General features: G+C 38.4%; 1 long non-coding RNA gene across 1 annotated transcript; it reads left to right on the top strand.

Annotated features, from left to right (window-relative positions):
- The first annotated feature begins 48,115 nt into the window (after window positions 1-48,115).
- Window positions 48,116-100,673, top strand: LOC130080293 (uncharacterized). Its single transcript, XR_008806664.1, has 3 exons — window positions 48,116-48,209; window positions 52,538-52,744; window positions 100,152-100,673. It is a non-coding gene; the product is annotated as an uncharacterized LOC130080293 (long non-coding RNA).
- The last annotated feature ends 5,177 nt before the right edge of the window (window positions 100,674-105,850 follow it).

Below are 105,850 nucleotides of genomic sequence, written 5' to 3' on the forward strand. Positions count from 1 at the left end.
CATATGTATGAATTGCACTTTTATATATTTTAGGGGGGGGAAAAAAACATTGAGAGTGAGCAATTGATGATATACATTTTTAAGTCTTAATAATGTTTTAGCTTTATAAAGGAGCACTATAACCTCTCTTTCTTTGTCTGTCACTCACTTGGTCTTGTTAGGCACCGGTGTCTCACTAAAATAATTTTTCCTCCACTTTCCCACTTCCATCCGCTGGGCACATTCCCAGACCACACTGGTGCCGGAGACAACCAACCACTGTATTACATGCACAACGGTGTTTGCATCCATCATAGGGCTGCCTTTTCACCAATTAACTTACAACTTCACGAATGCTCGATAACTGCGCTTTTATGTCCAACTTTTTTTGATGACAACTAAATAAAGGAATTACAAAGAGTAGGCGTCCATCAGCAAAAGGCTGTAATCAATCCTAAGAGCCCCCCGCCATGATACGGGGTCTCGCCGAACACAACTGTAATGTAGAAACAGATCTAGACAGGAAGCTTTATTATTACAGAATGTGCCAGGAGGTGCAGTCACTCAATGAGAAAATGATGCAGTGTGTGTGTTTAGCGTGATTGGGTTTAGAGAGAGAGGAATCCAATAAAGAAAATGGAGAAGGCCTTGTGTAAAGTGTAGAGGGCGGGCTGCTCTGTAGTGTATTCATATTAAAGACTGCAACGCTGGGAGGGGAAGTGATTACTGTCAGTAACTCCACAGGAAATGTTGCATCTTACTGACATTTAGAAATCATTTCAGCAGCTGGGAACAATAAAAAAGTGAGATTGTGCAATAATTGGCTTGCCTCACAGGCTTACAAACGGGGGAGAAAAAGAAAAGGAAAGAAAAAAAAAGCAATAATAGATGTTACCTCCATTTCCCCGCACACCCCCCGCTGCTTTAAAGCTTTATCACTTGTGAGACACAAAAGTAGATTCAGTGTTTAACAAGCTTGGGTCGTGTGTGCAAATGTTTTTTGGGCCGTGTTTCAGATTTGGAGGGGGAGAATCATGTTATTATTGGTATATTATTGGTATTTTGGGGTTCAGAGAAAGCAGGGAGTGAAGTTATGATGGGAAAAGTATCATAGAATGTGCTTATATCAAGTTTCTATTTTATGCATCCCACAGAGTTGTTTTGTTTTGTGACATTTAGTTCTAAAAAGATAAAACTAATTAAATGTAATATTCTGGAAATATATTATATATTCTAAGTATATAATTTTCCTTAAAATGCAGTATTTTTAAACTTTGCTTAAAATCAAATGACAGGATATGTCGATTAAAAAATGTAATTTAATTAGCCCCTAAAATAAAATAATTATTTAGTAAATTATTGTTAAATGTGAAAATATTAAATAAACAAAGTTTTTGAGAAGTCAAAATGTTTTTTTTTGTTTCTTTTGTTTATCACTGAGTATAAGTCTACTGGTCTATAGTAGTATGCATCCTTAAGGCCCTGTTTACACCTGGTATTCAGATGCGTTTTTGTCAGTCCGATCACAAGTGGACGATGCTTAATACAGATGTTAACAGGGTCTAAAACGTTTTGTGCTTGCCCACTTTCAACCATTTTCAGAGGTAGTCGAAAACGCATTAGACCGGATTGCTTTCAACAGCCACAGTTCGAACAGCCACAAAAGACTCTCCGCCTACTGACCTAATGTGTAAACATTACGGGAAGTTTGCTAGCCAGACGGGATTTAAACTTTGTCTGCTAAAAACCCAAGTTTGGTTTGAGGATGAAAAACGTACCAAGTACAATGTTCTCTCACCATTCCTGATTTCTACCTCGCACTCACTGGTCTTGCGGATATCAGAGCGTACACGAAAGCTGCTGCTCTACGTATGTTTTTCCGTCTTCTCCGGACGTGTTTATATATGTAAATTGGTCTAGCGTATTTGAAAAGCCCATACATTTACCCACCCATAGACCCTCCCAGAAAACTGACAGAAAACAAAAGAGATGGATTAAAACACCAGGTGTAAACGGGAATCTGTCTCCCTCGTCTACTTGTGATCCGATCGACCAAAACGCATCTTAATACCAGGTGTAAACAGGGCCTAAAACATGTAGAGAAAGATGCATTTTTTTATTAATAAAATTCTATTTGACTAAAGAGCTCTTTTTCTAAATTTCTAAAAAGTCATTAATTCTAGGAGCACTGTAGTGTAACTGTCTTGTATACCTCGAGTGCTCACACTGTGTTAAGTATTCATTTGAAAAGCAGAAATAAGGGTGCTTTCCCTTGCTGTGGAGGAAAAAGAGAAAGAAAAAGTAGAGGAAGAGGAAGACCTCGCTCTACAAAAAACAAAAAAAAAGAAAGAAAAGAAAAAAATCAAAAGTTGTGTGGTGCAGAACACTCCGGAAACCTGCTGCGCCAGATATAGCAGGTGAGAGCAGTCTTCCGGGAGACTTTCTCTTCTGTTACGGCTTTGAAGAGGAGTATCAAAAAGCTGCTCTCACACTCTTTCATCTCTTCTGGCCCGTGCCTCTGCTGGCCAGGTGTTTTACCCCAGAGGGCTTTCTCTAATCTCTCTCGCTCTCTCATTTCACTGTCCTATAAGCTACTGTCCTTACAGCACCAGGTTTGGTTCTCAAAATGACTGTATAGTCTGTATGTATAGATATGCATGTTTGCATACTGATTGTTATGGTGAGAGAAATCACAACTTTAACTCAGGTGGCATTTAAAAGCATTGCCTGAACAGGTGCTGAGAAATGACAAAGAGTGACTGATATGACGAGAGACGATGATGTATCATAAATACCTGCACTGACAATGTTGACAATGTTTATCAGGGGGCATCTGCAGTGACATTTGAATAGTGATGGTTTGAATGTCACTCTTTACATAATGCAGGATGGAAAGTTTCCGTTTCAAGGTTGTGACTGGAGATCAGATGAGATCGTCAGCTTGTCTTTTCAAACATCAGAAAATCTGAGGTGTTTGCTTTCCTTCACCATGAAGGAAAGCATGGTGATGCATGCCTCACAAATCTGGTTTTAAGGGGGTTTCACTTATTTTTCAGCTATTCAGGCTAGGAAACCAGCTAGCCACCCAGCTAAACACTAGCTTGGCAGACTGGAAGACCAACTAAAAGTTAAAACCAGCAAACCAGCTTACTGTCTTAACTGGTCTGCAGCCTGGATAAACTGGCTTTTAGCTAGTCTTGCCAAGTCGGTGCTAAGCTCAAAACGCATTTGAAAGACCAACCTGACAGGCTTGGAGACCAGCAAGCCAGCTTAGTTTTTTCAGCAGGGAGACTCAACTCACAATTGATTCAAGTTTGATGTTAGCATGTTGCTAAGCTAATAACATGAAAATACATAGCGCTCACAAATATTAGGTAAAATTAAACATTTTATTTAATTAGAATGAACTACTTTATCAATATCTTTCCGGATTGAATGAAATATAAGTAATAAATTGTATATTTACACTCGTACTCTGTCCGCCATCCAAGTTCGTCACAATGTAGTCGCCGTATCTGTGAATGAAATATTAATAAACTATAATAGTATCTCAGTAAAACTGAAATAACTGTTTAGAAGGCTTCATATGGTTAGTGGCTTAGGCTACATCTACATTAATCCGGATACAAAATGGGTATAGTTTCAAAACGCTCGCCGTCCACACTAGTGTTTTCCAAAAGTTTCTCAACCTCATTGTAAGGTCGGAAAACACTAAATTCACCTTACTGCGCATACTATTCTTCTGGCAGGATAATTTAAAGCAAAATATCTCACCATTTTTTGATGCTTCCAGGTCGCATTCGGTCACCATTATATGGTCAAAAAACTCAACAGCTCACATGTTTCTGTCATCTTTGCAGGACTGCGATATGAAGAGTGTACAAAGTAACATATCTTTAGCAAAAGCGTGAAAGTGAATGGCACATAACTGGCACAATAGCACTATAAACATTCACATCTATCGGTTTAATATGCCTCACATGACTAAACGTGCGTCATTGTTTTCAAATACCTCCGGTTTCAGTCCACACTACAACTACGTTTTCAAATTTATTTACTTGGGAAAATGTTTTCAAAAACGCTGTCTCTGTGTGGACGGAAGGCCAAAAAGAGAAAATTAAGATTTTAGTGTGGACAAGGCCTTAAAATGTTGTCTAGATAGGCAGCTCACTACGTTTTGGAACAGAGATGTAGTGTATGTGATATTTTGCATCTTGTTTTTTGGACAATTAGAAGTGCAGGTATATCCTCCCATTCATATTTGAATTATGCGTGAATAAGTGCTTTATAAATAAGTAAAACCTCTCCTCATGGACATCTGGAACAAGATAACTACATGTTCAAATAAATGATCAAAATGAGACGCATCACTAATACTATCGTAATTGTGACACTGTGGCACATGAGAGCTGTTTTTGAATATATGGTCGTGCCGCTCCCGCAGCGGACCGTTTAGCAGTGGCATGGTAATATATAGCTGACTGTAAATTAGTCATAGGGGAGTACAGAGACTTGTTCAGGTGGGCCGCTCTTGTCAGTTAAACCACAAAGATAATGAGACCATAAAGATTCACCTGCACTCTGCCTGGGCCATTAGTGATGACATCACACCTGTGGGACACAAAAAAACAAGCGGTGACGGTCAGACGGCGAAGAATGGGCAATTAAAGTGTGATTTCAGACCCCTGCAGGGAGGAAGGGAACGCATGGGGGAAAAAAAAGCTGATGTAGAACGAGACAGCCGGTGGTGAGAGAGTGACTGTGAGTGAGAGAGTGGGCGTGTCGTGTCTGTCAGCTGTGCTTGGCTTCGTCCTCCCCCTGATCAGCGCTGGCCCAGCCCGCCGGTTTCCAAACAAACTCGCCGGAACATGTTGCGTGCTCGGCCGTCCCTGCAGGCCCCCCTGCCGCGCTCCAAAGCTGCCGGCCACAATGCAAGCAGGTGGCCGTGCCGCCTCGCTCAAAGAACGGGCATGCTGAGTGGGTGTCAGGCGACAGAAAAAAAACTTCCAAAAATCCCCACTGACCTCCAGCCTTGCCTGCGCTCGCCAAAAAACGGCGACAGCAGTTTTGGGTTGTCCGCTTTTTTTCCTTTCGCTTTTTGTGTGGCGGCGTATTGTGCGACACAAGTACGAGTTGTCATTTGCTCAGCTTGTTGTGGTGAGCGGGGGTTTCGGCCTCCTTTTCATGTGTGCGTCAAAATGAAACTTGCAGGCCTGGGCCAGTAGCCTGACTCAGAGGGTAATGTGAGGAGCAGTGGTGGGAGCATCTGAGAGGAGTTGTAACTCTGTTAACTGATTTTTCCTCCTCCGTCGTGGTGGCAGGTGCAGAGTTCAGGCAGCTTAAGAGACAACAGTAAGCAGGTGATTTCCACCCTGACTCACACTCGCACTGTCTGATTCCCCATCTGATCACGGTATCTCTCATCGTTCAGACAGTTGTTGTTTTTTCCGCAGTTGAGGCAACCGCCACTTTACCACAGTACTTTAGCGTTTTGATTAATCAATCACAACTGAGAGACTGAATATTTGAAGTGACACCTGCTGAAGCTTCTAACTGTCCAACACTGATCCGTTTATATGCAAAACTACAATATGCTATATGCAAGAATAATTGGTGGGTTGCCTGAATGACTAGATGACTATCTGGCCTTGAAGGGATATTGCATCCAAATATTAACATTCTGTAATTATTTTCTTACCCTCATTCTGAGGAAGATATTTTGACGAATTCTATTTGAAGAAGTATTTTTGTCCATTTAAAAGCACCATTGGACCCAACTGACTTTCAATGTATGGACACAAAATATTTTTTCTTTTTTGTTACTAAATGATGACAGAATTTTCATTTTTTTTTGTGAAATTTTCATTTAATGAAGCCTGTATGATTAATCCAGTTTCTGGTTTACCTGGCCCTGAATGGACTTTTTAACGTTCTTGTATTTAAAAATCGCTAGAGAGAGTGCAATGGAATTACAAAATAAGTTATTAAAGGGATTCTCCACTTTTTTTGGAAATAGGCTCATTTTACAACTCCCCCAGAGTTAAACTGTTGAGTTTTACCGTTTTTGAATCCATTCAGCCGATCTCCGGTTCTGGCGGTACCACTTTTAGCATAGCTTAGCATACATCACTGAAGATGACAAGACCATTAGCATTTCTCAAAAAAAAATGACCAAAGAGTTTCGATATTTTTCCTGTTTAAAACTTGACTCTTCTGTAGTTACATCGTGCACTAAGACCGACGGAAAATGTAAAGTTGCGATTTTCTAGGCTGATATGGCTAGGAACTATACTCTCATTCCTGCGTAATAATCAAGAAACTTCACTGCCGTACCATGAGTGCAGCAGGCGTAATGATATGACGCAGCGCCTGAAAATAGTTCCGTTGTGTTGAAGGAAGGTGGGTCCGTCGGTCTTAGTCCACGATGTAACTACAGAAGAGTCAAGTTTTAAATAGGAAAAATATTGAAACTCTTTGGTCATTTTTTTTTTTTGAAATGCTAATGGTCTTGTCCACTCCAACGATGTATGCTAAGCTATGCTAAAAGTGGTACCGCCAGAACCGGAGATCGGCTGAATGGATTCAAAAACGGTAAAACTGAACAGTTTAACTCTGGGGGAGTTGTAAAATGAGCCTATTTCCAAAAAAAGTGGAGTATCCCTTTAACAGTTGGACTATTTTAAAAGTGACCAAGAAAACAAAATGGCCAATTCTTATTGTTTTTATGGAATCATGAAGTTTATTATAAATGATTAGATGTGGATGATATAAATAATCGAGGACAGGACCATAATATGCTGGATGTGCACTCACATGAGATTTTAGCAATTAACACCAAAGTTCCATATTTAAAAGCATTTTAAATAGCACATTAAAAAATAAAACACTTGGAAAAAGAATACCTTGAGAGGTTTGGCCTAATATTTTTATTTTACCTCAGAGGCATTTTCTTCATGTCAGTCATGGAGAGCACAGAAATGACCGTTTGAAAGACAAACAAGGTGCGGGAGTATTTTGAATTGGAAATAAAACAGAAAAGTTTTATGCAAGCTGTGCCATTTCAAACTGGCATAATTCCACTAGAGCCATACTTAACCATATTCAGCACATGCACGTAGGTGTGATAGCCGAAGCAAGCAAATGCCCATCGCATATTCACTTCACCTCCGAAAGATAACTGAGCATCAGAATGAGCTTCATTCGCCAAGTCTGTGACGTTTAGTGACATTTATTATGGGATTTTACTGTTTGATTCATAGATTAAGTGCTCAAATGGATCATATATACACAAGTCTTTAGAGGGTTTCTTACTTATAGACTAGTCGGTTAAAATTTCTGTTTAAATGACTTTCAAATTAGTCGATGGGCACATCCCTATTCACAATAAGTGAGAAATGGGAGAAAAGATTGCCATTTCCATTTCATGCCGACTTTAACTTGACATAGCTTCTCAAAAATGCATCACTTGTGGCAGGATGATAAAAAAATATTGTCATATATGTCAGATGCAATACAACATTTAAAGATGTCTGTCTGATTGTGTATGGTTTTACTTGTCTGGTACTTTAAAGGGGATGAATACAAAGATGCTTTTCAGAAAGTCTTGGCATGAAAACTGTCTAATAGCTAAACCATATATAGCATATCACTTCTGCTACAAACATCAAAACTGAATCTAAGGGCCAGATTTACTAAACATGGCAAATTAGCGTGAGCGCAATTCCAAAGAAGCGCCAATGGGACTGGAAAATTCTGCGCGTGATCTACTGACGACTCACAACTTAAAGAACACAGAAGCAGCTGGATAATTTCCATAATGACCAACACAACCTACCAAGAGCTGCACAAATTGGCATCTGGTTTAAGACATTCTTTTTTGGGGCGGTAAATAATGACACAAATACAAGTAAATTGACTAACACAAACCTTAGTAAATCACATTGCGTGATTCATTTAAATACTCTCCTCCCATAAATGTTGCTTCTGAAAGGGAAACTCCTACAAATGCATATGCAATAAGGTCAGCTCCAAAAATTACTGTCCACGCCTTTTCAACGTACATTGTTCATTCTGAGTCTTTAGTAAATCCGGACAGTAGTTTTTTAACGCCAAAAGAGGGTTTGTGCTGGTGCAAGCTGTTAGTAAATCTGTCCCTAGATCTTGCTAATCCTCTAGTCGACCATCGTGACCCAACCCTAGCAGGTTTAGCAGCTTCAGTTTAGCGCCCACTTCCTGTTCTCATCCGCGAGGTCAAAAGTCTTCATGTGACAGCCCTCGTTTTCAACACTATTGTGCTGTGCGTGGCTTTCTAAGCTTCCTGGCAATGGGAACAAAAGCCCTTATTGGGTTCTTTATACACATTTTTACACCATTGTCACTTTGAGCCCAGTGTCATGCAGAATTCTGCAACATTGTTCTGCAATACACATGGAGGAGAACAAATGCGATAGAAAGGAGAAGACGTGATTTTCCTCAGAGAGACACAATTTGGCTGCCCGTGAGCCAGTCCAAAAATAACAAAGAACAAAGAGGGATAAATGAGAGCATTTTGAACACAGGCTACTGGCTTGGCAGAACAGGCGGGGGATGAGGAGCGCCCGTCCGCACATCTGTCCACGCAGCACGGGGTTCCAGAGACACCCACCCGAACGGGCTTAACCTTCCCTCTCCCACACCACCTGTTCATTAGCATGGGCCCCCCTGCCGAGCCACAGTCATTTTCACTCCCCTCTTTTCTCCCTCTTTTCTCTTTCTCGATGGCGGGAGAGGAGAGCCTCTGGGACGATGGTTTTCAGTAGAACGTAATCTACCATCTGATTCAGACCATGATGGTTGAGGCCAGCGCCATGGAGAGATATGGCCAACTTTATTGGACACGGGGAAAAAGGGACTGATGAATTGCCTCCAAATGTGTTCACCCTCAAATTGTCGGAAGTTTTTAATTTTCCATAGCTCTTTGCATCAATCAGAGCTGGCCCGTTTTTTTTTTTTTATCTCTGCACGCCTTCATTAGAACAAGAGAAAGACTGGTATTAATCTCATTGTTTTGTGCCAGGGGATGTCCTTGAAAACCGGCACATAGCGGCCCACGACTCCTCCATTAGGCCTGTTGTAATGTTCGCATTGTAACAGGACCAGTACGGCACGTCCAAGATTCCCATAAACGCATTTGATCCCTAACAGCTCTAACCGTATTAAGGATCAATTATGTTTTTTTACGCAAGCAATTCTGCCAGTGCGATCATGGAGGCGAGGAATCTTGATTTACAGTGGAAATTAATAGGCAGGTCTACTCATTAAACGCAAAAGCACAGTTAAACAAACACGAAGCCTTAATGATTTCAATCTGTCACCCCCAGCCCCAATTACTCCGCACCCCACTAACAGTCGCGGCCCCCTGGTCGCCCTGCGTTCTGCTCCTTTGGATTGCGTAGAAATCCCTGACATCCTCCCCTGACTCCCTAATTGCTTTTCCTCAGTGCCCTGGCGATGATAGGGACGACTGGGTGACAACATCTCAATTTCTACAAACCTCCACCACCCCACCCAGATCCTTCCGTTCCAATTACCACTGATGTTTTTTTCCCCACTGTGCACATCCCCATATTAAATTTAATTTCCTGAGAGCCTGCCAAGATTCAGAATCCAAGGCCGTTTCACTTGAGTCTCCAAGCAGGTTGGAAATGAGGAAAGAGAACCGCTGTTCGGATGAGGAAGGAGATGTTATTTGGACAGCGTGTAGAAATGTAAGACCATCAGCTATGTATCGCATTTTGCCGAACTTAACCATTTATAATGGTTCACTAGCAATGAGATAAACTATGAAAGTAAACTGAATTAATTGTCATTAAAATGGTCAGTATTAAAATTGGTAAGTTAAGTCTGCCCTCCTTGTTTATGTACATAGTTTACATCCCTCTTTTTTGATAAACCCTCCTTCCTTGCCCTGAATGTCAAGTTTGACAAGTATCTCATTCTCGTTATTTTTTTTCTTCTAAAACACACCTCAAAGCGTTTCTATTACACTTTTCACAATATAGATCACTTGTATCTTTTGCAATAGATCTAAAACATACTCGCTTTTGATAAAACTGTCATGTTTATAAGTGGAAAGAGGCCAAAAGTGATAAGCAGAGGCACTGAGGAATGTTTGATATGATAGTAAAGGCGGCAGTTGCGCTTGTACAATTGCAATTATTCCTCTATAAACACACAAGCCCACGCAGTTTACTGCTCTCTGGGCACACAACAATAAACACGTAAACCTTTGAAATGCATGGCGGTGTAGATAAGATAACTTACTTTCCTGGGTGTTATTTTAAATGGTTCCCACAGCCCCTCATGTTCAAAGGTCCACCGACTTAAACATCATATGTTCATAAAAGTCAGTGGGTTGATGTGTGACTAGCGTGAGATACACATTATTAAATGTTTTTTCATATCGGTGACATCACTTGTTCTAGATCCTTCCTGTTAAGTGACATCTATATTTATATACTTCCTTTTTCTTAATGTCCATGAATTCTAAGGTATTATTATTATACTGGAATTTGTTTTGGTCTTTTACGCAATTACTATAAAATGTTAATAACTGTAGGCAATTTTGCAAGAAAAAATATCTTCAGAAGTACATATTTCCAAGGTCTCCGTGACGTATTTCCTTTTATAATGATATGTTGTATTAAAATGCTGTATTAATATATTAATAATAGTTTCAGTTTAACATCTGGTCTCTCCTACAACTTCTATCTTTGGGAAATTAAGAAAATTAGGACTAAATGGGTCACTTTCCAAAATGTGTTCATCAAAGTTAATTTTAATAAGAATCTCTTCGTTCTCCTGATTTCATTAGTTATTGCTGCAGTTAAAAAAAATTAAGTGCAATTAAATAGCAGATTGTTTTTAGCTAGATCTTTAAAGTATGATTTTGACATAGTACCTGTGGCACATGTTCAGTATACAAGTGCTATTGATAATGACTGGGTTAAGAAATTGAAGGAAAATTACATATAATCAATAATAAATCTTAAGCTAATTTTCCCTAATAATAAATTACTTGTTACTTGTCTATTACATGGCCCCCATTGAAGCTTTGCTATAGCATATTATATATCCAACACATATTCATATTGTAATGATTCACGTCTGTGTTCCCCAGTCTTGTCCCATGTTAGCAGTTCCCCGTTATGTTTATTAGTCTCTCCAGGTGTTTCTAATTAGCCCCGCCCCCTTGTTATCTTGTTTAGCTTGTTTGCCTGTGTATTTAATCCTCTGTGCTTCAGTTGTTGTTTGTCGGTCGTTGTTGCTTGTAGCTGTTTCCTATGTTCCTGTCCTGAGTTCCGTGTTCCGCCCTGGATTACCTGTTTGTTTTATTAAAGTAGTGCTTGCATGTGGATACTCTCTCCGCTTTGTTCCTACCTCATCGTTACACATATAATATAATATAATCACATTTTTTACACCCTTGGTAATACCACTTTTATGGTGCTGGACTTTGCAAAAGTTAATTCAGTTTTCCTAACTGTACAACATTACAAAGAATATTAGTTAGAACTTAGTTTAGTTTGAATTGAGTTGCCTTTTTACTATAGCGGGAAGGAGGCCTTCATAAATTCTACAAGGTTTCTTATAACCAGACCTTTGACACGTACAGCACAGTGTTATTATGTGCTTATTTTTATCTCGCCAATGAGCAAAAGCTCTGAAGAGAATAATCAATAGTAGAGCAGCAGATAAAGATGAAAGCTGTTCAGAGATATTTTCTCCCACTGGGCGTCTCATGTCACAAGGGCATTGGACAGAGACAGACTGGAATAATAGTAAATGAGCTTTTAAATTCTTGTTATGGCAGTTTTATAGGGAGGTCAAATAAAAGGAAAGTGACTGACCCTTTGCATGAATGGGCTACAAAATAGGGCCTTAAACTCCTAAAATGAAGATTTGATCAATTTGAGGTGAAATGAGATTCTTAACCTTCAGAAAATGTTGATGGTCAAACTAAGTATTACATGAGCAATTTTAGAAACCCTGCCACCAATGTTTGGGAAAAGTCACATGTTAGATTTTTTTTTGTGTGTGTGCTTGTCATTTATATAGCAATTAACAGTAAATAAACATCAAATTTAAATAGGAAAATGGTTAAATTGTAATTTTTTTTGCCATATTAGATGACAAGTAACGGCAAATTTAGCATAGTCCCTTCTTGTTTGAACAAGTGTTGGTTTGTAAATATTGTCTACCGCTGACAGCATGTGTAGGGAAATGAAATGCCTATTACCATATCTGAATTTCAGCTCTGGAGGCTTCCTCAGGCTATGTTTACACGGAAACGATCTGAAGAGAAAACGCAAAAGTGCCGTTGCGTTATCAATCACTTGCGTTATCAATATTCTGCGTTTAGACGAGCGTTATGGTTGGGAAATCCGCGTGCATATGGTGACGCATAAGTGTGTGAAATGCGATGTAGTATGCACTCCAGGCGGCTAGGTGGCAATGTGAAGCACTGCCACACAACAACACCAATATCTTAGAATATTTTGTACAACTGCTGAAAAGACTCTTGTATGTTTTTCAGAGCTGCTAGGGCAACTTGAAGGTCCGACGTATGGAAATAATCTGACATGTTGGTTGTTTTTTTTCTGTACTTGCGCATGCATGTGACGTAAACGCGTACGCGACGAGAGAAACCGTGGGCAGATTTGCGGTTTTACCGTTTAGACGGGAACGCGACGGTGGAGCGTTTTTAAGATTTCCACTCTGGAGGGTGGTTTCACTTTTTTGCGCTTTTAAGCCCCCAAAACGCCGTTGCCGTGTAAACGAAAGGCACATCCGATAAAATATTTTTACGTTTTCACCCGGAATCATTCTCGTGTAAACGGGGCCTCAGTGCCTGATACACAGTGATACGAAAAGGAACGATGGCGTCGGTTTTTCCGTATCAATTCCAGCGCTCGTCCTCGTCCTTGTCCACATGTCGACATCACGAATCAAACCTTCCAGGCCTCGGCTACAGTGTTTGAGGGCGGGTCAAAGTAGACATTGTTTGCTGGCAGCCATAGGCTGGCATTATGCAAATGTGTTACGTTGTTATTACGTAGGTATGTAACAGGAAGTGAGTCTGGAATTGCTGACGACTTGTTCTACAGCACAGGAGCCAATAACCTTATTTGTAATGCACTTTGATCTTTAAAACTTTGCAGACCTACATTCACAAAGAGCTATATTGCACACTGTATGAAAGGTAATATTTGAAAAAGCATGATAGGGAGTTAAGTTTTTTTAAGTCAAAATGGGATGAGAGTGATATGAGCAAACAGTTTCTGTTTTTGTGAGAACTCTTGCTGCTTAATTTTGGATGTATTGTAATCTGGCGACGGTTTTTGTGGGTATAGGCCAATGAAAAAGCAGTTACAATAGTCAAGATGTCATTCCATGGACTAGTTATTCCAAATCCACTGAGCAAAGAAAGTGCCAGTTGGTGCTGTTATGAGCTGTCGTACCACTAAGTAGTCAAGTTCTGTACCAACTTGTTATTTCGTTGTAAATTTGAACTAAACAACAACTCAAATAGTGCCAGATTCCTAAAAGCCTTACGCTCTACAAATCGAGATGTGTTTTTTCCTCTCCTCTGTGTGTTAGACTCATCCGAATGTACCCAACCATGCTTACGGAGTGTTACCACACACCCTTTCAACACAACAATTTATTAATTACCAGTTACAGTTGCCTTTTAATTACAGACATCTCATTAGTGTCCTCCGCTATCATCCCAGCTAATCCCAGTTTTTTTTCCCACCCCATGCTGAAGCTTTCACAATGCCTCACGTCCGAATGGGACTTTAAACCCCCACCTGTGCATTATGACTTCAATAAACCTGTTATCAGCTCATGAAAGTGATGGCAAACAGGTGAGTGCAGATTCTCGATAAGTCAGCGCCTGAGATTAGCGTTGTTTCTCAGTGGTAAAAGGGCTCCCCACCACGATGCCAGAGCCCAGCCTGCGAATTTTACAGCACTCCAAAATCATTATTGGCAATTAGCGTTCGTCAGGGAAGACAGCAGCTGAATGTAATTACAGGTAGCCCCTCATTACTTGTGCATGTACTGAGAAAAAGCAGGGGAAAAAACGAGCTGAAAGCTGCTGTTTACCTTTATTTATTTATTTTTACAGCACAATGTTGTGCTACGTACAGTACCTCCATTGTGGTGCAATTATTGCAGGTGCAAAGAGATGAAGGGAAATCTGGTATTTTGAAAGAATAAGGTTTGATATTTTTGCTGTAGTGTTTCCAGCTGTGATACGGTTTTCCGCGCAGGTATAAGACACAGATGGTTACGGCATCCTTCCAATTATCCCTGAGTCAGACTTGGATTAGTACCTTTCAGTTGTTGTTTCGGGATTTTGTAATTACGTAATTAAAAATATACTATATAAAAATATAATAACATATAATTAAAAATATGTGATTGTTTCGAGCAGAACCAGTGCTAGATATGCTCGTAACCAGCCGTCTGGTGCGTTTAATGATGTTTACTGAGAAAACTGACTAAAAAATTTCAAACAAAATCGAGGTTGGTATGACCTGACGTGCTAAAGCACCAGTTGGAGCGAAAATGAATGTGTTTTTAAAAATGAGATAAATGACCACTTCAAAGGAGTTTACAGCACTCCCTGAAAACAGAGACCCGTAAAACACTCATCAGCAGAGGCGGCCCGTTCTAATCACCTCACCTGAGTATCATTTGGACAGTTTGCCACCATAGAGAGCTGTTACGTGTGGTTTCAAGGTGATCCAACTCATTAAATTCAGCATTTCTTTGGCATTACACTGCATTATCTCCAAACATTCCCATCAAAAATGTCTTGCTTGTTCACTACATTTTTTTTCTCTTTTAAATGAAAAGTTCTAAAACCTATTTCTGTCATTATGTACTCATACTCATGTCATTGTGAACCGGTTTGTCTTCCTTTCTTCTGTTTGTGTGCTCACTACAGCCAAATGTGACCGTATGTTTTTGGTGTGTGACATTATTTGACATTATTACTTCTTTGACTTCTCTGTGATTTGCTGAGGTATTCAGATCAAGTCTTCTAAATTAATGGGATAGTATTGTGTGCAAAATATTTTTTTTTAAACTTTATTCACTGAAAAGATCTCCCTAGTTCTATTTGGGTTGTCCATTAAGGTGTGGGCACATTAGCAACAATTCTAGCAGATTTTTGTTGGTCAACACGTGAATTTGCATGAACAACTTGTTTTGTGTAATCTACGTGGGGGAAATCTTTTCCTTTTACACGCATAATTCCCAATCATGTCGATTTCTATACAAATGGCTTGATTTCAGGGAAAATGTGACTGCTCTTTAACCTTTTTGACACGCACTATCACAGGGTTGTGATCACTTTAGGCTGGTCCTTGAGCGTATGACCACACTGGTGTGATTAGAACAGTGCATCACATGATCAACTGTGAACAACAGTGCATCACATGATCAACTGATAAATTCAAATCCGTTTTTGTGCTTTTGCTGGCGCTGAGCCGAAACGAGACTTGCTCAGCACTTGTCATATATCAGAACTGTCCAGTGTTTTCAACCGCATAATGTTTATTTTATGTTTCAGACATTTAAATACACATACCCACTAGAAACACTACACACTGATGATGTCTATAGAAGTGGCAATAATTCAAACATAATTTGACAACGTGTTTTAGTTTAGTCATGTCAGAAACGCATTGTGTAGGCAACTATAAAGTTTACACTATTCTTCTCCCAATTTACCAGCCACTTACTGTGATGTCACATTACAAGCTTGACATATCACCATGGAAATAGTAAGCTGATCTATTCTAAAATAATGGTCACCTTAAAGGGTTAGTTCACCCAAAAATGAAAATTCTGTCATTTACTCACCCTTAAGTTTTTCCAAACCTGATATGAATTTCTTTCTTCTGCTGAACACAAAAGAAGATATTTTGAAGAATATAGGTATCCAAACAGTTGATGGACCCCATTGACTTTCATAGTATGGAGAAAAAAAAAAATACTATGCAAGTCAATGAGGCCCATCAACTTTTTGGTTACCGACTTTCTACAAAATATCTTCTTTTGTGTTCATCAGAAGAAAGAAATTCATGTAGGTTAGAGACAACTTGATGGTAAGTAAATGGTGACAGAATTAAACAACAAACTATCTCTTTAAAAAACCTTATGCATGTAAGGGCTAACAGTTTATGAGAACTCTTATTCGTTAATTAATTGTTATTTTTGTCAAAAAAATATCTGGGTGGCATTTCCCAAAAGTATCGTAAGCCTAAGTAGATCGTAGAACCAATCCCACCAATGGCTGCTGGAATAAAATTTAAAAAAAAAATCTGTTTGAATTGTATGGCTTGGAATCTATTGCACAAGAGTCGAATGAATCACTTTTATGTTAGGCCAAATTTATATGTAATGGTGCTTTTTGAAGCTTGATTGCTTTAGTCCCCATTCATTGTAATTGCACAGAAAAGAGTGACCAGTACATTCTTCAGAATATCTTTTTTTTTTGTTCCACAGAAGAAAGAAAGGCATACAAGTTTGCAAACCAACTATCACTTTAACTTTACTGTATGAGATCATTTCCACGTGTCCTGTTGGTTTTTGGAGCCGAATTCTTTCAGCTGTTATATCAAAGGTGCAGATTGCAGTCATTGAATTTCAACTTTCATGTTTTTATGCGGCGGCTCAGTAAGCCAAATACTTTTCCTGTGACTATTTCTATCTTGCCCTTAGACATTTTTGAGAGATTTTTGAGCATTGAACCGCTTTTAAAAACATGTTTTTGGCCACCACGTTTAAACCAAATACTTACATGATGAGCTCAAAGAATGGGTGTTACAGTATATATTTGTGATACATTGAAGAACCTGCCATGGCCTTGCCTGGACCCCCTGTTTCATAGTTAATTAATAACATGTGAGCACAGCGTCTACATTAGCAGCTGGGGGTTTGAATAATTGAATAATATTGTCCTTGGCCAGTGTAATACTGTTTCTGATGAGGAGTGATGACCCCAGTGACACTTGGTGTTTGTAAGGCAAAGGTCAGCATGTTTCTAGCACCATGGGTTCAGATCGAATGGAACCTCAACACACTGTACACTTACTGTTAAAAGGATGTTGAGGAGTTGTGTGTGTAATTTTAGTATTTTACAGTAAAATATCGAACCATCCTTAAACACAGATATGTTTACTTGAGAAGCAAATCCAATCTATTAACCAACGAAAATAAGAATATGCTATTATTGTTATTTAAATTAATTTAAATGAAAATTTCAAGTACATTTATTTTGTTAAAAAAAATTTACTGGACAAAAAAACCCCTGATTAATACTGAATTATTTTCATTAAATCCTACAACCGCAGCAGTAACGCCATGTACATCTTGTGATCCGTGCAATGCATCCCATGAGGAGTTGAGGAAACTCCTGATGTCGTGCAACCGAGGAAAGCGTTGTCTTCCACTCTTTCTCTCGAAACAAACTGAACTACCCATCAGGCTGGCTGGTGGACAGTTTTGCGTATCTACTGCATTTCTCAGCTCCACTGTAGCTCAGCCAACACAAACACAAAGAGCAACTGTCACGTTAAAAATGTGAAAAAAAAAGGAAGAAGAAGAAATGTCTGTCTTTCTGGTTCATCTCGCATGTTCCGTTTCATATCATGCCACGGAAAGTTGGAACTGAATAAGAAATGACGCTTTTGAGGAAAGATCAAGTGTGTAACGATCTAACAGATGGATAGCTGACTAAATGAGCAGCTGATACATAGATAGTATTTATACATCGTGGCCAGTCAGATGAAGTGTTTTCTGTTATTTGAGATATAACTTGTGTAAAAATATTTTTGGATGAGAATCACCTCTGCAGTGTTAAATATATATATTTTAATCCCTTATTTAGCCATATTTACTGTATAACATGCAAAAATAAGTTTTATGATATTGGCTCGTTTTGCAAAAGTCTACATAGTTTTTATTGCTTTAGGTTTAAGCAGCATTCATCTGGCTATGCAATGATGCATATAACGACAACATTTAATTAAGTGAATTACTTTTTCTTTTTTTTTTGCAAACAATTGCAAAAATTGTTAACCATTTATTAAATGAGATCAGTAAATCTGTTCTTTCTTAGTGTTGCTCAAAAACATTCGGTACCCTCGGTACTTCCAGTAATCGCTTGATTCCGGTTCTGACTTGATTGACAGGTGTCTCGTCCAATCAGCGACAAGTATGCCATTCTCAAAATATACCTACCTTTTCCGTTTTGAATGAATTGTCGTTGTGTTCTCTGAATTATCGTTGTGTTTTCTGAATTGTCGTTGTGTTTTCTGAATTGTCGTTGTGTTTTCTGAATTGTTGTTGTGTTTTCTGAATTGTTATTTTGTTTTCTGAATTGTCGTCGTGTTTTCTGAATTGTTATTTTGTTTTCTGAATTGTTATTTTGTTTTCTGAATTGTAATTTGTTTTGCACCTCTTGGCCACCGTGTTATTATGCTTGAGAACATGAAGAACATCAGGTTTAACAAACATCTCATTACAGTAAAAGAGACAAACCAAATAGTAAGAATTTATGCCAATCATGTAAATGTTTTAATTCAACTTTTCACTTAAATTCTTAGGATAATAATACAATTTGTAATAAAAACATACTAAATAAAAAAAATACAAAACGAAATAACATTTTCATTAGTAGTCTGAAACTTTTAAATCCCACTTTGCGAAATTAAATAAAATGTTGAGTTTAACCGATTTTAGAAAGTAAGGGCTATAAAAAAGGGAGGAAGGGTTCATAAGGGTTCACCTGTTTGGTGTCATAAATGTGAAGGTTTGTGAACATACTCCCACACACAACATTACATGATTCATAATAGCTGCTTGTGTTTGACGTGTGCTGAATTACTGCATATTGCTATTTCACATATCAGATGTGGCTGTCAAGGCAGGAGGAATAAATTACAATGGATATAGCACTTCCAGAGGTCTGATCTTGCTTCATTTGGATGAATCATGTTGAAAGATACTGCACAAGACCAGAGCAAAGTTATACATCAATGCCTCTGTTTGCTGCATCCATGTGAAATTAGGCATGTGATTTTAATTATACCATTTGTTATGTATCCTTCTCATGTTTGGAATTGAGTTATATAAACTCCACAGAAGTGTGGAGCGTAAACATCGCGAAAAGTAATTTTCGGCCTTTTTGTCTTGTTTGCAGTATAAACTTCCTTAAAACAAGATTTGTGTAATTGTGCAAGATAATAAGACTTAATTCAAGGTATATTACCCGAAAACAAGTTTGGTGGATAGTTTTTCTTCCTTAATCAAAAACTGTTCAATTTAAGCCAAATACATTTCAGAATATCTCACGATCATGTTTAAAGGATGTTTTTGCCTAAAAAAAAATACAAGCTTATTGTGAGATAAAGTATAAAATAAGAAATAAAGTCACATTATATATATCTTACAATTAAATTCTTACAATTGTCTTATAACATTATATTACATATTATATATGTAACTGAGTTGAGTTACATTGTGCGATATATTGTATATGCTCACAAACAATTATTATTTTTTCTATCAGAAGACGGAAACGGGCTTCCATAATATTTAGATTTTTGTTACTGGAGAACAAGACAAAAATACTGATTAAGAAAAAGATTCAGTGGAGTGAAAGTGTGTGTGTTTGGGTTTCTGCTTCTCTTTGTCCAACATTGGTGAAAGAAACTACCATTTTTATGTGAGGCAGTGTGATTATTTACCGTGTGTGTGTGTGTTTTAAGTGGAGAGCGAGAGAGATCTATTCTCGCTGGCTCTATTCAAGGCTATTATATGGAGTCAGCAGCATTATATCCACTGTCGCGGTGCACAGGACCTCACCTTTATCTTGCAGCACAGCCCTGCAGCTGTGCCTCTGGTCTGTTACCCCACGCTGGCACAATATACAGCATACAGGTGTGCCGTGAACAAACACAAGCAAACAAGTAGCCAAACAGAAAAATCCAGACTCACATATATTATTTATTTTTGCATTTAAAAGAGGAGAGAAAAATGGAGAGATGGATTAGGATAATTGAGTTTTCTCGCTGTGAACAATGCAGCAGCACAGTGACCTCTAACTAGGTTTGTGTTAAGGAACACTATTTTCAGCAAAAAAATTATATACAATTTTATTATAATGTATTAGGGCTGGGTTGAAAATATCGATTTCTTGATTTTAATCGATTCTCATTCTGATAAACCGATATCGATTCTTAAACCCCAAGAATCGATTAGTTGATGCGTGAACAAAACTTGACCAAACATTATTTGTAGCGCACCTCCCATCTAATAAATTAAGGAAGTTTTGTGCTTTGTTACTTTTGTTATGAAACTTAGCTTGCAAATTATGTCCTTATGAAATCCAAACAGTAAATACAATTTTAGCACTCTTCAGCCTCAGTTCAAGCAAAGCTTTACTAGTTATCGCACAAAAAGAACATGATTGAACATCAGACGGTATATTGAAAGATACAGTACAACTTGCTGAAATATATCATGTTGCTCAGTGTTTCAACCGTGGAAAAACATCAATAAAACAGCGTGTAAACAATGTCACTTAATATTACATTTACCTCAGAAAAGTCATTGAATGTATATGTATATCCGTCATGAAAAGTTATTATAACAGCCATCGTTTCAATGTTTATATTACAAAAGGAGTAGGAACACAATTAAAACGGCCTTATGTGCAATTTAAATGTTTGTATACAAATGTTAACCTTCAATATAATAGTTATAGATTTTTTTCCTTCGATTTAAAAACTGACGTTCGCAGCTTGTGAATACATTTTTTATTGAATTGTGAAATTTATGTCAATGCTCAGCCCTATTATATATTATTACTATAATTATTATTTTAGATAATTGTAATATTTTCTGCTGTTACGCTGCTTACATGCTGCTTTTGTGTATGTGGTCAAACAGGCCTTGATACTGGTCAACAAAGTCAGAAAAGAAACTGAAAGTGGTAAAGGAGGAGAGGACTAAAACGAGAGGCAGAGAGGATGAAAGGGAGAGATGGACAATAAGAGGAAGTGGCAGTAAAAGAATGAGGCAGATAGCTGAGAAGAGAGCAGGCAGAGTGAAAGAGGGAGTAACCACGGCTGGATCTCAATGGGAGGTAAAAGCCCGATCATTTATAAAAGGTAAACGCTGTCAGGACGCGGGGCGTTTAAGAAGCGCACAGACTCAGGTGTGATTTACGAGCACACTGCAGGGGTTATAAATCACTGCACGACCGCCGCACCACAACTCTCTCTCTCACCAACACACACACACTGCATTACAATACCAACGGTATTGCTGGAGATGAATGGTGATCGAGTGTGTGAAAGAGGAAGAAAGAGGGACACTTCTTTATGATACTCATCAGAAATGCACCACTAGTCAAAACAGAAGTATATTCTCTCTCTCTCTCTCTCTCTCTCTCTCTCTCTCTCTCTCTCTCTCTCTCTCTCTCTCTCTCTCTCTCTCTCTCTCTCTCTCTGTGAGCGTGTGGTCTACAGCTGGCATATCTCTTCCAGATGAGACAGATAATGAGATTTGTCAGAACCTCTTTATTTTCACTTGCTAAAATCCTGTGAAATTGCATTTTAACAGCTGTAAAACAAGTGTGAGGACGTTTTGATTATACATCATGTTCCAGTCATTGTGGTAATTAAAAATGGACCTTTGAACTTTTGACACTTGACTCTTAGAAAAAATTTAGTTATGCAGGAAACTAGGCAGCTTACTACGTTTTAGAAGGCAGCATCCTAACCGAAATAGAATGTAGAATTATTTGGAGTTTGTCTACATAGGCAGCAAGTATACAAGTTTGTATAGCATGAGCAGCACCATACAAACAAAGAGCCGTACTAGATCATTTCGATTTTAGTTGTTTTCAGTAGAGTTTGATGTTAGCCTGTTGCTTTAGTATAAAAATGTGTTACTAAGCATAAAAGTATACAGCAGACTTAAAGTAGCCTGGTAATACCAGACTCTGCTACTTCCCTTTGCTTCGTAGACAGAGTCTGGAATGGCATAATAGAGAAGTGTTTTCTCTCTCGCTAGGGGGCGCTTGTCTGAAGTTTAAAATCATTGGTTACCCGTAAGCCAATCAGATAAGTTTATATATGACGTATGTTATGTGCCAACACAGCCGCATCGAACCACAGACATCATGCATCGAACTCAAATCTACGATCGAACTTCCACTGTAAACCTGCTGTAAACACTTGATGATGCGAGCGAAATACCGGAGTGAACATGGCTGTAAACGACTTTTGCAGATTATGCGAAGTTAATCTACGCATCCACGGTACAATCAGGGCCTCTAAACTGATATTTGACAGTAGAGAGAAACAAAAAAATATTTGCAGCCAACTGTCAAAGTTAGAATTAGTTCTGTTAGGGACTGTTCGTTATTTATTTAAGGGGCCACCGGAGGAGATTTGAGATCTGTAGTCAAAAAAGACTTGACCCTCCCTTCGCCAGCAATAATTTTTTATATGACCCTCCAAAATGATTGTGAAAAAAGGCATGACCCTCCCCGATAATTTGATTAGGCTACTTTTCTGGTTTGCGCTTGGCAAAGATGTTCAGATAGCCATTCCATGATAAACGACTAAACTCCTGCTTTCTCATCTTGCTGTAATGATACACCAAACCTACAATTCGGTTCGTATCACAATTTTTGATTTGGAAAAAAAAATCATGTTTTCGGTGCTGATGCAGTGGTGACGTGTTCATGTAAAATGTAAGGGTGGCACTGCCAATAAAGTATCTTAAAGCTGCCACAAAGAACCAGCAAAAGTAACGATTATGAATAATATAGCAAGGGGACATTTTAATTGTTTATTAATAAACAAGTCTTTGTCAGTGTTGGTTGCAAATATAAAGGTGACGATGCTGACTCGCGATCTTCGCAATAGTGAAAGCGCCAGAGAGAAATGCACATTTCGGATTACATAAGCAGAGAGCAGTCTGTCTGTTTTCTTTCGTTTTGAATTGTTCTGTTAAAAAGTAGACATGTCAAGCTTTCTATATATTTATCAGATCTGTGAGGCAAGTAGCCTACTACAGCCTATTATGATGTTTCGGTTAATTTATTTGACAAGAGTCCAGTTCACGCGCAGGCGCCTCCGTGTCATGATGATTTTCTACTATTTACTTCTTATATATTAAATCCAGACAATTTGTTGATGAAACATTGATTAAAATTAAGATACAATTTATACAAAACGAAATTCACTTTAAAGAAAGGCTTTCTACAAAACAACACTTAATGAAGTGGTCAAAATCATGTCTGGCCATGTCTCCCGATATTGCGTAGGCTATACTTTTCATAATTAACATAGATGGAAAAAAAACATTATAATATGAAAATGCGCTTATTATGGCTACAACGCATATACAGACTCTATTTGTACAAATTGCTGCACATTTATTAAATTCTGAATTTTGCACACAAGTTGAAAGGCATTTGTTTGCATATTAAAACATATCTGCAACATTTATCAAGTTCACTGATAATTGTGCATGCATTTATTAATCATTATGATACTAAAATCATAATAAAGTAGTAGGCTTTCCTTTCAATAGCCCAAATTCGCGGTGGCGCTGCCATTTTCGTCTTTCTTCTGTGGATTTCTTCAGCTCCTGGTTGGTCAAATTCAGATAGATCGACACATCGGCACATTCAACCGCACAGCGCACACACCTCACGAATTCAAGCCTGCAGCTCCCGAACTTTTTAGACATGTTTAAAAATTATCGTGAGGTCGAGAGGTTCGGCTCGGCTCGTATCTTCCTAGCACACGACATGAGCCGCAACATGCGAGCACAACCGATTTCCACGCGATTTCTCCCGAGTGAAAAAAAAATCATCTGCGAGCTCGTAAAACAGCAACAAAAAAAAATCGCACCGTGTAAGCCCGCCTTGGAGTATGAATATATAAAACAGGCGTTTCAGTATTAGGCTAAATGCATTTTCTGAGAATTTATATTTCATGTTTTGACAGCAAATGTGACATCCATAACGCTGGAATTGCCCAATTTTAAAGAATTTATCCTCAACTAGTTTTTTGGTGTAGGTCTATTTTATTATGTTAACTTCAAATAATACTAATAGTAATTTAAAAATGTGGTAGCCCTATGTCCAACACATCACACTCCACTGTTATGGGGGCAATTTCAGTAGATTTACTCACTAACATTGTTGTGGAAACACAATAAGAATTGAAACTGAAATATGGTAGTATCGTGCTACAGCGCACATTATATCAGCTGCAGTTCTGGCGCCTCAGTCCCAGTAAAACTCGACGTACATTCACATCACATGTTAATGCAGCGGTAGAGTTACACTCACAGGACACTGCACTTATTCGCAATCACAAAAGTTCATTATTTGCTCGTGCTTTCAAACTTTGCCGGGTAAACCATTACTTTGGCGTTCTGTTCTAATACACTTTTTCTGAGCGCGTACTGAAGTGCGCGCGCACTGTCAAACAGCGCCAAACTAGATTTTTGTTGGGTCAGACCATAGATAGCGATGGGGGGCCGAGACCGAGAGAGCTACATAAAGCTACATGGAAAGAATATGCACCAAACAAGCCACTTTGAAATGTAGCTGTTTTGATGAATACAAAAGTTGGGTGACCGTCCCCTATAGACTAAAAAAGTTGGATGACCCTCCCCTCAACAAAGAATAAAAAGACATGACCCTCCCCTATTTTCCTCCGGTGGCCCTTTCCATAAATACCGAAAGGTCCCTTAAACACAGCTCCTTGTTCATCTCGAGTCTGTCGGAAATGCTGCAACTTAATTGCAAGATTACAGCATGTCATGGCAATATTTAAGACCTGGAAAAGAAAGGAGACACTGACCTGTCAAAAGGCTCCCCAGTTTCTCGCTGACGATCGGTAATAGTTGATAAATTAAACTTTTCCCAAAGGGAGTAGGGCCACAACATCACCTCCATTCAAAATGTTTAATACACACTCTTCTTGTTCGGGCTTCAGTTTGCTAATGCCGGGAATATTCTCCACAACAGAGCGAATTGCATCCGCGTCTCCATATCCGCGGTCGTTTCCGATTTCCCTGACCTAATCTTAAACTCGGCGCTTAGCGACTACGTCACAGCTTTCAGCCCGCCCTCTGTTCGTTGATTGGCCCGGCTGTTTTCAGGCCGGAGGAAAACGGATAGATAGGCCGCTGTCTCAGACTGAGTACTGAAGCGAAATGAAATTGAGCGGAAGTACGAAGTCTGACGTAGTCAGGCTAGACTTAAAGGGTTAGTTCACCCAAAAATTAAAATTCTGTCATTAATTACTCGCCTTTATGTCGTTCCAAACCCGTAAGACTTTGATTAATCTGCGAAACACAAATGAAGATCTTTTTGATGAAATCTGAGAGCTTTCTGTCCCTCCATAGACAGCAATGCAACTGACGCATTAAAAAGTTCATAAAGAGATCGTAAAACTAATCCATATGAATTGAGTCCATATTTTCTGAAGAGACATGATGGCTTCATATGATGAACAGATTTAATTTAGGCTTTTATTTGCATATAAACATTGATCAGCGAACATAAACAGAAGTTCAACCAAACCTGCTTGACCCCTCGAGAAGCTCAACGTGCTGTGTAACACGAGAATGAACCTCATTGGTTCTTGAGGAAGCTTAAATGAGATGTGTAACACGAGAATGAACCTCATTGGTTCTTGAGGAAGCTTAAACGAGATGTGTAACACGAGAATGAACCTCATTGGTTCTTGAGGAAGCTTAAACGAGATGTGTAACACGAGAATGAACCTCATTGGTTCTTGAGGAAGCTTAAACGAGATGTGTAACACGAGAATGAACCTCATTGGTTCTCGCACATCAAGCGAACATGCTTGAGCTTCCATTTACCACAACTATTGTGTGAGTTGGTGAATGTTGTTTATATGTGAATAAAAGCCTAATTTCAATCTGTTCATCATATAAAGTGATCGTGTCTCTTCAGGAAATTTTGGACTAAACCGCTTAATTAAAATGGATTAATTTTACGATCTCTTTATGAACTTTTTGAAGCGTCAAAGTGTCAGTTGCGTAGCTGTCAATGGAGAGACACAAATCTCTCAGATTTCATTAAAAAGATCTTCATTTGTGTTTCGCAGATGAACGAAAGTCTTACGGGTTTGGAACGACATGAGGGTGAGTAATTAATGACAGAATTTTCATTTATGGGTGAACTATCACCAAGTACAAATATGGGATTGAATAATCATTTTCTGATTGAGATTGAATTGTTGAAAATTAAAATGATTCAGTATTGAATGAAATGAAAGTGTAAAAGTCACCTGACCTTTATCTGTCCCATAAATGGTGTTTCTTATGCTCAAATAGCTTTACAGAAGCCTAAATGTTAGGGTAGTCCAGCCAATTCGCATGTTCCGTCCTAAACGCGAGTCTCTGTTCGAAACTTCTTACTGAAGCTGCAGTGACGCAATGTCTTCACCAATTGGTGATTGGCTTTTCATTTAGAAGGCAGGACATATTCCTCCATATATAGCATTTCACTCTCTCCCACTCATAGTAATATGATTTGTCTTGGTGTATATGTCTGTGGTATAAATATTAATTTAATCAACATTTATTTTTGCTTTAACCACCTTGATTGAATTTTTCATTGATTTTATTGCACTGTAGTACACTCTGGGACTTTTTCTCTCTCTCTCTCTCTCTTTTTTTTTTTTTTTTTTTTTTTTACACATCGCAATCACTAAAACAAGGTATCTAAGAAGGCTCCCTCCATTATGTTGCTGCCTTAAAATGATGCCTATGCTGACACCTTAGAATGCTAGCTATTTAGGTTATGGAATAAAGCTTATTATATATGCTAGCTAGACTGTTCTGGCAAATCCTTTTGCTTGATAAATAGCGTAATGAAAAATTATCAGTGTAATATAATGATGTTTGGCTGATTATAATAGGATCTAATCTGTCATCGGGTTAATTGTAAACTTTGTTCAAGGACCCCAGAATAACCCTAAAAAGGAGCAAAGTGTTTTCACAGCATGTTCAAATAAGGTCCATAATTCAACACTGCAATATTTGTACTTCACCATCTTGCTGGCATGAGCCGTTCCGGCAGTAAAAGACCTAAAATGGATTCAAACCACCACATTTGGCAGGCCTTGACATATTTAATCATGTACAATATAATACACATTTCACTTATAAATGCTTGTCTAAATTTTTTCCTTCTATCTGTGCCAGGGGGGGGCTAATTTTCAGCTAATCTCTTCCAAGACACTGGATGAGTGTGTGTGTGTGTGTGTGTGTGTGTGTGTGTGTGGGAGGGTGTGCGTCAATGCTAGGTCACTGCTCTCTTGTCATGTAGATGACAGACACATAGTTGGCATTCTGGAGGTCTTGAGATGTACGACTTCTCTCTTCTCTCGTGCCTGTTTGCGGCATTTTCGCTTCGCTGGCTTTTAGGCTAGAGGACAGGCCGTGTGTCAGCTTGACTGCGGACCCTCATTCACACGTCATTGCTGGGGTGTGTGGGGGTCTTTAGGGTGAGCCGAACAAACACACACACACTCAGCCCTTTGTTTTCATCACTAGAGTGTAGTGTACCCTTTTTTTGCTGAGCCCAACCAAAACGGCTGTGTCAGTGAACTCCCTCTTGTCTACCAAACCACTGCAATGTCCTTACATCGCTTTGCATTTGTGTACCGCTCGCTTGAACAGACAGCGCACTGTTTAGCAAGCCAATGCGGTAAGAGAGGTCAGGGAAAGATGATGAGATGGGGTTTAAGCCTTGATTTGGTCAAATCAGAGCAGGCTAACCGCTGTCTTGGCCTGCAAAGATTTAAGTAGATTTTAAGAGGGTATTGATGGAAATTTGTGAAGGTAAAAACCAACACAAGCTCTTAGGGTGATATAAAAATCCAGTGATTAGATCTCAAAAGTACAAATCCAGAACAAATGTGGATTAGTTATTGTGGGGCAATTAACTGTAGCTAAAAATTCTCAATATTTGTCTTTTGATGGTTATTCAGTATCTAGATTTATGAATTCACTCTGAAATGGCTTGATTGACCGAATAAATGGTTTATTTTCAATTAGGGAAACCATCATTTCCACCAAATACCCAATTATATTCATAATGTGAAAAAAAAAAAAAACTGTATGAAAATGTTTTCCACAGTATTTTTACTAAATACTTAAAAAAAACTCTCACACTGTACTCCTTTTAATGCACCTTAGACACTACACATAAGAAAAGAGAAGATAGGGACTGAAGAGATGTGGGGAGGGTTATCTTATATTATCTTATTATAGTATCTTTTATTTTTGGAGAGTGCTGTCAATGGCAATTGTTACATAGGAGGAAAGATGGAAATAAAAATAAAGATTGACTAAAACAATATTGGCAGTATGATGGTAGTGAGGAGTGGTAGTGGTGATGGTAATGACGATGGTAATAAATAATAAATGGTTACTTTGTTTACACATACACACACATACACATACACCCACCCACACTCACACCCACCCACACACACCTATACATTAACACACTTTTATTTCACTTCTGGAATTATGGAATTACTAGATTGTTCACTACTGTACTATCTTGGTTTGTATGTCTGACAGCTGTTAAATAAAAACATATATAATTTTTAAAAATATATAGTTTTTATAGTTTTTTTTAAATACAAAATGTAGTGAAAAATTTTGTATTTCAGAAATTTTCTTCAGTTTAATAAACAGTAATCTTTACCTACATATGCAGTATTTTTGCTAAAGCTTTTTATTTTTTGTAAAATGTGCAGAGATTTCCGTGACCGCCTCCGTGACGCTCATAAAACATCTCTCAGTTCTCTCATACTCGTGAATCACAAGACAAGCAGGGATTTTCAAACTAGTCTAATGGCACAGCCTTTTAGGAAACTTAATGGCCAATAAAACGTGCATTCAGGCATATTCGATATTCAGTGTTGCCTAATTTAATAGCGCCAGCAAAATCATTGCAAACATATTGTGAACATTCAATATATCACCTAGCCCTGATTGAAACCATATTAAGGGATGTGCTTTAGAAGTGTGCCTAAAAGCCTCAGTGAATGGAAACAGCCCAGTAAAGCTGTGATTGCATTGTGTCGCCACTCCTCCAGATGAGACAAGGCTTTTAAGTGCTGCTCGGGGGTCAGTGTGCACATGGGGGTCATGATCACAGATGACCTGCGTGCGCCAAGCTCTCCGAGTCAAAAGCAGCATCGCCTGGCCTGACACTGATTTGTTCCTGTGGACATGCAGTGGAAATGCAGCTGCTTTTCTTTGATATTAATATATCAGAGTAGGCTTTCAGAATAATAGTATTAGTTCATGATATTTTATATATTATAGTCCACTAGTATACTATATATATATATATATATATTTTTTTTTTTTTTTTTTTTTTTTTTTTATATTTCATGATGTGGGGGCACAAGCTGAATACAGTGGTAGATACTGTTGGCAGTGTTGCTAATGGAGATGTCAGAGAGGGCTGAAGCAGACTAGCTGTGGCTGATGTGTTGATTTCCCTCAGGAGTTCCTCTCTGCCCAGCTACACTGCTTTACATTCCAGAGGGAGACGCTTAATGCAGGACTGACATGAAACCATCCATATGTATCGCCAAACCCCAGCAGCTCAATGGAAATGGGCTTTTCTTTTCTTTGCTTTAAAGCAGGAGCAGTTGCTATCCACAATCATTTTATACCTTTATAGTCCTACTACTGTATGTCAGCAATTGACTTTTTTCTTTCCCCCTCTTTTATTTTTATGTATTTATTTTTTCTAGAATAGCAAAAGAGTATGTTTGAAATTCGCATTATCGCCACACTTTAATGTAAATTGTTTTTTTGAGAATATATCTTGAAAGAAGTTTAGTTTTTTTTCTTTTCTTTAAATATTTTCTCTGTTGCGTGATTTGTCAGGGCCATGTTGGCTATTGGCCAATATTATTATTATCATTATTTGTTTTTAATGAAATCATCCATGTTGAATATTTATCAGCCAATATTAGATTTAAAATACTTTTGTTAGCTTTTAATTTGTAAAATAATGTACATTTTTAATAGGTGCATCCCAGGATGTTCGGATATTTTTACTGGTAAAAAAATACTAATTAAGGAAAAAGTTTTGTCACACTTCAGATTAGGGTCCAATTCTCACTATTAACTAACTCAATAAACTCATAATTACTGCTTATTAATAGTTGTTAAGTTTATGTATTGGGTAGGATTAAGGAATGTAGAATATGGTCATGCAGAATAAGGCATTAATATATGCTTTATAAGTAAGTACTAATAAACAGCCAATATGCATGCTAATAAGCAACTAGTTAATAGTGAGAATTGGACCCTAAACTGTTACTTTTTTGCTGCTTAAACAGAACGCAAAATGAGAGACAATGAGATAAATAAATAAATATCTGACTCATACCATGTTCTCCAACTAACTCTCTTGTGCAATGATCATGCAGCTCATCCACATGGCCTGCTAATTGCCACCTTTATAATTCTTCTTGACACTGTCTAGACAAAATAAATGGAGCTCTAAACGGGACTTCAGAAAGAGCATGTTCATACTGTCAGTCAGTCTAGCCTAGCCATCTCACTCTTGTCACAATTCCCCCAGTTTCCCACCAACACCCCATCTCCACCTCTATTTCTATGCACTTCTCTTGTGTAAAAATGACTCAATTCTGTTAATGAAGTAGTCCAAGGGTGGTGATTTAGAGTTGAGTCTCGTACTCGGCCATCCATCATAGATACCGAGCCAAAAAACATTTGTCTTTATCTCAAATATTATATGCTAATGTTAACTTGTGAATAAGCAGTTATTCGCTAAAATTCATTATGTAAATATCACAAGCAGAGGCCAGTAAGCGTCCATCTCCAATCTGAGGCCTGGTCACACATATTATTTTGACACAAGCAGTCTCTTATTCCAGCAGTCTCTCTGTTACTTTGCTCGTATGAAATGCGTAGACTTCCTGACCGTAAACGAATGAGCTTTTTTTTCCCTGTGTCGTTTGACTCACTGCGTCTTGCTAGCGGGCAATCTCTCATCAGCGCCACTTATTTAGAGCAATTTTGGTCTGTGTCGATATTAAATATTCATATGCTGGCTAGATAAAGGCAGACAGGAGTGAAGGCTGCTGTGGGCTGGAGATATCGCCGTCCCCCGGTCCCCTCATTGTTTCGATTTAGCACGGTGCATGACGCTAAGTCATTTTCTGGAACAAATTACGTATCTAACTTGTGTCACAATGTATCAGTCACATTAGGGTGGATGATGGGAGTGAGCCACTTGGAGGAGGAGAAAAAGCTCCTGAAGTCAGGTCAGCAGCTCTCATCTTTAAACCAAGCAGAAAATTTAATTAAAACCCCTGATATGGGGTGAGGGGGAAGATGGCTTTCATGTAACAAGAGGGGTCTGTCCTATCAGCAGTAGCCTGCTGCCTTCACTGCTGCACATGCATAAACACAGGGCAAATATCTGCTAATTAGCACATTATTATTTTTTCTCTAATGTAGATCTCTCTAAATGCTAATTTATTGTTCATATACTCATTTATTAAATTGACTGTTTTGTTTCTGTTGTATTTCTGTCTCGGTTATTGTTCTTTTGCAATATTCTTGGAATAATAAAAAATAACCATAAATAGCAGACTGATATATTCAGGCAGAAGTTTTACTCTAAACATGATCAGAACAGTAGATATAATAAATCAATTTTACAATGAAAAGCCCTTTAATCCACACTCATGTTTTTGTCTGATTGCTCTTAAAGTTGCAGTGGTGTTGATATTCTGTATCGTGGGTTTTTGGCGTTTGAGAAAAGGTCCAGTTAAAAGGGGATTTTTCTATAAGAGTTTTCTATATCAGATTAACAAACCACAACATGACATCATATTAAAGGAATATTCTGTGTTATACAAGTTCAAGCTCAATCGACAACATTTGTGGCATCATTTTTTTTTTTTTGACTCGTTCAACATTTTGTTAATTAATTAAAAAGTGGTGTGAAAATGTTTGTGTTTTGCAATTTTGACATGTGTGAAGCCTATCATTTTATAGAATTACTTCCACTTTCAGAACCACATTAATTCATGTGTTAAAACTAGATTATGTGTGCTATAAAGTTGTTTTCTTAGGTTTTATTGGCATTTTAGGCATTATGTTGTCATGGATAAACAAAAAGGTTCTTCTTTTTTTTTACTGAAATTGTTTACATGCATATCGTGAGAATGCATCTTGTGGCTATACTATTAAAAAGGTAAGATTAAACATTTTACAGATTGGCCCCATTCACTTCTATTCTAATTGCCTAAAACGTAAATTCTGTAAACCAGAATAGTCCTTTAAAGCCGGGCTCAGACTACAGGAGTTTTTAAATCTTAACCGATTGTGAAACCGATCTGGTTTCATCACAAACATAAGGAGAATCTTTCTTGCACACACTACAAGATTTGAAAACTTGAAAGATTTGAAAATCATGGCACACTACAATATATTCCTAAAATTATCATGCCAGATTCAACACCTCACGTGATCTCACAGGGAAGAGGATGTAAACAAAATGGAAACTGTGTCGCGGCAACTTGCTGGAGACATTATAAAGGCAGTCGTGTTGTTGCCACATTTCGACCAGCCGTTCCTCCACCTCCGTTGTCCACCGGACCCGTACGCCAGCTTCCGTCTCCTTGTAGATTTGTCTCTCATTGGCTATTGTGGAAGTACTGACGTAATCATAGTCGTAATCATCCCGATTTAAAATCCTAAATATGTAACGTGTTTGATATTGTCGGGGTGGCCCCGATGTGTCCGCGAGCAGATCGGGAGGTTTAAAATTTGATCTGTAAAAGCCTCACATTACCAGATAATCTGGGCCGAACATCGGAACCAACTGATGCCCTGGACGAGATTGTTTTCTCCAAATGTCGGGATTCGGGAAGTGTTAAATCGGGCATAAATCGGCCTGAAACTCCTGTAGTCCGGCTTAACTGACTTGACGGCATCCGGTCCACGTTGCAGCCATTTCTGGAAGAGACAATCTGACCAACATATAAAACAACAATATATGAGAAATATTATGATCAAGTCTTTCTCACTGTAAATATTTTAATCTAATTATTGCTCTTATCACAGATATGTTTTGTAAAACCAAAAATTAACAGGTAGACTTGTAGCAGTCTGTGAATTATGAATGAAAATGTACAAATGTCCTACATAATGACATTCCTAATATGAGCAGGGCTGCAAGTGTGCCACTCCATGCTTGTGCTTTACTGTCTCTAGTGTCTTTCAGGGACAGAAGAGTATTAATGGTGTCTGTCAGGCTCTTGGTCTGTGTAACTCGGGGACCGTTTTTCTCTCAGTTACCCGCCTCCATCTTCCTCCACTCCTCATCCTCCTCCCTTAAGCTAGCCCCTTAAATGCAATTCCTCCACACTGGGAACCATCATATCCACTTAAAACAAAGGGGATTCATCAGGCCTGTCTCCCCCTCACTACTGAACCGTTCCCTGAGACCAAATTACGGCCTGTGTGCCTGACTGGAGGTGCTGGAAATAAATGGGTCTGGATATAATGGTTGCAGCCCATGGGTAATATTCCTGTGAGAGAATGATAGAGCAGGAAAAAAAAACATTTTTACTGAATATTTATCTGCTCGTACGCCACTGAAATTTGCCCTTGTTTCGACAGTTAGCATTTTTTCGCTCTGAATATCCTCCTCCGTCTCTCCCTGCCTCTGTGAATCCGAGCTTGAACCTTTACACCTCTCTGTGGTACAGATGGTTTCATTTTATACGAGATAAAACTGCGTTTGGTGGAACTGATTAAACAGAGAACAACATCCCCATCTGCCATTTATTCCCATATAAAATTGCTTGGGCAGATGCTGACATCTTTGGACATGATTGATTCACCTCTGACTGAAGCACAAGGGGTGGGTTGGGGGGGGGGGGGGGGGGGGGCGGGGGCGGCTCTCATAGGGCTCCAGCTGCCCATCCAACACAGTCACTTTACCAGTGCAATCACAGCTCGCCTTGATTAGACTTGGGCAGGTGAGTGCAGGACACTTTAATCATGATCAGTCCTTGGCCAATAATTCTACTTTTGTGTCAGAGTGAGAGAGTGTGTGTGTGTGTGTTTATAGGCATGTGATATTACATTGCCGTTACTTTACAAGTTTGTATCTGACTGCAAGTGCATGACATCTAATATATTTGGCCTTTTTGTCATTCATTTTAATTATAAAGTTGAAGTTTGCCTTTTTAATTTTTTTGTCAAAATACTTTATTATATTCCAGCATAATATGCAAAGAAAACTAGAACCAATGCTCTGTTTGTATGAGCATCCCAACAGCAACTTTGGTTGACCCAATGGCGCAAGTTTTAGGCTGAACGATCAGTTTGTATGACCAATGGAAGGCAGCTGTTTGAAATTTATTTCAAACATGGAAGGGAAACCTGTTTGAAAACTCTGGCTGTGTCCAAAATCGCATACTCTCTTGAGTGGGTACTTATTTTGAATAAGTAATTACTTCACGACTGCTAAACAAGAACAGTCTATAAAGTATAGGTGCGTGTAGTATGAAAGTTATCCTGACGTACTACATTCGCCATGTTGTCATTATCACGTGACCTACCAGCGTCATTTGCGTTGTGTCATCGTCATTTACAAATCCTCTTCCGTGGCCTCATGGGATAGTAAAGTGTCCATCGTATGCACACTTGAGAATCTCGCCAGTAGAAGTAAGTCATCCGGGTACTTTTTGCCTACTCTTTTATGAGTACTTTGAATTCGGACATACTTATTTTGTCACATACTGTTTTTTTGCCTATTATATAGGGAAGTATGCGATTTCGGATGCAGCCATTTTGTTGTTTGTCTGTAATGGACTCTGCACAACGCAGTGCACTGTGTCAGAAATATCACGTTATCTTTAAGCAAACATCACCTTTTATTTTTTCTATCAATAGCAAATCCTCATTACTAAAAAACAAACAAAATTACTTCATAAAGTCCAGCCTGATCTTATTAATATTCACAGGTATCCATAATATATATATATATATATATATATATATATATATATACATTGTGTATATTGATGGCATCTAAAATGTGTATTTAAGTATGCTTAAGAAATTTTAAAAAATCTTTATAATTCCTTTATATTACTATTACATTACATTACATTATATTAAATTTGTATATTACATTTTACTACCATATAGATATTTTTAAGCCCCTAACCACTTCTCAATCATATAAAAATAGCCATATATTTTAAAGGACAAATAGAATTCATTATTTTTATGATGATTTTATGGTGCATTTTATTCATGGCATAATTCGAATATAGCACCAGAAATCGCAGAGAACTGAACCGTCACCCTCTAAGTTCTTGAGGACGCCGCCGGTTTATTATCATCCTGATTTTAATTCACCCCGCTTTATGGCGTCCTGCTCCAGGAGGACGTTTCTCCTTCACTTAATCCCCCCTCAGTAATTACTTGTAAACATTCAAGGATTTTAAACACCACCTTCAAGTGTGCACCAATCAAAAGCACCCGCGTGTGAGATGAAGGGACCCGAGCTGAAATCTTGTAAAACTGCTGAGTTAGAGCCTCCCAAGTAATCAGTCACCGGTTTCAGCTCATATACCCTTCTGAGGAGAGATGAATGCTGTTAAGCAGAGGTGCTTGGTTTAGCCCAGAGGCATGATGGGTGATGTGATGCTGGTTGCGAGAACCATATCAATCTACCCTGTCCCTAGTCCCATAACCCTGGTCTCTTTCCTCCTCCAACTCTCTTTACAAATGCAACAGAAAGAAAACAAGCCCAGACAGACCTTGAAATTGGCTCCATCTCAATCTAAACTACAGTTGGATTAAACAGTAAATGTTGCGACAGTTATTTTGATAACAGCCGATGTAGCTGAGCGCAGAGGTATTGTAATATATGAGTTTGGAAATGCCAGTGCTGGTCTTTCAAGAGCCTGTCACCTAGTGATTTGACATTGGGTGGGCGCCTGTTTAACAAAACAACCTTAAACATGCTTATCTTTATTCAGGGTTATTTGTTAAGACACCTCATCAAGTTGGGTGCATTTGCATATTAATTGAATTTGTAGCTGCTGCTTTAAGGTGACAGATTCCAGTGTGCTGTCTGCAGGCGACTCACCTGAACACAGCAGAGAAGGGCTTTTTTAACTAGCTGGAAATTGCTTCAAGTTTGGGAGATTTAACACATTTAAACCTATATTGGGTGGATCATTTTAGCAAGGGTGGGAGAGAAAAATCAGGTTTTATATAATTCGGTCTTATTATTATCCCACAGGCATTCTGCAATACTTTTTTCCAAGTCCTGTGGGTAATATATTTTTTTCAAAATAAACCCTACACACTGTCATATAGCTTGCAAATCTTTATTGAATAATACAACATTTTACTCAGAGAATGTTTCATCCTTCAATAATGCCCGTTGAAGGTCTCTGATTGAAACGCTGTATAAAAAAAAAAAAAAAAGTTGTAAGCTACGTGGGTAGGATTTTTTTTATTCTATTTTTCATTTAATTTATTGTATCCTGCAAAACTGTATCCTGCACATTTGATTTTACACACTTTTAGTTTGTTTTTTATCATCTATTTTTTATTTTATTACAAAAAAATATTGTGAAGAAATGTCCCTATTTATCGTCCCGTTTCATTTTCCTATTTTAATTGTTTCTCAGAATGTTTCTCAAGAGTCGCAAGCCTTTAGATGAGCTGTCAGAGAGATGCCGAGTCTGGTGATTGGTGAATTTTTAGATATCCTGGCCGGCAGGTGCATTTTTATTTGCTCGTATCACCACTAACAATTTATTTCCCTATGGGCTGATTGTGTGGGAAGGTGTGAATGTGTAGCCTATTCGTGTGTCCATGCAAGTGTGTGAATGATGGAGGGAAAGAAAAGCAGGATGATGAAAGGGTTTCTGAGGGTGATGAAGTCTCACCGTCTAAGATGATTGACCACTCCAGTTTCACCCTGTTCCTGTCTGCCTGTCTAATGCACCCTCTCCCAGAATGCAGCAGGATAATGAGTGAGAAATGTCTGACAATAGCCCACTCTCTCTCTCATTATCCTCCATGCCTCGGTCCAACCCTCTGGGAGAGAGAATATTCCATCCCATCATGCATCTCTTGAGAAGATGTCCGTTATGAAGAGTGTAGATGTGTCATTCTCTCCTACTTTTTTCGGACAGCATGCTTCAGGACAGAGTTCGGATGTGACAGGAAGTGTGTGTGTGTGTGTTTGTTTGAGAGATGCTTTTCTGCTCTGGAAGGACAGGCAGGCAGGCACGTGATCGAACACAGGGAAAGCGCTCATGCTGCAGATGCAATTAGGCTAAATGGGATTAGGCCTATCACATTTCTGCCGGCCACGGCCACGGAGCCACCTGGGAGGAAAAAAAGGTGGGGGGTGCGGATAACAGGAGGAAATGAGGGAGTGTAGAGGAAGCATCTCAACTGAACTCTGGGAATTGATGGAAACTCTACACGTACATTGTGATAGTTTCACTGATAGTAGCCAAGACATTAATGGAGCAGCCTTAAATCAGTTTGTTAAGTGACGACTTGTCTATCCAGCCATGTTAAATCCCAGTGGAACAGTTGGTACACAGTTGTTTTATTTAAGCCAGTGGTTCTTAATCTAAAGGACCCAGAAATGGGTCTAAATGCAATGCTAAAAGCTAATAATGTAATACATCTTACCATAATCATGCATCATTAGGATAGGAAAAATAAATAAATAGGCGTATTAGTTTAAAAAAGAATGAATGTAATATCACAATTTCTTTTGTTGTTGACATAAAAGGTTTTGAGTTAAATTTGCTATTTTAACCCAAGTTCATCTGTCAGTATACAAGACGTCAGAAAGACGTCAACATGTGGATGGGTTGCTGAAATTCTCATTCTCTGACATTCTCATTCATACAATGGTATCTCAAACCTTGATCCTGAAGCAAAACGTGCTTACCTGGGTCCTGAAGTATCAACTTTGTCTCATATTTTTATTTTAAAGGGGTCATATAATGCCATTTTTGTACAAGCTAGTATGATTCTTTAGGGTCTAAATTAAAAGTATGTAATATACTTTAATTACAAATTCTCATTAGTATTGTAAGAAAACACTTATTTTAGCTCTGTTTTCAGCACGCCGTTTCAGTGCATATGACTTTAAATGATAATGAGCTTTGCTCTGTTCTGTGTACACCGTTTGTAACACAATAACCATAACGCGTTGTTCATTATAAACGTGGGATTATGAATTATATTGAGAACATCATACATAGAAAACATGCCGTAGTGTACCCTAAGTGTAAACCTTAGACGCATTCATTGTGAAGCGTGCAGCTAGCGATTTGCAAAGATTAATATAAATATTAATATAAAGTTTAATAAAACGTTACACTCACTTCAGTTGTTCTAGAGGTTCAGCAGGAACACGAATAGTTGCTACCGATCCTTTATTCAGGACCAGCTTCTTAGCAAAACCAGCTTTATACTGACCCTCCTCCTTTATAAAGCAGTCTGCTGAGAAATGATTCGCGCAGACATGAGAGCATTGACGTTGCTCGTGGGGAATATTCCCTTCGAAAACAAACTCAGCCACTGCGTCTTCAGTTAGGAACATTAAAATGACTGCTGTGTTCGTTATTACACCCAAGAACAGAACACAACAATCGCTTAGACGCCATTCTGCTCATAGACAGTGCTCCAGCATTTCAACAATGACCGCGCCGGTCCGCGGGGACTATGATTGACAGCTCCCTCACGAGCGAGGGCGGGTCTGTGTTGAAACGTTGCTGTCAATCAACAATCGTGGGAGGGGCTTCCGAGCGTGTGACGTCACAAGGTCAAACGGCTTGATTTGAGGCAGCGGAAAACATATAAGGAGATTAAAACAAAAACACTGGATGGATTTTTATCATTTTGCGATGAGACGACTCGACGCCTGTGAAGAGACGACTCAACGCCGGCGATATGTTATGCCCTAAATTAATACATGATGATTAACTAACTATATTCTTCTATGTACATTTCTGAAATGCACTTTCTGTAAAGCTGCTTTGAAACAATATGTATTGTGAAAAGCGCTATACAAATAAATTTGAATTGAATTGAATTGAATTTTATGATGGTTGTGTACAGGCACTGCCAACACACATTTCAGTACAATCAACTTGTTAAAGTGCATGTACCATTATATGACCCCTTTAACATTCCTTAGGAAAGACTGAGATAGAAAAGGAAAACACGTGTTTTTGACACATAGTCCTGCCAAAAAAAACCATGTTGTGTTCTCACCATGATGTTCTAGTCTGCTGGTGTCCCTGCAGGACGTCTTGCTGTAGTTTCCATAAAATAACTCGCACCTGACTATAAGTTGCATAGGGTCAAAAATGCATTGTTGAGGAAAAAATGCAAAACACAGATGCACTATACAAATAAATTTGACACAAAAAAAATCAAATGTGTCCATGTTTTGCATGCTTGATGTCATTGCATTATATATAAGTCACCTTGGAATGTACATCGCATCATGTTTCAGATGATAAAAAAAAAAACATGACGGAAAATACGGTAACGTAAATTTCTTAGTTGGCCAACCAGCTTCAATCAAAAGCTCATGCCTATGCTTGTCGACCAGTAAACCAGCTTTATCCCACACAGTCCAACCTGGACCAGTATGGAAATTCATGCTAGTTTAAGCTATTCTTCTCAGCAGTGACAGTAGGATTAGAACTATTGCTAGTTCATGTTCAAATCTGACTTTTGATTGAAGACTTTTGGTATTTTATGTGCTCAGAAATTGCTTAGTTTTTTCTGAGGAGATTCATGGTGTCATTTTTTCAGAAAAAAAAAATAGAAGCAGTACATGACTCCATTTGCTCTCAATTTAAGCTCATTGCTGTCTAGGAGAAACAACTGGAGTGGAGAAGTTACCTTCAGGTCATTTTGCTGTGATGATAAGGTCACTTATCTGCTGTACCCTATGGGTTAACAATGCAGAAAGCATTTCTTGACAGACATGAAGGAATACAGTGAAATTAGCTGGAGGAATTCCAGCCACCTTGTCAACAGACTGCAGATGAAAAACATGCACCTGTTTCATTGCCCCGATTTACGATTGATATGATATTGAGTCAACACGATCGTGCGACCGTTTTAGTTCAGTGCTGGAGAGATGCGAGGTGACATTTATTGTTGTTTAGAATTAGAGCTGATATGGAGTATTTTTCTTTTGATAAATGTCAACGTAAACAGAGCAAAAGGAGAAAGAAGAGGCTGACATTTTCACACTGTGCGATTTTCATCAGAAAGCGTCACACATCCTTTTTCATACATGAAGTCACGGAGAGAGAAAAAGACAGAAGAGGGAAAAAATGAGCGTGTATTTCATTGTAAGGTTGGTGAAACAGAACTAATGGTGGATTGAAATGGCCTCTCTAAGATGAGCTACCCAACTGTGATGTCCCATCTATTAATGTATTTTCCTTCTCTTTTTTCCTCAATTTTACCCCATGAACTGATATTACCTTGATGGCTCTTTGCTTTAATAGTTAGAAAAAGGGAAAGATCACCCAAAAATAATTGGCTAATTCTGGCATCATTTACTCACCCTGTTTCAAAACCACATGGTGATAGCTTTGTGAGAAGAACTGACTGAAATTTCAGTTGTTATTCACTGAAAAATAACATTTGCACCATTTTGTGGTGCTTTTTGTTCTTGACTGTACAAGGTCACTATATGCTTTTGTTGTATAGAAAAGAGCAGCTTGAATATTCTTCCATGGAAGAAGAAAAAGGTTTGGAACAGGACATTTAAGTCACAAAGACTAAGGGTGTATTCACACCTGCCTTGTTTGGTTCGATTGAATCGAACTCTAGTTCGTTTCCCCCCTTGGTGCGGACCTTTTGGGCAGGTGTGAATACAGCAATCGAACTCGGGTGCGGACCAAACAACCGAACCGAGACCCAGCTGAAGAGGTGGTCTCGGTACGGTTCCAAACGAACTCTGGTACGGTTCGTTTACGGTGTGAACATGAACCGACCCAATTGCAAGAAAGCACTGCGCCTTTGAGTGAACAGGCTTCCGTAGTCGGAGATTTTGGCATAATGGTTTGTGTTGTTGTTCAAGTGCGAAAGAGAATTCCATTCCGGCGCGCTGTCTGGCCACACGATACTGTTGCGCGTCTTTCTGCGCGTCGTGTGTGTGCATCATTGGAATGGAATGAATGAATGAATGAGTGTGTGCATCAGGACATTCACATACAGAGCGTTCTCTTTAGTCTAATCGCGCATAGATGCAAAAAAAGCTTTTGCAGTCCATATAATGTAACGATAGTTACAATACAAGGATGACGCTGCGTTAAACTGGACAAACTTAATCGCAAGCGTTAACATTGACAGCACTTGTTAGCAGTATATACAATAAGAATCTCATTATTTGAATGTGTGAACATAGCCCCTCTCTATGAATGAAAACTTTATACCTTATCCGTCTTCTGCGCAGTTTCTTCATATTGCGTTTGTACAGAATAACACAAAATTAGTAAAATAACAAATATTGCAGTACGAAATATCTCCATGCTGAGGCTTTTTTGCACTTCCTGATTTCCCTACTTGAGAATCCTTGTCCAATGAATGGACGACCTTAGCACACGTGTGGTTTTGTTTACACATTTTGGTTCACTTGCAAAAAGAGCAGTGTGAAAGCGAACCGTACCAAAAAAAAAAAAAAAAAAAATTATTTGGTCCGGACCAAAGCAAGTGAACTATCGGACTTTCCTGGTGTGAATACACCCTAAGGGGCCATTTACATGACACTGTTTTTAACAAAATCAGAAAACTTTTTATGGATTTTGGCCATTGACAACAGTGTTTTTGGGGCCTGAAAACGCAAGTTTTTGAAAACGATACTGTTATCGTCTCCATATAAACAACAAAAACGTAAATTTGTGAAAACTGTGACATCATGCATATTACGTGTTCAGTCTTTAGGCGCTTAGCGTTTCTTTACAAAATGACATCGCCAACTACCGGCCTGGAATGCATAACAGCCATTTTAGTCGTTTTGACAATGTTGTCGTCTGTATGCGAGAAAAGCAAAGTAAAAACTTTTCAGTTTTTAGTACATTGTTGTCATGTACCCTATTCTATAATATAATAACGAATATATTGGTACCCTAAGTATAAGTCCCAACAAAAGAAGATTATTTGTGAGTTCCCTGCATACACTGCATAAATAAATTGTGGTTATTAAATAAAATTGATTTAATAATATAAATAAATCATTTTTATTTTGCTTAGTTTACTGACTATATTTATATAGTTTATAAATATACTGTTTTAATTATTTATACTGTTTACTGACGATTTATACTGTTGATTTGTTTTTTAAATGCATCATAATATTAAGAAGACAAACTATAAGCCGGCATTATTCAGCTACAGCTCAGCTATAGTGGGAATGTGAACATCATGACTCTACTGTTGTAATGGCATTTCTGAAATGTGTGTGAATTCATCCTATTGCCAGGCTGTGTATGTGAATAGCATGGTCACACACGCTCCCACGCTCACACACATATCTGTCAAAAGAGAGGCCCATGTTTCCCAGCTCACCTCCGTGCTTCCTGGTGGCAGCTGTATTGAGACAGGGTCCTTTAGTCTGCCAGTTTCAGCCACTGTCATTGTTCCCACCACGAGTAAATACTGGCCTCGTACAGCTGTTCAAATGCTGCCTGACTTCCTTATGTGTTTAGGAACAAGAGTCACCTCTCAGCGCACTAAAACAAGGACGCGGCCCTGGGAAAGGATCGCTGGCACCACAAAATCTCCCTCCGCGCGCACACACATCCACACAGATATATAAAAAATGCTGCCTATTTTTTAACGGTTAGCAAAAAGAGAAGGCGCATTAGTCTAAATGCCACCTTCACAGTTAGGGGTGGTGATACATTAAAGTAATGCTATCTCTCTTTTCCATTCTTTTGTCAGCATCTCTGCACTGGACTGTGGGTAATTAGATATCTCAGCAGAGAGGGTCTCCTCCCTTGCGGGGCAGATGATTTAAAACAGTGCGCGGGGACGTGGGAAAGAGAGCGTGAACTTGAAGGGGCCGCCACTTTGTCACAGAGAGCAAATAAATGACTGGTAGTGCAAGTGAATGTTCCTCCTTAATGAGGAGGAATTTTAAAAAGCCATTGCGGACCACACTGCGGGGACAATATGTTTCCTGCGCAGTGAGACCGGTGAACTGGGCTACGGCGGGCTGAGATGCGATATGGCCCATTAATTATTGAATCCGCTGACGGCATGACAAATGGCCGTGTCCCTGCTCTCATCCCGTTGACTTACAGCAGACCGCCTCACCCAAACTCAGCACGACTATCCAAACTTCCCTTGCAGGGATTCTGGCACCTCTTAAATTCATTTATCTTTTCGCTTGATTGTGATGCTTCAGTTAGTTCATATATCATTCCTCTAATGTAACATCCTGTCTGACTACTGCATTTGATGAGGAACAAACATTGCGACCTTTAGACCATGTTCTATATAGTACGAAATATAAATGTGTATTATGAATGAAATCTGGATGTGCAATCGTGCATGAGATAGTCAGAATCTTGCCAGAGATCATCAGGATGCTTTTCACCTGCTTTATGAACACTGTAATTTCAAACATACTATTATCACATACTGTTTTTCACCTACTATATAGTAGAGAAGTAGTCATGTTCATACTATTAGTGTGAATACACATGTTAGTACCGTGATATTATCTCAGATGTTTTTAAAACACTATAGCTTTTCTAGAAACAAGCTACTTTTTCCGTTGAATAGCGGTGCAGCTAAAGGCCCGTTCACACCAAGACTAATACTAAAGTTAACTATATTAGCATCCACACCAACGCATGATATCGTTCTATTTATTCTAAGTGCACTGCTGTCTCTTTAAATGCTCAAGCTCATTAAAGCAGGATGGATTCTGATTGGCTGTCAATGTTTTTTATGGTTCATCAGCTGGAAAAAAAATCTTTCTGAAAGTGATTCCAACGATATTGTTCCTCTGTGCCGTTATCGTTATAATTGTGGTGTGAACTTTGCTATTCTTTTACATTTAGAACGATTATAAGAACTATATCTTTATCTTTATCATTATCGTCCTTGGTGTGAGCAGGTCTTGAGTCATTTACATGCGTGCATTTTATGATACAGTGTTTCAGCATCTAGAACGGGGAATGTGCCAGTACCAGTGTATTTATTTCATTAAATTGCAGCCTTCCTGATTTGACTATCACAATACAGGGTTTCCGCGGGGCATTAAAAAGCATTAAAAGTCCTTAAATGGATTTTGCGAAAATTAATGCCTTTTAAGGCCTTAAAAGGGCATTCAATTTAATTTGAAGATACCTGTAGAAACCCTGACAATATCACAATATGGATTTTATTTCAATATATTGTGAATGTGCAGCCCTAATTTGAACTTCTTTAACTTTACGTAGCTTAGCAAGCAACAGTTTCAAAGTAGCTAATTAACTTTCTTTATATTGAACCTGAATGACATAAACAGTCATTGCTTAATATCCGAATAGCACATTTGTTCGACGCATCCATTCGAGGGAACTTTAGCTGAGCAAGGGGTGTGAGAATGCCAATCTGTGAGGCTTTCTATAGCAGCAAACAGGGGCTGTGTGAAGAAAAGCGTCAGTGTGCAGCATGTCAGCTGGACTGAACACGGCCGGTGACGCTTCTGCGGTCAGCCGCTGCTTTGGGCAGAAGGACTGAGTGCATTGTGGGAAGACTGAGGGGGCTAAGAACACCTGCACATTTCCAAATGAGCCATTCAGCCTTTAGGCCAAAGCGATGTTATGAGTTGTTTTTCTTTTATTTCTGCCACCAATGTAACTGTCAAAATATTTACTACAGCCTTCCAGAAATAGACTTTCGGTTTAGTCAGCCTTCCAGGTATTTAAATGGGTTGTTTATGAAATATTTGTCCTTGGCAGAAATGCTAACTAATGACAGACTTAGTTAGTCTCCCCCCCCCCCCCCCCCCCCAAACATTAAAAAACGGTAGTGTACACATAGGCTAATTGTTATTCTAAGGTAACACTTTTTTTTTGTATAGTTAAAGCTGTATGTTAATATTAATACAGTATTTTTCAGTTCATGAGATCAGACAGTGATAGTTTGTCCTTTTTGACCTGTTCTCTCAGCACCTGGGGAAATGAGTTTAACCGTCGTTCTGATTCCACCCATGCTATAAGCCAAGTTGTCATCATCTTTTTATTAAAAAAAATCTCTCCTTTAATGCCTCACTTTTCTAAAAGATCTGCGTTTGGGAATCATGACAGGTCAGTATGGATTTAATCGCTAAAGCATCCTGTTGTTTCATCATAAATAAGCGGCCCCTGAGGTGTGCTACGATAAAGCACAGTTTAAATGCTTTCATTCCTCATGCGCTCTTCCTCTCCGCAGATTTTGAACTTAAATAATGGACCCCTTTTTGTAAGTCAAACGGTAGGTTGTGAGTCAAAGGAGATGAATTCTAATAGCTCCCCTACCACACACACACACACACGCACACACACACACACGCAAGCGCACTGTTCCCTCAACTTGTGCAAGGTACACTGAAGGCAGCGAGTGTGAAGGAGCCAGAGCTATGCTTCATTTTGAGGTAATGACAGTCCCTGTAGATCTATGCAAATGCCAGCTGCCGCATTGGCTGCTGTAAAAGATGGTAGCAATTAGGCCTTGCTCTTAAAACAAGGTGAGTCAGGACCTTTTAATGGTGCGCTGTTCCTCGGCTCCCAAACATGGCAGCTCATGTTCCTGTGCCAGAGAAAGCCAGCATACGAACATGCGACTCAGGAGGTCTATGTGTGGGTTTAACATGATTTATGATGTGTGCTTTTACTGTTAAAATGTAGGATTGTCATCAATTTTATAGATTTGCAACATGTCGTTGGGTTGCCTGAACTACGAGTTGAATAATTGGTTTTAAAAGGAATCCACTCAAAAATGAAAAGTCATACGGGTTTGGAACAACATGAGGGTGAATAAATTATGATATTTTGGGAGAACTATCCCTTTATTGAAACCCTGTATGTTTGGAAGGGTTGTGGGTTCACCTGACCTGATGTTTCTTAAGCCGGGTGCACACTGTGCAATTTGCGATTGTTGCTTGTCGGACTGTACGAACATGATCATCGCTGTAATCCATGTCACACTGTAAGATCTCAGTTTTCATTAATGTCAGACTGTACGACAGTCAAGACGCGTTAAAAACAGACACACGTAAGAACTTGTCCAGAGTTTTACATCATCAATCAATGACACGTACGTTTACAGTGAGCTGCATTACACGCGGGGTTCAAATGGTGGCTACAAAGAAAACGTTAATTTTGGTCACTGCTTGTCTTGAAAAACAAAGACAATTTGACTCTTGTCGTAGGTGAAGTCACACTGCAGGACCGTGAGTCAAATCTTCAAATTTTAGCGCAACGGTCATTAATCAGCTGTCGCTGAACGTCAAACTAACGATCAAAGACTTCAGATTTTAGCCTAGGATCAGAGGATTCTTTTAGGATTTGCTAAATTTGTCTCAGACGGCCAAATCGTTGATTTAGAAGAATGTTTGTTACCAGACAGTTAACTGTAGCCATTTACTTCCATAGAAAAAAAATTAAAAATACTATGGAAGTCAATGGTCTGGTTACATTCCTCAAAATATCAACAGAACAAAGAAACTCATATAGATTTTAAACAACTTGAGAATTTTCATTTTTGGGTGAACTATACCTTTAACCCATATAGTGTATTATTTTCATTTATACTACGGGGCTGTTGAATGCTTGATTCAAAAAACATTCTAAGGTGTGCAATTATTTTCCGGAAAACGCACAACTAAAGTAGTTCCAGGCAGGTCTTAACCGCACTACATTTCCTTATCAGTTCGCCAAATGATTTATTTCAAAGGTTTTTTACAGCCTACTGAACCAAAACCCACAATGACACAGACTGAGCAAATAAATATAATAAACAATAGGATAAAAATGACCAATTATTTCCAAGTTTTTGCCACAAAATTACGTTTTATTATGCATTTATTAGTTATTATTGAAAATGAGTACGGACACACACTTGTCAGCACTGCTCTGACAATTTTATCAGTAAAATAGTTTAGCAACTTATAAGCTACATGACATTTCTCACGAGGTGCAGATAAACATAGTTTCGCTATACACGAGCGTTACGACATAAGGACAAAAACCCGACAAATGTCTTGAAATGCATCATCTGACCAATGTTTTATTTTTCTAATAATTCAACGGTCCGTCGTCAATTATTCCTTACTTATAAAGTATTCTGAGTCCTTGGAGGAATAAACTTATCATATGTCCTCATATACCATTACCATATTATCTATATACAGTATAGACACTACTCATACTATTAAAACTAGATGATTTTTTGACATGTTGTTTTACTAAAACTTTCCTTTTTTTCTCAACTTTCCTATTTTTGGGTCCCTGGTGTTTGAGACCTTGATGGAAGTACAACAAATATCTGGTATTTAGACTAGAGTTTATTTTCCGTGGTCCTTGAGTCTTTGGCCTTGAGTGGTTTGCAGTGCAAATGGTCCTATAGGGCATGCTGTGCATATACTCAAGACAAATTGAGGGTGAACATAGTTTCTCTTTGGCCCTGAGACCTGAAGCTTTGAGTGTGGAATACATTTGCAGATTATGTGAAAGGAATATAACTTACAGAATCAGGAATTGAACTGAATGAACAACAGCGTGAACATAATAGATTTTTGTGGCTTTTACAATATGATACAATACAATAAGGTGACAAAAAGAGTAATGCTTTTAGTTTACAGGAGCTAAATAAACTGCTATTAGTTTAGTTAATGTCTCTCATTTCCTCAGCAGGTTTTTTTTGTTTTTTCAGGTTCTTGGACAGAAGATTCACTCTATGGTTGAAGCCAAATGGCTTTATGCACATTCTCTGGTCTGGTCCTGACCAGTCAGAAATTCCAAGCCAAAACAGTCATGTCTCTCAATAAACCATATGCTATAACATCGCCAATCCAAATACATTATTTGGTCTATTTGGAGTGTTTGCATCCAGGTAAAATAGAGCAGAAAGACACCTGTCTGTTTTGTGGTCCATTATGATAAATTTAAGTATTGCAGGCCGCAGGCGCTTTTCTGCAAAATGCCTAAAACCATCAAATAAATTTAATTTCCAATTAATTCGATTTGAAATATTTAAGACCTGGCGTATTTGTGACATTTGGCCACAATTTTACCATCTGAGACTAATTTTTGCAAAAGATTTATTTTGGGACAAATATACAAGGATGTATATTGTACAGAGAGTACACCAGGTTTAAATGTGTTTCAGTAAAGATTCTTTTATTTAGTTATATGATCAGGTAGTGGCTCCACTTCCCATCTGTACCTCAGCAGGTGCCGATTCCTGAATGTTAGACCTCTAAAGCAAACAGCACCCGTCGTGAGTTCAGAGCATTGTGTCGAGCTCTGACGCCGCAAATATTTTTTTGCATGTATTTGTTGCGCATCAAATGTACAGGTCATTGCTGCATTGCTGCTGGGGACATCATTCAAGATTTGAATTAGCAATGTTGGGATTATAGGAAAGCTTCAGGGGGCTGGGGTAGAGCTGCTTTTGTAGGGCTCAGTCTTTGAGCTGGGGAATTTAATCATGAATACATTATAGGCTTAAGACGTATGTATGGACAGATGTGTGATGCATATGTTATCGGCATTTTAAAAGAAAACATGCATAAAACTTAACTAATCTGTGGCCACATGGGTTTGTGATCTATAAATGTGCCTTGCCTTACGGTAACCGCAAAAAAGGGGACGTGCTGTAAATTTATTTTCCAAGTCTGAGACCACTAGTGAAAATGCACATATTTTACATTTCTGTAATTTAGTTAAAACTATATTATATTATATTATATTATATTATATTATATTATATTATATTATATTATATTATAGTATATTATAGTATATTATAGTATATTAATGTTGAATTAATGTTGAATTAATGTATTAGAATAAAATGAAAATAAATATGAAAATAATATAAATGTTATATGTCTTATATTATACTAACGTTAAAAATGTTGGGCAAAATAAGAAACTGATACATATAATGTATAATGTTTACAGATATTAATACTTGTATGTAGCAAGAACATATTAAATTGATAAAAAAAAAAACAGTAAAGATGTTTATAATGTTACAAAAGATTTCTATTGAAAATAAATGCTGTTCTTTGGAATGTTGAAATAATGTTTCACATTTTCCACAAAAATGTTAAGCTTTTTTTAACATTTATACAAATAAGAAATGTTTCTTGAGCATCAAATCTCAGCATATTAGAATAATTTCTAATAACTTCTGATGGATCATGTGACTTAAGACTGGATTAATGGCTGCTGAAAATTCGTTAATATGTTAAAATATATTACTGATTTATATCTTTATATATATATATATAGGCCTATATATATATATATATTTAATTCTAAAGTTTGAGGTCTTAAGTTTTTTTTTTTTTTTATGTTTTTGAAAGAAGTCTCTTATTCTCACCAAGGCTGCAAACATACAAATCTTTTATTTAAAAAACAAAACAAAAAAATCCCTGATTTTCACTGTAGACAGTGATCTTTCGAACCCCATGAATGCCATCTATATTATAATAACATAAACTCTTTAGATGTTTAGTGCACTTAGGCCATGTGTCTGACTGAGGGTGACCTTGCACATGTATGTGCGTGCATGTGCTTAAAATGGCTGCAGTGATAAACAAACACTCATCTTCAGTTCACGGCTGCTATCAAGCGCGACTCCCACTCATGATGCACAAGCCAGGTCACAAAAGCCACGTCTGGTTCACCTCAGAATAAAAAATGAAAACGCCAACAACAAAAAGAATCCCAAGCACCTTGCCCTCGCGACAGAGCGCACACACGTGCCCAGTATAGATTAAGCCCCGAGCTGTCAAAGCTAATTGAAAGTAATAGAGCCTGCAGTCATTGGATTAGCGTGTCAGACATTGATACTGTCGGGCTGGAAACAGTTGGTCCAGAGATTGAATGATATTAATATTGGCATGGGCTGTTTCCAAATGCGGACTGTGAAAGGCTTTGGGCGTTTTGCTTTAGGATTTTCAAAGGTGTGAATCTTGTTTCATGATGTATCAGAATTTCCAGAGAGGAAATGCATAATGCAAAGAGGCCTTGGGGTGAGCGGTGACCTAAAACTTTTTTTTATCTTTGTTTATACAGAGGATCTTGAAAAAGTTATTCAAGGATAACTTTTCCTCGACAAATAATGATCTCATAAATAATACAGAAAACGAGGGGTACTACATTATCTTCTGATAATATTAAAATGACTAGTTTAAGAGTAGTTTTGGAATATAAAAACATGATAATAGGGAATTTAAATTTTTGCCGTAGGCTGCATCATTAACATATCCTATGATTTTTTTTTTTTTTTTTATGAATAGTTAAAGGGATATTGCTCCTAACATTATTATTCAGTCATCATTTACTCACCATCATGTTTTGGCAAACCTGTATGACTGACTGGCTGATTTTATGTAACACAAAATGAATATCTTGGGGGAAAAAAATCCCATATAGTGCAATTTAAAGAGGACTAAGCTGGTCAAACTCTAAAATAAAAGTATCATATATGTTGCTCATATGACTCACTCATACATCTATATTTCAAGTCTTCTGAAGTCCTTTGATAGCTTTTTGTGAAAAAAAAAAAATATATATATATATATATATATATATATATTACAATTTAAATAGTTATTTGCTTATCCTCTCCTCCAGTAACTATTAATGGCTATTACCAAATCATTGAGTCAGGCACTTGAACTTGATTTGTGAACAAATAATTTGTGCACTGTATCAACCGATTCATTAAGACCTCAATTGAACAATTTGTTCACAAATCAGACATAAAATTATAGTGCAAGAGGCATATCGACCACTTTTATGATACTTTATGTATTTGTGTATGTATATACTGATTACAGTTATGGTGAATGTTGCTGGTCTGTGGACGTAAAGTATTACTAACTTAGTTCATTCACGGCACAATATTTCTCCTGGTGTCCACGTCAGCGCTGTTTGATCTAATAGAGATCTACGGTTAATAACGGAGAAATGTGAATGCTTCTCACTAGATCTCGCAGCGATGTTATTACTTCAGTGGCGAATTCAAATGTTTTCTTCACTTGATCTTAGCGCTGTGTAGTGACAGTGTCGCTTGATCGAGATCGGCTCGCGCTGCACAGATGTTGCTGGTCCGAACTCCGAACTGATAAACGATCCGTGAAGCACAATATAATGAGTAGCGCAGTTTCGTTCCGCTTTCTTTACGCTTGCCATTTGATGTTGCGCAACGTTGTGGTGATCGCGCCAGCGCGAATTTTGTCGGTAGGAAAAATGGTCCAAGGAATCGTTCGGTTTGTATGCGTACCGAACCGGAAGCCTCGAACCGAAACGGTTCAATACGAATACATGTACCGTTACACCCCTAATACATATACACTATGATTAATTTATATTTAGTTCATTTATAGTTTTTTATTTCCAGTAAATATTTTTTTCCAGCTTAACCTTGTTTAGTTAAAGTTTCTGATTTCAACTTTATTTAGATTAACAAAAATATTCTACTACTTTTAGTTTTAGTTAACAATAATAACCCTTAATTTTGTGTTCCACTGAAGAAAGGAAATCATGAAACACAAGTACACAAGTAAATAATTAAAATTTTTGGGTGAACTTTGCCTTTAAATATTCCAGAAATGTATTTGTACCAGCTAAAATAGGCCTTTGTTTAATTAAAAGAACAGAAAGTATGACTAAAGCTCTAAATCTAAGTTTTGATGGTTATTGTTCAACCCTGTTTTGTTTTTTTGTTCATTTGCATTTATCAGTTCAGTGTTGATGCATCCACTGCCCACGTATTCTGATTAGTCATCCATTCTTCCTGAATTCCTCAGACATATCTTTTAACAAACAAACTAAAAAACTGCAAATGGTTCATTTAGTGTGCATCTGGACCCATGCTTTAAAGTTTTAATTTTGCGTGCAGAATAGGATCATCATCAGATATTCTTTTTAACGTCTCCGATTGACATTTCACAGTAGACCTCCTCCTCTAAGAGAAGAAACCGTCACAACCATCTGTTTCAAGTTTGATGGCCCTATATCATAAATTGCTCTTCGAGGACAAGAGAGGAGAACAAGAAAGAAAATTAAAATTTGGCCTTAATACAGTAATAACGTGACAAATGATGTCCCATTTTCTTCAGGCGACTTTGCTTGAGGAAATATTCAAAGACGCCCATGGGAGCAGCCAGTCATCCATCACAGGCCAGCGTGGAGTCCAGCGCCGTGGCCCTGAGGACCAGCCTGCCCACAGCAGCAAAGCAGCTCATAGCGACACAGAACACAAGCACCCCTGGGGAGGAGACCAAGCAGTCGCCTGCTACGAAAACTGAGCAGTGGAGGGGATCAAGGTTTGTTTTGTCCCCTGCGTTTTTCAGGCTATTATTTATTCTGCCTGGGCGGGTGAAATATCAGCGTCCTTGGCCGCTGGATCTCCTTCTCCCTTGTGCAATTGACAGATCTCATTATGAGATAAAAATGACAAAGATAGCTCATGATGCTTCAGAGAAATGTAAAACCATTAGCAGGTCATTGTCATAGTTATAATGTGTCCTTTTAAGCAGCTTAGTGAACTGGTGGTGAAGTGTGATATCGGGATTAACCTATGAGGGAGTTTTGCCGCGCGCCGTTCGGCAGGCGTTGATGAAATTGCGACGTGAGCTCTCGGGGCTCCATGGAGAAATGGCATGAGTTCTGCAGGGCCGGCGAAAGAAATAAGGCTGTTTGTGACGACTGCAGAAGGAGAAGGGGGTTAAAGTCTAATTTTCCTGCACTTTACGTTTCAAATGTATGCATTCTTTTTACCTGCGATGTGCAGGCGTCATGGGGAGTTAAAAAATGTTGGGTGAATTGGCTTTGAAAGAAATGACAACAAATGTTTTGCACCATCGGTGTCAGAAAATCAAATGTAATGATGCCACTTTACACTAATATTATAGCATTTTGATGCAAAATCTCCCTTTCATTATCACTTGTCACCATTGAAAGTGTTTGGCCTGCGGCTGCCTATAATTTACCTAGACAGGAGGTTAGTAAACAATTTCGAATGTTTTTCGCCCAACGTCTGCTCTCGGAGAGTACGAGATAAAGGTTTTAAGCACACATAGCGGATTCCTCTGCACAATACAGTCAGTAATGTGGATTAATTATTGCTTAGTGTTTTTTTGGAGAGTCTGTTTTGCAGCAGTGAGCTATTACTGAGCCCTATCAATCATTCTATTAACTCTGGCTATGCCTTTGACATCACATTAGTGAATGTAACTCATTATCTGGAGGGAAATTAGAGTAGTGCGGATCCAGCCATGCGTTATGTCTCTCTGCCCCCGTAGCACACAACTCCGAGTTGTTTGATTGCCATGCCTGCTAGAACTGAAGTTGATTAAGTAATGACAGATACAGTATCTGCGGTTGCACTCCAAACTAATTCATCATTAGCGGCAGTATCACAGGTCGCTAATCTTACGCAGCTGAACGAAGCTCCCAGAAAGCTGTGACTTTTTCACACTTTTACACAAGTAGCATCCAAAATATCAAACTTCACAGATACGCGAGCCAAATCGCACAATAGCGAAATTAGCGAACGCCCAAGCATACTGTCGAGTTGTGAAGAAAATTGTGAACTTGTTCTGAGGAGCGATCCACGGTGGAGGCTCGGCTAAATCTGCCATTCAAGCTGCTGCAGATACCGAGAATGGAGCCAGAGGATGTGACACGTATAGATGGACTTTCTGCTAATTGTTTATTATCTTTAAATGGGTTTCTGGTGGGACGATTTAGCTCCTTCGTGTCATTAAAAGTTCTTTTGATTACATTTTCATGCAACCTTGACCTTCTGCGCTGCAATAACAATCAATACAGTAGCCATTAGCATCCGCGTAATTGCGGCAGAAAAATGAGCTAACAGACTCCCAGTCTTTTCCGCCATTTGTTTAGGAAGCAGATGGAGCGAACTAAAGAGCTTGTAGGAAAGATGGATTTGATGAATTAAAACCCAAGATGCAAATTTAGATTTCTGTAATTACACTAGCTGATCATTACGATTTTTCAGTGCAAACCTTCTGCCATCTTGTCTTTTGGCAGGGCCCATGTCCTTAAGAAACAATTACAAACACACATTCTCAACAAGAAAGGTGACACAAGTTTTAGATCTCTTTCTCCTTAAAGATGACCTTTAAAGTCACAGGAAGTGGAAATAAACCAAGATGGCTGTGGTAATTTTACCCGAGGGAGTCAGATAGCGTTGTGCTAACGACTCATGAACATTAGCATTGACTTTGGACTACAGTTTGTTGTAGGCTGCACACCCTTTTCCCATTGTAGTTTGCTATTATAAATCATTTTGTTTGTACACAATGGCTCAGGGGCATGAAAGTGTGCTAAATGAGACTGTATTTGAGAAATAAATGAGAAATGTATTGTTGATCCTGAGATTATGAAGGTCATTATAACAAGCTTTTAATTGCACAGTGAATCTTCACTTTGTTTTTTCAATATTATCAGTATGTGCAAGAGAAACTGATTTGATTATATGTTAATCAAGCCTTTTCTCATATGTGGTAATGGAGGTGCAGTTCAGAATCATTAGTGGCAAAAAAAAATCTATTTTGCTGTAATGCAGTCTAAGAAAAGTGCACATTTTTAATGGTATTGATCAAGGTCTACTGAGCTCTGAGGTCTGCTCTAATTACGACCTCTTCTTCACAGTTTCTCGCGTAATGATGCCCACAAAGCAATTATTGCCTGTTCCATTTATCTGATTCATTGTAGGAATGATACCTAGACATTGGAAAAATGAAGCACTGTGGCTTGAATATGCTTCAGTGAAAACACATGTCCATTAGATCCTGCATAATGTTCAGAGCTCCCTTGTTCAGATCCACCATCGTGTTCCGTGTTCAAAGAAGTTAAGCTCAATTGACAGCATTTGTTTCCCAATATTGATTACTAGATATACAGGCAGCAGTATATTGTTTCCTAAATAAATACAAAATACAAAAACAACCATATAATCCTCCGACACGATACGGGATGGCATTAAAATAAACCATTTACCATCTCCGATGCTGGGATCCTTCTGAAGTCTGAACAGAGACGCAAAAGAGCAAACGTTCTTTCACTCTTCCATTTGTCCTGTTGTCGACAGACTCAAGTGCGTGGAGTATGTCAAATACTGAATGTGCATCTGTATACTGTATCCAGTATAGACAGCGTCAGTGATTATAATGGGTTTTATTTGCTTTTGACGTGACACTCACATTCAGTGTAGGCAAATGTAAGCCTTTAAGCGGCTGAATGCCAGTACACAGGGCCTATGGTGTGAAGATGTAAAACTACTTGCTCTGGAGGCAGTCATATGCAAATGTATGTGCCCTTGTGATGTCACAGATCCTAAAATATAAAAACGAGCCATTTTTTGAGCTTGATTAAATAAATGCTTCGTTTTAAACTATGAAACTTGCAAGATGGTATGTCAAAAGATCAAGGCAATTTTGATTTCTCATGTCATGACCCATTTAAATAAATTCTGTTATTTTGAACTTTTGAACCCTATTAATCAAAGAATCCTGTTTTCCACAGAAAAATTTAGTTTTTTCATATATTTTTTATTTATTTTTTAACATTGATAATAATAAGAAATGTTACTTGAGCATGAAATCAGCATATTAGAATGATTTCTGAGTGATAATGTTGTACTGATGACTAGAGTAATGGCTGCTGAAAATTCAGCTTTGTCTTCACAGAAATATATTCCTTTTTAAATCATATTAAAATAAAAAAAGGTTTATTTATATATCGCTTTATATAATACAGATTGTTTTAAAGTGATACACAGAAAAATAACAATCATTGATGCTAACTTCATCAAATATCAGTATTCAGTTGAAATCGGTTCAGTGTTGATTTCAGTTCAATTGTGTAAAGTCCATCGTTTTAAGTTGTAATAATATTACTGTTTTTTGCTGTATGAATGCAAACTTGGTAAGCATAAGATACAGTATGACTTTAAAAAAAAGTTTTAAAAGTCATACTGACCCTAAACGTTTGGTATCAGTGGTTATCCATATGTAATTATTTACATACTGACAGATTAAATGAATTAATTCAGAAATTAAAACATGCTCATTATAGAAGTATGTGTGAATTACATTTTTAATGTGTTTTGAATTAAGTGAATAAATCCTGGCAATACTGTTGCTTAAGCTTAAAGGGATAGTTAAATGAAATGTTGTCATTACCCTCAAGTTGTTTCAAACCTTGGGTCGAATGGGTGCCGTCAACTGTTTGGTTACCAACATTTTTTAAATCATCTTCTTTTGTGTTCAACAGAAGAATGAAACTTATACAGGTTTAAAACAACTTGAGGGTGAGTAAATGATGACAAAATTGTCATTTTGGGGTGAACTATCCCTTTCACACATGTTAGGTTTGTTCAGTCGTTGCTTTCCCTTCTTTCTTCTTCTCTCTCTTCACCAGGAGAGTCTGTGGTGTGTGCTCACAGAATTGAGTGCTTAAGGATTTATTCCATCGTACAAATCTGGAACAGCTGGAGTGGCACACAATGCATGTAAACTTTGTGTATATAATTTGGTGACAAATCAAGCTTAATCATGCCGCCGCTTGGCTGAGAAGAGGCGAGGAGAGGAGAGAAGCATCTGGATTCTGAACAGGGAACACAAATGGGCAGGAATCTCAGCTCTGCTGACGAACATTAACTGACAGGGTACAGGCGGCGACAAATGCTGTGAATTAAGCAAGGTGAATGACGCTGCATCTACTTTGTCATATGAACAAGGCTGATGTAGCCTTAGCAGACTGAGCTCCCAACAGTTTGCTTTTCAGTGAATGATTCTTAAAGACAAAATGGATCCAAGAGTCATTGCATTGTAGCAAATATGCTGACCGTTAAAACTGCCCCTGTTATGCTATTTTAAAGTCATCATCAAATCAAAATGTACCTATTTACCCTATTTTCTTTGTTAGTGCACATTACTAGTCTTGTGGTGACTATTAATCCGTGCAAGTTCACAAAAAGCTATATTATTTACTGCTTGAAAGGTAATATTAGAAAAAGTATAATATGTGCACTTTAAAGCATTTGAATAATACCAGAGAAGGCAAATATATGCATTTCATTATTAACTCGCGTCACATTTTTAAAACTGGATGCGAGCTTTGGCGGATGCAGCATATAGCGGTTTGAAACAACCTGAGGTTGAGTAAACAATATCAGAACTTTATTTATTTTTTGGGGAGATAAACTTATCTCTTGAAACCTGTAGTCCTCTTTCTTTTCTACCAAAACACAACATGGAGCTCAGCCTGGCACAAGGAAAACGTTCTGTTCAGAATTAATTATGTTCCATGCAAGCACTTTTCGAGCAGTTGTGAAAATTCATAAGCGCACATGTTGCCATGGTCAGATTGTGCAGGTGTTTGTTGAATTGCAGTCTGTGGTCACTGCTGGTGTGAGAGCAGATCCAGGAGCTGTGTGCTGTAGAAAGCGCTCTGACTCACCAGGCCAGCTGGTCCGGTCCACGCTCACATCTGCACAAGCAGCTCAGAGGGAGGAGAGAGTCTTGTTTACTGAACAGCCGGGTTGCAATACACTTTGTGTAAAGGACAGTCACATTGACACTGTGAGTGCTTGCTTGTTTTGGCTGTGCTGGCAAATAACTTAAGAACACTGACGAATGTGTTACATATAATATCATGGTGCTATGTACAATACAGTGGCCCAAAATATTTTTTTTGAATACTTTAGCCGCATTTTGAAAAAAGTAATATGGGCCGTTCACTACAAGAACGCTAACTATAAAGATACTGTAACTATAACGCAAACTATTTTTGCATCCACACGAACGGACGATAACTTTGTTTATTAGTGCATGCTGAAGTTATGCGCTTGCCACTTTAAATACTCAAGCTCTTTAAAATTCGGGTGGATTGTGATTGGCTAATTGTTCCTGAGAGCTAAAGGTTACACTTAGACTTATTGTAACATGGGACAAAGTAAATAAACTAGGTTAGGTAAGTCACAATACCATTCACATTCTAATTTTCAAAAGACTACTCATTTGTAAAATATATATGATGGTATACAAAATAAAAAGGTGTTCCAGTATCTTCTGGTTAGTGAGATTGGCCTGTTGTGTTTAGAGAGCACTGATCAAGCTCAGAGTAAATGTTCCTATCAGAGATAAAAGAAAAAGAGGAATAAGCAGTGTTGAAAATGTGCATGTTTGCCCTCTTCTCTTTGTCTCTCTGTTTTCGAGATACATTCTAGTTCCTCCCCAGGAACACATGGCAAGGTATTTACTGAGCCATCTGCTCCAAACTGCCGCGCTAACACTATCTGCCGCTTGGTTGCTAGGGAAATGAATGCCTTTTAAAACGGGTGAGTCAGTGGTATGACTTACCTGTCGAAGTTAAGATCCTTTGTTCATTGTCATATGTTTTGGTGTGACTTGGATAAGTCCATGGCATTGCACTGTGTGAGGCTACATTAGCTTTTTGAGATGGACAACACTGTGTGTGTAATTAATTAAAAAATCACGCATGTCAAGATTTTGACTATTTATGTTGCATTTCATCATACAAAAACAAGTGCTCAGTTCATTTGATTATTCAGTTACACCATGCTAATGTGACAGGAATTTTTCATACCAGGAAGTCATCAGGGCTTGCTAATGGGGCAAACAATGTGAGTCTAATGCAAAACAAAAAGTGCTTTGGGAGTGGGACACATCCATCTTTCAAAGCACACGTTGATACGTCAGCAGACCCTCCTGCAAAGTGTACACTATAATTTTGTAATTTTATAATTTTCATGTTAAGTAACAAGATACTATATTCATGTTGCAAACCAACCATACAGACAAGCTAGTCATGGGTTTTCAAAATGTTTGATACCAAAGTGATGATCCCTTAGTGAACAATACCTGTCATAAATTATAAAGGCAGCTGTATATACTCATTTATACTGTGTGGAACAAATAGTAAGTAATATAAAGACAATGAAACATTTAAATAAATTTGTGTAGTTTTTGCAACTTTTTTGGACTCCTTGCACCCCTTTGCGATCCCCGGGCCCTAGTTTGAAAACCTCTGTTCTAAGTGACAAGATGTCACCATTTAGCTATAAGTCATACGCAAGCTATTAGCATTTGGTGTTATTTACCGTATTGCAAGTAATGAGGATTACGCTGGCGAAAGACTTATCTGAAAGCAGACTACAATAAAATAGTATCTTATTTACACTTATACCAAACTGTCATTTTAAATGCGTCACACAGAGGTGAAAAAAAATTCACCATCAAAACACTGTCTACTTGAAATGTTTATTGTCCAGTATACCCAATTAAGGAAGGACTGGTTGGTATTTTTATGAGATTATAGTTCAGTGATGCTGTCCAGAACGCTGATGAGTTCCAGAATGTGGGTCTTTGAGGCAGGTCAACTCATGACCCCAGGACAAGAGCTTTGTCATTTTCAGCTGAGCCTGTCCCTGCACAGGTGACACAAATAAGAGGTCAGGATGAGGGCACTGAGCCTGGTCATAAATCACCTGGAGAAACATGGGACATGGTGTCCTTTGCTCCTGGCCTGTCCTCCCTGGGCCATGTCCCAGATATGAAGAGAAAGGATATGAAATATCAACTCAAAGCAACGTCCCCACAGCCACATTTAAGTACCATTAGTTGTCCAAGGAAAGGTCAGGAAAAAAGATTTCAAAGTCAAAGTTGGATCACTTTGGTACTTTTTTTTTTACATTGGTCTGCAACATTTACCATAGCTGATCTGAGAATGCTGTAACACCCACTGAGGTCAGAGGTCATAACACTTTGGCCTAGTTGTAATGTGACAACCTTCTTGTTTACCTTTTATTTATCGGTCTATCAGACTGTCTGGTCTGAGAATGCTGCAACACCCATTAAGGTCAGATGTCATAACTCTGGCCTAGTTGTGTTCTCTGTTGATTAGGAGAAATTAACATGAAAATTTGTTATTTTCAGTATTGCATCACTAATGGAGCAACTTGGTGAAGCCGTGGACTCAAACATCATGTCTAGTATAGACTTAATTATAAAGCCTTTAGCCCTCTACCTGTGTAGTCTACACTCACGTTTTACCCTAAACAAGTATACAATATATGTGAACTGCATGTAGCACCTTTCAGAATGCAAACATGCTTTCAACTCTATCTGAGAAGAAACTTAAATAATACACCCCGCATAAGGCCAGAACAAAAGGCCATCTTCATTTCCCACACAGAATACATTAGCTCTAAGTGGGTTTGTGGTTATTGCAGGGGTCTGAATCTGCGACGGACACCTGGGATTCTCTAGACTGTTTGATCTGGCCTTTTCAAGCACTGCGATCATCCTCCTAAATTGCGCCTAATGGACGAGGCCTGCCACTCGGAAACCCAGACAAGAGGGGAGGACAATTTACTGTGCGTACACACCTGTCCTTTGTAGTTCAGAGACCACATTGTGAGCACCGGCAGCATTAACCTCGATTCACAAACAGCACTCCGGAGCAGTAGAGCGCAGCCTCCATTTAGGGACCCTGAATAGCCCTGGGATGCTATTAGCCCTGGTAGCCGAGTATGCTTACAGTTCCCTACGAAACAATGCCTAGGGAAGATGGAGGGGACATGAGAGGGAGAGAAAGAGACAGAGATGGGAAGATGTATCACTGCACCTGTCCTTTCAATGGAATCCATCATGTGCAGGCTAAGCTTATAGATTAGAGTGGGTTAGCAGTGCATAGTGCAGCTAGCTTGCTCATGAATAACATAGCCTGTGCTAATGTTAGGGGCAGGTAGAGGGTTATTTCTAAATTCACCTCCAATAGTTTGGTAGTCTGACGAATTCAAGGGAGAATACGATCTTCCATCTACTCGTATTGCTTATGATGTCAACAATGGCTGCTCTTTTCCATAAAACAAAAACATCAACTACCCAAAAACTTCCATAAAAGTAGTCTTTTTCTTTAAAAGTGTGTTCAAACTTTCTTTAATGATACTATTAAAAGTGAAATAAATTAATTTATCCTTGTATGTGATGGTTGTGGAAATATTACGCCACTGTCCACAGCTGCTGTTGATTCATTACATACTTTATAACACTATAACACTATTTAATAAAGATAAATGTGAAATGGCTGGCAAAGGAGCTGGATAAAATTTTAAGCATTTGCAGTAATACCTTTTTGGTGTGTTGGAAATTGGAATACAGTGAGGTGTGTATCATCTATAGATGACTGAGATCTTCCTTTATGTCCTGGAAAAGCTCAGTGTATATAGCACATTAGACAGACTGGCCACTTTTGAGTCTACAAGATGGAATGATTGTGATTTTGGTACAGTTGGAGTTAGTGGGGAAATGGCATTTTGTAAACACACCAGGAGATTTTTGTTTTGTGTGGTGAAGACAATTACAGTTCCACTGCTGCCAGTGCTGCTACTGAGCAGGTGGCTTGAGTTGGATATGGAACATATTATTTCTCTCTTTCTCTTAGTTGTTTTCTCTCATGGATTTGTCATGCTATTTCAGTGTCTATCTATCTATCTATCTATCTATCTATCTATCTATCTATCTATCTATCTATCTATCTATCTATCTATCTATCTATCTATCTATCTATCTATCTATCTATCTACGGTATATCTAGGATTTGTTATGCTATTTCAGTGTTTATCTGTCTATCTGTCTATTTCTCTGTCTCTCTGTCTATCTATCTGTCTGTCTGTCTGTCTCCGTCTATGTGTCTGTTCTGCATTAATAGCAGACTGGATGCTGTACTTGGGCAGCTGTATTAATCAAGAAGGCTGCATTAATATTTGATGGTGATGACCAGGTTAACTGACAAGGAGCTGTCAGGATGTCATTATCTGTGCAAAGCAAACATCTAGAACGTTCATGCCTTCTCTCTCTCTCTCTCTCTCTCTCTCTCTCTCTCTCTCTCTCTCTCTCTCTCTCTCTCTCTCTCTCTCTCTCTCTCTCTCTCTCTCTCTCTCTCTCTCTCTCTCTCTCTCTCTCTCTCACACTCACTCACTCACTCACTCACTCACTCACACACACACACACACACACACACACACACACACACACACACACACACACACACACACACACACACAAACACACACACATACACAAATTAGTTTTCTTTACGTAGACTCTCCATAGACGTAATGTTTTTTGTTCTGTACAAACTGTACAGAACTTATAACATAGCCTGTTATTATTATTAACATAGCAAAATTACCCCCCCCCCCCCCCCCCCTTCCTCATGGGGCCCGACCAAATGGCCCCACATTATCAAAAGTGTCACATTTTGCTATCTTTGTGGGGACATTTGGTTCTCTCAATGTAGGTTAAACAAGAACGCGCACACATGAAAGAAGAGCTCAGTAGGTCAAGTCTCTGAATTAGACAATGCGGGAACTGTCCTCTTATATTACAGCTATATATATAAGATGACCAAGGGGAAATGCCATTAGATTTACTTCTTATTGTTGCAGGTGTGACGATTTTCTCTTGTTTTCAGTACAATGACATGAAATACATGTAACATAAGTTGCATTGGAGTCAAGAAGTTCATTTCATATACAGTATTTTTATGAAACGTTGCTAATACTTATAATTCTATTCTTTATAATAAGAATGAATAATGATCATGCAGAAGATAAGATCATCAGTTAGTGTATATTCAAAAAGTTATGAAGTCCTGAAACATTTATATTTGTGTGCTTTAACCACCACAAACATCGAGGAGGACATGTCCCCAGAATATTCAGATTAGTCGACTAATATGTGGTTGATTCTTAAATGTTAACATTTAACATCCCCCAATTCTGACTACATGATCACACTTGACCTGATGCGTTAAGCATTATATAAATATCGTTAATGACTTATTAATTTTTCATACAGTGTTACCATGTGCTGTAACATAATCAATCAGTTAAACAGACCAACCCTGTACAACAAACACACACCTCCATTCATAGGGTTTCTAAGCATGAGCTGCTGTTACATGAACGATTGAATTATAGACCATCTGTGTATGACCTAATGTAATATACATAGCAAAAGTACAGAGCATGTATGCATGGTTAATCTGTTGAAAAAGTGTAGGGTTTCCTCATATTCAAATGTGGTAGGGTTCAGCAATGGCATGGTCATGTTGCAGGACAATATATTGACTCTCCAGGTGTCCTGTTCCCTTCTGCCACACATGAGAACGACCTGTAGGCTAATTAGAAAAGGGACCAACACAAATGCACAGTGTTTTGCATATTGTTCAGCTTCACCAAAAAGCATTAAGAGCACCATTTGAAATGGATTCGGACATTGGTAAGATGTCTAAAAGAATGATCTACAGTGCTTAGGCTAATTGCATCAGATACATTGAAAGAATACCTCTGATACGGCACAGTTCCGGTGGCACGTTCATGAATAGTGAATGGCCACACACAGCTTAATTCAGTCAGAGCTCATTGAAGGTTATTGACATACTTCTGGGATCGTGTAGGTTAAAGTTCCCACAGTATTCATGTCATTGTAAGAGGATACCGAAGCAGAAAGTGTCTGTGTTTCATTCTTATCTTCTTCAGCGGCTCACACATCTGCCTTAGGCGACTTAAATATGCCACAGCTTTAAGTATGCAAATACCCTAGATATTAAGGTCTCATTTGAATACTGATTTTCATATTAAAATATTGATGGTGTTTTAACTGGGGCCCACTCTCAATCCTCATTATAGATTAGTGTACATCTGTACTGAGGCTTCATGAATGCAAATGATTGCTTATGAGTGCCTAATTAGTTTGTAGTTCAAAGCATATTTTGTTAGATTTGTTGTTATGGCACAAGAACTAATAGAAGGAATGTGAGTCATCAGAGTGTCCGGTGATTGGGCTATAATAGATAAGAGACCGTTTACTATTTGAATTATCTTTAAAGTTTGTGGCGTGTGTGTCTTATCGTGAAAATGTGGCCACAGTTTAATGAAGTTGTCAAGATTTAAAATATTCTAATGAGTCTTTTGATTAAAAATACATGATTTCAGCTGTTACAGATATAAAACTGAAATAAATGTTCAGAGCCAGGTTTAAAGATTATATTTTTAAGTGGGTGGCTTAGCAGTTACTTTAACTAATTGTTAAAGGTCAGAACACTTTTAGCGTTTAACTGTGTTTTGATTTATATTCATCCAAAAGTTTCCTTTCTTCCTTTTATTTATTTACTTTAAAAGACTTTTTGATACCATCAGATTCATTACAGATTGCATATGATACATTCCATAAATATGCATATTTTTATATGAATATAATATGTCTTTGTGTGATTTAAAAAAAAGTACAAATATGTTGTTTTCTAAAGACATTTTATTTTGTGCACATACAGGTCTGCATGAGTTTCTGTATTGAAAACACACAGGATGTTAATCCACATGTATGTGTACGTGTGTGGGTGATGACTACTTAATAGATGTCCAGAACAAACAGATGCAAAAGTATCGATGTGTGTGTGTGTGTGTGTGTGTGCGTGCGTGAATGTGTGCCCAGTTGGAGTGAGATTCAGAAGGCTTGCTTCCATCTTGGCAGGGCTACTGTACCACAGGGACGGCACCAGTGTGTGCAATGATAATTGTGTGAATTGAGCTGTAAGGGGGAGCTGCCCATTGACCAGCGCGCTGCGCCTGTTCTCTCTGGCAGGTGTGGGGTGGCTGAAAAACGAGAAAGAGAGAGGGAAAGTGAGAGAGAGCGTGTCTCCAGCAGGCAGGCAGGACACAGCTGTTAGTACAGGGCCTCCATTATCCAAAGGCAGCCTATTGATTCACCCTGTGGGATGTTTCCTCTCTGTGCCTGTACTGGTGTTGTGCAGAGTGCATTTGCATGGCTGTGAGCTGCGATCGATAGCCAGAGGTGTTCCGGCCCTCTGATTTTAATGGCCCCTTCTTCGATCAGCGGGGACCGACTCCACCAGAGGCTGTGTTTCCTATAATTAGAGTGTATGTTAATGCGCAGGGACCCATAAAGCATATTTCAGCCTGCTAATATAATTACTTTGCCTGCTCCGTTAAAAAGCAGAACGAATCGAATGGTGTCAGTGGGATTAAGGAAATGGGGGCGGTTTGAATGTGATTTGACATTTATTTGAGCCTGTCAGGTTATTACGCAGATTGCCACGGAAAACGGGAGATGGATGCTGAGATCGTCAGAAGGGGGACGTGCACATTTTCATACAATTTCTTTTCAAAATGAATAATTGCGGGGTGCGAGAACAGCTAAATCTGAAGTATTCATCAAAAATGATTCAGTTGGCATATAGCCATATATTTTTAGCATTTCTGAACATTCTATCACAGTTTAGATAGAAGAAGTGTCTGAGAACATGCTTTCGTTATTCATATTTCAAATTTGATGCTTTTTTCATTATAAATTCAATTAATATCATTTTGAGTGAAGGTTTGAATTTTTAAATATCCCTTAATATTTCTTAATATCTTTTCCTTTAGAAAAAAAAGAAAAAAGATTTAACATTAATTATATATATATATTTTAAGTATTTTATTTAAATAGATTTCTGGCATTTTATATCATTTGAACCATATTGTGTTTCAAAGTTATTTTTATTTTCTTATTTTATTTTATAAAAATGTTTGATAATGGGATTTTGTTGTATTTTATTTAATTACATTTCCTTGTTTTAAAAATCCCAGATGTTCAACATGGACAATTTTTGATATTGCTGTATTTGTGCATACTCAGCGCATTGTTTATTTTAAACAATGCAAGTCCAAATACATTCCATGCATGTTAGGTTTATTGTTTATGCATTCATCTGTAGCTTTGCATTTGTCTTAACAACGATGCTGAAGTAGCCAGCTAAACTCTGGCCGATTAGACAAAAAAGAAAAAAAAAAGAAAAACATAAGTAAATAACATTCCATAAGCCCACAGAGAAAACATCTTTTCATATGAAAATCTGCAGGTTTATCTCACGGGCTGTCCATTGTCAATCTGAAATGTAGGGGATTGGAAGAATCGTGCACGTAAACCCATCTTAATCTGTCTCTCCCAGCCTCTCTCATCCACATATGTACATCTGTTCACAGCCTCATTCCTCCACCAAAACAGCCTGTCTTCTGACAACACTGTAATTTGAATGGCACTCTCCTTCAGATTTTGCAATGATGGGGTAGCCAGTATGTCTGCTTTGCATGAATGTGTCTCGTTCGGAAATTATAGCGTCTATAAGAAAGAACTATAACGGAGCCCTCTGTCTGCGGGTGTGTTTTAGATGTGACTGTTGTATGAGACGGAAATGATGCGTGTTGTGTGTCCGTTTTGTGCTGGAATGAAAGTATGAGACCAAAAAAGGGGTTAACGATGGCTGTGGCGAAAGAATACTTCAATTTGGCCCAGATGTGATGCAGAAGTGACTGCTCGTACTAAGAGCCTGGGAACAGACGTGTGCTGTGGCTCCTGAAGCTCTCAGTCCGCTCTAAAACGGGACCGCACAGATGATGGCAAACAGATGTTGCTCGGATTACCAGTAACACTGAGTGACCTCTCCTTAACTGCCCTGGACCAGGAAAAAAAAACTGGGTTTGCTCCTTTATTCTTTATCGTTTACTCAAATCCTGCACACTGGCCTCTTTTTGCTGGCACTCGGTGAGAATCAGTCATGTTAGTGTGTTTGTGTGTTCTTGGTGAAATCAATTCTGATGTCACGTGGCGGAGGACACACTGGGATACGTCTCTGTGGAGAAATGGATGAGGGGGTGAAAGGAGTGCTGGCGGAATGAAAATATTCACGGAGCCATGCAGGAACTAGTGCACTGGTTCACACATGAGCTCCACATACATTGAGCTGGAGATGTCAGTTTGAATCTGAAGGTGTTAGCATTCCTTTTAACCCTGGGTTATGAAGTTCTGGCTTTGCACTGTTATTAAATAATTTCATTTCATTTTAAATGAAATTAATGTAAATATTGCATTTAAATTATACATGTAAATAATTCATTAAAATGATATATTTAAATAATATTTTTAAATATTAAATGCAATAAAAAAAGTTAAACAAATGTGTAATATTAATCATTTTGTAATATATTTTATTTATAATCAAATCTTACAATTAATTTTGTAGGTTAATATGGTTGGTTTTTTTAATTTATTTTTAATTTAATTATATTTTAAATTAAAATGATTAAGTTATTAGAATTAATTAATAGAAATCATTTTTTATTTTTGTTGTAAATTATTTATAACATAATTTAACAAAATAATAACATTTAAATATTAAATAAAATTCATAAATATATTTTCAATATTTTTCTAATATTATTTATTATGATTTATTATATATTATAAAAAAAATGTATAATTATCTCTTTATTAAACTTAAATATTAAGTAAAATCGAACAATATTTTAGTATTATTATTATTATTATTAGTAGTAGTAGTAGTAGTAGTATGCTATTTATTATTCATTAAATTTGTATTATATTTTAAATAAAGTTAAAGTTTAGCAAGAGATAACCAAGCAAAAACTAAACTATGGTTTCCACATTAAATATTTCGAACACTAACCTTGTATATATGAAAATAAGAGTGTTGAAATCTTACTAAAATTACACATTTATTTTTTTCATTCTATTAGTAGATTATAAAATAATAACAATTTACAGCTTTGCATAAAACAACGGGAGTGACCAATCCTTATGGCTGAAAAACAGACCGACTGACCTTTCCTCATACCATCCCCTTTTCCCCGCTGTATCCTATCATTTCTGTGCTGGGTGGAAAGGGAAATGAGTGATGATAAGGATGATCTTGGGGAGGAGAGAAGGTCCAGAGCCGGTTGAAAGCCAGCTGTCACCAGTTGGCTTCAGACAGGCCTGAGACAGACCCAGAGCCTGGTCAGAGATAGCAGCGGCAGGCGCCAGCCAGACGGCTATCCGCAGACAACCACGACAGCAGAAGAAGCCTTATCAGCCACCAGCGCCATGTCCTCGGATGCCTAATCTGGGCGGCAGGGCCTACGGAGGAGCGGATGAGGCTTCACTGAGTCCACACACACTGTCAGTCCACCGCCACGCCAGCTCAGCTTATAGATTCAAACGAGAAATCTAAAGAGATGAATCGTTACCTGTAAACCGACTATTCTTCTACATTACGCCTGCTCTGAGGATTTCAGCTTTGGCTCATTTGAGGCGAATTATACCAATCTAAGCTCTTCATAGAAAGACTGAGAATATATATCCTCCCATCCGCAGGGTTTGGGTTTTTGGCCGCGTGTTCATTTAAATGTGAATGATAATGGATTGTAAGTGCACATATGAGAGGATTAGCTAAATCCTGCTTGTGTAGAGCTGTATCTATAACCTCCATAAAGGTAAACATCACCCCAGAGGAACTGTAGATTAGCACTGCGAGTTTATGTTCAACTTCCTTCATCAGAATTCATGACTCACACTGTCACATTGACCCTCGCACAAATGCACATAACAAGTCCTAACGCAAAGTAGAAATTGCCGGCGTATGATAACTCATTACAGCTGCAGACGTTTCTGCTCTGCAGAGAACACGAAATTGAAGAAAGAAAATAACAGATCATACTCGTTTCTTCCCCAAAGCTTCCAGATTCGGCTCTCATTACTACAAGCTCATTTGTTGTACTCAAGCATCTAATGTGGTATCATCTATCTTCAGTGCGGAAAGGGGAGATTCTGGGTAAGATTGGGCTGAAAATCGTCTTTCACAATGTTTTCGGTTGTTTTCCTCCCAGGTTTTGCATCGCTAAGAGTTCATAAACAATGGATGACTGTGGGACACAAGGAGAACACCTGCCCAGTGATGATCAATGGTTTGAATTAGTCTGACAGCTTTTCTATAGCAGTTGTTCCCTGGTTGGAGACTCGGTCTGTTTACATTTCATTAAATACTCGCAGACAGGACGAATGGTGTTTAGAGTGGAGTATATGGGGTAGAATCGCCTCAAATGCTGAAGGATGACAAGTAATCTAATCAGCTATAAAAAAAATTAAAAAGTAAAGTTATTTCTTCATGAGATTTGAAATCTTTTTGAACAGAACACAGCTAAATGGCTGACATACTTTTATAAGACCAATGCAGGCTGAATACAGTCTTATTGTCAGAGATGTCACTTCATGGAGCACAATAGAAACATTTTAGACCAGGGATGGGCACTGTTCTGCATAGTTTAACCCTGATAAAAACTCACATGCCTGTAGCTTTCTACTGTAGAAATCCTGAAGACATTGATTAGCTTGTTCAGGTGTGTTAAACTCTGCAGATTAAATATATGTATAGAAATAAATGCTTTAGGCCTAGTCCACACGCACACGGATATTTTTATAAACTGAGTTTTTCCTCCTTCGTCTCGTCCACACAAGCATGGTTTAAATTGCATTCTGACGCCTCTCTCCCACAATATAATGGGACAACTGTGCATGTATCTGTATACATGTTATAAGCCCTGTTAGCACAGTTATTAGCAGCAATATTTTGTCTACGTCCACCATTGCACAGACTCGCCTCATGTAAATAAAGGAGATAGAGGCGCACAATCTGACGTCAAACAAAGAAGATAACAGCGCGCACTTCGTCGTAACAAGCCAAAATCTCCAGTTTCACAGTTTCTAAAAATCTTCACCCTGGCGGGAGTTTTAAAAAAGTTCCGGTTTCAGTGACCGTATACTGCGTTTGCGTGTGGACGAACGTGGACAGGGCCTTAGACTCACTTGAGATTAAGTCTTCAGTCATCTAATGCCTGGTTCAGATTATACTCCAACTATGGCTGGTGTGTGGTGAGCGCACTGGCGCCGTTGTGCTGTGGCTGCCGTCGCATCATCCAAGTGGATGCTGCACACTGGTGCTGGTTGAGGAGAGAACCCCTGATATGATTGTAAAGCGCTTTGGGTGTACAGTAGTACATATGAAAGCGCTATATAAATGCCTCATTCATTCATTCATTCATTCATTCATTCATTCATTCATTCATTCATACACGATTTTTTTTGTCTGTTACGATAGTCACTGTGTCAGATTACGAGATTTTGACTCCTAAAATCCTGTCGTGTCGTGGACAAGAAACATGTCAGACTACACGTTGCTTCCTGACCAGTCATCGCGGGCCGTCTTTAATGACGCGCGTGATGTCATCGAGAAGGCGAAACTAGTAGCGAGTGACTTCCGGAAACGAACGTAAACAAACAATGGATGAAGCGGTGAATGTTGGCTGTCCTGTGTTCAGAAAAATGTGACAAAAAAAAGAAAGAAAACCCGGCAATGGACACGTTCCTGGATTGCTTGAAGAGGACAGTATGGGCTGTCAATTCTCCAAAGAGAACTTGAGGTAAAATATTGTTTTCTGTTACTGTTACCACAGCTCCTGAACCTTTCCTCCATGTCATAACTCCACCTAGTAGCACAATCGTCTCTCTTTCGTTTCACCATTTTTGAAAGTTGTGTACGGAAAAGCTTCTGTGCTCCTATTGGTCAACCTCATACATGTGACGGAACCCGTCGTGGACGACCGTTAAAAAATTAAACATGCTAGTCTTTTTGTCGTGCTGTCGTGAAGCATCGCAGACGCAACGTAGGTTGTCGCCCACTATGCCACACTATACGAGATGATACGATCGAAGCTTGCGTCCCACGCCCGTTGTCGTTTACGAATCCCCACGACACCTTACGTCAAACGGATCGTGCCAAAATCGGGCTAAAATCGTGTAATCTGAACCAGGCATAATTTGAAGTGCACCTTTAAACATTGACTCTGCAAATGCCTTTAGTTAAGGACGATCTTTTTGACTGACCAATGGCATTTGGACATTTCTGCACTTAACATCATCCCATTATAAGCGTCATCTGAATATTTGGAGCAATGACTGACACTGAAAAAATTTCATTGGTATTCATTAGTCTTCAGGTCAATAAGCATGCCGAGTGCTAATCAGCATGTATATCGAGACATCATCAAGACAATGTAAATGATAATGTTACAGGTAATGTAAATGATCAAATCAGAGCAGAACCACCGACTAATTTCTCCACAAACACTGGCGGTGATTGGGAGGTGCGGGGTCGTTATTCTAAACATAGCCTTCATTAGTGTGGGGATCTCAACCTCTCTCCCCTGTTTGTAAACAGCCCATTAGTTCAGAGCGTGTTTAGTGTGATCATGTTTACTGGCTGGTGCCGGGGCTGTTACTCCTCAGGCGGCGAGGAGGCAGGGACGCAGTTGGATGAGCAGAGGGAAATTAATGTGCCATTCAGGATGACTGCTTTTGTCTCCCATTGACATGATCACACAAGCTGGAGGGGAAAGGCGAGTCAGACACTGGAGTAGGGTACAAGAGATGGAAGCAATGTGAATGTTTAGCTGTTTTTGTTTAATTATTTTCAAGCAACACAGTTGAATGTGATGTACATGTAGTTTTACAATTTGTTGTAAGTTTTGGCCAACACTTTTGAACTTTTTGAAAACACTTTTTACACTGTCACTAGTTAGTCACCAATAGTGGACATATTCTTCACAATCATCATTTTTGTAATTTTTTATAATTATATATATTACAAATGTTGCATTGTGTTTACTGTAAAAAAACCATGCAACGGTAAAACTATATACGTTGAAATACTAATAAATCTAAGAGAGATTTGATGTTTTAAACTAAAATACTGTTAAATGTTCGGTAGTGAAAAAGTGAATTATTGTGTAATTTACAGTAAAAACCGTAAATTGACAATTTATCCCAGAATTCCCTGTGTGACAGTTCACATTTGATGTTTAAATAATTGTTTTTTCCAGTTTTTTTTGTGATCAGTTATAGACATTATGTCTTATGTTGTTAAATTAATGTTTATTGCATTATTTAGTTATTACTGTAAATTTAAGTTATTTTTACAGTAAAGTTCTAGCAACAACAGCTGCCTTTTTTTTTTACCATAACTTTTTACAGATTATTTTTTGTGGAAATAAAAAGATTTGGTTGCACTATTCCGATGGTCCACTTTGGACATTCCACTAACTATAAGTAACTTCGCAACTTCATGTCAACTCATTAAAGTATTTGTAGACTGTAGTGGACCGTTAGGTTAAGAGAGAAAGCAATGAGTTGTTCCTCCCTCGGGGTCCAAAACAGGTTGTGCACTGTCCTTCCGTCAACTGGCCGCCACAATCAGACACATCAGTAGAACAAGTTGACATGTTGTTGCAAAGTTACTTAGTCAGTAGAATGCCTGTTGGGGGAGCATCACAATAAATTGTTAGCAGATATTATGCAGACAGTCTACTAATACTCTAATGACTCGTAGTTGACATGTAGTTGCAAAGTTAACCATAATTAGTAGAATGTCTAAAGTGGACCATCGAAATAAAGTGTTATCAAAATTTTAAACATGCATGTGATAAAATTACTCTTTGTCTTGCTAAGACTAATGTTATAGCTAGTATTTTATGTATCCTTAATCCATTTTTTTTACCCTTTTTGCGTAATTTAAATCAAAGTTTATTTATAAAGCACTTTTTTTTTTAAACAGCAAGTGCTTATCAAAGTGCTGTACACACATATCACATATCAATGATACAAACAATCAACAGCACAGAAGAAAACAATAAGACACAATAAAAAACAAACTCTCACATAGCGTCAAATGCCAGACTATAAAAATAAGTTTTATTTAAAAACAGCAAGTGTTTGAGCCTGTCTAATGTAGAGGGGCAAACTATTCCAGAGCTTTGGGGCCGCCACTGCAAATGCTCGGTCAAACCTGCTCTTCAACTTTACCCGTGGGACAACTAAAAGCAAATGGTCAGGAGACCTAAGTGCTCTTAGCGGAGCATACAGCTTAATCAGGTCAGAAAGATATTTAGGTGCTAAACTATTAGGAGATTTAAAAACAAACACCAAAATCTTAAAAAGAATCCTGAAACGGACAGGTAACTAGTGAAGAGAGGCAAGAATAGGGGTAATATGTTCCTGCTTTCGTGTACCCGTCAACAGACGAGCTGCCGCATTCTGGACCATCTGCAGTCTGGAGAGAGAGGCCTGACTAATACCTATATAGAGGCCATTACAATAATCCAGACGAGTTGAAATAAAATATGAACAATTCTTTAAAGGACAGGAAAGATTTCACTTTGGTGAGTTGTCTCAATTGGAAAAAGTTGAAAAAGTTAATCTGTTTGTCCAATATAAAATCACAATCCATAATAACAGCACCTACATTTTTTACATAGGGTTTCACAAGTGGATTCAATTCACCAAGGTCCAAATCTCATAAGTGCCTCCCTGCGTAAAACTAAGAAAATGTAGTGCCATCCAGGCCTTAATTTCCTCAAGACACTGCAATAGAGGCGCTAAAGTGTGAGTATCTTTTCGTTTCAAAGGCAGACAAATTAGCGTATCGTCTGCATAACAATGAAAAGAAAAAAAATCCTAAAAATATGTCCTAAGGTGAGCATATATAGGGAGAACAAAATAGGCCCCAAAATGGAGCCCTGGGTGACCCCACAAGTGAAAGAATCCGCTGAGGAGACAAAGATATTTCAGACAAATTAGATCTAAACCATAGATAGGGTAGTAGTACCCTAGACTGAAACACTTCATGAGTACCATGCAGATCTAAAAATGAATTCAATTGTCCAAATACGACCTTCTCCAGTAGTTTAGACAGAAGTTTCGAGATTTAAAATTAGATCTAAAAGATCTAAAATTAGCAAAGACTGATGAATCCAGATTGGGTTTCTTGATTACTGGTTCCACTGCTGCATGTTTAAAAGACTAAGGTACAACTCCCGAGGACAGGCTACTATTAATAATTTCAAGTACTGTAGGACCAATAGTTTCAAATGAATCTTTTAGAAGACGTGGAGGAACAATATCCATGCCACATGAGGATGATTTCATTTCAACAATGATCTCCCTCAATGAGACGAGACACCGGCTCAAACTGATTAAAAACAGCAGAGCACTCGGTGAAAATGGATAAAGTCGATGGGACAGAAATATTAGCTCTGACAGTGTCAATCTTATCAATAAAAAAGTGTAACAATTTTTTCACACATTTCGGCAGAAGGCTCTAAACAAGTAGCTTGGGGAGTGTTTTTTAAGTTATAGTTTAATTTGTAATTACATTTTCTTTATTGTTTACATGTCATATTTCATCCCAAGCTCTTCACTGGCACTTTTATCTCATTGGTAACTGTAACAAGGTTAAAGGCTCATGGAAGGAGGAGGCAGGAACCGGAGAACGTTCAACGTAACTTTAATATTATTAATTAAATAAACATAAACAACAAAACAAAAGTAAAGCGGTAGCCCCTCACGGACGACTGCCACATATAAACATAATAAATAAATACAACATAAAATCCTGGCCTGATCATCTCTCGTCCTTCACTGTTGTCACTCCTCCTTTTATCCTTCCAGAGTTCCTCCGTGGGACTTGAGACCGGTGTGACGTGCAGGTGACACATAGTTTGTGACATAAAAGTGTCCAAAGAAACTCCCAGCTTCTTCCTAAAGAAAGAATGCTATTCTGTTTCTGTCTATCCTCTCAGATATAACACACACTTGACCTCAAACACCCCACTATTGTGAATAGTGAATGATCTTACTGTGTGAACATGAGATTCTTCAGTAGGGGTGTGTCTGTGCGCTTTTTCCTCATTATATAGGTCCTCCAAGACCATTTTAACCCTCTACACTGCAAATGTATGAGCAAAACAATGGCTTACAAAAAAGCTGTTTGTTATTTTCCAATCCTCCCTTACCTGCTCTGATCCTATCGTGTTTTACAGCCCAGCTTTGCCCTTCAAAAGGATGAAGAGCAGCCGCTTTCAGCTGACGTGACAGCTGGGTATCAAGTTTTACAAAAATGCTGTGATAGATATTAATAACTCTTTGTTTATGTTGCTGGTGAGCTCCACCTGAGCAGCAGGTGCAGGGCTCTGATAACATCATAACTGAGAACACACAGGTGTGAGCAAACAGGAAGGAACAAATACACCAGCGGGTTTTGGATGTCACTCTGGATAGCATTTCTCCTTGTGCGGCTCCCTGAGAGACACTGTCTGCTGAGGGTCATAAACCAAACGGGCAAAGTCAGTGTGAGGAGGACACTGTGTTATGAAGGGTAACACAAACCAGGGATGGAATACTTTCTTAAACTCTTCCGAATACACTTACATAAACATGTATGTGAATTATGTGCTATAGTGTACAATATGTAACAAGAACAGCTAGTTATGTTCTATTGTAACTTAAGCAGACTAGATATTTGTATATACTGTATGCTGTTGTTTCTGATGTTGGTATATGGCAGCTCAGCTGTTCTGTTGCTTTGAATTTAGTTTATATTGAGTGGTGTTGAGTGGTAGTTTCCAGGATGGGAAGGGAGTAACGGCCTTGGAAATATTATATATATATATCACATATTTGAGGTCTAAATAACTACAGTCTCTCCTAAAATAAACTCTTAAAACTACATTTCGTGGCACAACAACAGTAGTATTTTTAAAAAAAAAATGGTGAATTTGCTCGACCGCCATGACAGTCGACGCAAGTGGAATGATACAAATGGTAAAACGGTTCCAGTGCCGATTCGGGGAATATCGCACGGCTGGAAAAGGCTCTCAGTCAATCAGATTCGATAATCACAAAGAACTGGTTTGTGTGTGTGTGTGTATACAGTATATACAATCACCTAAATGATTATTAGGAACACCATACTAATACTGTGTTTGACCCCCTTTCGCCTTCAGAACTGCCTTAATTCTACGTGGCATTGATTCAACAAGGTGCTGAAAGCATTCTTTAGAAATGTTGGCCCATATTGATAGGATAGCATCTTGCAGTTGATGGAGATTTGTGGGATGCACATGCACATCCAGGGCACGAAGCTACCATTCCACCACATCCCAAAGATGCTCTATTGGGTTGAGATCTGGTGACTGTGGGGGCCATTTTAGTACAGTGAACTCATTGTCATGTTCAAGAAACCAATTTGAAATGATTCGAGCTTTGTGACATGGTGCATTATCCTGCTGGAAGTAGCCATCAGAGGATGGGTACATGGTGGCCATAAAGGGATGGACATGGTCAGAAACAATGCTCAGGTAGGCCGTGGCATTTAAACGATGCCCAATTGGCACTAAGGGGCCTAAAGTGTGCCAAGAAAACATCCCCCACACCATTACACCACCACAACCAGCCTGCACAGTGGTAACAAGGCATGATGGATCCATGTTCTCATTCTGTTTACGCCAAATTCTGACTCTACCATCTGAATGTCTCAACAGAAATCGAGACTCATCAGACCAGGCAACATTTTTCCAGTCTTCAACTGTCCAATTTTGGTGAGCTCTTGCAAATTGTAGCCTCTTTTTCCTATTTGTAGTGGAGATGAGTGGTACCCGGTGGGTTCTTCTGCTGTTGTAGCCCATCCGCCTCAAGGTTGTGCGTGTTGTGGCTTCACAAATGCTTTGCTGCATACCTCGGTTGTAACGAGTGGTTATTTCAGTCAAAGTTGCTCTTCTATCAGCTTGAATCAGTCGGCCCATTCTCCTCTGACCTCTAGCATCAACAAGGCATTTTCGCCCACAGGACTGCCGCATACTGGATGTTTTTCCCTTTTCACACCATTCTTTGTTAACCATAGAAATGGTTGTGCGTGAAAATCCCAGTACCTGAGCAGATTGTGAAATACTCAGACCGGCCCATCTGGCACCAACAACCATGTCACGCTCAAAATTGCTTAAATCACCTTTCTTTTCCATTCTGACATTCAGTTTGGAGTTCAGGAGATTGTCTTGACCAGGACCACACCCCTAAATGCATTGAAGCAACTGCCATGTGATTGGTTGATTAGATAATTGCATTACAGTTTTTCTCAGTCGCTTTGGTGCATTTCTCACATCACTATTTACATTTGCACAACAGTTAGTTCAACCTCCACAACATTTAGTCATTTGTGCACATCATAGTAACAATTTCTCATTCCTTCCAACAAATTGCAAATGCTTTTGGACATGCATCAATTGCTTTCATACAACTCTCTGCTGTTTTATAACATTATCATTTGCTTATGTCGTGTTAGTCAAAATTAACTATACTTGTTAATGCTGAATAGTCATTCCATATAAAACAAATAGTCCTCATTTCATTGCTTGAGTCATCACATACAAAAATGTTGAACTAGTTGTCAAAATCTGTCAAGCAAATTAAAAAAAATTTTTATATAATTTTTCTTTCATGAAAATGTCTCCTAAATTGAACAGTTTCTCTCAGGTGAACTTATGTGGCCAGCAGAGAGGAACGCATGGATGTGCATGAATGATTTACAGTACTATGTATGTTGTATGTTCAGTTCATGTACTGCAATATTGTTTACAGCTGTGCACAGCTCTACCCAAAGGGAGTTTATGTTTGTTGTAAATAGGGTGTATTTTCTCTTTTGCACAATGCTGTGAACAAATTAGAATTGCAAAGAGCATATGCAGTAAAAATGTGAAACATACATATCCAGTGTCTTGTACTCAGTTACCTCACTAAATACAGTAATGTGTAACTTTACTGTAGTTTTCAAATGGCTGTGCAAATAGTATATAGAGCTGTCTTGAGCATTTTCAGGTAGTGTCACCAAGATCTGACTTTTTTGCATTGGAAAACATTTACAGAGTAAACTGTCATAATGAAAACATGACAAAGCCATTTGACTATCTTGTTCATAAACAGTGGTGTCAGGACTTTTCATCTTGATGACATTGACACTTTCATTGACATGAATACTTGCTTTTGAGGAATGAGCTATCCATTTTGAGCAAGTGACACGCATTTGCAGGTTATCAACTAGGTTTTGTAGTTTGTACTAATTGTTTTGAGAACTGCATTAACTGTTGTGCAAATGTAAATAGTGATGTGAGAAAAGCACCAAAGCGACTGAGAAAAACTGTAATGAGAAATTGAACAGGTGTTCCTAATAATCCTTTAGGTGAGTGTACATACACACATATATCTATATCTATATATATAATGTATACAACAGTTACCTGTAAATGAAGCTGCTTGTTCTTTTTTTTATATAAAGCAGAATGTTTCTACGCATGAAATGAAAATAAAGGTGTTTAGGCACCGGCACTCTCTTAGAAACATGAAGCATAAATAATGCTTGCATAAATAAATCATAAGCTCGTGAATAAATTCACATCTGTTTGCATCAGATAGATTACACTGTTCGTAATCTAATGGCAAATAATTGTTCTGTGTTTAGATTTGAAAGCACACACAATGTTATGCTCATGTTTGCTTTTCTCTTCCTTTCAATGGACCTTCATGAATTTCGATTGAATGATTATTTCATGTTCATATGACAGATATGGAAATGGACACATGTATAGTTGGCTGTTAGAGTAAACGTTTTCTGGATTCAGAGATGAGATTCCATCATATATTGGTCATCACATCTGCTGACAGTATCACTCCACTGAATGTGGAGGTAGACATGTGACAAAGAACTTGTATTGACAGAATCATCAGCTGCACCATCAAGTGGAGAGAAAAAGTACCGCATTGACTTTCACACATGCAGTTCTCCAGTACGCTTAGTGTGACTGTGTTAATGAGATATTGACCTGCAAGAGTCACAAAGCCCCTTTTGAGGCCGCCTTTCAAATAATGACTTTGTAAACCACTGAATAGATCCTGGGGACTCACAGCATTGCACATTTTGTATCTCTCTCTTATCTGACACACTCAGTTCAGTTCATGGAGCCCTCTGCTAATGAGCTGATGATCTAAATCAGAAAGACATTGGCTGCGTCCGAAATCGAATACTCTATTGAGTGGGTACTTATTTTGAATAAGTAATTACTCCGCGACCGCTAAAAAAAGTATGTTCTATATAGTATAAATGTAATCCGGACATACTAATTTTGCCATGTTGTCCCTGTCATGTGACCACCTACCAGTGTCAGCTGCATCACGTCATTGTCATTCACAATAGTATTTAGTAAATAGTAAAGTGGCATTGTAAAGTCTCCATCAGATGCACACATTAAAATCTCGCTGGAATCATCCGGGTACATTTGGCCTACTGTTTTATAGTGAATTCTGACGTACTACTCTTGTCACAAACGGTTTTTCATCTACTATATAGGGAAGAATGCAATTTCGGATGCAGCCATAGCAAATATGATGTGCCTTGACTCCCAAGGACCAGGATTGAAAACCACTGAATAGATCATAGAAAAGTCACATTTTGGTCTGAATATAGCTGAAATAATAACACAAAATAAAATATGCATAATAAAAATACACACATATTTTGTATACAGTATGCAAAATAAACATTTACAAAAATACAAATAATACAGACATTTTTTTCTTGTTTTAAAAGTACTCTGTTTGACTTTTGGCCCTCTAGCAGTTAAAAAACAAAACTGCATGCATTTTGCAGAAACCATTGTTTTGGTTGTGCATGACTGTGTGGATGAATATGGTTGTTTCTCATAACTAAAAAAAATAAGAGAGAAAGATTTTCCTACTAACAAAATACTCACCACTAGGGTTAACGGTACAATATGTACGATTTTTGTAAGAAAATATTCAAAAAACACTTTCACAGTGTGATATATATCATGAAGTTGTGTACTTACATTATCCCAAAAGTTTTCAGGATGGAGAGAGCTTCGCGACAAACTTGGACTTGACAGAAACTCTGCTCTCGCATGTGTTTTTATTGACAGGTAAGCAAATATATATTGTACACATACAATTATATTGCACTTTGTTTGTACTTCAGGAACACTTTTTACCAAGTCTATGACAGTGACATTAAATACAGTGTGTTGCACAACAATATTTAGCCATTACTTGCAAATACTGTGGTTTCGTTCAAATGTACTAGTGACAGGCTAATATTACAGACATTACATTTCACGTTCCTTGCAGCTAATTCATTATGATGACAAAAAATAGTGTGATCAAAAGTACAGGTTATACAAAAACTAATTTATTACTTCATCCGTGAACATGATTCGTGAATTATACAAATTATAGCTAGTAGCTACCGTACATCTCTGGATGGTGAAAACGACATCTCCCATCGTTCCACTCTCCTTCATAGCGTCATCAAGCTTTGCGTTTGTTATTGTTTTGAAAATGCGACCTCTGTCGGCAAAAAATTACATATTGTAGCTTTAAGAGATATAACCAGTTTAGATGGAAAGGATCTCAAGCTGAAGACGTTACTGTAGCTTTACCCATTAATAGACACGGTACTTCCTTGAAAATAAATTCCAGCACAGCGCTACAACAACCATAATGAAATGACCCTTCACAATAGATAATGCTTTACAATGAACTTTGTTAGAGACTACATATGACAGTGTATCTGTTCAATAAAATACCTTACTCACCTGTTGAGTAATAAAAACGCTGTCTCTGCATCACTTTTACAACATTTCGAATCCTTCAGTCCTCACCTAGCCTGGTTAAAACCAGACCATTCGTAACTGAGTTATGGTCTGGCAAACCGTTATCTGGTTTTCTCAGGCTAGTCCTCGCCATCTCCGAAAAAGCCAAGCCAGCGTTGATTCTCATTTTATTACGAGCTCTGTCGCGTTCTTTTTATTCCAGCAGACTCTCCTCTGTTCGCCATTTTTTTCAAGCTTTCTCTTCAAATTTATTTATTAGGATAAACCCCTTGAGATGCATCATCTCGTTTTCGAGGGGGTTCTCGCTCGTTGTGACAACAAACCTGTGGCACTCCCACACCATACATGCGTCAAAGTAGCCGGAGCAACTTTCTCTATTCACGGATATGATGAGACACGCACGGGCGAGTGACGTATGTACGTAATTTACCATGAAAACCATCCCGTCAGGTCTAAAATATAAACACTGAGACAAAAACACGTTTTGATGAGTCATTATTTTAAATTTTGTCAATTTTGAGCAAAATAAGTTGCATGGTGTACCTTTAAGCATAAATCTAACGTTTAGTGAAGTTTACAAAAAAAATATTTTATTTTTATTTTTTTAAAACTCTTAATATCTTTGATTCTCAACTAAAAACAGTGTACTGAAAAACAAGACAATATTGATTAAGAAACTTTATTTTTCCTATGCAGTTGTGTAATTAATTAGCTCTGCATGTAAATACTGTCAATTAATAAGTCAATTAATCTTCTGTTTGGAAATAGATTTTGATAATTGCCCAGTTTGTTTGTGTTCAGTTTATTTAGCATTATTTATAAAACCCAGCACCGATTTTGTTTACGTCTCCCTGTTGCATTCTATTGAAAAAAACAGTGGGAAGACATTAAACTATGAAATATTTTCTTACATTGTGCTTTTCTTTGTACCATTTTTGCTTTTCAACTGTTCCAGTCCTCCCACAAAATGTAATGTTTGAAAAGCAAATGCACATTCCTTCTTTGTAGAGATGATACCAAGGTCACGGCTGGAATTTTAATGAAGTTATTTCTCCTTTTAAACTGGTAAAAGTCTTGCATGGCAACAGTACAGTTTCTGTGGTGTGAAAATATACTCTGACTTTAAATACAACAACAACAACAACAACAAAAAATATGACAGAAAATAAAAACCTTGGCTCGCCTCCTACAAGACGTCCTCAGTGTAATAAAAACATACAAGCAGAACATTGTACAAGGAAGATGCACTTTGTTCAAACAACAACATGAACCCCTGTATAAGGAATTATGCTATAAGCGACAATGAGGATTGTGTAAAGAGGACTATAAAGATGTTTGTTTGAGCGTCTTATCAGCGGTGTCACTAACTGGAGCCTATGTGGGATTCGAAAAGTGAGTATTTGGGCGAATGGCCTCCATTTAAACAAACAGAGGAGCGGAGATCTTACAGCAGTCACAACATGGCCTGTTCCAGCACCTTATCACTTCAGGACCCTCGCTCTGATAGACCCATCTTGCATTGGGTTAAGAAAATACAGCCAGACAGATGTTCTCTACCATCTTATACCTCAGTTAAGTCATGCAGAAAGGACATGTGATTTCAGGCGCTCAGATCCTCTGGAATCTGTGACATCTTTATGAAGTCTGGCTGCGGCACGAGCGAAAGTCTGCTGCATTTTGACAAAACAAAAACAATCATGCTTGTTTTGTTTTACTTGCTAATCTTCTGTTTAGAAGGGAGTGTTGAGGTTTATGTTGACACGTTCCCACTTTGTTTTGCTCTCCCAATTCTCACATTATGAAGGTAAAGCGCGGCCCAGCAGCGATGAAGGTTGGAGGCCGTGTGTCTCCTGATATCACTTCCAGATGCTGGCTAGACTCGGCGGAGCCAGAGCCGTGGAGCAGGGCTTGGGTTGAGTTGTCTTTTCCTCCAGGTGTGATGCCTCATGCTGATTCCTCCACATGTTTTGCTGGCCTTATCCAAACATGGCAGGTCGGGGACAGCACCGGGCCGCCCCTCTCCTCATCCTCCTCTTCAGCCCACCCACGGTAGCGCTGCTTGGTCCTTCACACGGCGGCAGGCACCAGGACATTTGTCCCTGCCTCTCCCCTCTCGCCCTTTATTATGAGTTGGAAAGTAAAGGAAATTTAATAATAACTACATTTATATCAGTTGCGTACTAAACCGTGCTATTTACAGCTTTACAACAGAGATAAACTGAGGTAATAATGATTACGATGCATGAACTTATGTTGTGAGCCGCTTTGTTTAAATGAATCGTCCAAATAAACTGATTCATTTTAGTGAATCACTTCATTTGAATGATTCTTTTAAATAAAGCAGTTTAAAAGAATGATTCACTGATTCATTTGACACTCTGCACTGGTGCCTGCATGTGTGGAATTGTACATCCTTTTTTTTAATATAACAAATTCAATTGTACAATTATTTTTGTATCAATAATGCCATAAGTAAATGAGGCTATTCATTATATTTTAATATAAAATATTATAAAATAATATATTTAAATTATGATAAATTGTAGAGTTTTGGTGGTTTAAATCTATCTGATTAATTCTGTCACTTGAATTGTTGTGCTTGATATAAATACTGTGGCGATCGTATTGTATAAAAAAATCAAAATAAATTGCTTCAATGAAGTTAGCTACTTTTTCATTCCAATGATTCATTTAAATGAAGCAGTTCAAAACAAATCAGGCCTAAGTGAAAGCCTGCTGTAATTTTGACTAAACAAATGCAGTCATACACTTTCAAATGTTTTATCTGCCCAAAAATATTCTGTCTAGGGTTGAGTTAATTGCTTAAATCGGACATTTCATTTAAATACAGTTGTTCAAAACAACGATTCATTTGACTCCCTGCACTGGATTATTTATGCCCTTTTTTGATAAAACAAATTTTATTCTACAATAAAAAAAATTTTCAAAATAAAATGATGTTGAGGTAAATGAGGATGTTCACAATATTTTAATATAATATAAAATATCTTAAATATAATGTAGTTTAGGTGCTATTTAAATTGATCTGGTTAATATCACCCAAATTGCTTTTGTGCTTGAAATAAATACTATGCTGTTTGTAATGTTTTATATAAATAAATAGAAAATTGCTTTGTTAAATTAATTTCCGAGTCATTTATGAGTAACTTGTGCAGTAGATTGACAGTTTCATTGCAGCTTCCCCAACTCTGGTGTTTATTCCCCCTTGTGGCCTCTCCTCAGACCACCACCTTCATGTTTCCTCCCATTTTCATCTGTAGTAGCAGTGTTTTGTTTGCTGTGCTTGCAGGTCGCCGGAGCTATAGGCCTGTCAAGAATATTATTACTCTTGTAATGTGAGCCAGGTCAGCGCAGTTGTAGGCACATTAAAGCTGTCACATTTCCAACTTGGTGGGATTTTGAACAATGGGTTTGTAGGTAATTTCTGAAGGATTAGGAGACGGAAAAAAAGGACGACCAAATAAAAGCCAAACTTGTTCTGTGTCTACTCATGTGGCTTGCCAACATGTGTTGTCACCGTGTCTAGTTGTTAAAGCAATTTGGCAGAAGCCCACATTCTCACAATAACCACATAGTGTTTGTTCAGATGACCTGACAGAAATCTTTGTATTGCAGATTAAAGGTGAATAATGTGTTTTACCAAATTTGGAAAGCATTGACTTTATATTGTATTCAGAGGCTAACGCTTTCATAATTCATTTGTCCCTTTGAGAATTTTATTTTGTACGATTTTATATGATTACCTAGCTGAGTGTAACCCAGTATTGTTTGGATTATGTACTGGATAGTGCACAACTGTGTGTGTGTGTGTGTGTGTGTGTGTGTGTGTGTGTGTGTGTGTGTGTGTGTGTGTGTGTGTGTGTGTGTGTGTGTGTGTGTGTGTGTGTGTGTGTGTGTGTGTGTGTGTGTGTGTTTGTGTGTTTGACCTGGTAACCCCTACATTATGGGGACAAAATGTCCCCGCAAAGATTGCAATATCCGAAATCCTTGTCTTTGTGGGGACATTTTTTGGTCTTTATGCGGAAAACAGCTTAAAGCATAGTAAGTGATGTTTTATGAAAATGTAAAAATCCTGAAAGTTTTCTGTAATACCCATCAGGTTTAGCGATAGGGTTATGGTTAGGTGATATAGAATACAGTTTGTGCAGTGTAAAAATCATTATGTCTATATGGAAAGTCCCCATAAAACATGAAAACATGCACAACACGTGTGTGTGTGTGGAGAGAGAGCGGGAGAGAGAGAGAGATGCATTTAATACAATAATTAGTTAAATTAATAATAACTATTCATTTAACTTTGCTGTCTTTTATCATATAGGTGTTGACACTATTTTGTATACTGTGAACACTTTCCTTTGGCAAAAATCATTGTAAGGCATAACGTCACTGCTTTAATTATTTTAATTAATTTTATTATTATTTAAGTAAAGATAAATGAAGAAACAGACCATAATTACTTTGCTTTCCACAAAATTTAATTTTGAAGGTAAAAACTGAAAGACTTTTTTTTTTATGTGCCTTCATCTCCCTGACCTCATTGTAGACTTCAATATATTTAGTTTCTCTTTTAATTTCTTAGAACAAAGACAATTAAAATTGGCATAGAACGTTGTTTTAAACCGTTTAAATATTCATTATTTTTTTAAATGGCAGTTTTGGATGAATTTTATACACATATCTCTGCAGACTTCAGCAATCCTTGACTGCTAGAGAAACATCTTCCATTACAACTTCAGCAGCATTCTCTTCCAACTCTCTGCATATGTTAATAATTCAATCTCAATGAAAAAAAGGGAGCCATGACTATTGGGAAAAGAGGCTAGAGATAATTATAGGTTGAATTAGATAGATCCCACTCTAAGTAAATGTTATTGTTCAGTGCCCTGTGCAAACAGTGGGGTAAGAGATTATGTTAAGAACTTTCAGATGGTGGCAGAGAGGAGACGGGCTTATTGCATCAGAGACACATACTGACAGGGCTCTGAGTGCGTTTGCTCGCTCACTCTCTGTGTATGGACATCGACAACCCTTCAAATCATTTCCAGTCACTGGTACACACTAACGTTATGCATCCAAAGGAATCTAGACCTTAAGAGGGCCCCGTTGCTGGTATTAATTTCTGGTTCCTATTGGCTTGCATTCCCTGGCACTCTCTGCCACGTTTTTGTGAAGCAGTGTTACTGGAAAGCTGGCAAGCACAATTTAGAGTTGATAATCATTTCAGTCCAAATCTGCCAGCATCTGTAGCAGACCCTACATGAGATTTGGGCAGTTCTGAGTGAACCAAATGACAACAAACATTTCTGAATTATTCATCATCTTTTAGAAATCAGGGGAGCCGAACAACAGTTTTTGTCTCCAATAGGACTGGAGCCTAAAATCATGATGGTTAACACCTTTAGAGAGTTATAGCATAAAAATAGCTTTGATGAAAGGGAGCAAAAATTGCAACAAACAAATCTTTAAATTGAATTGGTTGGACGGATTTCCAACTAGTTTGAAATTGGTCGCAAGTTGGCTACGATCTAGGGCTTTTTGTCACATACAACATAAATGATGACAAGTGTGTAACACAAGTATGTATAAATATCCATGATTCGTTAAATCATTATTTCACCCAAAATGCTAATTTTCTCATCATTTTCTCAGCCTCATGTCATTCCAAATATGTATGACTTTCTTTTTTCTTTCTGTGAACATAAAAGAAGATCTTTTATTTTTATTTATTTTGAATGAACATCAATGGGGTCCAGTGCTGTTTTGGACCCAAATGACTTTCATTGAATCGACAAAAACGGTTTTATTTTGATTTCCGTAGAAGAAGAAAAGTGGACATGAGGGAAAGTAAATAATGAGAACATTTACATTTGTAGATGAGCTATCTTTTAAAGTAGGCTATACATTCAAGACCAATATGTAAACATTTATTTTTGCATCTGTATTATCTCGTTCTTCCCTTTCACCCTTTCTTTTATCAATAATCCCATATTAAGCTTTGTTTTTCACGCTAATGTGTTTCTATGTAGGAAAAAATAAATGAAGGCAAAATGACTTATGATTACACAGACTTTAGATCATAATAGTGCTCTTCCAAAAGCAATCACTGTAAAGACAAGCGGATTCAGAAACATGTCTGCTGCTACCTCTGGTACACAGTCCAAATAGCATGCAGTTTGGAAATTCCAGTGGTTTGAGAAGCCGCAGTTTCTAGGCATTGAGGAAATATTACTTCTAAATCAAAATGAGGAAATCTATTCCTTGTTTGCGATGGCAAGAGATTTCAGGCCCATCAATAGTGGCTCTAGTCCTAAGACTCTGATGAGTCGGAAAGTTTGCATTCACTCTAGAAAAAAGATGACTACATGGAGGCTACTTTACTCATATCGGTTTGCAATGGTTGTTCTGTTGGACATTTGTCCATTCTCAAAGTGTTTTGCATCTGATTGTATTTTTTCTAGAGGTTGTGTGCAGTTTATATAGAATGATTTTGATGTATGTGTGTGTGTGTGCCCTGGTAAACCCTACATTATGGGGACAAAATGTCCCCACAAAGTGGCAATATCCGCAATCCTTGTCCTTGTGGGGAAATGTTTTGGTCCTCATGAGGAAAACCGCTTATAAATCATACTAAGTGGTGCTTTTTTTATGTAAAAATGCATAACCTTTTCTGTGTTGGTTATGGTTAGGGGATAGAATATACAGTTTTTACAGTATAAAAATGATGTCTATGGAAAGATCCCATAAAAGAACCCAACATGTTTGTGTGTACCTTAGCTGTAGATAAATGCTGTAGATACTGTAATAAAGTAAAATATTTCTGTACATGATATTACAGTAGGATAGTGCACTGTATTTGGTATAGCATAATAACAGTAATATACTGTAAAAATACAGCAAGTGGCTGAATTTAACAAACACAAAAACAGCTACTTCTGAACCATGTTTTTGGCATATTGGTGTAGGAATAACTTCTGAAGCTAACCAGCCAAACCTTGACCCTCTGTGTGAAGGTGACCCAGAATTCCTTGGGACCACTCGGCCACCTGTTTCCAGTGGTGGTACATTAGCCCAGCTCAGCCTGTATGATTCCCCACTACACCACAGCTCCACCTCTCATTTGTCACGGCACGAAGACAGACGGCTCTATCACATTGCCCGGGTGAAGGTTACCAACAACTACTATCCATCTCTTTTCAGTAATACTCCATCACTTGTACATTTGAAAGTACTGTAACATGGTGCATGAATTCAAAGAAGTACATCACAATAGTCCTGCACAGCTTGGCTCGACGTAATGCTAACATCACAAGAAATGTGATTCTTCACACTTAGAAGGTGGAGGCAGATTTTCCAGACTGCCAAATGAAAACCACATACAATTCTAATTGCTTTCGCCCTCAATTAGATAAGGGCCCTCAAAGGTTTCAATAAGGAGGTTTAAGGATATGATGTTAGTAGGATGGTATGAATGTAAGGGAGGGAAGAGAGCGGTTCAGGTCACTGACGAGGGAGCGGGATGCAGCGCCGGCACACATGGCTCAGGGACTGAGGGACTCCGACAGATGGAACCTGGTGGGTGACAAACAATTAACAAACCTACAAGAATAGCTATAGTGTGACGCTGCTCACGTAGGCACTGGAGAAAGAGAGAACGCATCGAGACTGACACGACGAGAGCTGCTGTTATGTTTTATGAGAATGCTTTTAGCGTCACTTCACACGTTCAGAGGTTTTTCAAAGTTCAAATTGATGCCACTCACTGTGAATCCTAATCAAGTAAGAATCATCATCGTCTTGTCGTACGTAATTGACTTGATCATAGTATCTCTCCAAACGATTATAAAAATGAATATGTAATTAGTAATCAACGTTTTTCTAATTTGCTTCCCTTTTTCTTCAAGTGTCCCAGCAGTGTCGCAAGTGTTCCCCAGAACGCATTACAGAAGATAACATGTTTTACTGCTCAGCGTTCAACAGTTTTTTTTTCTCCCCGTTTTCACACATATAAGGCACAGCATGTTCTTCAATCTGCCCTCATTAACAGAATATCTGTAAGGGGATTTTACCATGTCAGTGACCTAGTAGACTGAACTGGGTATGTTATAGTGTGTGTTTGTGTGAGCACATCTGGAGTCTAGACTCAGTGGCTCTGTGGGCAGGACCATATCTCTCAGCTGCATCAGGCCAAGAGCCCAGTGCTGTTTACTTAGGTGGCACAAAACTATAATTTGTTTGAACATTCAGATGTATTGCGCTCTTAGTCTGTCTCTTGCCTCACCTCCCTCTGCCCCCTCTGAAAGACGAGCGGTCTGCGCCTGTAAAAGCTGCTCTGATCTGGAACCAGCGTTAGGGGCTCGGTCCCAATGAGGTCCATAAAAAAAATATATATTTTTTAATCATCCATCCCTCCATCCATCCATCCGTCCGTCCGACCGACCGACCGATAAAAATACACTTACAACACTTACAAAAAAAAAAGAAGAGTTTCCATTCTGGAGGAGGATCTGAGTTAGCGAACGATGAGAAAAAATAATGCAAAAGTAATTTAATGCATTCATTTTTATAAAAAGTACCAGTGTATCGTAATGAGTTACTTATTATGATTTATACAACATTTTTAAAGTGCCCCTATTATGCTATTTTAAAGGTTCCTAATTTTGTTTTGGAGGTCTCCTACAATAGGATTACATGTATACAGTTTTAGTTTTCTCATAATATACATTGGATTATCATCTTTTTTCTCACCATGTCTGAAATGGTTCGATAAAGTATTCAGTCTCTAAACCCCTCCTTTCCGTGAGCTTATTGGTCAGACAGCCCAGTCTGTTGTATTTTGGTTGTATTCTTACAGCACATGTCGGAAACCAAACGACCATTACCATATCTAAATTTTAGCTCTGAAGGCTTCCTTAGCACTTGTACACACAGTGATACAAACAGTAACGGTGGCGTAAATTTTACTGTATAAATTTGAGCCCGAGTCCTTATTCTTTGAAAATGCATGGAAAGTGGACAGAAAACGGCGTCCTCTCGACATGTCGACAACATGAATCAATCTCTTCCAGGCCTCAGCTACAACTATAGTGTTTGAGGGCGGGTCAAAGTAGATATTGGCGGGCAGCCAATGAAGACCATGCGTGGGCATTATGCAAATTTGTTACAAACCACATAGGTTCGTGCAGGAAGTAACACTGGAATTATTTCAGGCAGTTCAGAATCGGTTGTTTATTTTGGGAGGCAATAACTCAATTTGTTGTGCACTTTGATCTTCGAAACTTTGCAGACCTTTTACATTTACAATTACAGCTGTACACAGTAAAAGAAAGGTAATATCCGAAAGAGCATAATAGGGGCACTTTAATGTTCACACAACGCTCATCAGAAAGTATTCAATTCATTTATTCACTCCTTCAGAAATGTGACTATTATCCAAAATTAATAACATGAAGTATGCATTTTGATGTATTAAAAGGTCCTCAGGTTAAGTATTTAGTCTGGTTAAACTGGTTCTAGCACAGCATAAATTCCAAACAAGGGAAGGGGATTGTGGGAGGCCTTCTGTAACTACTTAATCCCTGCCGCCGGACCAAGAGAGTGCAATCATAGCCAAACACACTTTAACCATAAATTCTAACCTTTCATTCCCATCTAAATCTTCAGCACATTTATTGTATTAACAGTCGTCTTTAGAGGTGCCGGTCATGCTTGTGCTGTTTGTTTTAATTAATGTGTTTGTGTGTGTTCATGTGATATAAGACTTGCAGGTTAGTTGAAGTGACAAATCCTAATGAATTTCCTTCAGAGGAATTACAGTCTTTCAACCAAGCAGTCTCTCGGCGGAGGGTGGGCCTGTGTAAAGTATCTACTTGACTGGGAGTCTTCGCCGGCTTTATTGGACTCTTTCAGTGGGCCGCCACTTCTGATTTATATCTGTATGCAAAGCAGACACAATGTACACACTGGGCAAAATTACAGCCCCACTATTTTTTAAGGAGTTAACATAATTGGGATGAATTATGAATAGAATAAAACAGATCTTGCCTTTGGATTATGTGGAAGGAATGTTGCCTTTTAACTTCTAAGTCAATGAATTAAACATTTATAGTACACCGGGATGAAATGGGCTGATAAAACGTAACAACCCAAATACTTGTGTTGAGGGTTTTCCACTACCTGACCACCAACCTGTTTGTTGTTGCATGAGTAGACAGTTTGAATTGCTCATGGACTCTTGCAAGCAGTCTATTGATCACATGCACACTTAAGTAATGCCTAAATAGCATTGGTGTATTAATATCAATGACCTAATAAGGAGTAACCCAACTCTTTGCCTTTGGAAAAGCTGCAGTCCTTCTTAAAACTCTGTCATACAAGCCCTTAATCCTCCAGCTATATAAGCAATGGAGGTGGTCTACTCTGTACTCCCTTAATATTCTTTTAATGCTTAGATCTGTGTTTTAAGCTACGGAGATTTTTGACCTCATTTTGGTGTACACCGCGGAATTAGTTTAGCATTGTGTAAGGATGTGTCGTCATGTTTGCTCCATAGGTTGTGTATCTCCTCCTGTACAGTCATGTTCCTCATATAGGTCATCGTCTGACCTAATAACCTCCAAAAGGTGTCTGTCTATGACATTACTGATGCCCTTTTATGTATATAGATCCAAGAAGAAGTTTGATCCAAGAGAAATTTGATCAAAGAAATGAGGCATTAAAACAGTGACTAGAAAGGCATCAGTAAATATAATAAAGACAAGAACAATTAGAGCCATATACCGTCTGGAGAGGTGGGAATGGGGCAGTGTGGACAATAATAAGTATTTATTTATAAAATTAAACAAAATAATCTGTCAACAGTAAAACTATGCACACTGCAAGAAATAAACAGCAGATGCTGGCTATTTCAGACAGTGCACATTAGGAGTAGCCTACGGCTAATAATAAACACCACTTTAACTCTAACTTTAACTTAAGCAAACGCTGTTAATACACATTTAGGCTGCGTTCACACTGCAGGGGCTTAATGCTCAAATCCGATTTTTTTGCAAGGCGTTCACATTTCCAATTAAATGCGACCTTTTGTGATCTCCTGTGTGAACGTGAAATGACCCAGACGTGACCCGCATGCGCAGAAGAGTACTCAACGGTCAACGACGTCACTTGTTTGCGGAAGTAGCTAAACATGAATGTCAGCAGTGGAGCTCGTTTAGCAATATTAAAGTTTTTTGTGTGGGTGCGGAGTCGCAGCCAGGAGTGGTGGGATACTGATGTGAGTGGCTTCACTAATACAGAATTCATCAGTAACTTCCGAATGACCAGATCCACCTTCGATTATGTTTGAGCACCTTCGATTAACTCTGTCACGGGAAGAGACACGTCTGCGGCGGACCATAACAGTGCAACGCGTTGGAGTGTAGTGGCTAGCTACAGGTGCGTGCTATCGTACGATAGCAAACTTGTTTATCTTCTCATTCCCGCCTACTTCAACGCAGAATTATGACGTTTGTCGCATATCAATGGCGTGCGGGTCGGATACATGTGACCTGGCCGTTCAGATTGAGGTCGCATTTCAAAAGATCGGATACATATCGGATTTGGACCACATACCCAAGTGGCCTGGGTCGCATTTGAAAAGATCGGATCTGTGTCGTTCAGACTGTCATGAAAAGATCAGATACAGGTCGCATAGGGGCAAAAAAATCGGAATTGGGTCGTTTCAGCCTGCAGTGTAAACGTAGCCTTAGTTAACGAAATCATGCACGGTTTAATGCTAGTGAATAAAACGAAACGATCCACCCGCATGCCTCTGCTTAGCCACAGTGCCTTGATCTGTTGTGATCTGCATCTCGAGATGATGATGTAACTTTGAGGGGGCGTGGCCAAACCCGTTGTACACGCCCCTGTCCCTTGACTCCACCCCCATGTCAAAACAATGGCATAAATTGAAACGCACAGAAAAGTGAAGCACAAAGGGGAAATGGTATCACACGCTCACACTTGACTGAAATGCAAAATAAAAGGAGTGTTGCATATTAATTTGTAGGTATGACCATGGAAAATATGAGTTGCAAAATTACTGCTTATAAAAATCGGTTGCAGAGATAAAATAGGATCAAAGTTCTTAAAGGGGTCATATAATGCCATTTTTGTACAAGCTAATATGATTCTTTAGGGTCTAAATTAAAAGTTTGTAATATACTTTAATTAAAAATTCTCATTAGTATTGTAAGAAAACACTTATTTTACCTGGTCAAAAACAGCTCTGTTTTCAGCACGCCGTTTCAGTGCATATGACTTTAAATGATAATGAGCTTTGCTCACCCCGCCTCTCTGTTCTGTGCTACACCGTTTGTAACACAATAACACAATAACCATAACGCGTTGTTCAGTATAAACGTGGGATTATGAATTATATTGAGAACGTCATACATAGAAAACATGCCGTAATGTACCCTAAGTGTAAACCTTAGACGCATTCATTGTGAAGCGTGCAGCTAGCGATTTGCAAAGATTAATATATTAATATAAAGTTTAATAAAACGTTACACTCACTTCCGTTCTTCTGGAGATTCAGCAGGAACACGAATATCTGGTACCGATCCTTTTTTCATGAGCAGCTTCTTAGCAAAACCAGCTTTATACTGACCCTCGTTTATAAAGCAGTCTGGTGAGAAATGATTCGCGCAAACATGAGAGCATTGACGTTGCTCGTGGGGAATATTCCCTTCGAAAACAAACTCAGCCACTGCGTCTTCAGCGGTTCGGATTTAGGAACATTAAAATGACTGCTGTGTTCGTTATTACACCCAAGAACAGAACACCACAATCGCTTAGACGCCATTCTGCTCATAGACAGTGCTCCAGCATATCAACAATGACCGCGCCGGTCCGCGGGGACTATGATTGACAGCTCCCTCACGAGCGAGGGCGGGGTCTGTGTTGAAACGTTGCTGTCAATCAACAATCGTGGGAGGGGCTTCCGACCGTGTGACGTCACACGGTCGAACGGCTTGATTTGAGGCAGGGGAAAACATATAAGGAGATTAAAACAAAAACACTGGATGGATTTTTATAATTTTATGATGGTTGTGTACAGGCACTGCCAACACACATTTCAGTACAATCAACTTGAAAAAGTGCATGTACCATTATATGACCCCTTTAAAGGGATAGTACACCCAAAAATGAAATTTATTTTATCATTTACTCGCCCTCAAGTTCCATAAATTCTTTCCTGTGCTGAACGCAAAAAATGTATATTTTGAAGAATATTGGTTATCAAACAGTTGAATAAACAAAACAGTTGAACCAATTAAACACCCCATTGACTTCCATAGTATGGACAAAAAAAAATACTATGGAAGTCAATGAGGCCCATCAACTGTTTGGTTACCAACATTTTTCTTCCTTGGTGTTCAGCAGAAGAAAGACATTCATACAGGTTCGGAACAACTTGAGGATGCGTAAATGATGACAGAAATATGTGTGGCATGTATTTGACAATATTTTATATATATTAAAATATCAATTGTAAATCGCTTTATCAGCTTCATAATGGCAGACTGTTTAGGACACAAAATGAGAAATTTAAATGGAATTAAAATGTTCCTAAATACCAGCAATTGAACTGGTAATGTTTGATCCAGCAATCTGCCATTGTCTTTATTTATTTATTTATTTATTTATTTATTTATTTATTTATGTCATATTGCTGTATATTAGACTGAAGTAGGGCCAAATATTGATCCAGTGAGCTAATCGGATATGAAGGCCATCTCAGGGCATCTGCGTCTCAGAGACTGGAGCCTCTCTCTGTATGTTTACTCTCTCAGGGGTGTACAGCAGGGCACCACTCTCAGCCCACCAAAGATGAGGTTCATAAGAGCTCTCACAAAGATTCATGGTGATCCAAATCAAAGCAGAGCTCTTTCACTGTGAGAGGATTAGAGCTCACAGAATTATTGCACGGAAAGTTCCATTAAGTAGAACCGTTAATCATTTTAACGAAAATTATGAGGGTAAACTCAGTTTATTGAAAAAACGTATGTGAATTGCCTGACCAAGGTCATCACAGGTTATTATAACGTTTTACTTTACATTTTAACTGTGGATGAAAACATGTAGATTTTTACATTATCTGTGAGTGGTGCTAGTCTGTGTGAAAGTCACCTCCAAAATGATAGGGTGTTTTGGTTGGTTACCAGATAGCACCACATACACTACCGTTCAAAAGTTTGGGGTCAGTGAGAATTTTATTTTTATTTTTTGGAGGAAAGAAATCAATACTTTTATTTATCAAGGAATAATTAATTTGATCGAAAGTGACAGTAAAGACATTTATAATGTTACAAAAGTCTTTTGAACTTCCTATTCATCAAAGAATCCTAAAAAAAAAAAAAAAACTGTACAACTGACAGACCAACAACTGTTTCAACATTGATAATAATAATAAATGTTTCTTGAGCATCAAATCCTCATATTATACTGATTTGTGAAGGATCATTTGACACTGAAGACACTGACACTGGTGATGCTGAAAATTCAGCTTTGATCACAGGAATAAATTACACTTTACTATATATTCACACAGAAAACAGCTGATTTACACTGGAATAATATTTAATACTATAACTGATTTTTGTTGTATTTTTAATCAAATAAGCGCAGCCATGGTTAGCAGAAGAGAATTCTTTTAAAAGTATTTAAAATCGTACCGACCCCAAACTTTTGAACGGTAGTGTATATCAGAGACTATTTTATATGTGTGTGTTTTCATCAGAAAGATGAATATGCAATACATATCTAAGACGTTACCTGTCAGATGTTAAATAGACATTTGGAAAATGTTTATGATTTAACAACATTTAAAACTGCCTATTTAAAGATGATTATCAGATGTTTGTAAACAACAGATTACCAGTTGAAGTGGAAACATACGTGTGCTATAGCATATTGCGTTTATACTAGTGCTGTCAAACGATTAAAATATTTAATCGCGATTAATCGCATTAATGTCACAGTTAACTCTCGATTAATCGCACATTTTTATCTATTCTAAATGTCTCTTGATTTCTTTTTGTCCCATTATTTTTTCTAATTTTAATGCTCTTATCAACATGGAAAAGTGGATCGGCTTGCTTTGTGCAAATGTTTTTTTTATTGAAAACAACATTGGCATATACTGTGTTCAATTTCACACTAAAACATTTTCACTTGGAGCAAATAATCTCTCACACAATGTAACACTGTCCATCAATAAAAGGGTGAAAGAAATACTGACGAGGTCCTGATATTGACGAGGGGGCGGAGAATTCGCATCAGCTGTGTGTGTGTACGCTTGGCTATCAAGTGGTATTTCAGACTGGACGTGCTGCGATGATGATAGCTCAGTTCACAACGACAAAATACACAGATCACTTTGGTCTTGTCAATAGGACCATTTGGCAACTTTTTAAAAGTAAACTTTCAATTCAGAATCTTATTGGCATCCATTTTGGCGTTTCGCGCTCGTCATCCACTCAAAACGTAACGTTAACCTACTATTTGGCCGGCTCGCAACAAGTAGATCTGGTGCTTTCAGACAGGACGTGGAATGCGCGGCGCTCCGCCAGTTTTCAAAACTTTTTGGATGCCAAAACGTTTCTATTGGCTGCGCTAGTAATCGTCACAGCGGCAAAAGTTGAACTATTTTTTTTTACCGCGGTGTGTGCGCCGCTGCGCTTGCGCTTTGGTCGACGAAGCAACAAAACGTCCTCGCGTGGCACAAGCCATTGAAATGAATGGGTTTCATTCGCGTCCTGTTGCAAAAGCATGTGAAAAAAACTACAAAGTTTGCTAGGCCAAAAAGACCGTTAATCGCGCGATAAAAAAATTAATCGCGTTAAAATGGGTTTGCGTTAACGCCGTTAATAACGCGTTTAACGTACAGCCCTAGTTTATACAGTTTCTAAAATGTTCTAAATAGTTTTTAGTTTGCTACGTGTCACTCTTGGTAGTAGTTAGCGTACGAAGACAAGGAACTAGAGGAAACAGTCTTTAATAATCCAACTCAGAAAACACCAGGAAACTCAGGAGTAAGGACAAACCAAGAATTGCCGAACCCAAACAATGATCTCTGGAAACACAGGGCTTAAAAAAAAAAGGAGAACTAATTAACAGAACAGGTGAACAGAATCAGTAGCTGAGGGAAGGAACAAACTTGGAAACCAGATCAAATCATGACAGGGAGATAAAAATTTTTATCTCAGGGTGCTTCACACTTGGAGTTTAGGCACGGTTCGCATGAAAAATCGCTAATGTGAACGCTGTCATGCGGACACGGGGTCGCACTGTTGTCCCGAATCCGAGACTACCTGGAGGAGGTGGTTAATGTGGTTCTCGTTAATGTGAAAGCAACACGGACTCGGGTGCGCACGTGTTCAGGAAGTAAAGTAACCTCCGCATGTGTTTTAGCTGATTATGATGTATTTAGTTAAATAAATGGGAACAATCACGCCCAGGCTTGAACCACAGCAAACAAGCCTAGTGTAAAATCACCCTCAAAATTTTCAAAACATTTAATCTGACACTATGCGGTTGCAATGCCCTACAAAAAATAATGATTTTCCAACCCTATCTATTGAGAAAATGACTTTCATAAGATGTCGATTTTGTATGAGTTTGTATGATGTGATTTCTATGGAAATTTTTGTAAGAATAAAGGTCCACGCCTAAACCAAAACGCACGAATGAGATCATACAAATTCTATGAATTAGCCACCAATTTGCCAAAACAAATGGCAATGAGAGTGTGTTAGATCTTCTGGTCCCCAGATATGACTTGTGTTCCTCCTTCAATATAAGTAAATGCAATGTTTTGACCACCTTATCATCTGCCAAGAAAAAAAAAAATATATATTTCCAATCACCTGCATAAGTAATAGCACACCTCTCCTCGCCAAGGCCCTGTCCCAAGGCTCGTGGTCTTGTGAACTTACAATGGCCGCCGCATGTCCGTTAAGTCCACAAGACCGTAGGGTGTCCCATTTGTCATTTTAGGTTTCAGAAGGATGCTCGCGAGCACCCCCTTTGTGGCCGATATGCTCCCTCGATACGCACTTTTGCCGAGTCCATGAGCTCCGCAGCAGAAAGTTGTGAGGACTTCTATTTGGGACAGGGCCCAAACTGCATGACTTAAGGTATAATTCATGACTGTAAAACAAACAGTGCAAGAATAGTTATACACCAAAGTTGAATACAAAAGCGGTATGAAACGGAAAGTAGCAATTAGTCTTTTCTTCACTATTGTGACGTATGACTGAGTGAAACGGCTTCTCCAACAAGAACAACTGTTGGGCGGGGCTTGATTTTGTCCATGGGGAATTGATTGGATGGCTGCTATTGCTGTGATGTCATGTGAGTGACAGGTTGTCCAGCCCGTAAACACATCATCAGGGAAGAGAAGAGATGTCACTGCGGAGGGAGGGGAAGATATTTTGATTAAAAAAGATTAGGGAACATGAAGAAATAATAATGATGTGCACAGATAAATAAATACTGCAATATTCCATAAAAAATAAAACTTGTCAGTTTTGATTTCATGCCGACTTTAAGCTTAGGGGTTTGTTCAAATCCCAAACCCTTCATTTGAGCATTATTTATAACGTCAGCAAGCAACAAAACGAACTATCATGTTTCATTTGTCATTAATCATTTTAATTCTAACAAACTGCATCAGCTTGTTTATCATTCTTAAGTCACAGTTCCATTAAAGAGCTGATTAAACACGCTCTGTCCATGTTCACCTGGGTCTGCTCTGTGTTTTGGACGGCCTTCCTATGTTACATTCACTCCTGGTATCCTCTGTGCTATCCTCTATTTAGCTAACAATAACAAGAGTCATTTAGCAGGCAGATTCACAGGGACTGCAGCCAAAACGTTCTCCGTGGAGTATGTTCCTCTCACTTGTACTTAGGACCCCGCTCTCAAAGGTCCTGCCTCAACACACGGCACAAAACCCCCCAAAAAGGTCTGCAGTCTCTCCCCAGAGGCGCCAGACATATCTCCTCCATCTCCTCTCCACCACTACCAGTATCGACTGAGACACCAGCTCTGAGAACATAAAGATCTGTCGTAGTAACATAATAGGCACACACACATATTTCCCCCGTGCATGCCCTGTCTCTGCGTGGATTAGCGCTGGTTTGTCTTCTGTGAGTGAGAGGCTGTTTAAAGTGGAGACAGTGTTCTGCCTCTGCTGCTCTCTTCTCATGCGTGACCCTCATGAGCCGAGTGAGGGTCAAATGGCGGCTGAGCTTGAAGTACAATATCTATATATCTATATAGATATATATATTTGTCAAAGTAATTTTCTTTTTACTAATATCATGAAGTATTAAGTCATAAATAGGCTATCATTGCGGTTTTGAGTAGTCAAACCACATCACATTTTACAACCTGAACTAATCTTGCCGTGTCATAAAGATTTCAAGTTATCTAATATTTTAAGAAATTTGATGACATGAGGGTCCTCTCTAAGACATATTTTCCTGTTGTATTTATTATTATTATTATTCTGCATGTTCATTGCACCACATAACTTTAATCTGGTGGACAATTTTATTTTATAATTAATGAAGCAGTTTTGTTAAAAGATTGAACAAAATTCAGAAATTAAAAAAATGCTTCACTGTAAAGGTCTTGTATAAAGTTATAAATAAATTAATAGATGCAAATAAAAAGTCATTGACCTTTACATATCAAGCACAACATCCATTTATTCTACTGACCTGTAGCTATGCATGTTTCATAACACTTCATAACACATTTGCATGACACTGGCATGAATGTATGTGTTTTTATGCCTTGTTTTTCACGCCTTTATATTTTTCGTTTACTGTTATGCGTGTTTTTTTTTTCCTTTTGGTTTTCTTGAAATGTTTTTAATCCTTTGCCCTTCACTCTCAAGAAACTAACAGCCTCTTGGCAGGTCGTCTGTGTGAAAGCAAATTTGGATGGAAATGCTATGTACTATATTCAATTTACATGCCCTCAGTTAATAGTTTATGCATTTGTAAATGTGTAGGAAGATGTGTTACTGACAATAGTTCTGGCCTATTCATATGCAACCTGTGACACCTTAAAGCAGACTTCTGGAAGCTGGTAGTAAATCACACTGGCAAGAGTATCACCAGGTCTTTGTGTAAAAGACAGGAGGTCACGGACACTTTAAAATGAATGATGAAATTGTATATTTCTCTTTTTTTTTTCAGACAGCATGAAACTGGAAAGGAAGACTGCAAACCTGACTGAAGTAGTTGAGAGACACTCGGCACATGGCACACTTCAACTCAAGATGTTGGGAGCTGTCAAAGCACCACTATCTTTAGCATGACGATCTCACCCTTCTGCACAGAGTCTGCACATGTGTGGATCTCTTGGAGGGCGCAGCGCTCCTCTCTTCTCTGCTCTTTTCATCTCCTTTGCCTCCTTTCATTTCTAGCACGCCTCATGTTGAGCTTTGTTTGCAAGCCAACACGTTGAGGTTCACACTCAGGGAGGTGGCAGAGGAAGGGGAACAGCAGGCAGAAGCCCTTTTTAAACATGGCACTTGCGGGTGTACAGCGGCCCACCTATGTGGAAACATCGAGGAGACGTTAACCTGGGTCAAAACCGAAAATGAAGATGAAAGCAAAGCTTTGGGAAGCATGTTCACTCTCTGCCCCATCAACCCCATGTTTGCACAAACACCATCTGACCACAGCACCTCAAGATGGCCCTCGTGACTGTAAACAAAGGTTCTGTTAAGTTTGCTTTTTTTAAATAGATTATCCTAAATATTTTTAATAAGTTATATAGATTATTCTCACAAAATCCTACCTCATGTTCTGGTCATATGAAGTAAAAAAAAAATATTTTGTGACCTGAATTTTCATGACAATTAGTTTTCTTTAAATTCCCATTATTGTAATGCAAAACAACAATTATACTTATATGGTGGTAGTGGTAGTGTTTGTTGCTGTCTTTAATTCATGCTGATTTCAATCAATAAAAAAAAAAATTCACAACTTGTGATTTTACAGGGTAAATGTGTTTGACTGTCATCGAAAAATCTTATTGGAGAATTGAATGCAAAAAAAATAATATAGGCCTATATATTAAAGGGTAATAATTTTTTCCTTTTTATTTTGGTGTGACCTGGTCATATTTTTGTGAGATCCACTCATCACAATAATTATTCAATTTGACTCAAAAACTGTAGAAAAAAAAAAAGATTGCCATATTACCTAAATGCCATGCAGACAAAGACTCTCAAGGACTATGAAACGCTTAGTAAATGTCTGCCCTCAATTTGTATAATGGTTTCTAAACTTGACCCGATGTAAAGGCTGCATGATGAGAATTGGATTTAATTGTGTGTGTCAGTTCACCATGGGTTGCCAATTACGAGCACATTTGGAAGAAATGCTGTCAGGAACTCGTGGAGACTGAGTGACATCAGAGACACGGGGCAAGTGCAACCGGTGTCAGAGTAATTAGCATTCATTTAAAGTTGCTGAGCAAAGACAAATGCACCAGAATGTAAGCAAGTGCAATTGATGCTAGACCTGTTTTAATTGATTACTGATTACAGACCAACCCCCCCGTCCCCTCCCCCCTTATACATGCACAAACAAAATTAGCCTACAATTTCTGGTAACACTTAGCCTATGTGATAACATGTTCAGGGCCATTATAAAATGCACCACGCATTCTATATTAATGCACCATTTTGCTATGTTGGTTAGCAGCTATTGACAGACTACTGATATAGGCTAATAAATTATATTACTTATTTTCATGATTGTGGTGTAGTCTTTAATATAAGGCTAAAACTATTAGACGACATAATCAACAAATATTGTTGTTGTCGAATAGTATACGGGGCTGTAACGACGTGGTTTGACCAGTGGGGCGCTGTAGCGCAATACTGTAATGCAGCCTTTCTGAATGTAATTCAACAGAAGAAGAGCAATACATAAATGTGATTTTGGCGCTGTTTAATGTATCGTGAGACATCAATATATCAACTCAGTTCAGGCAGTACGTGAACTGATCATCTCTTTCTCTTCTCTACTGGTTATAGCACCAAATAAACATGAATCAGAATAGATGTTGAAAGATACAGTAGGCCTACAACTTACTAAAATGAGTCATGTCTCATGTAATCACTCAATCAGTGTTTAATCTTATCTTTACCTCAGGAAAGCCATTCAATGACAATGACTCGATAGTTAGAAAAATTAACTAAGAAGTATTTTTTTTAAAATATACACCATATTACATATTCTTATTTTTACTATTAAAAAGTTATTTTATTATTTATTATTATAAAAACTGCATTATATGAAATTGTATCTGAATCAGTTGTTTATTTTAACCTTTAATATTATAGTAATGTACCAAATGACTGGGTTCCTTCCCTGTATAGTTTACAGCATTTTTAAAAGTTTTTTCCTTTTTCCTACTTTTTTTCCTTGTACTGTACCTTATCATGTATATATCCAAATTAATTGATATTTAATCTATATCGTAATCCAATTGCAAGCTTATGAATAGAATTTTGTGTCAATGCCCAGCCTTAATAAAAGCACAATACCAGTCATTGTAGCAGTTGGACTATTGATAACTTCTGAGGAGGACAAAAAACCTGAAGGAGAGTCTGATGGTCTGTTCAGTTGACTCGAAGTTCATTTAAAAGACATTTATTAGTTAGAATAGGTAGTATAACTCAATATTTGAACTAATTGCAAAAGCTGGATAATCAAAGCCTACTGATTAATCAGTGAAATAATCATTGATTAATTGTATTAATTATCAAAATAATAATTTGTTGCAGCCCTACTTTAATAACCAATGACACTAACTTTGGTGCATTGACACTGTTATTGAACTGAATTGAATCAACATTGAATTGACTTGAGCTGCATAATGACACTATTGTCTTCTGTAGACGTTCTTTGCAGATCATTTGAATTTGTCTTAAATCTGATGAATTTTCCATCATTGATCATTATTTTCCTGTTTACTAATTTGAAGCTGCTTTGAAACAATCTGTATTGTATAATATGCTATACAAATGTTTCTTGACTTGCCTTTAATACGACTCATGGTAGTGTGCATTATAAGGCATTGCGAAGAGCCATTTTTCATAACAGACATCAAGCTGCAAAGCACCTTGATATTTAGCTCTTAACGTCCTCGTCCATGTCAGTGGCTGTTAAATGAAATATTTTTCTGATCCGCTGCCAACTACTTTCCCTACAAATCACCATCGCAGCACACGATCGGGCAGCTCTTGATATTCGTCTCATAGCCGCCTGGCTCGGTTATACATATTTGATCAAACAGCTGATATGAAGCAATAAACTCTCATGATGATAGTATTTATTCATCCCTGTAATGATCAGCCCCTGTTTAAATTGCGCTGGAAGGCCACATGTTATCGGTTGCTGATGGGGACAAAGGCAACACTGGGTGCAGATGTTGCCTCTGGAAGCCGGGGAGCATGGGCCGCCCCGGCCCTGTGGCTACGCGGAGCCCCAGCTGGGGGAGAGAGAAGGAGCACATTCATCTCTCCCTCTCCGGGGCCTCGCGCAGGTACCCTTCCACTGCCAGGCACGGGGGATGAAAGGCTGTTCCACAGATGTCACCTGCTGAGGTTCAGTGGCCCTCGCCAGCAAATGTCATGTTTGGCAGCTGGTCCGCAGCTCTCTCCCCCACCAGTTGTTGGCAGAGAGGTTCCTAAAGGATGCGAAAGATGCTTGCACCGGGGGCGTCCTAACGGGACAACATTAAAGAGAGTTGTTGGCTCCTGTCTGTCATAGTACATTAACCTTGTCCTGTTTTCTGCTCTCTCTAGGGCTGGAGGGGCCGTGGTCCTTCTCCTTCTCTCTCGCTACGCTTTCCTCTTTTAAAATATGCCTCACATTCCCCAGCAATCTGTCGTGCTGCATCTGTCCTGCATGGCTGTAAGGTCAGAAAAGTTTTGCCCGTTTTACACTTAACTAAATAGTTTTTGCTCCTTGTTCAGTTTACTTAATTAAAATGAGCTGTGAAAGAAATCATCTGTGAAAGAAAAAAGAAGATATGTTGAGGAATGTTGGTAACACTTTCAGTTCCCACTTACTTCCAGTGTATGGGCAAAAATACAATGCAAGTCAATAGGAATCCAAACTGATTAACAACATTCCTCAAAATATATATATTTTTTTTTTTGTCCTGCAGAAGAAAGAAACTCAAGTTCGGGAAACCCAACGCTATCTCACGACCAATTCGTCCGAATTTGACGAGTGATTAAAAGATGGCTAATTCGTACGAATTCGTACGACCTCATTCGTACGAATTTGTACGATTTGTCTAAACCCACGTGATGGGTAGGTTTAGGGGCGGGGTCAGGGGTAGGTCATTCGTACGAATTCATACGAATTGGGCAACTCGTCAAATATGTACGTTTTAGCAAAAATCGTACTAATTCGTACGAGTGAGGTCGTACGAATTGTTACGAATTAGCCATCTTTTAATCACTCGTCAAATTCGGACGAATTGGTCGTGAGATCGGGTTGGAAAACCACGAGGGTGAGTATATGATGACAGAATCTAATTTTTTTGGGTGCACCATCCCTTTAAATATGAAAAAGGGCAGTTAATTCATTTGTGCTGGAACAACATTAATAATGTTGCGCTAACTGAAAGTGGATTGGGAGAGTAAATATTGAAATGAAATGTGTGTTTTTGAGAAAGAATAAAAATAGAGGATTTGTTAGTTTTTAATGTTCTAGTATTTGTGAGTTTAGAAGAGTTCCAGTTATGTCTCTGAGGTTACTATTGTGCTAAAGAGTGGAGCTTTTGCATGAAAGTTTAGCATGCTATAATGTGGGTTATTGCTAACTAAACAGCAAGAGATTTGTTGAATTAATTTTATGTGTCTAATTTTAGTGCTCAGTTTGGGTTTTATTATACAATGTATCTGAGTTGAGGTCATTTTATGTTAAGGCCGTGTGTCCACCAAAGCGTTTTTAGCCAGCTGAAAACGCTAGACGCTCTGCTGAAAACGCCTAGCTGTGGGCGCTTGAGAGCGTTTTGGCAGCGCAGCGTTATTTCAGTTGAGACACTTCGTTGCTATGATACAGAATATCCCCAGCACAGTTTACTTGTAACTGATTTCGCAGATAATTTGTGTCATCATACTAAAAATGTATTTTTCATCCATTTTGTTCGGTTAGCTCTGCTGGTTGTCGTTGTACAGAAAATGTTGTGACAGTTGGTCGGTGTGGTATTAGTCCCGCCCCTCCTCCACTGTGATTGGACGGCTGGTTAAAAAGTGACAGTGATGAGCGCTGCGTTTTACCAAGGGGGTAATCCATCGACCGCAAGTTGAAGCTGGCCGGGTGCCGCCATCTTGTAGCAGAACTTCACTTGCGTTAGCATTTCCATTGACTCCCATTCATTTTGGCGTCACTTTGACAGCGAATAACTTTACATCTGAGGCGTTTAAAGACTTCATTTGTCCATTATTTATTTCTAAAGAAACACGACAATGTATAAAGGTCTCCATTACCTTCTATGTTACATTATGGCCCCGTAGAAACAGTTTTTGTAAAAATAGGCTAACAATTGCGTCATAACCACTCGACTCTCTGTCGCGCTGTACAGAAATTACCGTACAGACAGGAGGAGATGTTTGCAGGCAATCGGGGGGACGTCCCGTCAAGGGAGAAGCCCATAGATAATGAGTCCATAAAAGCAACGGAATACTTACTCCTGCTCACTCACGCCAAAGAACTCTTTGCTCAAGTTCCCCGTCTCTGCAAGATTAACTTTGGCAATTTTCACGCACAGCTACTAGAAGATTTACGTCTGTCAGACAGGTTGCTCACGTCATCAAGCTTAGTTTGAGTCGCTTTGAGTCTGCGCGTCAGGAACGGAAGTG

The sequence above is a fragment of the Rhinichthys klamathensis genome, unplaced genomic scaffold (genome assembly GCF_029890125.1).
Source record: "Rhinichthys klamathensis goyatoka isolate OS25496 unplaced genomic scaffold, OSU_Roscu_1.1 h1tg000032l_1, whole genome shotgun sequence".
Classification (NCBI taxonomy): domain Eukaryota; kingdom Metazoa; phylum Chordata; class Actinopteri; order Cypriniformes; family Leuciscidae; genus Rhinichthys; species Rhinichthys klamathensis.